We start from the raw sequence: 144,179 nt of genomic DNA on the forward strand, positions 1-144,179 counted from the left end.
TCTATGCCACCATTTCCAGATCAATACCCTTTTCTCAACAGTGTAAGAAGATTAAAGAACGGTGGTCTCACGTTTCTGGATAGTGGTCCAGCACCAAATTCAGTTGCCTTCTTTAGCTCTGATGATAAAGAATAGGAAAACAAAATAACCCTCCCCCTTCAAGACCAATCATTTACAACAATATATACTGACAGCTATGGTGTAATAAGTATACATATATCTGTATATTCAGAGTCAGAAGGCTTCTAGCAATCTTCAGTGCCGTCATACAGGGGTCTTCATACTTGAACTGCACTGGTAAAACTAATAAGACAATCGCCCCAATCCTGCTCCAAATAGACTGACAATCTGGGTCCTATTGCATAAATTTGATCCCATACTTACATGTTGTGGGGGTCATTATTCCTGCACCACTTTTTCCAACTGAGGAGCCACTAGTGACCGGATCTGAAAAACAAACGGGAAACCCTTCCCTGCACTCGCCTCCCCCAATAGGAAACTGAATCCTGTCAGATCTAGAAGGAACATTAGAAAGTTTCCATCGTCACCCTGATTACAACGTATCCCAATCAACATTTTCTTTCACAATGTTTTTATGGATTTTTATAACTATAGCAAATATAAAGATCAAAATTCAACAATAAAATCTGACAAACCAAACATTCAGTGGTACAGATTACTCCATACATGAAGTTATTCCATATGCAATGTTATTACAATGATTTGATGTTATAAGAATGAATCCAAATTCTCCATTTATATAAGATAAGACAGTAACTTTATATATGTGTTTAACTACCAGAGTGTGCGGTTTACTGGTAATCTTCAGTGTCATCAAACAGGGGTCTCTAGACTTGTACTTCCATGCTGAGATCAATAAGAGAATCGCCCCAAACCTGCTTCTACATATTTGACAACAGGACACCCCGTTGCTCAGTTACATAGCGTACTTGCCTTTTGTTGGGGCTGTATTTCCCAACCACTTTGTTCTCCTGAAGAGGTGCTGATATTAAATGGATCTGAAAAACATCAAGTGGGAAAACCGACCCTGCACTCACCTCTCCCTAATAGGAAACTGAATCCTGTCTCAGATCTATACAGAACATTGGAAAGTCTCCATCATCACCCAAATTACAACGAGAGAGAGAGAGAGAGAGAGAGAGAGAGAGAGAGAGAGAGAGAGAGAGAGAGAGAGAGAGAGAGAGAGAGAGAGAGAGAGAGAGAGAGAGAGAGAGAGAAAGAATTTTTTCTGTCCGCCAGAAATGATTTCAGGGTTAAATTTTTCCACCTGACTTCATTCCTCCGGGCATGCGCACTATAAAAATGCGGATCCTGCAGCACAAAAAACCTTACATGATCCGTCCAGGCATCTTGGCAGACGCAAAAAAAAATTGACTGATCCGCAAAAAAACGGATCCAACGGATGGACATCCGTCAAGATCCGCCGGTAATGCAAATCAATGGGGAAAAAAACGGATCCGCCAAACAAAATGGCGGATCTGTTTTTTTGCAAAAATGGTGGATTTTGACTGATGGTCAAAAGCGGAAGTGTGAAACAGGCCTTACTGGAAAACTTCAGTGCCATCATACAGGGGTCTCCAGACTTGTGCTGCCCTGCTGAGATCAATAAGACAATCGCCCCAAACCCGCTCATACATATTTGACAACTGGAAACCCAGTTGCTCAAGTTTCATAGCGTACTTGCGTTTTGTTGTGGCCGCATTTCTCAACCACTTTATTTTTCTTGGAGCCACTGATGATAAACAGACCTGAAAAACATCAAGTGGGAAACCCGACCCTGCACTCACCTCTCCCTAATAGGAAACTGAATGCGGTCACAGATCTATACAGAACACTGGAAAGTCTCCATCATCACCCAAATTACAACAACTTCCGCCAATAACATTTTCACATAAAGAACTTTTCTTTGTGCTATAGGATTAATAAATAAGATGGTGGTCTCACATTTAACTCTAAAGATCAATAACAGGAAAACAAGACACCCCCTCCTTTCCAAGAAAATATTTTACATTAATATACAGCACAATATGTGTATATAAATGTTTGTATACTTACCACTGTAAGCAGGGGTCAACAATCTTCAGTGTCATCATACAGGGCTCTTCAAACACAAGTACTGTCCTGCTGAGATCAATAAGATGACAATCGCCCCCAACTCGTTCCACCGTATTCGACTATTTAAACGCACAGTCACGTACTTGCACTTTCCACTGATAACAAATGGATCTGAAAAATATCAAAGCAGAACATGTTCCCTGCACTCACCTCATCTAACTGGGAACCTGCAGTACACAGCTGCCCCGTCTCCAATACTGACACTTTATCTGACCCTGCCGAGATCAATAAGACCATCGCCTCCAAAGCAATTCCGAGCCGTCTGACAATTTGGACACAATGTGGCTATAGTTTCACAGTGTACTTGCATTTTCAGGGGGCTACATTTCTCAACCACTTCATTATACCGCACTGGAGAGCCAAGGATAAACAAACATCTGAAAAATACTAAAAAAAGAGAATCCTCCCCGCACTCCTCTCATCCTGATAGTAAACTACAATTCTCTGCTCTCAGCATTATCCGGTCACAGATCTGTAACAAACCCTTACATTGGAAAGTCTTCATCATCATCCTTATTATAACTTATGCCAATAACAATTTCATATAGATCCTTTCTTCGTACTATAAAGATCAATAAAGTACAAAATAATGGTGGCCTCACGTTTCTCGATGGTGGTCCCATTGCCTTCAACTCTGCTGATAAAGAACAGGAAAACAAAAACAACCCCACCCTCTTCAAGAAAACATTCTACAGCATCTACAGCACAATGTGTGTATATCTATTTGTATATTCACCACAGTAAGCAGGGGGTCTAGTAATCTTCAGTGCCATCATACAGGGGTCTTCACATGATCTGTCCTGCTGAGATCAATAAGACGACAATCGCCCCAAACCACCTCCAACTTACCTGATTATTTAGACACACAATCTTATTCTTGTACTTTGAGGGGCTGCATTCCTCAACCATGTGTCTCTACTGGGGGACCACTAATCTGAAAAATGTCAAGCGAGAAAACCCTTCCCTGCACTCACCTCATCCCCACAGTAAATTACAATTCACCTTGTCTCAATCTCTTCTGACAGCATCATTCAGTGACAGATATATAGATATATTTGTAAGTATATGACATATCCTCACCAAAACTCCATCATCTATGGCACCATTTCCATATCAAATTATTTTCTCAACAGTATAGGAACAATAAAGTACAATAAGACGGTGGTCTCACGTTTCTGGATCGGGGTCCAGCACCAAATTCAGTTGTTTTCTTTCACTCTGATAATGAAGAACAGTGACAAAACAAATCCCCCTTCAAGATCTTATACAGCAATATACAGACATTTCCCATGTAATACGTGCATATATATATATCTGTATATTCACCACAGTAAGCTGCTCCTAGCAATCCTCAGTGTCATCATACAGGGGTCTTCACACGTGTACTGTCCTACTGAGATCAATAAGGCGACAATCGCCCCCCACTTACCTGACTATTTAGACACACAGTCGCGCTCTTACACTTTGAGGGGCTGCATTCCTCAACCATTTGTCTCTACTGGAGGACCACTAATCTGAAAAATATCAAACAAGAAAACCCTTCCCTGCACTCACCTCATCCTAGCAGTAATCTACAATCCTCCTCTGCTCCCGGCATTATCCGGCCATAGATCTGTAGAGAATATCAACATTGGACAATCTCCACTCACACCACAACTACATCTTATCTCACTAATATTTCCAGGTCAGGATTTTTCTCTCTACACTACAGGATGAATAAATTACAATAAGATGGTGGTCTCACATTTCTCGATGGTGGTCCGTTGCATCCTTTAGCTCTGATGATAAAAAACAGTAAAGAAAAACACCATCCCCCTACAAGAACAATCATTTACAGCGATATATAGTGACAAACTCCCCCAGTGTATACATAGTTTTGATTTCTGTCAGTAAGCCGGCTCCCGGCAATCTTCAGTGCAATCATACAGGGGTCGTCACACGATCTGTCCTGCTGAGATCAATAAGACAACAATCGCCCCCAACTCGTTCCACCGTATTCGACTATTTAGACTCAGAACCGTGTACTTGCATTTTGATGGGCTGCATTCCTCAACCATTTGTTTCTACTGGAGGATCACTAATCTGAAAAGTATGAAGCAAGAAAACCCTTCCCTGCACTCACCTCATCCTAGCAGTAATCTACAATCCTCCTCTGCTCCCAGCATTATCCGGCTATAGATCTGTAGAGAATATCAACATTGGACAATCTCCACTCACCCCACAATTCCAGCTTATCTCACTATTATTTCCAGGTCAGGATTTATTTCTACAGACTACAGGATGAATAAATTACAATAAGATGGTGATCTCACATTTCTGGTCGGTCCTGTTGCCTCCTTTTGCTCTGATGATAAAAAACTGTAAAGAAAAACAACCTCCCCCTATAAGAAAATCATTTACACCAATATATAGCGGCAATCTCCTCCAGTGCAGTCTGTATATAGTTTAGATTTACCCCAGTAAGCCGGCTCCCGGCAACCTTCAGTGCAATCATACAGGGCTATGGAACTTCACTGTTGGGAACAAGAAGAAAACAAATTGCCCCCAAACACACTCCCACTCATCTAACACTTTGGAGGCACCGCTGCTCATGTCTGATTGTCTGCATATTCTGGGGCCATTATTCCTCCGCCACTGAGAAATGGATCTGAAAAATATCAAGCGAGAAAATCCTTCCCTGCACTCACCTCCTCCCATCAGTAATCTGTAATTCTCCTCTGCTCCCGACATTAATTTCACACATCTGGAAATAATTCCAAAATAGGACAATCTCCATCGTCACCACAACTCCATCATCTATGCCACCATTTCACTAACAATAGTCTTTTCTCTACAGCATACAATCAATGAAATGCAATAAGATTGTGGGCTCACATTTCTGGATGGAGATCACACTGCTTTCTTTAGGTGTGATAAAAAAAAAGAAAAACAAGGCAAAACAACCCTCCCTTCAAAGACAATCATGTACAATATATACTGGCAAACAACTCCAGTGCAATCTGTGTATATATATTACAGGTTAACCACAGGACGCAGATTCCCAGCAGCCTCCAATGCTATCATACAGAGCTATCGAAACATGAGGTTCACTGTTGGAAAAGAAAAAAAATAGCCCCCAAACACACTCCCACAAAATCTAAAAATTTGGATGCACTTCTGCTCATGTCTGATTGGCTGCATATTGTGGGGCCATTATTCCTCAGCCACTGATAACAAATGGATCTAAAAAATATCAAAGCAGAACAGGTTTCCTGCACTCACCTCAGCTAACTGGGAACCTGCAGTACACAGCTGCCCCGTCTCCAATACTGACACTTTATCTGACCCTGCCGAGATCAATAAGACCATCGCCTCCAAAGCAATTCCGAGCCGTCTGACAATTTGGACACAATGTGGCTATAGTTTCACAGTGTACTTGCATTTTCAGGGGGCTGCATTTCTCAACCACTTCATTATACCGTACTGGAGAGCCACGGATAAACAAACAACTGAAAAATACTAAAAAAGAGAATCCTTCCCGCACTCCTCTCATCCTGATGGTAAACTACAATTCTCTGCTCTCAGCATTATCCGGTCACAGATCTGTAACAAACCCTTACATTGGAAAGTCTTCATCATCATCCTTATTATAACTTATGCCAATAACAATTTCATATAGATCCTTTCTTCGTACTATAAAGATCAATAAAGTAGAAAATAATGGTGGCCTCACGTTTCTCGACGGTGGTCACATTGCCTTCAACTCTGCTGATAAAGAACAGGAATACAAAAACAACCCCACCCTCTTCAAGAAAACATTTTACAGCATCTACAGCACAATGTGTGTATATCTATTTCTCGGTCGCCTTATTGGGGGACACAGAGACCATAGGTGTATGCTGCTGCCACTAGGAGGCTGACACTATGCACAAAAAAAGTTAGCTCCTCCTCCGCAGTGTACACCCCACCGACCGGCAGGGAATTCCTCAGTTTAGCTTAGTGTCAGTAGGAGGTGGACACGGGTCTTTCATTAGACCCTTATCTACCTCAGTGTGCGTCGTTCCTTTTCAGGTTTCCGGAGGGATACAGTGTGAAGAGTAACAACTGTACTCCCACAAAGAGACTGAGTACGGCGTGTACTGCCACCCCGTATCCTCATAGCTCTCCGTGCGGACCAGAAGCTCGGCGCAGATGCGGGCCAGCGACGGATGGTCCTTGCCAAACGCCTCCCACCCACTCGCCCACCAGAGCCTGTCGGTCGGAAGAGGCGCAGACACGGGAAAGATTAACAGACAGCGTTGGATAAAGAAGGTACCTTTATTGGAGCAGAGGCGCGGCGCACGGAGCAAACCACCGCAAGGAAGGATACATTGGAGCGGCACCAAGGCAGCGCTGCAGCATGTGGCCCGCGCCTTTGACGGTTGCCGCATTTCACCTAGGCCCCGACTGCGGTGCGGGCTTTGTCTCCCCCCCCCCCGCCTGTATTCATCGGGGGATTCATCTTCCGGCGCGTTTCTGGTGGCATCTTCGTTGTGTGTGGCCGCTGCAGCGTTGCGGCACTTCCGCGCCGCCCATTGCTGACATGCGGCCGCCGTCTCTAATTTAGTCCCCGGCTTCATTTTAGGCCTTCGCGCCCACGCCCCCCGCCCACTCATAGGCCGGCTGCGCTCCCGCCCGTTCCTAGGCCCTCCCACCGCCTCTCTTAGCCTGTGGCTGGGTAAGGGGGGCGGTTTCCTTTAGTTCAGTTGGCTAACTCCGCCCTTCTTCTTGGCCCTCCTGAACCGCGTTTTTTCATCCACCTCAGGCTGCCGCCATCTTTGCAGCCTGTCAGCCGGAGACGATAGACAGATGTCAGCTATCCCCTGCTGGGGTCCTGCAATTCTCACAAGCCTGGTACAGCGCTTTGGGGGACACCGGACCGTGAGTAGTTCTGCAACTGCAGACTGACACCCTCCTCTGCCTTTCTGTTCCCCAACCTTCCGGCTTTTCTTCAGGGTCCTTCTGTTCCATCTTTATGTCTAACTCTAAGTCTGAGCGTAGCCGTCCCCCACGGGCACTCTAGTCCAGTTCGCCGCATGCCCCTCTTGCAATCGCAGACTTCCCTGACCCCGTTCAGGAGCCATCTATTGTGCCACGTGAAAGCGAATTCCCCATCCCTGGCTGGGCCTCGTCTCTTTCACAATCTGTGGCAGACCTCACCAGAGTGTCTCAGTCCCTAGTGGCCGTTCTTGATAGGTTGCCCCTGGACACTTCTGCAGGGTCCAGCAGGTCGCAAGACATTCCATCTGAGCCAGCCAGCAGAAGCCGCAAAAGACCCAGGCAGGATCTCCGGCCGGAATCCTCTCCTGGCCTCACATCCCCACATAGTCCTTCCCAGCAGTCGCCCTCCCGTGCCTCCTCACCCGAGTCAGGTGAAGCGTTTTTAGAGCTGGATTCGGACCAGGACGCGGACATGAAGGTTACAGTACAGAACCTCATTGCTGCGATTCACCACTCCTTCGAAATCTCAGACTCCCCTGCGAAATCCTCAGATCAGGAGGTTTCGTTCAGACGGGCAGAAACACCTTTCAGGGTCTTCGCCTCCCACTCTTGAGTTTGGCAAGACTCTTACCAGGGAAAGAGAAAATCCGACCAGGCGCTTTCAAAGAGGGAAGCGCCTCGGCGTGCTGTATCCGTTTGCCAAAGAGCTCACCGATAACTGGTCTGCTTCCCCCTCGGTAGACGCACCCGTGTCCAGACTTTCTAACACGGTCCTCCCGATTTCAGGTGTGACGTCGTTACAAGATTCTAATGATAGAATTATAGAATCTTTAGCAAAGTCAGCATTTGAAGTGGCTGCAGCGGTGCTAAGCCCAGCCTTCACTTCACTTGGGTAGCGAAGGCCATAGCCACTTGGGCAGAGGATCTCCGCAAGGGCATCCTAGATAAGGCCCAACCAGGGCATTTGGCTGATCAGGCCAACCAGATCTCCCATGCAGGGTATTATCTACTCTCTGCCTCCTTGGATGCCGCGTCCTGCGCAGTTCAGGCGTCAAGCAACATGGTGGCAGTCCGACGTACAATTTGGCTCAAAGCTTGGCAGGCGGATTTCTCTTCAAGAAAGTCCCTTTCCAATCTGCCTTTTCAGGGAGCGCGGCTCTTCGGATCCCAGCTGGACCAGATTATTAAGGACGCCACTGGGGGCACGAGTTCCCTCCTCCCTCAGTCCAAGCCTCGCAGACCTCCGCTAAGACGTCAGTCTCGGCCCTTTCGGTCTTTCTGCCGCTTCAATACGGCAGAGAACTTCTCTAACCAACAGAGACCACAGGCATGCCAGGATAGGAAGAAGGTGCCTTTCAGACCCACTCCTTCCTGGCGATCTCACTCCTCCCAGGTCAGATCCTCCAGGTCCAGATCTGGTCGGTCCACATCAGCATGTCTATCAACGGACCCCCGGGGGTCCTTCCCAATTAGGAGGTCGACTCCTTTTCTTCAGAGACGTCTGGCTTGCCTCAGTAGAGGACACTTGGGTCAGGGAAGTTGTATCATCAGGATACAAGATAGACTTAGTTTCTTGTCCCCGGGATCGCTTTTTCGAGTCCCGACCTCCAAAGGATCCTGCCTTAGTTCTGGGGTTCTTTGCGTCCATCGCTTTTCTCCTCAATTCCGGAGTGATTGTGCCCATTCCCGAATCAGAACGTTTCACAGGATTTTATTCAAACCTGTTTGTGGTACCGAAAGAAGGCGGGACAGTTCGCCCATCTTGGGCCTCAAGTTACTCAACTAGAGAGTCCGACTGCGTCACTTCCGAATGGAGTCTCTTCGGTCGGTAATCGCTTCCATGGAGATGCAGGAGTTCATGTGTTCAATAGACATTCAAGATGCCTATCTACATCTTCCCATATTCTCCGGGCATCAGAAGTTCCTGCGTTGTGCGATTCGCCAGGAACATTACCAGTTCGTTGCACTGCCGTTCGGTCTCGCCACCGCACCCAGAGTATTTACAAAGATCATGGCGGCGTTGATGGCCTTGTTGAGAATCAGAGGTCTCCTTCTCTTTCCGTACCTCGACGACATTCTGATCAAAGCTCCATCCTTTCATCAAGCTCGCCAAAGTCTTACCATCGTCCTCGACACATACGACTTCCATCTCTCCGGACAACCATGAAAGTCCTGGGAAAGATGGTGGCGGCAATAAAGGCGGTTCCCTTTGCCCAATTTCACTCCAGACCTCTCCAACACGCCATCCTGTCTCGGGGGAACAGGTCTGTCCTTTCCCTGGATCACCCATTTTGACTTTCATACCGGGTCAAGCGGTCACTCAACTGGTGGTTGACGTCGCCTCTCATCCTCTTGCGTCGGTCTTTTCTTCCCATTCACTGGCAGATTGTAACAACGGATGCCAGCCTCCTCGGCTGGGGTGCAGTGTTCCGCAATCACACTGTTCAGGGTCGATGGTCGACTCAGGAATCAGCTCTGTAGATCAACGTCCTAGAGATACGAGCGATCCATCTGGCTCCCGTCCACTGGGAGAGGCTCCTCAGGGGCCTGCCTGTCCGGATTCAGACAGACAATGCCACAGCGGTGTTATATGTCAACCGCCAAGGAGGGACACGAAGTGTCTCAGCCCTGGCAGAAGTGTCCAAGATTATTCATTGGGCAGAGATTTCCGTTCCGACAATTTCCACAGTACACATTCCCGGTGTAGACAACTGGGCCGCCGATTTTCTCAGCCGCGAGGGTCTCACGGCGGGAGATTGGTCCCTACATCCGGAGGTGTTTCATCTGCTTTGACGTCAATGGGGAACCCCGGATGTAGACCTGCTGGCGTCTCGCCTCAACAGGAAAGTCCCACAGTTTGGTTCCAGGTCTCGACACCCTCTGGCAGTGGGCGCCGATGCTCTGGCCGTTCCTTGGTCACAGTTTGAACTCCCTATCTGTTCCCTCCCCTGCCTCTTCTTCCCAAGCTGTTGAAGATCAAAGCAGAAGGAATTCCAGCCATTTTCATTGCAGAATTGGCCCAGAAGGTCTTGGTTCGCGGACCTTGTCAACCTTCTCGAGGATGCCCCCTGGAAGCTTCCAGACAGGGCAGATCTGCTGTCTCAAGGCACGATTTGCCACCCCAATCCTCAGCCGCTCACTTTAATGGCGTGGCTGTTGAGACCAAGGTTTTGAAACGGGCAGGATTCTCCGATCAAGTAATTCATACCATGCTCCGAGCCAGAAAGCCATCATCTTCCAAAGTTTATTACTATACTTGGAAGACCTATTTCACTTGGTGTAAGGCCAATGTCATCGCGCCCATGTGTTTTTCGCTCCCTTCTGTTCTGACGTTTCTTCAGGCAGGGCTGGATGCTGGGCTTGCCCTCAGTTCTTTGAAGGGTCAAGTTTCGGCGCTGTTCATTTTATTTCAGAAGACGGCCTCCCGCCCTCAGGTCAAAATCTTTCTTCAGGGCATGGCTCACACGGCTCCTCCGTACCGAGCGCCCGTGGATCCATGGGATCTTAATCTGGTTCTTGAGGTTCTGCAAGGTCCTCCTTTTGAACCTCTCAGGGATGTTTCCCCTTCTCTCCTTTCTTGGAAGGTAGCTTTTCTGGTGGCAATTACTTCCATCCGGCGCCTGTCGGAATTGGCGGCTTTCTTGCCGCTCTCCTTATTTGGTACTTCACCAGGATGAGGTACTTCTGCGGCTTCCGCCCTCTTTCCTTCCGAAGGTGGTGTCCTCTTTTCACCTCAATGAGGATATTGTTCTGCCGTCCTTCTGTCCGAGTCCAACTCATCCTCGGGAGCGGTCCTTGAACAAGCTGGATCTGGTCAGGGCGATGAGAGTCTGGCTAGGATGACTTCCTTGCGAAAGACAGTCTTTTCATCATTCCAGATGGGTCGCGGAAAGGTCGCCCAGCTTCAAAGGCCACTATTGCTTGCTGGATCAGATCGGCAATTTTGGAGGCCTACCGGGTTAAGCATTGAGTGGCTCCTCCAGGGATCACAGCGCACTCTACCCGGGCAGTGGGTGCCTCCTAGGCGGTACGCCACAGAGCTTCCGCGCTGCAGCTTTGCAAAGCTGCAACCTTGTCTTCGGTTCACATGTTTGTGAAATTCTACTAAGTCCACACCTACGCTTCGGCGGATGCCAGCCTAGGTAGAAGAATTCTGCAGGCTGCGGTGGTGAGTCCGCTGGCCTGATGGAAGTTTGTTTTCCCACCCCAGGGACTGCTTTGGGACGTCCCATGGTCTCTGTGTCCCCCAATAAGGCGACCGAGAAAACAGGATTTTTGGGTTGCTTACTGTAAAATCTGTTTCTCGTAGCCTTCATTGGGGGACACAGCACCCTCCCATGTTCTACAACTCCTGTTCTTGCTTTGGTTGATTGAAAACAGAACAAAACTCAACTGTAACCAATCTATTTTGTTACTTCTCCTACTGCTTTCTCACTAACTGAGGAATTCCCTGCCGGTCGGTGGGGTGTACACTGCGGAGGAGGAGCTAACTTTTTTTGTGCATAGTGTCAGCCTCCTAGTGGCAGCAGCATACACCCATGGTCTCTGTGTCCCCCAATGAAGGCTACGAGAAACAGATTTTACAGTAACCAACCCAAAAATCCTGTTTTGTATATTCACCACAGTAAGCAGGGGGTCTAGTAATCTTCAGTGCCATCATACAGGGGTCTTCACATGATCTGTCCTGCTGAGATCAATAAGACGACAATCGCCCCAAACCACCTCCAACTTACCTGATTATTTAGACACACAATCTTATTCTTGCACTTTGAGGGGCTGCATTCCTCAACCATTTGTCTCTACTGGGGGACCACTAATCTGAAAAATATCAAGTGAGAAAACCCTTCCCTGCACTCACCTCATCCCCACAGTAAATTACAATTCACCTTGTCTCAATCTCTGCTGACAGCATCATTCAGTGACAGATCTGTAGATATATCTAAGACATATCCTCACCACAACTCCATCATCTATGGCACCATTTCCATATCAAATTATTTTCTCAATAGTATAAGAACATTAAAGTACGATAACACAGTGGTCTCACGTTTCTGGATGGGGGTCTGGCCCAAATTCTGTTGCCTTCTTTAACTCTGATAATAAAGAACAGTGACACAAAACAAATCCCCCTTCAAGATCATATACAACAATATATACGGACATTTCCCATGTAATATGTGCATATATATATCTGTATATTCACCACAGTAAGCGGCTCCTAGCAATCTTCAGTGCCATCATACAGGGGTCTCCATATTTCATCTGCACTGTTGAAACAATAAGACAATCGCCCCAAATCCTCTCCAAATACACTGACAATGTGGGCACTATTGCTTAAATTTGATGATTTACTTGCATTTTGTTGGCGCCATTATTCCTCCACCACTTTATTATATTGGATTCAGAACACATGAAACATGCACAAAAACTGAACGGGTCAATAAGAACCTGTTCACACCACCCAAGAACTAAGACACAGAAACAGAACACAGTATGACAAACGTGCATAAATACTCTGCTGTGAAACGTATGTAACTGTAAGTAGCAAGTGCTAGTAAAAGATGTTAACAAAACCAGGGTATTTTGTTGATACTTTTTTTGCAAAAAAATGTACGCTAAGCCACTCCGCCGCGTCAAGGCATACCCTTCTCGGAGCAGTCCTATCTAATATATTTAAAAACCTGAACATGTGAATAATACCTACATGAGCAGGGTTCAGAAAGGTGCTGCCCGGTATGGGCTCGCTGGGCAAAATGAGCATTTTGCCCAGCGAGCCCATACCGGGCAGCACCTTTCTGAACCTGCTCATGAAGGTATTATTCACATGTTCAGGTTTTTAAATATATTAGATAGGACTGCTCCGAGAAGGGTATGCCTTGACGCGGCGGAGTGGCTTAGCGAACATTTTTTTGCAAAAAAACGTATCAACAAAATACCCTGGTTTTGTTAACATCTTTTACTAGCACTTGCTACTTACAGTTACATATGTTTCACAGCAGAGTATTTATGCACGTTTGTCATACTGTGTTCTGTTTCTGTGTCTCACTTTATTATATTGTTGAGCCACCGAGAAACAGATCTGAAAAATATCAGACGGGAAATCCTTTCCTGCACTCACCTCCTCCTAATAGGAGACTGAATCTGGCCGTAGCTCTGTACAGAACATTAAAAAGTCTCCAGCGTCGCCGGAATACAACAATGCCCATTATATTTTTATGCAAAGATCTTCACATTTGGATTGCACCATTCATGAAGAAGACAAGCATCCCAAACCCACTCAGAATAATAGGCTACTTTCATTTTTGCTGGGCTGCATTCTGCAGTTATTTTTTCTCCTGGAGATCCATGGATAACAAACGAATCTGAAATATATCAAGAGAGAAAATCCTTTCCTGCACTCACCTCCTCCCAATAGTAAACTGCATTTCTCCTCTGCGCCATCACCGCTCCCGGCATTATCCTGTGTGTAAAGAGTTCCAGTATAGGCCCATCTGCATCGTCACCACAACTCCACCTTATGTCACTAATATTTCCACTTACAGAGCTTTTCACAGAACTACAGGATCAATAACATACACCAAGATGGTGGTCTTACTCTACTCTATTGGGGTCTTGGGTAAAATGCAGTTGCAAGTTTCAACTCTGATGACAAAGAACAGAAAAGCAAAACAAGTCCTCCTCCCCAAACTGTTATATTAAAAGCAGCAAAAAATAACCCATCTCTAAGAACAATCTGTTACAATAAAATACACTGGCAACATCTGTAATCCAATATTTTGAAAACAGTAAGAGGCTTACTGGAAATCTTCAGCGCCATCATACAGGGGTCTCCAGACTTGCACTGCCCTGCTGCGATCAATAAGACAATCGCCCCAAACCCACTCATACATATTTTTTTTTTTTTAAATTCATTTATTGAACTTCAGGACATAAAACATGTACAACATACAATTGGCCCATGTTAATACACATTTTCCACAGAGCATACATGTTTCCATCCATTATTAGAATATATAGCCAAATAATTATACACTATTTTTTTTTTCTTAAAAGAACACAGTATTATACATAACCTTCCCAGTATGCGCAAAGGACAGTTGGTTATATATCATAAAACATGTACATCGAACAAATCACATAAGCCTTTTAACATATTATTCGGATGAGGAAATCTAATCAGAAATTCCTAAACTAAACTACAACAACCACTACATCAACCTCTACTATTTCGCAGCCTAGCATCCTGCAGCATATTATCTCGTATGTGATGTCTCAACCTTGCAGGGTAAGGTGGGAGGAGTTCCACCTCCCCCAAATCTTTTCAAATTTACCCGGGCATCCCCTGTTTTAGTATAACGTGCGCTCATATGGAATAATCGAATTCACCAAGTCAACCCAAATTCTAAGAGAGGGGGACAAAGTTCCCATCCACCGTAATGCCAGTACCTTCCGTGCCATAAACAACGTCTCACGCAGGAAGACCCCATCATATCGACCCCAAATCTCCTCATCCCCTTCTCCAAACAAGCAGACCAGTGGCTCCAGAGGGACCGGGGCCTGTATTAGGGATGACAGTAATGATGTCACCTCGCCCCATTAATGCAGGACAGTGAGACACTGCCATATCATATGAATAAAATCTGTGTCTGGAGCGCGACACCTTAAACATTCTGATGACTGGTAACGGGCCCATCCTCAAAAGTCTTGTCGGAGTCAAGTACGACTGGTTGATTATATATAATTGTATCATTCTGTTGTTAATAGATGGTGATACTTCAATTGGAGATTCCAAAATCTCCTCCCACTCCTCATCCTGTGTATTAGGGATGAGCCGTTCCCACTTTCTCCTGACAGAACTTATGGCAGATTCTGCTCCCGCTGACAGCATGTATGTGTATAAAGAGGAGACGAGACCCTGAGGGCCCTGCGATTTGAAGATTCCTATCAGAGGCAGAGATGAAATAGTATGGCCCACACCCCTACATCGTACATGCGATTGAAGAGCCGATCTCAGCTGTAAATAGCGGAAGAATTGGGATCTTGGGATATCATGCGCGACCTGTAATTGCTCAAAAGTCTTCAAGGTCCCCTGATCATACAAGTCTCCCATCGAAGAGACGTCATGTTGAATCCAAAATTCAGTGGACGGGTGGTTTAGCAATTCTGGAATTAATCATTATTTCACAGGGGCATTTCGGCTATAAAATCTTTAAACCCAGACACTTTCTTGATTTGCCTCCATGTTACTCGTGCCAATCGGAGCAGGGGTAGCAAACCAGGGGCATTAGTTCTTTCGACCTCAAGAAAACCCAGTGGGCAATCAGTCTGTGCAGCATGAAGCAGGTGACTTTCAGAGTTGGGAATGTAGCTACCGCTCATACATATTGTACAACTGGACACCTCGTTCTTCAAGTTTTATAGCGTCCTTGTGTTTTGTTGTGGCCGCATTTCACAATCAATTTATTTTCTTGGAGCCACTGATGATAAACAGACCTGAAAAACATCAAGTGGGAAACCCGACCCTGCACTCACCTCTCCCTAATAGGAAACTGAATGCGGTCACAGATCTATACAGAACACTGGAAAGTCTCCATCATCACCCAAATTACAACAACTTCTGCCAATAACATTTTCACATAAAGAACTTTTCTTTGTGCTATAGGATTAATAAATAAGATGGTGGTCTCACATTTCTGGATGGTGGTCCTGTGCCAAATAAAGTTGCCTTCTTCAATTGTAAAGATAAAGAACAGGAAAACAAGACCCCCCCCCATTCAAATATAATATATGTGACTGTATTCTCCACAGTAAGCAGGTTCCCAATCATCTTCAGTGCCTTCATCCAAGGGTCTCCATACCAGAACTGGCTGCTGAGATCAATAAGACAAATCGCCCCAAACTGGCTCAAACTTATCTGACAATGTGGACACACTGCTGCTCAAGGTTTCAGAGTCACTTTCAGAACATAGGGGCTGCAGTCCTACACCATGTTTTGTTTCTTTTACAGAGACACTGATAAAAATTGTATCTGAAAAACATGAAATGAGAAAACCCTTCCCTGCACTCACCTCATCCTCATAGTAAACTACAAATCACCTTGTCTCAATCTCTGCTGTTAGCAGGATCCAGTGACAGATCTGTAGATATATCTGTAAATATATGACAAATCCTCACAACTCCATCATCTATGGCACAGTTTCCATATCAAATTATTGTTGTTTCAATAGTATAACATCAATAAAGTACGATAATACAGGAGTTTCACAATTCTGGATGGGGGTCTGGCCCAAATTCTCTTGCCTACTTTAACTCTGATAATAAAGAACAGTGACACAAAACAAATCCCCCTTCAAGATCATATACAGCAATATACACAGACATTTCCCATGTAATATGTGCATATATATATCTGTATATTCACCACAGTAAGCTGCTCCTAGCAATCTTCAGTGCCATCATACAGGGGTCTCCATATTTCATCTGCACTGTTGAAATAATAAGACAATCGCCCCAAATCCTCTCCAAATAGACTGACAATTTGGGCACTATGGCTTCAATTTGATGATTTACTTGCATTTTGTTGGCGCCATTATCCCTCCTCCACTTTATTATATTGTCGAGTCACCGAGAAACAGATCTGAAAAACATTAAAGGGGAAATCCTTTCCTGCACTCACCTCCTCCTAATAGGAGACTGAATCCGGCCGTAGCTCTGTACAGACCATTGAAAAGTAAAAAGAGCAAAAAAAACCACTCAATCTGTTACAATAAAATACACTGACAACATCTGTAATCCAATATTTTCAAAACAGTAAGAGGCTTACTGGAAATCTTCAGCGCCATCATACAGGGGTCTCCAGACTTGCACTGCCCTGCTGAGATCAATAAGACAATTGCCCCAAACCCACTCATACATATTTCACAATTGGAAACCATGTTCCTCTAGTTTCATAGCGTACTTGCCTTTTGTTGTGGCCACATTTCCCTGCCACTTTATTTTCTTGGAGCCACTGATGACAAACAGACCTGAAAAACATCAAGTGGGAAACCCGACCCTGCACTCACCTCTCCTCCCTAACAGGACACTGAATGTGGTCACAGATCTTTACACAACACTGGAAAGTCTCCATCATCACCCAAATTACAACAACTTCTGCCAATAACATTTTCACATAAAGAATTTTTCTTCGGGCTATAGGATTAATAAATAAGATGGTGGTCCTGTGCCAAATAAAGTTGCCTTCTTCAACTCTAAAGATAAAGAACAGGAAAACAAAACACCCCCCCTTTTCCTAGAAAATATTTTACATCAATATACAGCACATTATTTTTATATAAAAATATTTGTACATTCACCACAGTAAACAGGGGTCTAGCAATCTTCAGTGTCATCATACAGGGGTCGTCACACGTGTACTGTCCTGAGATCAATAAGACGACAGTCGCCCCCAACTCACTCCAACTTATCTTACTATTTAGACACACAGTCGCGCTCTTACTCTTTGAGGGGCTGCATTCCTCAACCATTTGTATCTACTGGAGGACCACTAATCTGAAAAATATCAAATAAGAAAACCCTTCCTTGCACTCACCTCATCCTAGCAGTAATCTACAATCCTCCTCTGCTCCCGGCATTATCCGGCCATAGATCTGTAGAGAATATCAACATTGGACAATCTCCACTCACACCACAACTACATCTTATCTATATGTACAAGTCAGGAGTTTACTCTCTAGACTACAGGATGAATAAATTACAATAAGATGGTGGTCTCACATTTCTCGATGGCGGTCCGTTGCATCCTTCAGCTCTGATGATAAAAAAAACAGTAAAGAAAAACACCATCCCCCTACAAGAACAATCATTTACAGCAATATATAGTGACAAACTCCCCCAGTGTATACATAGTTTAGATTTATGTCAGTAAGCCGGCTCGCAGCAATCTTCAGTGCAATCATACAGGGGTCTTCACACGATCTGTCCTGCTGAGATCAATAAGACGACAATCGCCCCCAACTCGTTACACCGAATTCGACTATTTAGACTCAGAACCGTGTAATTGCATTTTGAGGGGCTGCATTCCTCAACCATTTGTCTCTACGGGAGGACCACTAATCTGAAAAGTATCATGCAAGAAAACCCTTCCCTGCACTCACCTCATCCTAGCAGTATTTTACAATCCTCCTCTGCTCCCGGCATTATCCAGCTATAGATCTGTAGAGAACATCAAGGTAGGACAATCTCCACTCACACCACAACTCCAGCTCATCTCACTAATATTTCCAGGTCAAGATTTATTTCTATAGACTACAGGATGAATAAACTACAATAAGATGGTGATCTCACATTTCTGGTCGGTCCTGTTGCCTCCTTTAGCTCTGATGATAAACTGTAAAGAAAAACAACCTCCCCCTATAAGAACAATAATTTACACCAATATATAGCGGCAATCTCCTCCAGTGCAGTCTGTATATAGTTTAGATTTACCCCAGTAAGCCGGCTCCCGGCAATCTTCAGTGCAATCATACAGGGCTATGGAACTTCACTGTTGGGATCAAGAAGAAAACAAATTGCCCCCAAACACACTCCCACTCATCTAACACTTTGGAGGCACCGCTGCTCATGTCTGATTGTCTGCATATTCTGGGGCCATTATTCCTCAGCCACGGATAAGAAATGGATCTGAAAAACGTAAAGAGGGAAAATCCTTCCCTGCACTCACCTCCTCCCAATAGTAATCTGTAATTCTCCTCTGCTCCATCTCTGCTCCCGACATTATCATTTCACAGATATGGAAATACTTCCTACATAGGACAAACTCCCATCGTCACCACAACTCCATCATCTATGCCACCATTTCACTAACAATAGTCTTTTCTCTACAGCATAGAATCAATGAAATGCAATAAGATTGTGGTCTCACGCTTCTGGATGGTGGTCCCATTCACTTCTTTAACTCTGATGATAAAGAAGAAAGCAAAACATCTACCCCCCCTTCAAGAAAAATACTTTACAGCAATATTCAGCATCTATACAATATGTGTATATCGATATATATATTCATCACCACAGTAATTAGATGTCTAGCAATCTTCAGTGTCATCATACAGGGGTCTTCACACGATGTGTCCTGATGAAAGCAATAAGACAACAATCGCCCCAAACCCGCTCCAACTTTTCTGACAATTTGGTCACACAATCGCATTCCTGCACATTGAGAGGCTGCATTCCTCCATCACTTGTATCTACTGATGGCCACTAATCTGAAAAATATCAAGGTAGAAAACCCTTCCCTGCACTCACCTCACCCTAGCAGTAATCTACAATCCTCCTCTGCTCCAGGCTTTATTCGGCCATAGATCTGTAGAGAATATCAACATTGGACACTCTCCATTCACACCACAACTCCAGCTTATGTCACTAATATTTCCACGTCAAGATCTTTTGTCTAGACTACAGGATGAATAAAGTACAATAGAATGGTGGCTCACATTTCTGGATGGAGATCACACTGCTTTCTTTAGGTCTGATAAAAAAAAAAAGAAAAACAAGGAAAACAACCCTCCCTTCAAAGACAATCATGTACAATATATACTGGCAAACAACTCCAGTGCAATCTGTGTATATAGATTACAGGTTAACCACAGGATGCCGATTCCCAGCAGCCTCCAATGCTATCATACAGAGCTATGGAAACATGAGGTTCACTGTTGGAAAAGAAAACAAATTGCCCCCAAACACACTCCCACAAAAACTAAAAATTTGGATGCACTTCTGCTCATGTCTGATTGGCTGCATATTGTGGGGCCATTATTCCTCAGCCACTGATAACAAATGGATCTGAAAAATATCAAAGCAGAACAGGTTTCCTGCACTCACCTCAGCTAACTGGGAACCTGCAGTACACAGCTGCCCCGTCTCCAATACGGACACTTTATCTGACCCTGCCGAGATCAATAAGACCATCACCTCCAAAGCAATTCCGAGCCGTCTGACAATTTGGACACAATGTGGCTATGTTTCATAGTTTACTTGCATTTTCAGGGGGCTGCATTTCTCAACCACTTCATTATACTGTACTGGAGAGCCAAGGATAAACAAACATCTGAAAAATACTAAAAAAAGAGAATCCTCCCCGCACTCCTCTCATCCTGATAGTAAACTACAATTCTCTGCTCTCAGCATTATCCGGTCACAGATCTGTAACAAACTCTTACAAGGGAAAGTCTTCATCATCATCCTTATTATAACTTATGCCAATAACAATTTCATATAGATCCTTTCTTCGTACTATAAAGATCAATAAAGTACAAAATAATGGTGGCCTCACATTTCTCGATGGTGGTCCCATTGCCTTCAACTCTGCTGATAAAGAACAGGAAAACAAAAACAACCCCACCCTCTTCAAGAAAACATTTTACAGCATCTACAGCACAATGTGTGTATATCTATTTGTATATTCACCACAGTAAGCAAGGGGTCTAGTAATCTTCAGTGCCATCATACAGGGGTCTTCACATGATCTGTCCTGCTGAGATCAATAAGACGACAATCGCCCCAAACCACCTCCAACTTACTTGATTATTTAGACACACAATCTTATTCTTGTACTTTGAGGGGCTGCATTCCTCAACCATTTGTCTCTACTGGGGGACCACTAATCTGAAAAATATCAAGCGAGAAAACCCTTCTCTGCACTCACCTCATCCCCACAATAAATTACAATTCACCTTGTCTCAGTCTCTGCTGTTAGCATGATCCAGTGACAGATCTGTAGATATATCTATGACATATCCTCACCACAACTCCATCATCTATGGCACTATTTCCATATCAAATTATTTTCTCAATAGTATAAGAACATAACACAGTGGTCTCATGTTTCTGGATCGGGGTCCAGCACCAAATTCTGTTGCCTTCTTTAACTCTGATAATAAAGAACAGTGACACAAAACAAATCCCCCTTCAAGATCATATACAAAAATAAATACGGACATTTCCCATGTAATATGTGCATATATATATCTGTATATTCACCACAGTAAGCTGCTCCTAGCAATCTTCAGTGCCATCATACAGGGGTCTCCATATTTCATCTGCACTGTTGAAACAATAAGACAATCGCCCCAAATCCTCTCCAAATAGACTGACAATGTGGGCACTATTGCTTAAATTTGATGATTTACTTGCACTTTGTTGGCGCCATTATTCCTCCACCACTTTATTATATTGTCGAGCCACCGAGAAACAGATCTGAAAAATATCAGACGGGAAATCCTTTCCTGCACTCACCTCCTCCTAAGGAGAGACTGAATCCGGCCGTAGCTCTGTACAGACCATTGGAAAGTCTCCAGCGTCGCCGGATTACAACAATGCCCATTACATTTTTATGCAAAGATCTTCACATTTGGATTGCACCATTGAGATCATGAAGAAGACAAGCATCCCAAACCCACTCAGAATAATAGGCTACTTTCATTTTTGCTGGGCTGCATTCTGCAATTATTTTTCCCCCGGAGATTCATGGATAACAAACGAATCTGAAATATATGAAGAGAGAAAATCCTTTCCTGCACTCACCTCCTCCCAATAGTAAACTGCATTTCTCCTCTGCGCCATCACCGCTCCCGGCATTATCCTGTGTGTAAAGAGATCCAGTATAGGCCCATCTGCATCGTCACCACAACTCCACCTTATGTCACTAATATTTCCACTTACAGAGCTTTTCACCGAAGTACAGGATCAATAACGTACACCAAGATGGTGGTCTTACTCTACTCTATTGGGGTCCTGGGTAAAATGCAGTTGCAAGTTTCAACTCTGATGACAAAGAATAGAAAAGCAAAACAAGTCCTCCTCCCCAAAACTGTTATATTAAAAGCAGCAAAAAAAATGACCCATCTCTAAGAACAATCTGTTACAATAAAATACACTGGCAACATCTATAGTCCAATATGATCAAAACAGTAAGAGGCTTACTGGAAATCTTCAGCGCCATCATACAGGGGTCTCCAGACTTGCACTGCCCTGCTGAGATCAATAAGACAATCGCCCCAAACCCACTCATACATATTTGACAACTGGAAACCCAGTTGCTCAAGTTTCATAGCATACTTGCGTTTTGTTGTGGCCGCATTTCACAATCAGTTTATTTTCTTGGAGCCACTGATGATAAACAGACCTGAAAAACATCAAGTGGGAAACCCGACCCTGCACTCACCTCTCCCTAATAGGACACTGAATGCGGTCACAGATCTATACAGAACATTGGAAAGTCTCCATCATCACCCAAATTACAACAACTTCTGCCAATAAGATTTTCACATAAAGAACTTTTCTTTGTGCTATAGGATTAATAAATAAGATGGTGGTCTCACATTTCTGGATGGTGGTCCTGTGCCAAATTATGTTGCCTTCTTAAAGATAAATAACAGGAAAACAAGACACCCCCCTTTTCCAAGAAAATATTTTACATCAATATACAGCACAATATGTGTATATAAGTATGTTTGTATACTCACCACTGTAAGCAAGGGTCAACAATCTTCAGTGTCATCATACAGGGGTCTTCACACGTGTACTGTCCTTCTGAGATCAACAAGACGACAATCGCCCCCAACTCGCTCCAACTTATCTTACTATTTAGACACAGAGTTGAGTTCTTACACTTTGAGGGGCTGCATTCCTCAACCATTTGTTTCTACTGGAGGACCACTAATCTGAAAAATATCAAATAAGAAAACCCTTCCCTGCACTCACCTCATCCTAGCAGTAATCTACAATCCTCCTCTGCTCCCGGCATTATCCGGCTATAGACCTGCAGAGAACATCAAGGTAGGACAATCTCCACTCACCCCACAACTCCAACTTATCTCACTAATATTTCCAGGTCAGGATTTATTTCTACAGACTACAGGATGAATAAAACAGGATTTTTTAGGTTGCTTACCGTAAAATCTGTTTCTCGGAGCCTTCATTGGGGGACACAGAGACCATGGGTGTATGCTGCTGCCACTAGGAGGCTGACACTATGCACAAAAAAAGGTTAGCTCCTCCTCCGCAGTGTACACCCCACCGACCGGCAGGAAGTTCCTCAGTTAGTGAGAAAGCAGTAGGAGAAGTAACAGAATAGATTGAAAGCAGAACAAACAACTCAACTGTAACAAACCGACAAACATAAGAACAGGAGTTGTAGAACATGGGAGGGTGCTGTGTCCCCCAATGAAGGCTCCGAGAAACAGATTTTACGGTAAGCAACCCAAAAAATCCTGTTTTCCCGTTCGCCTTATTGGGGGACACAGAGACCATGGGACGTCCCAAAGCAGTCCCTGGGGTGGGAAACAAACTTCCATCAGGCCAGTGGACTCGCCACCGCAGCCTGCAGAATCCTTCTACATAGGCTGGCGTCCGCCGAAGCGTAGGTGTGGACCCTGTAGAATTTCACAAAGGTGTGAACCGATGACCACGTTGCAGCATTGCAAAGCTGCAGCGCGGAAGCTCTGTGGCGCACCGCCCAGGAGGCACCCACCGCCCGGGTAGAGTGCGCTCTGATCCCTGGAGGGGCCACTCGATGCTTGACCCGGTATGCCTCCAAAATTGCCGATCTGATCCAGCGAGCAATAGTGGCCTTTGAGGCTGGGTGATGAACAGAGAGTCTGACTTCCGCAATGAAGTTGTCCGGGCTAGATAGACTCTCAATGCCCTGACTAGGTCCAGCTTGTCCAAAGACCGCTCCCGAGGGTGAGCTGGGCTCGGGCAGAAGGATGGCAGAACAATGTCCTCATTGAGGTGAAACGAAGATACCACCTTCGGAAGAAAAGAGGGCGGAGGCCGCAGAACTACCTTGTCCTGATGAAGGACCAAAAAAGGAGAGCGGCAAGAAAGTACCGCTAATTCCGACACGCGCCGGATGGAGGTAATGGCCACCAGAAAGGCCACTTTCCAAGAAAGGAGGGAAAGGGAAACGTCCCTGAGAGGTTCAAAAGGAGGACCCTGCAGAACCTGAAGAACCAAATTAAGATCCCAAGGATCCACGGGAGCTCGGTACGGAGGAACCGTGTGAGCCACACCCTGGAGGAAGGTTTTGACCTGGGGCCGGGAGGCCAGCGTTTTCTGAAATAAAATGGACAGTGCCGAAACTTGACCCTTCAAGGAACTGAGAGCAAGCCCCGCATCCAGCCCTGCCTGAAGAAACGCCAGAATAGAAGGGAGCAAAAAAACCAAGGGCGCGATGTCATTGGCCTCACACCAGGAGAAATAGGCTTTCCAAGTACGGTAATAGATCTTCGAAGAAGAAGGCTTTCTGGCGCGGATCATGGTATGAATTACCCGATCAGAGAATCCTGCCCGTCTCAAAACCTCGGTCTCAACAGCCACGCCGTTAAATTGAGCGACCGAGAATTGGGGTGGCAAATCGGGCCTTGAGACAGCAGATCTGCCCGTCGGGAAGCTTCCAGGGGGCGTCCGCGAGAAGGTTGACAATGTCTGCGAATCAAGACCTTCTGGGCCAATTCGGGGCGATGAGGATGACTGGAATCCCCTCTACTTTGATTTTCTTCAACAACTTGGGAAGAAGAGGCAGAGGAGGAAACAGGTAGGGGAGCACGAACCGTGACCAAGGGACGGCCAGAGCGTCGGCGCCCACTGCCAGAGGGTCCCGAGACCTGGACACGAATTGTGGTACTTTCCTGTTGAGGCGAGATGCCATGAGGTCTACATCCGGGGTTCCCCACCGACGGCAGAGCAGATGAAACACCTCCGGATGTAGGGACCATTACCCTGCCGCGAGACCCTCGCGGCTGAGGAAATCGGCGGCCCCGTTGTCCACGCCGGGAATGTGAACCGCGGAAATCGTTGGAACAAAGGTCTCTGCCCATTGAAGAATTCTGGACACTTCCGCCAGGGCTGAGACACTCCGTGTCCCCCCTTGGCGGTTGATATACGCCACCGCTGTGGCATTGTCTGTCTGAATCCTGACAGGCAGGCCCTTGAGGCGCCTTTCCCAGTGGACGAGAGCTAGATGGATCGCCCGTATCTCTAGGACATTGATCTGCAGAGCTGATTCCTGAGTCGACCATCGACCCTGAACAGTGTGATTGCGGAACACTGCACCCCAGCCGATGAGGCTGGCGTCCGTAGTGACAATCTGCCAGTGAACGGGAAAAGACCGCCCCAAGAGAATGAGGGGAGACGTCAACCACCAGTTGAGAGACCGCCTGATCCGGCAGGAAAGGCGAACCGGACGATCCAGAGACAGAGCCGACCTGTTCCACCTGGACAAAATGGCCTGCTGGAGTGGCCTGGCGTGAAATTGGGCAAAGGGAACTGCCTCTATCGCCGCCACCATCTTACCCAGGATCCTCATGGCTGACCTGAGGGATGGAAATCGTGTGATCTGTAATGATCGCACGCCCTGCTGCAGGGAAAGAATCTTGTCTTGTGGGAGAAATACCCTTGACCGACGAGTGTCGAACAGAAGGCCCAGAAACACAAGGCGTTGAGTAGGGACCAGACAGGACTTTTCCCGGTTGACGATCCACCCAAAACTGGACAGGGTGTCTAGAACGATCGCCACACTTAGGCGGGCCTGTTGAAAGGAGGGGGCCTTGATCAGGATATCGTCGAGGTACGGAAAAAGAACGAGACCTTCGATCCTCAAGAAGGCCATCAACGCCGCCATAATCTTCGTGAAGACTCTGGGAGCGGTGGCGAGCCCGAAAGGAAGCGCGACGAACTGGTAATGTTCGTGAAGAATCGCAAACCGCAGGAACTTCTGATGTCCGGGAAATATGGGCACATGTAGATAGGCATCTTGGATGTCTATGGAACCCATGAATTCCTGCTCCTCCATGGAAGCAATTACCGAGCGAACTGACTCCATCCGGAAGTGGCGAAGGCGAACTCTCTTGTTGAGTAACTTGAGATCCAAGATGGGTCGAACTGTCCCGTCCTTTTTCGGCACCACAAACAGGTTTGAATAAAACCCTGTGAAGCGTTCCGATTCGGGAACGGGCACAATCACCCCGGAACTGAGAAGAGAGGCGATGGCCAAACCGAACCCCGGGACCAAGGCCGGATCCCTCGGCAGACGGGATTGTAAGAAACGATCCCGTGGAAGAGAAATGAACTCTATTTTGTATCCTGTTGATACAACCTCTCTGACCCAAGCGTCCTCTACTGAGGCGAGCCAGACGTCGCTGAAGAAGAGAAGTCGACCTCCCAATTGGAAGGGACCCACGGGAGACCGATGGTAGTCATGCGGACGTAGACCGTCCAGATCTAGATCTGGACGGTCTTCCCTGGGAAGAGTGGGACCGCCAGGACGGAGTGGGCCTGAAGGAAACCTTCTTTCTTTCCTGACGTGCCTGTGGCCTTTGCTGGTTGGAAGGGTTTTCCGCCGTATTGAAACGGCGGAAAGTCCGACAGGGACGAAACTGACGCCTTGGAGGAGGTCTGCGAGGCTTGGAGGGGAGAAGAGAACTCGTACCTCCAGTAGCGTCCTTAATAATCTGATCCAATTGTGATCCGAAGAGACGCACTCCCTGAAAAGGCAGATTGGTCAGAGACTTTTTAGAGGACAAGTCTGCCTGCCAGGCCTTGAGCCAAATTGTACGTCGGATTGCCACGATGTTACTTGACGCCTGAACTGCGCAAGATGCGGCATCCAAGGAGGCAGAAAGCAGATAATCCCCCGCATGGGAAATCTGATTGGCGAGATCGGCCAAATGCTCTGGTCGTGCCTTATCCAGAATGCCCTGCCGAAGGTCATCTGCCCAAGTGGATATGGCCTTTGCTGCCCAAGAAGAAACAAAGACTGGACATACCGCTGCTGATGCCGCTTCGAAGGCAGATTTTGCTAGAGATTCTATGATCCTATCATTAGAATCTTTTAGCGACGCCACCCCTGACAGCGGAAGGACCGTATTATTAGAAAGTCTGGACACGGGAGGGTCCACCGAGCGAGAAGCGGCCCAGTTGTCCGTGAGCTCTTTAGCAAACGGGTACAGCACGCCGAGACGCTTTCCTCTTTGAAAGCGTCTGGTCGGATCTTCTCTCTCCTTTGTAAAAATCTTTCCAAACTCAGAATGGAAGGGAAACACCCTGGATGGTGTTTCCGCCCGTCTGGACGAAACCTCCTGATCTGAGGATTTCGCAGGGGCGTCAGCGATGTCAAAGGTATGGTGAATCGCGGCAATGAGGTTTTGCACCGTAACCTTCATGTTCGCATCCTGGTCCGAATCCAGCTCTAAGACCCCTTCCGATTCCGAAAGCGCTTCGCCTGACTCGGGGGAGGAGGCCCGAGAGGGAGACTGCTGGGGACTATGGGGTGAGGTAGGACGAGGGGAGGACTCCGCCTGGAGGTCCTGCCTGGGCCTCTTGCGACTGCCGCTGGCTGGGTCAGATGGGACGTCCTGAGACGTGCTGGGTCCCGCCGAAGCTCCCAAGGGCAACTTGTCCAGAACGGCTACTAGGGACTGAGACACTTTGATGAGGTCTGCCACTGACTGTGAATAAGAGGAGGCCCAACCCGGCATGGGGGGCTCACTCGTCCCTGGGGCTATGGATGGCTTCTGAGCGGCGTCGGGCTGGACGCAGAGCGGGTACGATCAGACTTAGCGTTGGACATAGTGAAAAGAGAGGCAGTGCCGGCCGGTTGGGGGACAGAAGGCAGAGAAGGGTGTCAGTCTGCAGGTGCAGAGCTACTCACGGTCCGGTGTCCCCAAGGGCGACGCTCTCTGATCTGGCTGCAGGATGAGGCCAGGCCAATCCGGCTGAAAAAAGGCCCAGCGACCGAAATCCGGCAGGGAATGAGGTCCGGCTGGCAGGCTGAGAAGATGGCGACCACCAGGGAAAGGGCGCGCTGCCAGAGGGAGAAGAAGGGCAGAGCTCGCCGCAGAGATCCCCTTAGCACCGCCCGCTGTCCAATAGCAGGCTGGTGTGAGGCAAGGGGGCTGGGAAGGCCTAGGACGGGCGGGAGAGAAGCCCGCTTAGAAGAAAGGGGCAAGGGGCGTGGCCGCGACGCAGCGGTAGGCCCGAGATGAAGCCGGGGCCTAAATTAATAGCGCCGGCCGCCTGTCAGCAGGGGGTCGGCGCGGAAGATGCGCCGCAACACCGGGCCGCAACCCCGGGCCGCGTCCCTGCTTCCCACAGCCCGACCCCTGTATACCCCTGCCGGGATGAAGAAGAAACGGGGGGGGGGGGGGGCGCAGAACAAGGCCCGAAAGAAAAGGGGCCTTCATGGATGCGGCGACCGCGGGGAGAAGCGGGCGCGCAGGCGCTACCGTGGTCCCCTGGCGACCGCCTTAGGATGAAAACGCCGGGGGACCGCTAGACCGCATACTCACCCAGGCCGGGGGCCACAATAAAGGTACCTGAGAATCCCACGCTGTCTGTCGTCTTTATGGAATCCACGCCTCGTCCAACCGTCAGGCTCTGGTAGGCGAGATGGTGGGAGGCGGGGGGCAAGGACCGTCCGTATAGCTGGCACGCACCTGTGCGAGGCTCCTGGTCCTGCCGCGGAGACCTATGAGGATACGGGGTGGCAGTACACGCCGTACTCATAGTCCCTTTGTGGGAGTACGGATGTGACTGTTCACTCCGTATCCCTCCGAAACCTGTAAAGGAACGACGCACGACGAGGTAGATAGGGGTCTAATAAAAGACCCGTGTCCACCTCCTACTGACACTAAGCTAAACTGAGGAACTTCCTGCCGTTCGGTGGGGTGTACACTGCGGAGGAGGAGCTAACCTTTTTTTGTGCATAGTGTCAGCCTCCTAGTGGCAGCAGCATACACCCATGGTCTCTGTGTCCCCCAATAAGGCGAACGAGAAATTACAATAGGATGGTGATCTCACATTTCTGGTCGGTCCTGTTGCCTCCTTTAGCTCTGATGATAAAAAAAACTAAAGAAAAACAACCTCCCCCTATAAGAACAATAATTTACACCAATATATAGCGGCAATCTCCTCCAGTGCAATCTATATATAGTTTAGATTTACCCCAGTAAGCCGGCTCCTGGCAATCTTCAGTGCAATCATACAGGGCTATGGAACTTCACTGTTGGGATCAAGAAAAAAACAAATTGCCCCCAAACACACTCCCACTCATCTAACACTTTGGAAGCACCGCTGCTCATGTCTGATTGTCTGCATATTGTGGGGCTATTATTCCTCAGCCACGGATAAGAAATGGATCTGAAAAACATCAAGCAAGAAAATCCTTCCCTGCACTCACCTCCTCCCATCAGTAATCTGTAATTCTCCTCTGCCCCATCTCTGGTCCCGACATTATCATTTCACAGATCTGGAAATACTTCCTACATAGGACAATCTCCCATCGTCACCACAACTCCATCATCTATGCCACCATTTCACTAACAATAGTCTTTTCTCTACAGCATAGAATCAATGAAATGCAATAAGGCTGTGGTCTAACGTTTCTGGATGGTGGTCCCATTGACTTCTTTAACTCTGATGATAAAGAACTGGAAAGCAAAACATCTACCCCCCTTCAAGAAAAATACTTTACAGCAATATTCAGCATCTATACAATATGTGTATATGAATATATATATTCATCACCACAGTAATTAGATGTCTAGCAATCTTCAGTGTCATCATACAGGGGTCTTCACACGATGTGTCCTGATGAGAGCAATAAGACAACAATCGCCCCAAACCGGCTCCAACTTATCTGACAATTTGGTCACACAATCGCATTCTTGCACATTGAGAGGCTGCATTCCTCCATCACTTGTATCTACTGATGGCCACTAATCTGAAAAATATCAAGGTAGAAAACCCTTCCCTGCACTCACCTCACCCTAGCAGTAATCTGCAATCCTCCTCTGCTCCAGGCCTTATTCGGCCATAGATCTGTAGAGAATATCAACATTGGACACTCTCCATTCACACCACAACTCCAGCTTATGTCACTAATATTTCCACGTCAAGATCTTTTCTCTATACTACAGGATGAATAAAGTACAATATAATGGTGGCTCACATTTCTGGATGGAGATCACACTGCTTTCTTTAGGTCTGATAAAAAAAAGAAAAACAAGGAAAAAACCCTCCCTTCAAAGACAATCATGTACAATATATACTGGCAAACAACTCCAGTGCAATCTGTGTATATATATTACAGGTTAACCACAGGATGCCGATTCCCAGCAGCCTCCGATGCTATCATACAGAGCTATCGAAACATGAGGCTCACTGTTGGAAAAGAAAACAAATTGCCCCCAAACACACTCCCACAAAACCTAAAAATGTGGATGCACTTCAGCTCATGTCTGATTGGCTGCATATTGTGGGGCCATTATTCCTCAGCCACTGATAACAAATGGATCTGAAAAATATCAGAGCAGAACATGTTTCCTGTACTCACCTCATCTAACTGGGAACCTGCAGTACACAGCTGCCCCGTCTCCAATACGGACACTTTATCTGACCCTGCCGAGATCAATAAGACCATCGCCTCCAAAGAAATTCCGAGCCGTCTGAAAATTTGGACACAATGTGGCTATAGTTTCATAGTGTACTTGCATTTTCAGGGGGCTGCATTTCTCAACCACTTCATTATACCGTACTGGAGAGCCACGGATAAACAAACATCTGAAAAATACTAAAACAGAGAATCCTTCCCGCACTCCTCTCATCCTGATGGTAAACTACAATTCTCTGCTCTCAGCATTATCCGGTCACAGATCTGTAACAAACCCTTACATTGGAAAGTCTTCATCATCATCCTTATTATAACTTATGCCAATAACAATTTCATATAGATCCTTTCTTCGTACTATAAAGATCAATAAAGTAGAAAATAATGGTGGCCTCATGTTTCTCGATGGTGGTCCCATTGCCTTCAACTCTGCTGATAAAGAACAGGAATACAAAAACAACCCCACCCTCTTCAAGAAAACATTTTACAGCATCTACAGCACAATGTGTGTATATCTATTTGTATATTCACCACAGTAAGCAGGGGGTCTAGTAATCTTCAGTGCCATCATACAGGGGTCTTCACATGATCTGTCCTGCTGAGATCAATAAGACAACAATCGCCCCAAACCACCTCCAACTTACTTGATTATTTAGACACACAATCTTATTCTTGCACTTTGAGGAGCTGCATTCCTCAACCATTTGTCTCTACTGGGGGACCACTAATCTGAAAAATATCAAGCGAGAAAACCCTTCCCTGCACTCACCTCATCCCCACAATAAATTACAATTCACCTTGTCTCAGTCTCTGCTGACAGCATCATTCAGTGACAGATCTGTATATATATCTAAGACATATCCTCACCACAACTCCATCTATGGCACCATTTCCATATCAAATTATTTTCTCAATAGTATAAGAACATTAAAGTACGATAACACAGTGGTCTCACGTTTCTGGATGGGGGTCCAGCACCAAATTCTGTTGCCTTCTTTAACTCTGATAATAAAGAACAGTGACACAAAACAAATCCCCCTTCAAGATCATATACAACAATATATACGGACGTTTCCCACGTAATATGTGCATATATATATCTGTATATTCACCACAGTAAGCGGCTCCTAGCAATCTTCAGTGCCATCATACAGGTGTCTCCATAGTTCATCGGCACTGTTGAAACAATAAGACAATCGCCCCAAATCCTCTCCAAATACACTGACAATGTGGGCACTATTGCTTAAATTTGATGATTTACTTGCATTTTGTTGGCGCCATTATTCCTCCACCACTTTATTATATTGTCGAGCCACCGAGAAACAGATCTGAAAAATATCAGACGGGAAATCCTTTCCTGCACTCACCTCCTCCTAATAGGAGACTGAATCTGGCCGTAGCTCTGTACAGAACATTAAAAAGTCTCCAGCGTCGCCGGAATACAACAATGCCCATTATATTTTTATGCAAAGATCTTCACATTTGGATTGCACCATTCATGAAGAAGACAAGCATCCCAAACCCACTCAGAATAATAGGCTACTTTCATTTTTGCTGGGATGCATTCTGCAGTTATTTTTTCTCCTGGAGATCCATGGATAACAAACGAATCTGAAATATATCAAGAGAGAAAATCCTTTCCTGCACTCACCTCCTCCCAATAGTAAACTGCATTTCTCCTCTGCGCCATCACCGCTCCCGGCATTATCCTGTGTGTAAAGAGTTCCAGTATAGGCCCATCTGCATCGTCACCACAACTCCACCTTATGTCACTAATATTTCCACTTACAGAGCTTTTCACAGAACTACAGGATCAATAACATATACCAAGATGGTGGTCTTACTCTACTCTATTGGGGTCTTGGGTAAAATGCAGTTGCAAGTTTCAACTCTGATGACAAAGAACAGAAAAGCAAAACAAGTCCTCCTCCCCAAACTGTTATATTAAAAGCAGCAAAAAATAACCCATCTCTAAGAACAATCTGTTACAATAAAATACACTGGCAACATCTGTAATCCAATATTTTCAAAACAGTAAGAGGCTTACTGGAAATCTTCAGCGCCATCATACAGGGGTCTCCAGACTTGCACTGCCCTGCTGCGATCAATAAGACAATCGCCCCAAACCCACTCATACATATTTTTTTTTTTTAAATTCATTTATTGAACTTCAGGACATAAAACATGTACAACATACAATTGGCCCATGTTAATACACATTTTCCACAGAGCATACATGTTTCCATCCATTATTAGAATATATAGCCGAATAATTATACACTATTTTTTTTTTCTTAAAAGAACACAGTATTATACATAACCTTCCCAGTATGCGCAAAGGACAGTTGGTTATATATCATAAAACATGTACATCGAACAAATCACATAAGCCTTTTAACATATTATTCGGATGAGGAAATCTAATCAGAAATTCCTAAACTAAACTACAACAACCACTACATCAACCTCTACTATTTCGCAGCCTAGCATCCTGCAGCATATTATCTCGTATGTGATGTCTCAACCTTGCAGGTTAAGGTGGGAGGAGTTCCACCTCCCCCAAATCTTTTCAAATTTACCCGGGCATCCCCTGTTTTGGTATAACGTGCGCTCGTATGGAATAATCGAATTCACCAAGTCAACCCAAATTCTAAGAGAGGGGGACAAAGTTCCCATCCACCGTAATGCCAGTACCTTCCGTGCCATAAACAACGTCTCACGCAGGAAGACCCCATCATATCGACCCCAAATCTCCTCATCCCCTTCCCCAAACAAGCAGACCAGTGGCTCCAGAGGGACCGGGGCCTGTATTAGGGATGACAGTAATGATGTCACCTCGCCCCAGTAATGCAGGACAGTGGGACACTGCCATATCATATGAATAAAATCTGCGTCTGGAGCGCGACACCTTAAACATTCTGATGACTGGTAACGGGCCCATCCTCAAAAGTCTTGTCGGAGTCAAGTACGACTGGTTGATTATATATAATTGTATCATTCTGTTGTTAATAGATGGTGATACTCCCAATTGGAGATTCCAAAATCTCCTCCCACTCCTCAACCTGTGTATTAGGGATGAGCCGTTCCCACTTTCTCCTGACAGAACTTATGGCAGATTCTGCTCCCGCTGACAGCATGTATGTGTATAAAGAGGAGACGAGACCCTGAGGGCCCTGCGATTTGAAGATTCCTATCAGAGGCAGAGATGAAATAGTATGGCCCACACCCCTACATCGTACATGCGATTGAAGAGCCGATCTCAGCTGTAAATAGCGGAAGAATTGGGATCTTGGGATATCATGCGCGACCTGTAATTGCTCAAAAGTCTTCAAGGTCCCCTGATCATACAAGTCTCCCATCGAAGAGACGTCATGTTGAATCCAAAATTCAGTGGACGGGTGGTTTAGCAATTATGGAATTAATCATTATTTCACAGGGGCATTTCAGCTATAAAATCTTTAAACCCAGACACTTTCTTGATTTGCCTCCATGTTACTCGTGCCAATCGGAGCAGGGGTAGCAAACCAGGGGCATTAGTTCTTTCGACCTCAAGAAAACCCAGTGGGCAATCAGTCTGTGCAGCATGAAGCAGGTGACTTTCAGAGTTGGGAATGTAGCTACCGCTCATACATATTGTACAACTGGACACCTCGTTCTTCAAGTTTTATAGCGTCCTTGTGTTTTGTTGTGGCCGCATTTCACAATCAATTTATTTTCTTGGAGCCACTGATGATAAACAGACCTGAAAAACATCAAGTGGGAAACCCGACCCTGCACTCACCTCTCCCTAATAGGAAACTGAATGCGGTCACAGATCTATACAGAACACTGGAAAGTCTCCATCATCACCCAAATTACAACAACTTCTGCCAATAACTTTTTCACATAAAGAACTTTTCTTTGTGCTATAGGATTAATAAATAAGATGGTGGTCTCACATTTCTGGATGGTGGTCCTGTGCCAAATAAAGTTGCCTTCTTCAATTGTAAAGATAAAGAACAGGAAAACAAGACCCCCCCATTCAAATATAATATATGTGACTGTATTCTCCACAGTAAGCAAGTTCCCAATCATCTTCAGTGCCTTCATCCAAGGGTCTCCATACCAGAACTGGCTGCTGAGATCAATAAGACAAATCGCCCCAAACTGGCTCAAACTTATCTGACAATGTGGACACACTGCTGCTCAAGTTTTCAGAGTCACTTTCAGAACATAGGGGCTGCAGTCCTACACCATGTTTTGTTTCTTTTACAGAGACACTGATAAAAATTGTATCTGAAAAACATGAAATGAGAAAACCCTTCCCTGCACTCACCTCATCCTCATAGTAAACTACAAATCACCTTGTCTCAATCTCTGCTGTTAGCAGGATCCAGTGACAGATCTGTAGATATATCTGTAAATATATGACAAATCCTCACAACTCCATCATCTATGGCACAGTTTCCATATCAAATTATTGTTGTCTCAATAGTATAACATCAATAAAGTACGATAATACAGGAGTTTCACAATTCTGGATGGGGGTCTGGCCCAAATTCTCTTGCCTACTTTAACTCTGATAATAAAGAACAGTGACACAAAACAAATCCCCCTTCAAGATCATATACAGCAATATACACAGACATTTCCCATGTAATATGTGCATATATATATATATATATATATATATATATATCTGTATATTCACCACAGTAAGCTGCTGCTAGCAATCTTCAGTGCCATCATACAGGGGTCTCCATATTTCATCTGCACTGTTGAAATAATAAGACAATCGCCCCAAATCCTCTCCAAATAGACTGACAATTTGGGCACTATGGCTTCAATTTGATGATTTACTTGCATTTTGTTGGCGCCATTATCCCTCCTCCACTTTATTATATTGTCGAGTCACCGAGAAACAGATCTGAAAAACATTAAAGGGGAAATCCTTTCCTGCACTCACCTCCTCCTAATAGGAGACTGAATCCGGCCGTAGCTCTGTACAGACCATTGAAAAGTAAAAAGAGCAAAAAAAACCACTCAATCTGTTACAATAAAATACACTGACAACATCTGTAATCCAATATTTTCAAAACAGTAAGAGGCTTACTGGAAATCTTCAGCGCCATCATACAGGGGTCTCCAGACTTGCACTGCCCTGCTGAGATCAATAAGACAATCGCCCCAAACCCACTCATACATATTTCACAATTGGAAACCATGTTCCTCTAGTTTCATAGCGTACTTGCCTTTTGTTGTCGCCACATTTCCCTGCCACTTTATTTTCTTGGAGCCACTGATGACAAACAGACCTGAAAAACATCAAGTGGGAAACCCGACCCTGCACTCACCTCTCCTCCCTAATAGGACACTGAATGCGGTCACAGATCTTTACACAACACTGGAAAGTCTCCATCATCACCCAAATTACAACAACTTCTGCCAATAACATTTTCACAAAGAATTTTTCTTCGGGCTATAGGATTAATAAATAAGATGGTGGTCTCACATTTCTGGATGGTGGTCCTGTGCCAAATAAAGTTGCCTTCTTCAACTCTAAAGATAAAGAACAGGAAAACAAGACACCCCCCTTTTCCTAGAAAATATTTTACATCAATATACAGCACATTATTTTTATATAAAAATATTTGTACATTCACCACAGTAAACAGGGGTCTAGCAATCTTCAGTGTCATCATACAGGGGTCTTCACACGTGTACTGTCCTGAGATCAATAAGACGACAGTCGCCCCCAACTCACTCCAACTTATCTTACAATTTAGACACACAGTCGCGCTCTTACCCTTTGAGGGGCTGCATTCATCAACCATTTGTATCTACTGGAGGACCACTAATCTGAAAAATATCAAATAAGAAAACCCTTCCTTGCACTCACCTCATCCTAGCAGTAATCTACAATCCTCCTCTGCTCCCGGCATTATCCGGCCATAGATCTGTAGAGAATATCAACATTGGACAATCTCCACTCACACCACAACTACATCTTATCTATATGTACAAGTCAGGAGTTTACTCTCTAGACTACAGGATGAATAAATTACAATAAGATGGTGGTCTCACATTTCTCGATGGCGGTCCGTTGCGTCCTTCAGCTCTGATGATAAAAAAAACAGTAAAGAAAAACACCATCCCCCTACAAGAACAATCATTTACAGCAATATATAGTGACAAACTCCCCCAGTGTATACATAGTTTAGATTTATGTCAGTAAGCCGGCTCCCGGCAATCTTCAGTGCAATCATACAGGGGTCTTCACATGATCTGTCCTGCTGAGATCAATAAGACGACAATCGCCCCCAACTCGTTCCACCGAATTCGACTATTTAGACTCAGAACCGTGTAATTGCATTTTGAGGGGCTGCATTCCTCAACCATTTGTCTCTACTGGAGGACCACTAATCTGAAAAGTATCATGCAAGAAAACCCTTCCCTGCACTCACCTCATCCTAGCAGTATTTTACAATCCTCCTCTGCTCCCGGCATTATCCAGCTATAGATCTGTAGAGAACATCAAGGTAGGACAATCTCCACTCACACCACAACTCCAGCTCATCTCACTAATATTTCCAGGTCAAGATTTATTTCTATAGACTACAGGATGAATAAACTACAATAAGATGGTGATCTCACATTTCTGGTCGGTCCTGTTGCCTCCTTTAGCTCTGATGATAAACTGTAAAGAAAAACAACCTCCCCCTATAAGAACAATAATTTACACCAATATATAGCGGCAATCTCCTCCAGTGCAGTCTGTATATAGTTTAGATTTACCCCAGTAAGCCGGCTCCCGGCAATCTTCAGTGCAATCATACAGGGCTATGGAACTTCACTGTTGGGATCAAGAAGAAAACAAATTGCCCCCAAACACACTCCCACTCATCTAACACTTTGGAGGCACCGCTGCTCATGTCTGATTGTCTGCATATTCTGGGGCCATTATTCCTCAGCCACGGATAAGAAATGGATCTGAAAAACGTAAAGAGGGAAAATCCTTCCCTGCACTCACCTCCTCCCAATAGTAATCTGTAATTCTCCTCTGCTCCATCTCTGCTCCCGACATTATCATTTCACAGATATGGAAATACTTCCTACATAGGACAAACTCCCATTGTCACCACAACTCCATCATCTATGCCACCATTTCACTAACAATAGTCTTTTCTCTACAGCATAGAATCAATGAAATGCAATAAGATTGTGGTCTCACGCTTCTGGATGGTGGTCCCATTCACTTCTTTAACTCTGATGATAAAGAAGAAAGCAAAACATCTACCCCCCCCTTCAAGAAAAATACTTTACAGCAATATTCAGCATCTATACAATATGTGTATATGGATATATATATTCATAACCACAGTAATTAGATGTCTAGCAATCTTCAGTGTCATCATACGATGTGTCCTGATGAAAGCAATAAGACAACAATCGCCCCAAACCCGCTCCAACTTTTCTGACAATTTGGTCACACAATCGCATTCTTGCACATTGAGAGGCTGCATTCCTCCATCACTTGTATCTACTGATGGCCACTAATCTGAAAAATATCAAGGTAGAAAACCCTTCCCTGCACTCACCTCACCCTAGCAGTAATCTACAATCCTCCTCTGCTCCAGGCTTTATTCGGCCATAGATCTGTAGAGAATATCAACATTGGACACTCTCCATTCACACCACAACTCCAGCTTATGTCACTAATATTTCCACGTCAAGATCTTTTGTCTATACTACAGGATGAATAAAGTACAATAGAATGGTGGCTCACATTTCTGGATGGAGATCACACTGCTTTCTTTAGGTCTGATAAAAAAAAAAGAAAAACAAGGAAAACAACCCTCCCTTCAAAGACAATCATGTACAATATATACTGGCAAACAACTCCAGTGCAATCTGTGTATATAGATTACAGGTTAACCACAGGATGCCGATTCCCAGCAGCCTCCAATGCTATCATACAGAGCTATGGAAACATGAGGTTCACTGTTGGAAAAGAAAACAAATTGCCCCCAAACACGCTCCCACAAAAACTAAAAATTTGGATGCACTTCTGCTCATGTCTGATTGGCTGCATATTGTGGGGCCATTATTCCTCAGCCACTGATAACAAATGGATCTGAAAAATATCAAAGCAGAACAGGTTTCCTGCACTCACCTCAGCTAACTGGGAACCTGCAGTACACAGCTGCCCCGTCTCCAATACGGACACTTTATCTGACCCTGCCGAGATCAATAAGACCATCACCTCCAGAGCAATTCCGAGCCGTCTGACAATTTGGACACAATGTGGCTATAGTTTCATAGTTTACTTGCATTTTCAGGGGGCTGCATTTCTCAACCACTTCATTATACTGTACTGGAGAGCCAAGGATAAACAAACATCTGAAAAATACTAAAAAAAGAGAATCCTCCCCGCACTCCTCTCATCCTGATAGTAAACTACAATTCTCTGCTCTCAGCATTATCCGGTCACAGATCTGTAACAAACTCTTACAAGGGAAAGTCTTCATCATCATCCTTATTATAACTTATGCCAATAACAATTTCATATAGATCCTTTCTTCGTACTATAAAGATCAATAAAGTACAAAATAATGGTGGCCTCACGTTTCTCGATGGTGGTCCCATTGCCTTCAACTCTGCTGATAAAGAACAGGAAAACAAAAACAACCCCACCCTCTTCAAGAAAACATTTTACAGCATCTACAGCACAATGTGTGTATATCTATTTGTATATTCACCACAGTAAGCAGGGGGTCTAGTAATCTTCAGTGCCATCATACAGGGGTCTTCACATGATCTGTCCTGCTGAGATCAATAAGACGACAATCGCCCCAAACCACCTCCAACTTACCTGATTATTTAGACACACAATCTTATTCTTGTACTTTGAGGGGCTGCATTCCTCAACCATTTGTCTCTACTGGGGGACCACTAATCTGAAAAATATCAAGCGAGAAAACCCTTCCCTGCACTCACCTCATCCCCACAATAAATTACAATTCACCTTGTCTCAGTCTCTGCTGACCGCATCATTCAGTGACAGATCTGTAGATATATCTATGACATATCCTCACCACAACTCCATCATCTATGGCACTATTTCCATATCAAATTATTTTCTCAATAGTATAGGAACATAACACAGTGGTCTCACGTTTCTGGATCGGGGTCCAGCACCAAATTCTGTTGCCTTCTTTAACTCTGATAATAAAGAACAGTGACACAAAACAAATCCCCCTTCAATAATAATAATAATAATAAATTTTATTTTTATAGCGCCGACATATTCCGCAGCACTTTACATTTCAGAGGGGATTTGTACAGACAACAGACATTACAGCATAACAATAATCACATACAGTAGATTATAGCAAATACCAAGAGGAAAGAGGGCCCTGCTCTTCAAGATCATATACAACAATAAATACGGACATTTCCCATGTAATATGTGCATATATATATATCTGTATATTCACCACAGTAAGCTGCTCCTAGCAATCTTCAGTGCCATCACACAGGGGTCTCCATATTTCATCTGCACTGTTGAAACAATAAGACAATCGCCCCAAATCCTCTCCAAATAGACTGACAATGTGGGCACTATTGCTTAAATTTGATGATTTACTTGCATTTTGTTGGCGCCATTATTCCTCCACCACTTTATTATATTGTCGAGCCACCGAGAAACAGATCTGAAAAATATCAGACGGGAAATCCTTTCCTGCACTCACCTCCTCCTAATGAGAGACTGAATCCGGCCGTAGCTCTGTACAGACCATTGGAAAGTCTCCAGCGTCGCCGGATTACAACAATGCCCATTACATTTTTATGCAAAGATCTTCACATATGGATTGCACCATTGAGATCATGAAGAAGACAAGCATCCCAAACCCACTCAGAATAATAGGCTACTTTCTGCAATTATTTTTCTCCTGGAGATTCATGGATAACAAACGAATCTGAAATATATGAAGAGAGAAAATCCTTTCCTGCACTCACCTCCTCCCAATAGTAAACTGCATTTCTCCTCTGCGCCATCACCGCTCCCGGCATTATCCTGTGTGTAAAGAGATCCAGTATGGGCCCATCTGCATCGTCACCACAACTCCACCTTATGTCACTAATATTTCCACTTACAGAGCTTTTCACCGAAGTACAGGATCAATAACGTACACCAAGATGGTGGTCTTACTCTACTCTATTGGGGTCCTGGGTAAAATGCAGTTGCAAGTTTCAACTCTGATGACAAAGAATAGAAAAGCAAAACAAGTCCTCCTCCCCAAAACTGTTATATTAAAAGCAGCAAAAAAAATGACCCATCTCTAAGAACAATCTGTTACAATAAAATACACTGGCAACATCTATAGTCCAATATGATCAAAACAGTAAGAGGCTTACTGGAAATCTTCAGCGCCATCATACAGGGGTCTCCAGACTTGCACTGCCCTGCTGAGATCAATAAGACAATCGCCCCAAACCCACTCATACATATTTGACAACTGGAAACCCAGTTGCTCAAGTTTCATAGCATACTTGCGTTTTGTTGTGGCCGCATTTCACAATCAGTTTATTTTCTTGGAGCCACTGATGATAAACAGACCTGAAAAACATCAAGTGGGAAACCCAACCCTGCACTCACCTCTCCCTAATAGGACACTGAATGCGGTCACAGATCTATACAGAACATTGGAAAGTCTCCATCATCACCCAAATTACAACAACTTCTGCCAATAACATTTTCACATAAAGAACTTTTCTTTGTGCTATAGGATTAATAAATAAGATGGTGGTCTCACATTTCTGGATGGTGGTCCTGTGCCAAATTATGTTGCCTTCTTAAAGATAAATAACAGGAAAACAAGACACCCCCCTTTTCCAAGAAAATATTTTACATCAATATACAGCACAATATGTGTATATAAGTATGTTTGTATACTCACCACTGTAAGCAAGGGTCAACAATCTTCAGTGTCATCATACAGGGGTCTTCACATGTGTACTGTCCTTCTGAGATCAACAAGACAATCGCCCCCAACTCGCTCCAACTTATCTTACTATTTAGACACAGAGTTGAGTTCTTACACTTTGAGGGGCTGCATTCCTCAACCATTTGTTTCTACTGGAGGACCACTAATCTGAAAAAAATCAAATAAGAAAACCCTTCCCTGCACTCACCTCATCCTAGCAGTAATCTACAATCCTCCTCTGCTCCCGGCATTATCCGGCTATAGACCTGCAGAGAACATCAAGGTAGGACAATCTCCACTCACCCCACAACTCCAACTTATCTCACTAATATTTCCAGGTCAGGATTTATTTCTACAGACTACAGGATGAATAAATTACAATAGGATGGTGATCTCACATTTCTGGTCGGTCCTGTTGCCTCCTTTAGCTCTGATGATAAAAAAAACTGTAAAGAAAAACAACCTCCCCCTATAAGAACAATAATTTACACCAATATATAGCGGCAATCTCATCCAGTGCAATCTATATATAGTTTAGATTTACCCCAGTAAGCCGGCTCCCGGCAATCTTCAGTGCAATCATACAGGGCTATGGAACTTCACTGTTGGGATCAAGAAAAAACAAATTGCCCCCAAACACACTCCCACTCATCTAACACTTTGGAAGCACCGCTGCTCATGTCTGATTGTCTGCATATTGTGGGGCTATTATTCCTCAGCCACGGATAAGAAATGGATCTGAAAAACATCAAGCAAGAAAATCCTTCCCTGCACTCACCTCCTCCCATCAGTAATCTGTAATTCTCCTCTGCCCCATCTCTGGTCCCGACATTATCATTTCACAGATCTGGAAATACTTCCTACATAGGACAATCTCCCATCGTCACCACAACTCCATCATCTATGCCACCATTTCACTAACAATAGTCTTTTCTCTACAGCATAGAATCAATGAAATGCAATAAGGCTGTGGTCTAACGTTTCTGGATGGTGGTCCCATTGACTTCTTTAACTCTGATGATAAAGAACTGGAAAGCAAAACATCTACCCCCCTTCAAGAAAAATACTTTACAGCAATATTCAGCATCTATACAATATGTGTATATGAATATATATATTCATCACCACAGTAATTAGATGTCTAGCAATCTTCAGTGTCATCATACAGGGGTCTTCACACGATGTGTCCTGATGAGAGCAATAAGACAACAATCGCCCCAAACCGGCTCCAACTTATCTGACAATTTGGTCACACAATCGCATTCTTGCACATTGAGAGGCTGCATTCCTCCATCACTTGTATCTACTGATGGCCACTAATCTGAAAAATATCAAGGTAGAAAACCCTTCCCTGCACTCACCTCACCCTAGCAGTAATCTGCAATCCTCCTCTGCTCCAGGCCTTATTCGGCCATAGATCTGTAGAGAATATCAACATTGGACACTCTCCATTCACACCACAACTCCAGCTTATGTCACTAATATTTCCACGTCAAGATCTTTTCTCTATACTACAGGATGAATAAAGTACAATATAATGGTGGCTCACATTTCTGGATGGAGATCACACTGCTTTCTTTAGGTCTGATAAAAAAAAGAAAAACAAGGAAAAAACCCTCCCTTCAAAGACAATCATGTACAATATATACTGGCAAACAACTCCAGTGCAATCTGTGTATATATATTACAGGTTAACCACAGGATGCCGATTCCCAGCAGCCTCCGATGCTATCATACAGAGCTATCGAAACATGAGGCTCACTGTTGGAAAAGAAAACAAATTGCCCCCAAACACACTCCCACAAAACCTAAAAATGTGGATGCACTTCAGCTCATGTCTGATTGGCTGCATATTGTGGGGCCATTATTCCTCAGCCACTGATAACAAATGGATCTGAAAAATATCAGAGCAGAACATGTTTCCTGTACTCACCTCATCTAACTGGGAACCTGCAGTACACAGCTGCCCCGTCTCCAATACGGACACTTTATCTGACCCTGCCGAGATCAATAAGACCATCGCCTTCAAAGAAATTCCGAGCCGTCTGAAAATTTGGACACAATGTGGCTATAGTTTCATAGTGTACTTGCATTTTCAGGGGGCTGCATTTCTCAACCACTTCATTATACCGTACTGGAGAGCCACGGATAAACAAACATCTGAAAAATACTAAAACAGAGAATCCTTCCCGCACTCCTCTCATCCTGATGGTAAACTACAATTCTCTGCTCTCAGCATTATCCGGTCACAGATCTGTAACAAACCCTTACATTGGAAAGTCTTCATCATCATCCTTATTATAACTTATGCCAATAACAATTTCATATAGATCCTTTCTTCGTACTATAAAGATCAATAAAGTAGAAAATAATGGTGGCCTCATGTTTCTCGATGGTGGTCCCATTGCCTTCAACTCTGCTGATAAAGAACAGGAATACAAAAACAACCCCACCCTCTTCAAGAAAACATTTTACAGCATCTACAGCACAATGTGTGTATATCTATTTGTATATTCACCACAGTAAGCAGGGGGTCTAGTAATCTTCAGTGCCATCATACAGGGGTCTTCACATGATCTGTCCTGCTGAGATCAATAAGACAACAATCGCCCCAAACCACCTCCAACTTACTTGATTATTTAGACACACAATCTTATTCTTGCACTTTGAGGAGCTGCATTCCTCAACCATTTGTCTCTACTGGGGGACCACTAATCTGAAAAATATCAAGCGAGAAAACCCTTCCCTGCACTCACCTCATCCCCACAATAAATTACAATTCACCTTGTCTCAGTCTCTGCTGACAGCATCATTCAGTGACAGATCTGTATATATATCTAAGACATATCCTCACCACAACTCCATCTATGGCACCATTTCCATATCAAATTATTTTCTCAATAGTATAAGAACATTAAAGTACGATAACACAGTGGTCTCACGTTTCTGGATGGGGGTCCAGCACCAAATTCTGTTGCCTTCTTTAACTCTGATAATAAAGAACAGTGACACAAAACAAATCCCCCTTCAAGATCATATACAACAATATATACGGACGTTTCCCACGTAATATGTGCATATATATATCTGTATATTCACCACAGTAAGCGGCTCCTAGCAATCTTCAGTGCCATCATACAGGTGTCTCCATATTTCATCGGCACTGTTGAAACAATAAGACAATCGCCCCAAATCCTCTCCAAATACACTGACAATGTGGGCACTATTGCTTAAATTTGATGATTTACTTGCATTTTGTTGGCGCCATTATTCCTCCACCACTTTATTATATTGTCGAGCCACCGAGAAACAGATCTGAAAAATATCAGACGGGAAATCCTTTCCTGCACTCACCTCCTCCTAATAGGAGACTGAATCTGGCCGTAGCTCTGTACAGAACATTAAAAAGTCTCCAGCGTCGCCGGAATACAACAATGCCCATTATATTTTTATGCAAAGATCTTCACATTTGGATTGCACCATTCATGAAGAAGACAAGCATCCCAAACCCACTCAGAATAATAGGCTACTTTCATTTTTGCTGGGATGCATTCTGCAGTTATTTTTTCTCCTGGAGATCCATGGATAACAAACAAATCTGAAATATATCAAGAGAGAAAATCCTTTCCTGCACTCACCTCCTCCCAATAGTAAACTGCATTTCTCCTCTGCGCCATCACCGCTCCCGGCATTATCCTGTGTGTAAAGAGTTCCAGTATAGGCCCATCTGCATCGTCACCACAACTCCACCTTATGTCACTAATATTTCCACTTACAGAGCTTTTCACAGAACTACAGGATCAATAACATATACCAAGATGGTGGTCTTACTCTACTCTATTGGGGTCTTGGGTAAAATGCAGTTGCAAGTTTCAACTCTGATGACAAAGAACAGAAAAGCAAAACAAGTCCTCCTCCCCAAACTGTTATATTAAAAGCAGCAAAAAATAACCCATCTCTAAGAACAATCTGTTACAATAAAATACACTGGCAACATCTGTAATCCAATATTTTCAAAACAGTAAGAGGCTTACTGGAAATCTTCAGCGCCATCATACAGGGGTCTCCAGACTTGCACTGCCCTGCTGCGATCAATAAGACAATCGCCCCAAACCCACTCATACATATTTTTTTTTTTTAAATTCATTTATTGAACTTCAGGACATAAAACATGTACAACATACAATTGGCCCATGTTAATACACATTTTCCACAGAGCATACATGTTTCCATCCATTATTAGAATATATAGCCGAATAATTATACACTATTTTTTTTTTCTTAAAAGAACACAGTATTATACATAACCTTCCCAGTATGCGCAAAGGACAGTTGGTTATATATCATAAAACATGTACATCGAACAAATCACATAAGCCTTTTAACATATTATTCGGATGAGGAAATCTAATCAGAAATTCCTAAACTAAACTACAACAACCACTACATCAACCTCTACTATTTCGCAGCCTAGCATCCTGCAGCATATTATCTCGTATGTGATGTCTCAACCTTGCAGGTTAAGGTGGGAGGAGTTCCACCTCCCCCAAATCTTTTCAAATTTACCCGGGCATCCCCTGTTTTGGTATAACGTGCGCTCGTATGGAATAATCGAATTCACCAAGTCAACCCAAATTCTAAGAGAGGGGGACAAAGTTCCCATCCACCGTAATGCCAGTACCTTCCGTGCCATAAACAACGTCTCACGCAGGAAGACCCCATCATATCGACCCCAAATCTCCTCATCCCCTTCCCCAAACAAGCAGACCAGTGGCTCCAGAGGGACCGGGGCCTGTATTAGGGATGACAGTAATGATGTCACCTCGCCCCAGTAATGCAGGACAGTGGGACACTGCCATATCATATGAATAAAATCTGCGTCTGGAGCGCGACACCTTAAACATTCTGATGACTGGTAACGGGCCCATCCTCAAAAGTCTTGTCGGAGTCAAGTACGACTGGTTGATTATATATAATTGTATCATTCTGTTGTTAATAGATGGTGATACTCCCAATTGGAGATTCCAAAATCTCCTCCCACTCCTCAACCTGTGTATTAGGGATGAGCCGTTCCCACTTTCTCCTGACAGAACTTATGGCAGATTCTGCTCCCGCTGACAGCATGTATGTGTATAAAGAGGAGACGAGACCCTGAGGGCCCTGCGATTTGAAGATTCCTATCAGAGGCAGAGATGAAATAGTATGGCCCACACCCCTACATCGTACATGCGATTGAAGAGCCGATCTCAGCTGTAAATAGCGGAAGAATTGGGATCTTGGGATATCATGCGCGACCTGTAATTGCTCAAAAGTCTTCAAGGTCCCCTGATCATACAAGTCTCCCATCGAAGAGACGTCATGTTGAATCCAAAATTCAGTGGACGGGTGGTTTAGCAATTATGGAATTAATCATTATTTCACAGGGGCATTTCAGCTATAAAATCTTTAAACCCAGACACTTTCTTGATTTGCCTCCATGTTACTCGTGCCAATCGGAGCAGGGGTAGCAAACCAGGGGCATTAGTTCTTTCGACCTCAAGAAAACCCAGTGGGCAATCAGTCTGTGCAGCATGAAGCAGGTGACTTTCAGAGTTGGGAATGTAGCTACCGCTCATACATATTGTACAACTGGACACCTCGTTCTTCAAGTTTTATAGCGTCCTTGTGTTTTGTTGTGGCCGCATTTCACAATCAATTTATTTTCTTGGAGCCACTGATGATAAACAGACCTGAAAAACATCAAGTGGGAAACCCGACCCTGCACTCACCTCTCCCTAATAGGAAACTGAATGCGGTCACAGATCTATACAGAACACTGGAAAGTCTCCATCATCACCCAAATTACAACAACTTCTGCCAATAACTTTTTCACATAAAGAACTTTTCTTTGTGCTATAGGATTAATAAATAAGATGGTGGTCTCACATTTCTGGATGGTGGTCCTGTGCCAAATAAAGTTGCCTTCTTCAATTGTAAAGATAAAGAACAGGAAAACAAGACCCCCCCCATTCAAATATAATATATGTGACTGTATTCTCCACAGTAAGCAAGTTCCCAATCATCTTCAGTGCCTTCATCCAAGGGTCTCCATACCAGAACTGGCTGCTGAGATCAATAAGACAAATCGCCCCAAACTGGCTCAAACTTATCTGACAATGTGGACACACTGCTGCTCAAGTTTTCAGAGTCACTTTCAGAACATAGGGGCTGCAGTCCTACACCATGTTTTGTTTCTTTTACAGAGACACTGATAAAAATTGTATCTGAAAAACATGAAATGAGAAAACCCTTCCCTGCACTCACCTCATCCTCATAGTAAACTACAAATCACCTTGTCTCAATCTCTGCTGTTAGCAGGATCCAGTGACAGATCTGTAGATATATCTGTAAATATATGACAAATCCTCACAACTCCATCATCTATGGCACAGTTTCCATATCAAATTATTGTTGTCTCAATAGTATAACATCAATAAAGTACGATAATACAGGAGTTTCACAATTCTGGATGGGGGTCTGGCCCAAATTCTCTTGCCTACTTTAACTCTGATAATAAAGAACAGTGACACAAAACAAATCCCCCTTCAAGATCATATACAGCAATATACACAGACATTTCCCATGTAATATGTGCATATATATATATATATATATATATATATATATATATATATATATATATCTGTATATTCACCACAGTAAGCTGCTGCTAGCAATCTTCAGTGCCATCATACAGGGGTCTCCATATTTCATCTGCACTGTTGAAATAATAAGACAATCGCCCCAAATCCTCTCCAAATAGACTGACAATTTGGGCACTATGGCTTCAATTTGATGATTTACTTGCATTTTGTTGGCGCCATTATCCCTCCTCCACTTTATTATATTGTCGAGTCACCGAGAAACAGATCTGAAAAACATTAAAGGGGAAATCCTTTCCTGCACTCACCTCCTCCTAATAGGAGACTGAATCCGGCCGTAGCTCTGTACAGACCATTGAAAAGTAAAAAGAGCAAAAAAAACCACTCAATCTGTTACAATAAAATACACTGACAACATCTGTAATCCAATATTTTGAAAACAGTAAGAGGCTTACTGGAAATCTTCAGCGCCATCATACAGGGGTCTCCAGACTTGCACTGCCCTGCTGAGATCAATAAGACAATCGCCCCAAACCCACTCATACATATTTCACAATTGGAAACCATGTTCCTCTAGTTTCATAGCGTACTTGCCTTTTGTTGTCGCCACATTTCCCTGCCACTTTATTTTCTTGGAGCCACTGATGACAAACAGACCTGAAAAACATCAAGTGGGAAACCCGACCCTGCACTCACCTCTCCTCCCTAATAGGACACTGAATGCGGTCACAGATCTTTACACAACACTGGAAAGTCTCCATCATCACCCAAATTACAACAACTTCTGCCAATAACATTTTCACAAAGAATTTTTCTTCGGGCTATAGGATTAATAAATAAGATGGTGGTCTCACATTTCTGGATGGTGGTCCTGTGCCAAATAAAGTTGCCTTCTTCAACTCTAAAGATAAAGAACAGGAAAACAAGACACCCCCCTTTTCCTAGAAAATATTTTACATCAATATACAGCACATTATTTTTATATAAAAATATTTGTACATTCACCACAGTAAACAGGGGTCTAGCAATCTTCAGTGTCATCATACAGGGGTCTTCACACGTGTACTGTCCTGAGATCAATAAGACGACAGTCGCCCCCAACTCACTCCAACTTATCTTACAATTTAGACACACAGTCGCGCTCTTACCCTTTGAGGGGCTGCATTCATCAACCATTTGTATCTACTGGAGGACCACTAATCTGAAAAATATCAAATAAGAAAACCCTTCCTTGCACTCACCTCATCCTAGCAGTAATCTACAATCCTCCTCTGCTCCCGGCATTATCCGGCCATAGATCTGTAGAGAATATCAACATTGGACAATCTCCACTCACACCACAACTACATCTTATCTATATGTACAAGTCAGGAGTTTACTCTCTAGACTACAGGATGAATAAATTACAATAAGATGGTGGTCTCACATTTCTCGATGGCGGTCCGTTGCATCCTTCAGCTCTGATGATAAAAAAAACAGTAAAGAAAAACACCATCCCCCTACAAGAACAATCATTTACAGCAATATATAGTGACAAACTCCCCCAGTGTATACATAGTTTAGATTTATGTCAGTAAGCCGGCTCCCGGCAATCTTCAGTGCAATCATACAGGGGTCTTCACATGATCTGTCCTGCTGAGATCAATAAGACGACAATCGCCCCCAACTCGTTCCACCGAATTCGACTATTTAGACTCAGAACCGTGTAATTGCATTTTGAGGGGCTGCATTCCTCAACCATTTGTCTCTACTGGAGGACCACTAATCTGAAAAGTATCATGCAAGAAAACCCTTCCCTGCACTCACCTCATCCTAGCAGTATTTTACAATCCTCCTCTGCTCCCGGCATTATCCAGCTATAGATCTGTAGAGAACATCAAGGTAGAACAATCTCCACTCACACCACAACTCCAGCTCATCTCACTAATATTTCCAGGTCAAGATTTATTTCTATAGACTACAGGATGAATAAACTACAATAAGATGGTGATCTCACATTTCTGGTCGGTCCTGTTGCCTCCTTTAGCTCTGATGATAAACTGTAAAGAAAAACAACCTCCCCCTATAAGAACAATAATTTACACCAATATATAGCGGCAATCTCCTCCAGTGCAGTCTGTATATAGTTTAGATTTACCCCAGTAAGCCGGCTCCCGGCAATCTTCAGTGCAATCATACAGGGCTATGGAACTTCACTGTTGGGATCAAGAAGAAAACAAATTGCCCCCAAACACACTCCCACTCATCTAACACTTTGGAGGCACCGCTGCTCATGTCTGATTGTCTGCATATTCTGGGGCCATTATTCCTCAGCCACGGATAAGAAATGGATCTGAAAAACGTAAAGAGGGAAAATCCTTCCCTGCACTCACCTCCTCCCAATAGTAATCTGTAATTCTCCTCTGCTCCATCTCTGCTCCCGACATTATCATTTCACAGATATGGAAATACTTCCTACATAGGACAAACTCCCATCGTCACCACAACTCCATCATCTATGCCACCATTTCACTAACAATAGTCTTTTCTCTACAGCATAGAATCAATGAAATGCAATAAGATTGTGGTCTCACGCTTCTGGATGGTGGTCCCATTCACTTCTTTAACTCTGATGATAAAGAAAGCAAAACATCTACTCCCCCCTTCAAGAAAAATACTTTACAGCAATATTCAGCATCTATACAATATGTGTATATGGATATATATATATTCATAACCACAGTAATTAGATGTCTAGCAATCTTCAGTGTCATCATACAGGGGTCTTCACACGATGTGTCCTGATGAAAGCAATAAGACAACAATCGCCCCAAACCCGCTCCAACTTTTCTGACAATTTGGTCACACAATCGCATTCTTGCACATTGAGAGGCTGCATTCCTCCATCACTTGTATCTACTGATGGCCACTAATCTGAAAAATATCAAGGTAGAAAACCCTTCCCTGCACTCACCTCACCCTAGCAGTAATCTACAATCCTCCTCTGCTCCAGGCTTTATTCGGCCATAGATCTGTAGAGAATATCAACATTGGACACTCTCCATTCACACCACAACTCCAGCTTATGTCACTAATATTTCCACGTCAAGATCTTTTGTCTATACTACAGGATGAATAAAGTACAATAGAATGGTGGCTCACATTTCTGGATGGAGATCACACTGCTTTCTTTAGGTCTGATAAAAAAAAAAGAAAAACAAGGAAAACAACCCTCCCTTCAAAGACAATCATGTACAATATATACTGGCAAACAACTCCAGTGCAATCTGTGTATATAGATTACAGGTTAACCACAGGATGCCGATTCCCAGCAGCCTCCAATGCTATCATACAGAGCTATGGAAACATGAGGTTCACTGTTGGAAAAGAAAACAAATTGCCCCCAAACACGCTCCCACAAAAACTAAAAATTTGGATGCACTTCTGCTCATGTCTGATTGGCTGCATATTGTGGGGCCATTATTCCTCAGCCACTGATAACAAATGGATCTGAAAAATATCAAAGCAGAACAGGTTTCCTGCACTCACCTCAGCTAACTGGGAACCTGCAGTACACAGCTGCCCCGTCTCCAATACGGACACTTTATCTGACCCTGCCGAGATCAATAAGACCATCACCTCCAGAGCAATTCCGAGCCGTCTGACAATTTGGACACAATGTGGCTATAGTTTCATAGTTTACTTGCATTTTCAGGGGGCTGCATTTCTCAACCACTTCATTATACTGTACTGGAGAGCCAAGGATAAACAAACATCTGAAAAATACTAAAAAAAGAGAATCCTCCCCGCACTCCTCTCATCCTGATAGTAAACTACAATTCTCTGCTCTCAGCATTATCCGGTCACAGATCTGTAACAAACTCTTACAAGGGAAAGTCTTCATCATCATCCTTATTATAACTTATGCCAATAACAATTTCATATAGATCCTTTCTTCGTACTATAAAGATCAATAAAGTAGAAAATAATGGTGGCCTCATGTTTCTCGATGGTGGTCCCATTGCCTTCAACTCTGCTGATAAAGAACAGGAATACAAAAACAACCCCACCCTCTTCAAGAAAACATTTTACAGCATCTACAGCACAATGTGTGTATATCTATTTGTATATTCACCACAGTAAGCAGGGGGTCTAGTAATCTTCAGTGCCATCATACAGGGGTCTTCACATGATCTGTCCTGCTGAGATCAATAAGACGACAATCGCCCCAAACCACCTCCAACTTACCTGATTATTTAGACACACAATCTTATTCTTGCACTTTGAGGAGCTGCATTCCTCAACCATTTGTCTCTACTGGGGGACCACTAATCTGAAAAATATCAAGCGAGAAAACCCTTCCCTGCACTCACCTCATCCCCACAATAAATTACAATTCACCTTGTCTCAGTCTCTGCTGACAGCATCATTCAGTGACAGATCTGTAGATATATCTATGACATATCCTCACCACAACTCCATCATCTATGGCACCATTTCCATATCAAATTATTTTCTCAATAGTATAAGAACATAACACAGTGGTCTCATGTTTCTGGATCGGGGTCCAGCACCAAATTCTGTTGCCTTCTTTAACTCTGATAATAAAGAACAGTGACACAAAACAAATCCCCCTTCAAGATCATATACAACAATATATACGGACGTTTCCCATGTAATATGTGCATATATATATCTGTATATTCACCACAGTAAGCTGCTCCTAGCAATCTTCAGTGCCATCATACAGGGGTCTCCATATTTCATCTGCACTGTTGAAACAATAAGACAATCGCCCCAAATCCTCTCCAAATACACTGACAATGTGGGCACTATTGCTTAAATTTGATGATTTACTTGCATTTTGTTGGCGCCATTATTCCTCCACCACTTTATTATATTGTCGAGCCACCGAGAAACAGATCTGAAAAATATCAGACGGGAAATCCTTTCCTGCACTCACCTCCTCCTAATAGGAGACTGAATCTGGCCATAGCTCTGTACTGACCATTGGAAAGTCTCCAGCGTCGCCGGATTACAACAATGCCCATTATATTTTTATGCAAAGATCTTCACATTTGGATTGCACCATTCATGAAGAAGACAAGCATCCCAAACCCACTCAGAATAATAGGCTACTTTCATTTTTGCTGGGATGCATTCTGCAGTTATTTTTTCTCCTGGAGATCCATGGATAACAAACGAATCTGAAATATATCAAGAGAGAAAATCCTTTCCTGCACTCACCTCCTCCCAATAGTAAACTGCATTTCTCCTCTGCGCCATCACCGCTCCCGGCATTATCCTGTGTGTAAAGAGTTCCAGTATAGGCCCATCTGCATCGTCACCACAACTCCACCTTATGTCACTAATATTTCCACTTACAGAGCTTTTCACAGAACTACAGGATCAATAACATACACCAAGATGGTGGTCTTACTCTACTCTATTGGGGTCTTGGGTAAAATGCAGTTGCAAGTTTCAACTCTGATGACAAAGAACAGAAAAGCAAAACAAGTCCTCCTCCCCAAACTGTTATATTAAAAGCAGCAAAAAATGACCCATCTCTAAGAACAATCTGTTACAATAAAATACACTGGCAACATCTGTAATCCAATATTTTGAAAACAGTAAGAGGCTTACTGGAAATCTTCAGCGCCATCATACAGGGGTCTCCAGACTTGCACTGCCCTGCTGCGATCAATAAGACAATCGCCCCAAACCCACTCATACATATTTTTTTTTTTTAAATTCATTTATTGAACTTCAGGACATAAAACATGTACAACATACAATTGGCCCATGTTAATACACATTTTCCACAGAGCATACATGTTTCCATCCATTATTAGAATATATAGCCAAATAATTATACACTATTTTTTTTTTCTTAAAAGAACACAGTATTATACATAACCTTCCCAGTATGCGCAAAGGACAGTTGGTTATATATCATAAAACATGTACATCGAACAAATCACATAAGCCTTTTAACATATTATTCGGATGAGGAAATCTAATCAGAAATTCCTAAACTAAACTACAACAACCACTACATCAACCTCTACTATTTCGCAGCCTAGCATCCTGCAGCATATTTTCTCGTATGTGATGTCTCAACCTTGCAGGGTAAGGTGGGAGGAGTTCCACCTCCCCCAAATCTTTTCAAATTTACCCGGGCATCCCGTTTTGGTATAACGTGCGCTCGTATGGAATAATCGAATTCACCAAGTCAACCCAAATTCTAAAAGAGGGGGACAAAGTTCCCATCCACCGTAATGCCAGTACCTTCCGTGCCATAAACAACGTCTCACGCAGGAAGACCCCATCATATCGACCCCAAATCTCCTCATCCCCTTCCCCAAACAAGCAGACCAGTGGCTCCAGAGGGACCGGGGCCTGTATTAGGGATGACAGTAATGATGTCACCTCGCCCCAGTAATGCAGGACAGTGGGACACTGCCATATCATATGAATAAAATCTGCGTCTGGAGCGCGACACCTTAAACATTCTGATGACTGGTAACGGGCCCATCCTCAAAAGTCTTGTCGGAGTCAAGTACGACTGGTTGATTATATATAATTGTATCATTCTGTTGTTAATAGATGGCGATACTCCAATTGGAGATTCCAAAATCTCCTCCCACTCCTCAACCTGTGTATTAGGGATGAGCCGTTCCCACTTTCTCCTGACAGAACTTATGGCAGATTCTGCTCCCGCTGACAGCATGTATGTGTATAAAGAGGAGACGAGACCCTGAGGGCCCTGCGATTTGAAGATTCCTATCAGAGGCAGAGATGAAATAGTATGGCCCACACCCCTACATCGTACATGCGATTGAAGAGCCGATCTCAGCTGTAAATAGCGGAAGAATTGGGATCTTGGGATATCATGCGCGACCTGTAATTGCTCAAAAGTCTTCAAGGTCCCCTGATCATACAAGTCTCCCATCGAAGAGACGTCATGTTGAATCCAAAATTCAGTGGACGGGTGGTTTAGCAATTCTGGAATTAATCATTATTTCACAGGGGCATTTCGGCTATAAAATCTTTAAACCCAGACACTTTCTTGATTTGCCTCCATGTTACTCGTGCCAATCGGAGCAGGGGTAGCAAACCAGGGGCATTAGTTCTTTCGACCTCAAGAAAACCCAGTGGGCAATCAGTCTGTGCAGCATGAAGCAGGTGACTTTCAGAGTTGGGAATGTAGCTACCGCTCATACATATTGTACAACTGGACACCTCGTTCCTCAAGTTTTATAGCGTCCTTGTGTTTTGTTGTGGCCGCATTTCACAATCAATTTATTTTCTTGGAGCCACTGATGATAAACAGACCTGAAAAACATCAAGTGGGAAACCCGACCCTGCACTCACCTCTCCCTAATAGGAAACTGAATGCAGTCACAGATCTATACAGAACACTGGAAAGTCTCCATAATCACCCAAATTACAACAACTTCTGCCAATAACATTTTCACGTAAAGAACTTTTCTTTGTGCTATAGGATTAATAAATAAGATGGTGGTCTCACATTTCTGGATGGTGGTCCTGTGCCAAATAAAGTTGCCTTCTTCAATTGTAAAGATAAAGAACAGGAAATCAAGACCCCCCCATTCAAATATAATATATGTGACTGTATTCTCCACAGTAAGCAGGTTCCCAATCATCTTCAGTGCCTTCATCCAAGGGTCTCCATACCAGAACTGGCTGCTGAGATCAATAAGACAAATCGCCCCAAACTGGCTCAAACTTATCTGACAATGTGGACACACTGCTGCTCAAGTTTTCAGAGTCACTTTCAGAACATAGGGGCTGCAGTCCTACACCATGTTTTGTTTCTTTTACAGAGACACTGATAAAAATTGTATCTGAAAAACATGACATGAGAAAACCCTTCCCTGCACTCACCTCATCCTCATAGTAAACTACAAATCACCTTGTCTCAATCTCTGCTGTTAGCAGGATCCAGTGACAGATCTGTAGATATATCTGTAAATATATGACAAATCCTCACAACTCCATCATCTATGGCACAGTTTCCATATCAAATTATTGTTGTCTCAATAGTATAACATCAATAAAGTACGATAATACAGGAGTTTCACAATTCTGGATGGGGGTCTGGCCCAAATTCTCTTGCCTACTTTAACTCTGATAATAAAGAACAGTGACACAAAACAAATCCCCCTTCAAGATCATATACAGCAATATACACAGACATTTCCCATGTAATATGTGCATATATATATATATCTGTATATTCACCACAGTAAGCTGCTGCTAGCAATCTTCAGTGCCATCATACAGGGGTCTCCATATTTCATCTGCACTGTTGAAATAATAAGACAATCGCCCCAAATCCTCTCCAAATAGACTGACAATTTGGGCACTATGGCTTCAATTTGATGATTTACTTGCATTTTGTTGGCGCCATTATCCCTCCTCCACTTTATTATATTGTCGAGTCACCGAGAAACAGATCTGAAAAACATTAAAGGGGAAATCCTTTCCTGCACTCACCTCCCCCTAATAGGAGACTGAATCCGGCCGTAGCTCTGTACAGACCATTGAAAAGTAAAAAGAGCAAAAAAAACCACTCAATCTGTTACAATAAAATACACTGACAACATCTGTAATCCAATATTTTCAAAACAGTAAGAGGCTTACTGGAAATCTTCAGCGCCATCATACAGGGGTCTCCAGACTTGCACTGCCCTGCTGAGATCAATAAGACAATCGCCCCAAACCCACTCATACATATTTCACAATTGGAAACCATGTTCCTCTAGTTTCATAGCGTACTTGCCTTTTGTTGTCGCCACATTTCCCTGCCACTTTATTTTCTTGGAGCCACTGATGACAAACAGACCTGAAAAACATCAAGTGGGAAACCCGACCCTGCACTCACCTCTCCTCCCTAATAGGACACTGAATGCGGTCACAGATCTTTACACAACACTGGAAAGTCTCCATCATCACCCAAATTACAACAACTTCTGCCAATAACATTTTCACATAAAGAATTTTTCTTCGGGCTATAGGATTAATAAATAAGATGGTGGTCTCACATTTCTGGATGGTGGTCCTGTGCCAAATAAAGTTGCCTTCTTCAACTCTAAAGATAAAGAACAGGAAAACAAAACACCCCCCCTTTTCCTAGAAAATATTTTACATCAATATACAGCACATTATTTTTATATAAAAATATTTGTACATTCACCACAGTAAACAGGGGTCTAGCAATCTTCAGTGTCATCATACAGGGGTCTTCACACGTGTACTGTCCTGAGATCAATAAGACGACAGTCGCCCCCAACTCACTCCAACTTATCTTACTATTTAGACACACAGTCGCGCTCTTACCCTTTGAGGGGCTGCATTCCTCAACCATTTGTATCTACTGGAGGACCACTAATCTGAAAAATATCAAATAAGAAAACCCTTCCTTGCACTCACCTCATCCTAGCAGTAATCTACAATCCTCCTCTGCTCCCGGCATTATCCGGCCATAGATCTGTAGAGAATATCAACATTGGACAATCTCCACTCACACCACAACTACATCTTATCTATATGTACAAGTCAGGAGTTTACTCTCTAGACTACAGGATGAATAAATTACAATAAGATGGTGGTCTCACATTTCTTGATGGCGGTCCGTTGCATCCTTCAGCTCTGATGATAAAAAAAACAGTAAAGAAAAACACCATCCCCCTACAAGAACAATCATTTACAGCAATATATAGTGACAAACTCCCCCAGTGTATACATAGTTTAGATTTATGTCAGTAAGCCGGCTCCCGGCAATCTTCAGTGCAATCATACAGGGGTCTTCACACGATCTGTCCTGCTGAGATCAATAAGACGACAATCGCCCCCAACTCGTTCCACCGAATTCGACTATTTAGACTCAGAACCGTGTACTTGCATTTTGAGGGGCTGCATTCCTCAACCATTTGTCTCTACGGGAGGACCACTAATCTGAAAAGTATCACGCAAGAAAACCCTTCCATGCACTCACCTCATCCTAGCAGTATTTTACAATCCTCCTCTGCTCCCGGCATTATCCGGCTATAGATCTGTAGAGAACATCAAGGTAGGACAATCTCCACTCACCCCACAACTCCAGCTCATCTCACTAATATTTCCAGGTCAGGATTTATTTCTATAGACTACAGGATGAATAAACTACAATAAGATGGTGATTTCACATTTCTGGTCGGTCCTGTTGCCTCCTTTAGCTCTGATGATAAAAAACAGTAAAGAAAAACAACCTCTCCCTATAAGAACAATAATTTACACCAATATATAGCAGCAATCTCCTCCAGTGCAGTCTGTTTATAGTTTAGATTTACCCCAGTAAGCCGGCTCCCGGCAATCTTCAGTGCAATCATACAGGGCTATGGAACTTCACTATTGGGATCAAGAAGAAAACAAATTGTCCCCAAACACACTCCCACTCATCTAACACTTTGGACGCACCGCTGCTCATGTCTGATTGTCTGCATATTCTGGGGCCATTATTCCTCAGCCACGGATAAGAAATGGATCTGAAAAACGTAAAGAGGGAAAATCCTTCCCTGCACTCACCTCCTCCCAATAGTAATCTGTAATTTTTCTCTGCCCCATCTCTGCTCCCGACATTATCATTTCACAGATCTGGAAATACTTCCTACATAGGACAAACTCCCATTGTCACCACAACTCCATCATCTATGCCACCATTTCACTAACAATAGTCTTTTCTCTACAGCATAGAATCTATGAAATGCAATAAGACTGTGGTCTCACGCTTCTGGATGGTGGTCCCATTCACTTCTTTAACTCTGATGATAAAGAAGAAAGCAAAACATCTACCCCCCCTTCAAGAAAAATACTTTACAGCAATATTCAGCATCTATACAATATGTGTATATGGATATATATATTCATCACCACAGTAATTAGATGTCTAGCAATCTTCAGTGTCAACATAAAGGGGTCTTCACACGATGTGTCCTGATGAGAGCAATAAGACAACAATCGCCCCAAACCCGCTCCAACTTTTCTGACAATTTGGTCACACAATCGCATTCCTGCACATTGAGAGGCTGCATTCCTCCATCACTTGTATCTACTGATGGCCACTAATCTGAAAAATATCAAGGTAGAAAACCCTTCCCTGCACTCACCTCACCCTAGCAGTAATCTACAATCCTCCTCTGCTCCAGGCTTTGTTTGGCCATAGATCTGTAGAGAACATCAACATTGGACACTCTCCATTCACACCACAACTCCAGCTTATGTCACTAATATTTCCACGTCAAGATCTTTTGTCTATACTACAGGATGAATAAAGTACAATATAATGGTGGCTCACATTTCTGGATGGAGATCACACTGCTTTCTTTAGGTCTGATAAAAAAAAGAAAAACAAGGAAAACAACCCTCCCTTCAAAGACAATCATGTACAATATATACTGGCAAACAACTCCAGTGCAATCTGTGTATATGTATTACAGGTTAACCACAGGACGCCGATTCCCAGCAGCCTCCAATGCTATCATACAGAGCTATCGAAACATGAGGTTCACTGTTGGAAAAGAAAACAAATTGCCCCCAAAAACGCTCCCACAAAAACTAAAAAATTGGATGCACTTCTGCTCATGTCTGATTGGCTGCATATTGTGGGGCCATTATTCCTCAGCCACTGATAACAAATGGATCTGAAAAATATCAAAGCAGAACATGTTTCCTGCACTCACCTCAGCTAACTGGGAACCTGCAGTACACAGCTGCCCCGTCTCCAATACGGACACTTTATCTGACCCTGCCGAGATCAATAAGACCATCACCTCCAAAGCAATTCCGAGCCGTCTGACAATTTGGACACAATGTGGCTATAGTTTCATAGTTTACTTGCATTTTCAGGGGGCTGCATTTCTCAACCACTTCATTATACCGCACTGGAGAGCCAAGGATAAACAAACATCTGAAAAATACTAAAAAAAGAGAATCCTTCCCGCACTCCTCTCATCCTGATAGTAAACTACAATTCTCTGCTCTCAGCATTATCCGGTCACAGATCTGTAACAAACTCTTACAAGGGAAAGTCTTCATCATCATCCTTATTATAACTTATGCCAACAACAATTTCATATAGATCCTTTCTTCGTACTATAAAGATCAATAAAGTACAAAATAATGGTGGCCTCACGTTTCTCGATGGTGGTCCCATTGCCTTCAACTCTGCTGATAAAGAACAGGAAAACAAAAACTACCCCACCCTCTTCAAGAAAACATTTTACAGCATCTACAGCACAATGTGTGTATATCTATTTGTATATTCACCACAGTAAGCAAGGGGTCTAGTAATCTTCAGTGCCATCATACAGGGGTCTTCACATGATCTGTCCTGCTGAGATCAATAAGACGACAATCGCCCCAAACCACCTCCAACTTACCTGATTATTTAGACACACAATCTTATTCTTGCACTTTGAGTTGCTGCATTCCTCAACCATTTGTCTCTACTGGGGGATCACTAATCTGAAAAATGTCAAGCGAGAAAACCCTTCCCTGCACTCACCTCATCCCCAAAGTAAATTACAATTCACCTTGTCTCAGTCTCTGCTGTTAGCATGATCCAGTGACAGATCTGTAGATATATCTATGACATATCCTCACCACAACTCCATCATCTATGGCACCATTTCCATATCAAATTATTTTCTCAATAGTATAAGAACATTAAAGTACAATATGACGGTGGTCTCACGTTTCTGGATCGGGGTCCAGCACCAAATTCTGTTGCCTTCTTTAACTCTGATAATAAAGAACAGTGACACAAAACAAATCCCCCTTCAAGATCATATACAACAATATACACGGACATTTCCCATGTAATATGTGTATATATATCTGTATATTCACCACAGTAAGCTGCTCCTAGCAATCTTCAGTGCCATCATACAGGGGTCTCCATATTTCATCTGCACTGTTGAAACAATAAGACAATCGCCCCAAATCCTCTCCAAATAGACTGACAATGTGGGCACTATTGCTTCAATTTGATCATTTACTTGCATTTTGTTGGCGCCATTATCCCTCCACCACTTATTATATTGTTGAGCCACCGAGAAACAGATCTGAAAAATATCAGACGGGAAATCCTTTCCTGCTCTGTACAGACCATTGCAAAGTAAAAAGAGCAAAAAAAAACCACTCAATCTGTTACAATAAAATACACTGACAACATCTGTAATCCAATATTTTCAAAACAGTAAGAGGCTTACTGGAAATCTTCAGCGCCATCATACAGGGGTCTCCAGACTTGCACTGCCCTGCTGAGATCAATAAGACAATCGCCCCAAACCCGCTCATACATATTTGACAATTGGAAACCACGTTCCTCTAGTTTCATAGCGTACTTGCCTTTTGTTGGGGCGGCATTTCCCTGCCACTTTATTATCTTGGAGCCACTGATGACAAACAGACCTGAAAAACATCAAGTGGGAAACCCGACCCTGCACTCACCTCTCCCTAATAGGAAACTGAATGCGGTCACAGATCTATACAGAACACTGGAAAGTCTCCATCATCACCCAAATTACAACAACTTCTGCCAATAACATTTTCACATAAAGAATTTTTCTTTGTGCTATAGGATTAATAAATAAGATGGTGGTCTCACATTTCTGGATGGTGGTCCTGTGCCAAATTATGTTGTCTTCTTCAACTCTAAAGATAAAGAACAGGAAAACAAGACACCCCCCTTTTCCTAGATAATATTTTACATCAATATACAGCACATTATTTTTATATAAAAATATTTGTACATTCACCACAGTAAACAGGGGTCTAGCAATCTTCGGTGTCATCATACAGGGGTCTTCACACGTGTACTGTCCTGAGATCAATAAGGCGACAGTCGCCCCCAACTCGCTCCAACTTATCTTACTATTTAGACACACAGTTGCGTTCTTACACTTTGAGGGGCTGCATTCCTCAACCATTTGTATCTACTGGAGGACCACTAATCTGAAAAATATCAAACAAGAAAACCCTTCCCTGCACTCACCTCATCCTAGCAGTAATCTACAATCCTCCTCTGCTCCCGGCATTATCCGGCCATAGATCTGTAGAGAATATCAACATTGGACAAGCTCCATTCACACCACAACTACATCTTATCTCACTAATATTTCCAGGTCAGGAGTTTTCTCTACACAATAGGATGAATAAATTACAATAAGATGGTGGTCTCACATTTCGGGGCAGTCTTGTTACCTTCTTTTGCTCTGATAAAAAAACAGTAAAGAAAAACAACCTCTCCCTACAAGAACAATCAATTACACCAATACATAGCGGCAATGTCCTCCATTGCAGTCTGTATATAGTTTAGATTTACCCCAGTAAGCCGGCTCCCGGCAATCATCAGTACAATCATACAGGGCTATGGAACTTGACTGTTGGGAACAAGAAGAAAACAAATTGCCCCCAAACACACTCCCACTCATCTAACACTTTGGAGGCACCGCTGCTCATGTCTGATTGTCTGCATATTGTGGGGCCATTATTCCTCAGTCACTGAGAAATGGATCTGAAAAATATCAAGCGAGAAAATCATTCCCTGCACTCACCGCCTCCCAATAGTAATCTGTAATTCTCCTCTGCTCCATCTCTGCTCCCGACATTATCATTTCACCGATCTGGAAATACTTCCTACACAGGACAATCTCCCATCGTCACCACAACTCCATCATCTATGCCACCATTTCACTAACAATAGTCTTTTCTCTACAGCATAGAATCAATAAAATGCAATAAGATTGTGGTCTCACGTTTCTGGATGGTGGTCCCATTCACTTCTTTAACTCTGATGATAAAGAAGAAAGCAAAACATCTACCCCCCTTCAAGAAAAATACTTTACAGCAATATTCAGCATCTATACAATATGTGTATATGGAAATATATATTCATCACCACAGTAATTAGATGTCTAGCAATCTTCAGTGTCATCATACAGGGGTCTTCACACGATGTGTCCTGATGAGAGCAATAAGGCAACAATCGCCCCAAACCCGCTCCAACTTTTCTGACAATTTGGTCACACAATCGCATTCCTGCACATTGAGAGGCTGCATTCCTCCATCACTTGTATCTACTGATGGCCACTAATCTGAAAAATATCAAGGTAGAAAACCCTTCCCTGCACTCACCTCACCCTAGTAGTAATCTACAATCCTCCTCTGCTCCAGGCTTTATTCGGCCTTAGATCTGTAGAGAATATCAACATTGGATATTCCCCGTTCACACCACAACTCCAGCTTATGTCTCTAATATTTCCACGTCAAGATCTTTTGTCTAGACTACAGGATGAATAAAGTACAATAGAATGGTGGCTCACATTTCTGGATGGAGATCACACTGCTTTCTTTAGGTCTGATAAAAAAAAGAAAAACAAGGAAAAAAACCCTCCCTTCAAAGACAATCATGTACAATATATACTGGCAAACAACTCCAGTGCAATCTGTGTAGATATATTACAGGTTAACCACAGGACGCAGATTCCCAGCAGCCTCCAATGCTATCATACAGAGCTATCGAACCATGAGGTTCACTGTTGGAAAAGAAAACAAATTGCCCCCAAACACACTCCCACAAAACCTAAAAATTTGGATGCACTTCTGCTCATGTCTGATTGGCTGCATATTGTGGGGCCATTATTCCTCAGCCACTGATAACAAATGGATCTGAAAAATATCAAAGCAGAACAGGTTTCCTGCACTCACCTCATCTAACTGGGAACCTGCAGTACACAGCTGCCAATAGTGACACTTTATCTGACCCTGCCGATATCAATAAGACCATCACCTCCAAAGCAATTCCGAGTCGTCTGACAATTTGGACATAATGTGGCTATAGTTTCACAGTGTACTTGCATTTTCAGGGGGCTGCATTTCTCAACCACTTCATTATACTGTACTGGAGAGCCACAGATAAACAAACATCTGAAAAATACTAAAAAAAGAGAATCCTCCCCGCACTCCTCTCATCCTGATAGTAAACTACAATTCTCTGCTCTCAGCATTATCTGGTCACAGATCTGTAACAAATGCTTACATTGGAAAGTCTTCATCATCATCCTTATTATAACTTATGCCAACAACAATTTCATATAAATCCTTTCTTCGTACTATAAAGATCAATAAAGTACAAAATAATGGTGGCCTCACTTTTCTCTATGGTGGTCCCATTGCCTTCAACTCTGCTGATAAAGAACAGGAAAACAAAAACTACCCCACCCTCTTCAAGAAAACATTTTACAGCACAATGTGTGTATATCTATTTGTATATTCACCACAGTAAGCAGGGGGTCTAGTAATCTTCAGTGCCATCATACAGGGGTCTTCACATGATCTGTCCTGCTGAGATCAATAAGACGACAATCGCCCCAAACCACCTCCAACTTACCTGATTATTTAGACACACAATCTTAGGGTACCGTTACACGTAGCGACGCACCAACGATTCCGACAACGATACGATCTGGCTAAGATTGTTTGTGCATCGCTAGTAAGCAGTCATACAGGCCGATCTTCATAACGACGCATCAGTGATCAGCGATGTCACTAACGACCAGAGCGATCGTTGGTACCGTGTCACACACACTGTCTATAATAGCGATTCAGACTATGAATAGGCGTCCTTCAGCGCTATCTATACGAGTTTGGAGTCGCCAACGTGGTCACTCGTCGTTGATAAGGGGCGTCAAACACCGCGATGCATGCTGGTCAGCGTGACGCCAGCAATCAAAAAATGATCCTGAACGTTCGCGCACGATCAGCGACATCGCAGCATGGAGCCAGTCGTTTCCCCGTGTCACACTTAGCGAGATCGCTAGCGATGTCGTTGTTGCGTCACAAAATCGTTGTCGCTTCAGCGATATCGCTAGCGATCTCGCCGTGTGAAACGGGGGCTTTATTCTTGCACTTTGAGGGACTGCATTCCTCAATCATTTGTCTCTACTGGGGGACCACTAATCTGAAAAATGTCAAGCGAGAAAACCCTTCCCTGCACTCACCTCATCCCCACAGTAAATTATAATTCACCTTGTCTCAATCTCTGCTGACAGCATCATTCAGTGACAGATCTGTAGATTTATCTATGACATATCCTCACCACAACGCCATCATCTATGGCACCATTTCCATATCAAATTATTTTCTCAATAGTATAAAGAACATTGAAGTACAATGACGGTGGTCTCATGTTTCTGGATGGGGGTCCAGCACCAAATTCTGTTGCCTTCTTTAACGCTGATAATAAAGAACAGTGATACAACAAATCCTCCTTCAAGATCATATACAACAATATATACGGACATTTCCCATGTAATATGTGTATATATATCTGTATATTCACCACAGTAAGCTGCTCCTAGCAATCTTCAAATATGGAGACCCCTGTATGATGGCACTGATCTGCACTGTTGAAACAATAAGACAATCGCTCCAAATCGACTGACAATTTGGGCACTATTGATTAAATTTGATGATTTACTTGCATTTTGTGGGCGCCATTATTCCTCCACCACTTTATTATATTGTCGAGCCACCGAGAAACAGATCTGAAAAACATTAAACGGGAAATCCTTTCCTGCACTCACCTCCTAATAGGAGACTGAATTCGGCCGTAGCTCTGTACAGAACATTGGAAAGTCTCCAGCGTCACCCTGATTACAACAATGCCCATTACATTTTTATGCAAAGATCTTCACATTTGGATTGCACCATTGAAATCAAGAAGAAGACAAGCATCCCAAACCCACTCAAAAGCTGCATTATGCAATTAATTATTTTTCTCCCGTAGATCCATGGATAACAAACGAATCTGAAAAATATCAAAAGAGAAAATCCTTTCCTGCACTCACCTCCTCCCAATAGTAAACTGCATTTCTCCTCTGCGCCATCACCGCTCCCGGCATTATCCTGTGTGTGAAGAGATCCAGTATAGGCCCATCTGCATCGTCACCACAACTCCACCTTATGTCACTAATATTTCCACGTACAGAGCTTTTAACTACAGGATCAATAACATACACCAAGATGGTGGTCTTAATTTTCTCTATTGGGGTCCTGGGTCAAATTCAGTTGCACGTTTCAACTCTGATGACAAAGAACAGAAAAGCAAAACAAGTCCTCCTCCCCAAACTGTTATATTAAAGCAGCAAAAAAATGACCCCTTTCTAAGAATAATTTGTTACAATAAAATACACTGGAAACATCTGTAGTCCAATATGTTCAAAACAGTAAGAGGCTTACTGGAAATCTTCAGCGCCATCATACAGGGGTCTCCAGACTTGTGCTGCCCTGCTGAGATCAATAAGACAATCGCCCAAAAACCGCTCATACATATTTGACAACTGGAAACCCCGTTCCTCAAGTTTCATAGCGTACTTGCCTTTTGTTGGGGCGGCATTTCCCTACCACTTTATTTTCTTGGAGCCACTGATGACAAACAGACCTGAAAAACATCAAGTGGGAAACCCGACCCTGCACTCACCTCTCCCTAATAGGAAACTGAAAGCAGTCACAGATCTATACAGAACATTGGAAAGTCTCCATCATCACCCAAATTACAACAACTTCTGCCAATAACATTTTCACATAAAGAACTTTTCTTCGGGCTATAGGATTAATAAATAAGATGGTGGTCTCACATTTCTGGATGGTGGTCCTGTGCCAAATTATGTTGCCTTCTTCAACTCTAAAGATAAATAACAGGAAAACAAGACACCCCTCCTTTTCCAAGAAAATATTTTACATCAATATACAGCACAATATGTGTATATAAGTATGTTTGCATATTCCCCACAGTAAGCAGGGGTCAATAATCTTCAGTGTCATCATACAGGGGTCTTCACACGTGTACTGTCCTACTGAGATCAATAAGACGACAATCGCCCCCAAATCTCCAATTTAACTGACTATTTAGACACACACTCGCGTTCTTACACTTTGAGGGGCTGCATTCCTCAAACATTTGTATGTACTGGAGGACCACTAATCTGAAAAATATCAAATAAGAAAACCCTTTCCTGCACTCACCTCATCCTAGCAGTAATCTACAATCCTCCTCTGCTCCCGGCATTATCCGGCCATAGATCTGTAGAGAATATCAATGTAGGACAATCTCCACTCACACCACAACTACATCTTATCTCACCAATATTTCCAGGTCAGGATTTTTTTCTCTACACTGAATAAATTACAATAAGATGGTGATCTCACATTTCTGGTCGGTCCTGTTGCCTCCTTTAGGTCTGATAATAAAAGAAGAAAGAAAAACAATCTCCCCCATAACAAAATCATTTACAACAATATATAGCGGCAATGTCCTCCATTACAGTCTGTATATAGTTTAGATTTACCCCAGTAAGCCGGCTCCCGGCAATCTTCAGTGCAATCAGACAGGACTATGGAACTTCACTGTTGAGAACAAGAAGAAAACAAATTGCCCCCAAACACACTCCCACTCAGCTAACACTTTGGACGCACCGCTGCTCATGTCTGATTGTCTGCATATTGTGGGGCCATTATTCCTCAGCCACGGATAAGAAATGGATCTGAAGCGAGAAAATCCTTCCCTGCACTCACCTCCTCCCATCAGTAATCTGCATTTCTCCTCTGCCCCATCTCTGCTCCCGACATTAGCACTTCACAGATCTGTAAATACTTCCTACATAGGACAACCTCCCATCGTCACCACAACTCCATCATCTATGCCACCATTTCACTAACAATAGTCTTTTCTCTACAGCATAGTCTCATTAACCTGCAATAAGATGGTGGGGTCACATTTCTGGAGGACGGTCAAGTGCCAAATTTAGATCTGGAAGTTAAAAACAGTAAAGCAAAACTAATCCCCCCTTCAAGCACAATCATTTACAACAATATATAATGTCAAACAACACCAATGCAATGTGTGTGTATATATTATAGAGTTCCCATAGTAAGCCGGTTCCCAGCAATCTGCAGTGAAATCACACAGGGTTATGGAAACATGAACTTCACTGTTGGGATGAAGAAAACATATCGCCCCCAAAACACACTCCAACTCATATACAAATTTGTACACCCCACTGCTCATGTTTGCTTGTCTGCATATTGTGGGGACCGTAATTCCTCATCCACTCTGTATTACTGTAGAGCCTCCGATGACAAATGGATCTGAAAAATATCAAAAGCAGAACACGTTTCCTGCACTTACCTGATCTAGCTGGGAACCTGCAGGGCACAAGCTGCCCCGTCACCGATACTGACACTTCATCTGCCCCTGCCGAGATCAATAAGACCATCGCCTCTGAAGTAACGCGCCGAACAGTCTGACAATTCGGACACAAAATTGCCAGTTTATAGTGTACTTGCTTTTTCAGGGGGCTGCATTTCTCAACCACTTCATGTTACTGGAGAGCCACGGTTGGGTTTACCCCCTTTCTGCTCCCAACAATATCCTAAATCACAACTTATGCCAATAGCATTTTCATATAAAGATCCTTGCTTACTACTATAAAGCACAAATAGATGGTGGTTTCACGTTTCTGGACGATGGTCCCATTGCCTTCAACTCCTCTAATAAAGGACAGGAAAGCAAAGCAAACCCCCCCCTTCAAGGAAAATATTTTACAGAAATACACAGCATCTATAGCACAATATGTGTATATCTATTTGTATAGTCACCACAGTAAGCAGGGGTCTAGCAATCTTCTATGCAATCATACAGGGGTCTTTTAGCTGCGCTTTTAGCTGCACTTTTAGCTGCGCTGATGGAGATTAATTAGAAGACAATTGCGCCAAACCAACTCCAACTTATCTCTCCGTTTACGCACAATCTTTGAGGGGCTGTATTCCTCAACCACTTTGTTTTATTGGAAGATCCTCCCCCGCACTCACCTCACCCTAGTAGTAACCTACAATCCTCCTCTGCTCCTGACATTATCCAGGCAAAGATCTGTAGAGAATATCAACGTTGGACAATGCCCATTCACAGCACAACTACAACTAATATTTTCATCTCAAGATCTTTTGTCTAGACTACAGGATGAGTAAAGTACAATAGGATGATGGTCTCACTTTTCTGGATGGAGATCACACTTTCTTTAGATCTGGTGATAAAAAAAGTGAAGCAAAACAACCCCCTCCTTCATAAGCAATTATTCACAATATATACTGGCAAACAACTCCAGTGCAATCTGTATATACACCGCATATTATAGGTTTACCACAGTACACCGCTTCCCAGCAATCTCCAATGCTATTATTTCTATAGCACCATTGATTCCAGGGTGCTGTACATGAGAAGGGGTTACTTACAAATTACAGATATCACTTACAATCACAGACTGATATAGAGGGGAGAGGACCCTGCCCTTGTGGACTTACATACTACATGATGGTGGAGAAGGAGGCAGTAGGTTGGGGGGGGCAGCAGCTCTGGTTTTGGTGAGGTGGTATGTCTTACAGAGCTATCGAAACTGAGGTTCACTGTTGAAAAGAAAACAAATGTCCCCCAAACACGCCGTTGCTCATGTTTGCTTGTCTGGATATTGTGCGGTTGTGTTCCTCATCCACTCTGTAGAGACATTGATAAACTGATCTGAAAGATAGAGGCAGAAACTTTTTCCCTGCACTCACCTCATGTAATTGGGAACCTGCAGTGCATAGCTATCCAGTCTCAGATGCTTCCACTTCATCTGCCCCTGCTGATAAGGAACAGGAAAGCAAAACAATCCCCCTTTTCAAGAACAATCTTTTACAGCAATACACCACATCTATAGTAGTGTGTGTGTTTGCGCGTGTATACACCGTAGGTTTCCTAGCAATCTTCAGTGCCATCATACAGGGGGTCGTCACATGGATCTGCCCTGATGAGGTTAATAAGAAAAGTATTACCCCAAACCCACTCGCCACTGGTCTGATAGTTTGTATGTACTTGTACTTTGTGGGGGCTGCATTCCTCAACCGCTGGTGCAAATAATCTGAAAAAAACTCAAGCGAGAATCCTATCCTGCACTCATCCATTTGTAATAGTAAACTGCAATCCACCTCCGCTCCATCCCTGATGGAGACACAATAAGACACACACCTATATCTGATATTGAGCTTACATTTTCTGGGGGTTGAATTCCTCACCTTCTTTACTCTAGTGGAGGTCCACAGATAAACTGATCTGAAAAATACTTAGAGGAAAGCCTTTCCTGCACTCATAGTAAACTACACCTCTCTTTTGCTTCACCACTGCCCTCGGTATTATCCGGGCATAGATCTGTAATGAATTACAGCATAGGACACTGTCCATCGACCTCACAACACCAAATTATGTCACAAATTTTCAAGTCAAGATCTTTACGCTCTTAAAAAAAAAAAAAAAAAAAAGATTGGCCTTGCACGCCTCTGGATGGGAGTCCAGGATCAAGTTTGCCTTCATTAACTCAGATGATAGAACAGTAAAGCAACCACCTGCCCTTTAGGCTTTATCTTTTGCAATGAATATTGGTAAACAACATATCCAGAATCTGTATATTTACCACAATAAACAGCTTCCTATCAATCTTCAGAGACATTAAAGAGGGGTCGTCACACTTGAAGTCCACTGCCAAGATCAATGGCCCCAAACCCACTCCAACTTATCTGATCATTCGGACACAGAAGTGAGCACTTGCGCTTCGTGGGGTTACGTTCCTCAAACACTTTGTTGTAGTGGAGGGCTACTAATCTGAAAAATATTAGGCGAGAAAATGTTTCCTGTACTCACCTCATCCTAATGAATCTTCTGTTAAGTCATACAGGGCTATTCAACAGGAAAATTGCCCAAAGCGCACTCCCAACTTATCTAACAATGTTATCATACAGCTCAAGTTTGATGATATCCTTTGTGCTTTCTGTGTTTCTCATTCGCCTTGTTCTATTGCAGAGGCAGATTACAGATTGATCTGAAATAACAAGGGAGAAAGGCCTGTTCTGCACTTGCCAACTAAACTGAAAATCGCCGGTTGCACCTGTCCCTGGCGTTATATTGCTGTAGATTTGTAAAGAATTCTAACATAGCACAGCCTCCATTGTTACCACAATGCCAACTTAAGCCACTAATATTTCCCAAAGTCAATTCCTTTCACCATACTACAGGATCCATAAAATACATCTAGCTGGCGGGGATCTCATTCTTCTGGATGCCTGTCTTGGTACAAATTTAGAGGGCGCCTTGTGGAATTCTGATTTAAAAAAAAAAAAAAAAAAAAAAAGCCCAAACAAATCCCTTCTCCTTTAAGCACAAGACTTATATAAATGCATATTGTCAAACATAGTTATATATATATATTTCACCACAGTAAGGAGCTTCCTAATACCTTCAGTAATACAGAAGTCAAAGATTACGGCCGACAATCGCTCACAAACTCATTTCGAGACGCACAACAGCGTGGACGCACCATTACTCAAGTTAATGGTGTACTTGCAGTTTGTAGCATCTACATTCCTCTGTTGGAGGGTCACTTTACAAAGGGATCTGAAAAATATTAAGGGAGAAAAGCTCTTCCTGTACTCACCTCCATTTGTAAACTGTACTGCACTTTAACTTTTGATAATTGAATAGCTGGGATTATGACATCACCCCAAACCGACCAAGTAGACTGACATTTTGGGCACATGGCTGCTCAAGAATGATAGTGTGCTTTCCTTCTCTAGAGGAAGTTATTCGGAAACCATTTTATTTCTGCTGAAGAACCCAGCGATGAATGGGTCTGAAAAAAAAAAAATAAAAAGCCATTCCTGCACTCACCTCACCCTAATCATGAACTGTATTTCACCACTGCTCCATCAATGCTCTTGGCATCATCCAGTCATAGACACTACAATTCCCAAGTTAGGATCTTTTCCCCGATACTATGGGATCAATAATGCATGCTACTGTTCTTAGGGGTCTGGTTTAGTGGTGGGGGGCTCACGCTAAAGTCAGCTGCCGTCTTTCAGTCTGTTAATACAAAGACAGTGAAGCAAAATACCCCACCCATCCCCATATAAAAATCATTTTTTTTTTACAATCTATATCACAAGCCATTTTCTACCACTTCAGTGAAACCATACAGGGCTCGTCACTGCACTGCTGAGATAATTCACTCCAAATCCGCTATTTAACTTGGACACGATCGCTCAAGAATTGTCCCAAACTTGCATTTTGAGGAGGCAGCATTCCTCATCGGGTGCAATACAGTGGACTCAATTAGTAATGACAAATCTGAAATATAATCAAGAAAAGGCTTTCCTGCCTTCACCAAATCCAAAAGGTAAACTACGATTCACTTCTGCGCAATCACTGCTCCTGACATTATCACCTCTCAACCGTAAAGGGCAGTCTCCATCGTCATCTCTATACCACCAATTGTCAGGAAGGACGTCTCTGGTTAGGGCATAAAAGTGATGAAAAAAAGTGAAGCGAGAAATCACTACACTTCTACACTATCTTCAAAAAGATGTATATATGGATTTGTATATTTACCACAGTAAGAAGGTTTCTAGCAATCGTCAGAGAAATTATGCAAGGCAATAGAAGCTTGAATGGCACTGCTGAAATCATAGAGAATAGTCCAAAAATTTCAGAGTTTGATCATGTTCTCGGGATTCCGTGGGGCCTGCAGTTATACTGGAAACCCATCGATCGAAATCTGATCTGAAAAATACCAAGACGAAACACCTTTCCTGCTGTACTCATCGAAGTAGAATCCGCAATGTGCTTCTGTTGCCGTTATCAGGTTCTTGTTCATCTGTTGAAATTGTGCAGGACACAAAGATTACCAAACCAGATGCAGGAGGAGGAGAAAGGGGTAGCCCTTTACTGACTAAAATCTGTGTATATTGATAGATTGTGGGCAACTACTCGCATCACTATAATAGAAAAAAAAAAATCATATAGGATATGAGTTTGCATTACTTCAGTTGAATGAACATTTCATAACTACTTGTGTATTTTCAATGCCTGCCTAACTAGTACCGAGATGATAGCCATGTGTAACAAATAGTATACAAGAAAATAAATCCCTATAAAACCCTTCTATTACAGAAAGCAAAAGAGACGAATCAAAGAAAAGGAAAAACCACTGGTATTACGGTGTCCTACATACACCAGGCCACATGAAATCTTCATTTGGTTAAGTGTCCTCTTCTTGAGTCGTCACTGTGGAAAATAGTTCGATGCCAGCATACTACACCAGAGTTTGACTGCAAAGGTTCTCTTTTTATTTTTTTGTTATAAACATAATGTTCACATTTTGTAAGATATGTCTGCCTTTCATTGCAGAAACTTATACATGCTGCGCTCTTATTGAAAACCCAAGTTGTTTATGGTCTATTATAACCCTATTTCACCCCATTCACCTGAATATTGTTGCTTTGTGTTAACCTCAATGTGTTGCCACTCTCAAACTATGTGCCCACGTTGCGTGTTAAAACGCACACTGAAAACCGGACACCTTCCCAGAAATCGCGTGGGTTTTTTCTGCACGATTTCACCGCGATTTGAAGCATCGCTTGGAAAGTGATTGTTTGACGAGTGTGACCAACCTGTCATAGTGTTTGACAAGTGTGAGCAGCTTTTTACTATTGAGGCCACCTATGCAGCATCAATAGTAAAAGAAAATGTTAAAAATTATAAAATAGAAAAAAAAAAAAAAAAAAAATCGGGGTATATTTACCTTCCGAAGTCCCATGCTGCCATCCCGGGCCTCAGCGTTCCCGGTAATGCTGTTGGTCTCGCGTTACTATAGCGATCTCACAAGACCGCTAGAGTCACGCGAGACTACGTCATCACAGGACCTTGCCGCAAGGCATTACTGGGAACGCTTAGGCCGGGAATGCAGCACGGGATGTCAGAAGGTAAATATTCCCCAATTTTTTTATTCTTTTTTTACAGGGGTAGGGTGTCCAGGGCCTGGAGGACAGTCTCCTCCACACCGTGGGTACCAACTGCACGAGACGCTCAACTTCCCGCATGGTGGGCATAGCCACATGCAGGAAATAAGCGATTCTCATGCATTCCTATGGGTGCGGAATCGTGGCAATTCCGCACAAAAGAATGATCATGCTGTGATTTTTTCCGCGATGCGATTCCACCACGGAAAAAAAAGAGCAGCATTAACACAGCATGTGCAGAATGCCATAGGAATGCATGGGGTGCGTTCTGTACACTATTTTTAAACGTTTTCGCACCAAAATTCACGGCAAAAACGCTTAAAAATCACATTGTGGGCACACAGCCTAAAATAGAATGGACAAATTTCTTCCAGAAACAGCTCCACTTGTCCATGGGCCGTCTGGAATATTTCAGCATTATTTGACTTCACTTCAAAGTCTTTATGGCCAATATTATACTATTTCTCCCACCTATTCCAGTGGCAGATGCCTTCCTGCAAGATTTTTTTTTTCACAAAAACTTAGTTCAGTAGAAACTTTAACACATTGGATTGATACATGGCCATATGTTCATTATACGCAATATTTTTCTTTGCAAATGTTTGAAATAGTGATTTAGCTAGGCAAGTACTGGGCAACCCCTTTAAAGAGATGAAGTAGTTGATATTCTGGCTTATACAGCACAAAATGAAAATTAAAGTTGTAGTATAACTGTCAGATGACAAAGCTCTCCCCACCAAATGTAGAAGACAGCAATTTCTTGTATAGCAAATCTTTGAACATTATACCATACTTTGTTGGTTCCATAAAACAGGTTGTCTAGGTTTAGTCTGCAGCCACTATCAGATTTGTGAACCCTCATAGTATGCACAGCATCAGGTTTATCAGGCGCCAGGACCGTGACAATCAATTTGCAGACATGCAAACTAGAAATGCTTGGTTTCACTCGATGGATTGATGCCAGTCAAGTCTAGTTGGAATGTGCCTGAAGTATCATACTGTTAGACATCCCTTTTACCACACTCCCATTACCCCCTCCGGCACTGTAGACATACAGTTTACCTTCAGCTGAATGTGTCAGTTTAAGTATATGCAAAATGAAGAGCTGCCTCTGTGTTAAACCTGCATCAGGGTTCTTCAGCATGCGGCAAAAAGGTTCCGTAGCTTTGTAGACATACAAATACATTGTATGCCGATGTTCAGAAGCTGTATATGATATTTTAAGTAAGAAAGTCATTATCCTGTGGTCATAGGGACAAAACACCAAGTGGTGAGGACAGTGATCATTTATTTGGGGGTAAAGGGCAAATTCCAAATATCAATCTTTCTTATAACATGCAGTAATCTAGCTCCCCCTCCATTTAACAGTTATGCATTGTATAAATGCTCTCCCAGTCACAGCTGTACACCATTACAGACAGCCATTGTATTACTTTTTTTTTTTTTTAACTTGTAGATCAGGTAATCCCCATTTGAAGTGAATGATAGAAAGCATAGGGGTGATAACCAGGCAAATGAACATAATGAGAAATTCCAGGTTCAGCAGCAGCCTGGACTTCCTCTTCATGTTAGTTTTGTCCGAAGGCAGGGGATAGATGCCAGCGGATTGGGCACTGGGGTCATGTGTCACAACCGCACCAGAGCCCTGGGGAAAGCGAGTGCAGACACCGCAGGTACGGCACATGCACAGGATTCGAGCAAGATTTAGTTTATAGGCCCCCAAACATTTAGATCAAGGAGCTTGTGCTAGTAGTGGACAACCCCTTTAAGGGTCCACAGGACAAATCCACTGGCAGAAACCCATTTTTACTAGAGGGAAAACCAAGCACATGAGCATACCTTTTCAGTGCTGCCAAGACACGATACCAAGTTGCCCAGACATCATAAACCTCTTACTTGTAAAAGCTCCTGATTTGGCAGAGCAGGAAACTTGGCTATGTCTCTGAACTCCATTTCCGAGGATGGAGAGATCACAAAGAAAACAAGAAAATGACTTGTATGGTAACAGATAAAAAAGTTGTGTAGAAGTTTTCAGTGGTATTGTGTAAAGTTGTCAGCAGTTGTGTAAAACAGTTTATTTAAGTTATTGCAACATACCAGTCAATTGTAAAAATTCAGAGCATAAACTACTATAATCTTGCAGTAATTCAGCTTTTATGACAGTTTCAGATTCTAAAGCTGTAAAACTACATACACAGCCATTACAGGCTGGAAGTGTTTTTTGTGGGGGACTATAAGCAGCTTTTAAAGTTTTGCTTGCGGCAATGTATGCACTAACTTCTACATGGACACTACACAAAGCACAATTAGAATAAAAAATTAAAAAATAATGTAGACACCAAAGATGTGTTAATTGGAAGTGTGTGAAAATCATGCAGACTTGTTGACCTTTTAATACACTTAACTGGTAAGAGACGCTGCTGACATAGGATCACTTGACATCTCCTTCATTGAGGGCATGTAACCTGACTCATTCAGGATGAGTAACCTGTCCAAGGAAATGAAATCAAAAATCTTTCAGACAGCGATCAGACGTATGTGGACACGTGTCACTTAACCTTGAAACATAAGGTCCGTGAGCTTTACAAATCCAAGACCTTTATGTTTTAGTGGCTTTACCAAGTGTAACCAAAATGTAGAGGCCTCAGGTGAGCAGAAAGACAGCTGCAGGATTGGGTGGTAGCAGAATGACCTAGACCTTGATCACTTCACTCCTGCCTGAAAATTACCATTGCGTATTTGCACCAAACCTTTAAGAAAGACATTGAAACAATATAATTTATTTTTTTTAATTTAATGCATAAATTAATGTCAAAAACACAGAAATGCATAAGTAACTTACAGCAACAAGAACCAAGGAAAGACCTTACTTGTTTACACAGGTTTATGAAAGCATTTTTCTGATTGTCAGTCAACAGTAACCCCAAAAAGACAAAATCCTAGGAAGAAATGTAAAAATGCATCCACATGTGTTACAGTATTCATGTAGATCTAGTTTTAAGAATTTGAAATTCATGCATTAACTGGTTGTATCATTTAATGGCGTCTACATGAATTGGTAAGCCCTTTGGAATATTAAACTACAGCAATTGCTAGTTTTATAAGAATTCACCAAGGAAATGAAGACCTGTTGCAGCAACCAGATTAAGTTACCAGGAAAACAGGTAATCTGTGGGCTATTTCACGTGCCTTAAAGGTTCAAAAGTTATCGCTTATTCACAGGATACCAGTTAATTGTCCCAGTCGCTGGGGTCTGACTGCCTTGGCACCTAGCAATCCCAAGAACTGGAGTTCCGCAGAGATTTTGTATGAATGGAGGAGAGGTGGGCGATCATACACACTACCACTCCATTAATTCTTAATGAAGACTGAATGGCACATGACTCACCAAGTCCCATTCAGTTGGGGTGTAGAGCTCTGGTTCTTGGGATCACTGGGGGCCACAGCTGTTAGAAGCCCAGTGATTAGAAAGTTAGCACAGTATAGGAGATAAATTGCAAACTTCAGAATAACCCTTTAAAATGGTATACAGCGATCCTCTGGGACACACTTATTAGGGGAACAACTTGTTTGCTTACCAGGTATAGGGTGTGCTTGATTATTTCGATAGCCTAAAAGATTGGAAGGATCTCCTTCTTACCCATTATCTATGAAGCAGCCACAAATGGGTAAAGTTTCCTCCCAGATGTGAATTCATGTTTGAGAAGATTAAGACTGGTAAAAGTAAACAAAAAGACCGGTTGGGTTACCAGACACCTGTGCAGACAAACACACTGCTGGTGCCTGAAGCTTAGAGGTTCTAGTGGTCAAGGATCACAAAAATGAGGCTCTATGGACTGCAGCCTAAGGAAAAAGAATTGAAGTTAACATGCAGTCATGGAAAGTGGTGCATGGTAGTCATGGTCCTATAACAAGCATATATCACATTACAGTTGTGTTATAGCAAACATTAAGATCAGCATCATAACAGAATGCGACTAATGTCATTACATAATGAAACATTGCTTGTTAATTCTTACAGCCTACAACCTTGTTCTGATCAGAAACCCAACATGACACCCATGGGTCCTCAACAAGCTGCCCTCTAAAGTCCCAAATTAAATGTTTATTTGCAGCCAATTTGATACTTAGCCCACTAACTGGGTGGCCTGGATTGGCCGGCAAGGGAAGCATATAAATCTGTTTTCTTGGGACAGTCTATTTGGGTGGCTTATTTCAAGTACTCCGTTCTTCTCGAGGCAGATGCAGTCTTGTCCGGTTTCTGGTATGGGGTTGATCCCACAATAAAGTCTTTAATTCTGTTGCGTGGCTCCATCGATGCTTGTCCGTGGTTGCAACAACTCTTCAGAGAATACACATGGGAAATTTCTCGGCTATTAGAAAGCTCCTGCCTCAAAGCAGAAATAATCTATAATATCAAATCTGCTAAAAATACCATTTCACACGTAGAAAAAAGTTCTATCCACTAGCAAAGAATAAATGGAAGTCAGTCAAATCCAGAGGCTGCCAGCAGAGGGCAGTCACCAAGAGGCTACTACCCAGAAAGGTCAAGAGGGGGCAGTGAAGAGCCTCACTGCATAGCACCGCCACCAAGGCGACCATATATGGCATCAGGAACAAGAGGCCATGTGTCACTGTAGAGATCAGCAGCCATATTTAGCAACAGCATAAGGGTTATGTGTCCACGGTCCAAATATGCAGTGAAAACCCAGCTCCGTCCAAAGCGCTGCCTTTATTTGCACGCACGGGGATTCCGGATGTGTTCATTGAACACATGCTGAATCACAGCATCCTATTCATAGACTGCCATTTATTTTGCAGAGACTGAGCGTCTCTACAACATAAATAGGCATGATGCTGTCTATAAAGACTTGCTGCATGCTTGGATACGCAGGTCTGCCACCTGCGTGTCTGCACGCATAGTGGAGATGGGATTTCATGAAATCCCCTCCACTATGCTGTAACATCTGGACACAGCGTCCAATCCGCAGCAAATCCTGAAGTTATCTAGCACGTGGAAACATACCCCAAGCCTACCACTAAACAGCAAGGTCAGAAAATGGCTACAATATGCAGCACTGGAATTAGCTCCGCCCACCGAGAACCCATTGAGAACAGTCACAACCTGCAGCTCCATCCACTGACTGCTAACAGGCAGTAACCTGAGGTATCACCCCTTTATCTGTAGCTCCGCCCACATTATGGAGACTGAGGGCGGTAGCTAGCGCGTCATCCCCTCTAGCTCCGCCTACCAGCAGACCAACGGTTGGAGCCAGCAACAAAGGCGTGACGTCATAGCAGCCATCCCCGGAGCTCCGCCCTCTGCGGCCATCCCACCCAGTACACGACAGACAGCCGCCATGTCTAGGACTAAACCTTCCACACAAGGATGGCGGCCATGTCTAGGACTTAAGCTATGTCCCCACATACAGAAAATTCCTGACTAAAAACCGGACTCCGTCCCAAGAAAAACGAGTTTTTATGCGTTTTTCTCTAGAGCATCCACGTTCTCATAGAATATAGTTGCATTTTTAAGCCTTTTTGCATGGAAAACGCTTAAAAACCGCTTATGTGGGCACACAGCCTAAACCTTCCACACAAGGACGGCGGCCATATCTATAGCTAAACCTCCTACTCCCCAACAAGGCCGGCGGCCATATCTATAGCTAAACCTCCTACTCCCCAACAAGGCCGGCGGCCATATCTATAGCTAAACCTCCTACTCCCCAACAAGGCCGGCGGCCATATCTATAGCTAAACCTCCTACTCCCCAACAAGGCCGGCGGCCATATCTATAGCTAAACCTCCTACTCCCCAACAAGGCCGGCGGCCGTGTTTATGACTGAAGCTTCTACACAAGAATGGCCGCTGTAGTTACAGGGTTGATAAGTGCTATGGCAATTCCGCTCTTCCACCCACCATTGTAACAATTAACACCCGAACAACAAGTTGATAAAATACGAGTAAAATCTCTCTATAAGGAGAAATCAGCCATAACCGTCACATGACGCTATCCCCACAAGACTGCCGCTCTCACCCAGCCCAATAACCTGGTGAAATGGTATCTTAAGCTCCAATAAATGCCAGTGAGAACAAATACCTTACATGTAAGCCTGAATAATAGCCGAGAAAAGAGAGCACGGGGAACAAAAGCTGTAACTGCCGCACACAGCAGCCTCTCCACGCCGAACAGCCACACACAGAGACGTCTTCACAGCAATGAGCAGCAGTGCCAGCGGGGGAGGGTATTTATAGACTCTCATGACTTCACACACAGACATTGTTTGTAACCATCCGCAGTCTCTCTGTGAGGAGAACTTCATATAGTCCCTACTTATTTTACCTCACAGAAGACACTAAAACCTTTTAAAATAAATGATTCAACTGTTTTTCACACTGCCAGCATCACTTTTTTCATTCAAAATCAAAATAAAAAAGTTACAAGCGATACTATGCATAATAGAAGCCGCTCCCCTCACGAATGACTCAGTATAAAATGGCGAATTGTTATGGCGTAGGGATATAGAAGTACCGGTGAGCGGTCTGTATGTAGTGCCGTTCATAACCAGTTGATAGGACCTGTGTATTCTGAGCTGTGGCAGCTATGACGCACTGCCTGCAGCCTGCACCACTGTGTATTATATAACAGAATGAGGGAAACAGGCGGCTTTCTCTGACAACTTCCAATAAATAAGCCATGTATAACACTGGGTGTCTTCTGTACGAGCCCACAGCACCGCAAAACCCCGCTGTAAAATGACGAAAAATGCGTATAGAAGCCATGTTTCTGTATGAGAATCACAGGCACGCTGTTCTTAGGCGCTGTTCACACATTGTATTGGGAAAACACAATTTTTACGTCAAGTTGCAGCTGTATTGCCCATAGTGACTGACCGCACGATATTTACAGATATAACATATGAAAAAATGATGTTATCCACCTGTAATAACCAGGCGGCCGGTAACCACATCGGAAAACAGCATTAATGTGCGTGCAGCGCCATTGTGATACCACAAAAGGGCTCAGACACTTGCTGATTGGGAACGTGACCTGGCGGATAGCGGTGGACGTGTTGGCCATGGGCCCGTTCACCCTCCAATGTGGGATAGCCCTCTAAACTTCTTAGGTGACAAAATGGCGCCGCACGCATTTTACTTCAAACTGTGTTCAGACGCAGTTTGTTTTCCTTGCAGTCCATATGGTAAAATACGCCCATCTGAGCCCAGCCTTATACATACTTCACAACATGATTTTTGCTACACAAAAAAACAAAGCAAAAAAATACCCCAACGTCTTAGGCCAGTGATGGCGAGCCTTTCTGAGACTGAGTGCCCAAACTGCAACCTAAAACCCAATTATTTATGACGAAGTGCCAACATGTGCCAAATGCCCCATCATGATCCCCTTCATGCAGAAATATGCCTCATCATGATCCCCTTCATGTAGAAATATGCCCCATCATGATCCCCTTCATGTAGAAATATGCCCCATCATGATCCCCTTCATGTAGAAATATGCCCCATCATGATCCCCTTCATGTAGAAATATGCCCCATCATGATCCCCTTCATGTAGAAATATGCCCCATCATGATCCCCTTCGTGCAGAAATATGCCCCATCATGTTCCCCTTCATGCAGAAATATGCCCCATCATGATCCCCTTCGTGCAGAAATATGCCCCATCATGTTCCCCTTCATGCAGAAATATGCCCCATCATGTTCCCCTTCATGCAGAAATATGCCTCATCATGATCCCCTTCTTATAGAAATTGCCCATTCCACCACCACCATCATTTCCTCCTCCCCTTTACCCCATCATTGCCCTCTCTCCATCACTCTCATCATTGCCTTCTCCATCACCCCCATCATTAGCCCTCTCCCCATCACTCCCATCATTAGCCTTCTCCTCATCACTCCCATCATTAGCCCTCTCTCCATCACACACACCAGCGGCCACACACACACACACACGAGCGGCCACACACACACACACACATCAGCGGCCACACACACCAGCCACACACACAAGCGGCCACACACAATAGTGGCCACACACACACACCAGCGGTCACACGCACACACACTAGCGGCCACACACACACAAGCGGCCACACACAACAGCGGCCACACACACACCAGCGGCCACACACACACACCAGCAGCCACGCACACACACACCAGCTGCCACACACACACACACCAGCTGCCACACACACACACCAGCGGCCACACACACACACCAGCGGCCACACACACCAGCAGCCACACACAACAGCAGCCACACACACACACCAGCGGCCACACACAACAGCGACCACACACACACCAGCAGCCACACACACACACCAGCGGCCACACACAACAGCGGCCACACACACACCAGCGGCCACACACACACCAGCGGCCACACACACACACACACCAGCGGCCACACACACCTCTCTGCTCCGCAGCTTCCTTCCACACATTGAGTGGCGCGGCCGCAGCTGGATGACATCATCATTCAGCTCCGCGCCGTGCCGCTCAGTGAGAGGAAGGAAGCTTCAGCTCAGGAGCCGTGAGGCGAGGCTGCGTGCCAGCTGAGAGGGCTCTGCGTGCCCTCTCTGTGCCATAGGATCGCCATCACTGTCTTAGGCTATGTTCACATACTGCATTTTTGCTGCTTTTTTAAGCAAATTTTAACGTCAATGTCAGATAACCTCCCTTTATGGGCGGTGAGCCCAAATCTTTTCTGGCAAATGTCAGCTATTTTGAACAGCTGACCATGTGCCTCTAACAGCCGGGGGTGGAATTGCGAGCCACCTGAAGCTGTTAACCCGTTAAAATTTAACACGCGCTTCCGGCAAGCACTTCGGAAATCCCGCCCATCGGTGACCCCCCTGATGTGATCGCGGGTCACCGATGGGTTGGCATGACAACCAGAGGTCTCCAAGCAGACCTCTATGGTTGTCATTGCTGGATTGCTATGAGCGCCGCCTGGTGGACGGCGCTCATAGCAAGTCAACAATTCTGCTACATACAGGCGATCTGATCATCACCTCTATGTAGCAGAGCCAATCGGGTTATGGTAGCTTCTAGTCTCCCATGAGGACTATTGAAGCATGCCAAAAGTAAAAAAAAAAAAAAAGTTTTTAAAAATATAAAAGTTCAAATCGCCCCATTCAAAATAAAATAAAAAAAATCAAATATACACATATTTGGTATCGCCGCGTTCAGAATCGTCTGATCTATCAATATAAAAAAATTTACCTGATCGCTAAATAGCGTTACGAGAAAAAAAAGTCAAAACGCCAGAATTATGGGTCACCCTCCCAGGGCCGTGGGGTACTCGGTACCGGGCCGGTGTCAGCGAGACGTGTCACAGCAGCGGTGACCCGGACCGTGGCCCTGGGCGCCCAAGTAAATGGGAAGATGTGAATGGTGAAATGTAGTTAATGGAATAGTTCGTGACACCACCTGTGGTGTTCGTCGAGAGAGGTGTTAAGCCGACGCTGCAGACAGATCAACCGGGACAGATGGTGTGATGCAGCAATGATGTTATAGCCCTCCACAGGCAGGGCTGCTGTCCCAGGGCAGGATAGGTGAAGAGACACTTAGATGGTGTAGTGTTTGGCGCAGGGGATGTAGCAGTGCCAGGCGGACGGACGCAGGAAGGAATGGAGGACACCAGGGCATGTAGTTCCAAAGCTTTACTCACAGTCTGTAGTGCCCGCTTCTGTGCCGTGTCCTCCGGGTCAGGGACTCAGTCAACCTCCAGGCAAGAGGGAATGCTCCCTTCCAACACTCCGCCAACTTATGTGCCTTTTCTGAACGTCTCCTCTATAGCGTCTTTTAGTGTGAAGATCTCCTAGTACTGAGTTACACTGGAGTTCCTCCAGACAGATGTTCCCAAGAACTCTACCTGTACGGCAGACAGCTGTAGCCTGCTTCGGGGACTCTCTACTCCTGAGTCCCGGCTCTCTATCTGTGTTGCTGTTATGCCCCCAAGCCTTAGATGGGAGTAGTGCATTCACAGCCCACTACTCCACTGGTGTCTGCTGCAGAACCATTAGTGTCCATACAACCTCGGGGACCGAGCCCCGGCCTTGCACGTAGAACTTCTAGGCAGGGTTCTTCCTCTAACCCACGTCCTCTCTGTTCCCTTTTACTCCTACCCTCCGTACTTGTCTTTCCCTCCTATGGAAGCTCAGGCTTCAGTTCAATGTCCTTCTCCTTCTTTCCTTCCCGTGCCAGCTGGCTCAGATCACTGAGGCAGCTGCAGCACTCCTTCCTCCATCCCTCTTCCAGGGATCCCCACTCCTCTCCGAGTGGCTTCCTCTCTCAGACTCCCCGTCTGACTGACTGACCTCTTAATCCTAAAACCTTCCCGCTCTTTTATGTGTATTCTCAACTCCACCCACCTCCCAGCACGTGTAGTGTTCCAAGCAGGGAACCACCAAAGGTGCTCTGCTTCTCTTTAAGCAAGGAGCCGCAATGTGGTTTTGCTGAACTACTCTATTGTGTGGGGTGCGAGCGTTGGAGCGTGGTCAGGAGCCTCTAACTTACCTGGATGGTGGGGCACCACACCTTAGGAGAAGGTGCAGTACCTCTGTGGCGACTGAGCCTCAGGGGCACCACAATTACTTTTTTTGGTCGCAGCAACATTGTATTAAAATGCAATAACGGGCGATCAAAAGAACGTATCTGCACCAAAATGGGATCAATAAAACAGTCAGCTCGGCATGCAAAAAATGAGCCTTCACCCAACCCGAGACCACGAAAAATGGAGACATTATGGGTATCGGAAAACGGCGCTTTTTTTTTAACAAACTTTGGAATTTTTTTTCAAAACTTAGATAAAAAAGAACCTAGACAAGTATGGTGTCTGTGAACTCGTAATGACCTGGAGAATCATAATGGCAGGTCAGTTTTAGCATTTAGTAAACATAGTAAAAAGGCAAAGCCCTTAAAATAAGTAAATAAGTTAATTTTCTCCTAGTAGCCATGCTTGTAGTGTTGCAGCCGGACAGCGTTGTAACGCTACTCGCCTGCAGATTAACCCCATATCTGCAGGTTAATAGCATTTGGAGACATGACAGATTCCCTTAAATTACAACCGACTGAACACTATTAACTATGATTTTCATGAGAAAATGACATCATGCCATATTTCCCTGTTATACATCACCATTTGCTGTCACAGCATAGGGACATAATAAATGCCTATGATCCACAGTGACTGTGCTTCTGTACGGGCTCAGTGCACGTGATTCTAACGTCAGCCAAAGAAGTCATAAAATATTTTACACCTTACAAAGATATTATTAAAAAATTGTTTGGTTAATTAATAACAGCATGACTCTCAGGATTCATATTTTCCCTGTCATCTGACTTTATGTCAATTCCTATTACTCACTGGCTGCTTTAGTCAACAAGCCGCCCCAACAACAGCATTGTGTAGCAATCCACGAGAACAAAATACTTCCCAAACAATGCAGTCCTTCTACACGATTTAATCATTTGTTGTAAACAATAGGAATAATTCAAAGTGAGCCACAAAAAAAAAACCAGACCAATTTATTGTGTGGATGACACTTATCTGGTCTCATTTATTAAACTGTCTTAAGGCCCGTCACACAAGTTTTGTGACACAACAGTGATCTCACCAGCGAGATCGCTGTGTGTGACAGCGATCAGCGACCAGCCCCGGTATTGCTGATCGCTCTTGGAAAGCCCTAGACATTTCTTTGATCGCTGGTCTCCCGCTAGCCAGCACGCATCGCTGCGTGTGACAGGCGGGAGACCAGCGATCAGCTGGTAACTAAGGTATACATCGGGTATCTAAGGGACGTGCGTCACATAGAAACCCGATGTGTACGTTAGTTACCAGCGCGCTGATGCAGGGAGCTGTTAACTAAGGTACATCTGTCACATCTGTCCATGGCTAATGAAATGAACGAGTTTTTCAACAGATTTACCAACACGTGCTGTGTCATCAGGAATGAGTGATGGAGTGGAGGAACGATCGGCAGCATTGACTTTGGATGATGAACTGCCCGCCTTCACTGTCTCCCCAAGAGATGTGAGGAAATACAGTAGTTTCATAAACTAGCCATTGGCAAAGCAGCTGGGCCTGATGGCCTCAGTCCACGTGTCCTAAAAGTGTGTGCAAACCAACTGTGTAATGTCTTTCAGCTCCTGTTTAACAGGAGCCTACAATCCCAGAGACTACCAGTGCTATGGAAGACCACCTGCCTGGTGCCGGTTCCCAAGATCACCTTTCCAACTTCCCTACATGACCATCGTCCAGTGGCCTTAACATCGCATGCTATGAAGTCGTTGGAGAGAATAGTACTTGCCTACTTGTGCCCGAGGGTGAGGGCCTACACTGACCCCCTGCAGTTTGCATACCAGCAGAGATTGGGGGTGGATGATGCTCTAGTGTCTCTGCTACATACAATACATTCATTCTTGGACAATGATGGAACTGCAGAGCGCGCCATGTTCTTTGACTTCTCTAGTGCTTTCAACACCTTACAGCTGCTCTTATTACGTAATAAGTTGACTGATATGGCAGTGGATGAGGGGATGGTGAACTGGATAAGCGACTACCCGACGGACAAGACGCAGTTTGTAAGGATGGGGGAGGTGGTATCTGGCAGTGTACGGACAGTGTGGGAGCCCCTCAGGGTACAGTGCTGTCGCCCTTCCTTTTCACATTGTATACAGCTGACTTTCAGTATAAATCCGATCTCTGACACCTCTAAAAATTCTCAGATGACTCAGTGACTGTAGGGGGAATTGTGGGGGACCGGGGTGAGGAGGAATATAGAAGGGTGGTTTCTGACTTTGTAGATTGGTGCCAGACTAACGGTCTAGAACTAAATGTAAAGAAAACCAAGGAGATGGTGGAGAGTTATAGAAGGAAAAAGGAGGAGTACTTACCGATCACTATTGCTGGCCAGGAAGTGGAGATGTTAGAGAGCTACAAATATTTTGGGGTTCACCTTGACAGCAAACTTGATTGGAGGTGCATTATAATGACACTTCTATCTATCTAAGGGCATCGTGTGGAGAGTTGGTGCAGAAGACTGGAGAAGATGGAAGTCTGCAGAGATGAGATGTGGATGAGAAAACTCATCAAGGGGTCTGGACAAGAAGAAGAAAAGAAGAACGACTCCAGAGATGACGTCATCTATAAGGTACCTGGATGTAAATATTATTTGTGATACTGACTTATTCTCATGTTATTATTTATGTTAGGAACATTAAAGGGGTTGTCCAGGTTTGTGCTGAGTCTGCAGTCATTCTATGTGACTGCTGACTTCTGAATTCTCAGTGCTCACTGCACGCTGTTAGGATTCTCTCGTGCCGGCGATTTACATACATGCAGTCACATGCTGACTAGACATGTGTGGCCTCACTCAATGAAAATGAACGGAGCGAGGCCGGGCACGTCTAGTCGGAATGTGGCCAGAAGTATATAAATCATATACATGTGCTGACATGACTGTACATTGGCAAGGGAGAATCCTAAATGTGTGCAGTGCATTTGTTGTGAGTATTCCGAAGCTGCAATGTCAGGATTCAGCTCTGCAGGTTCCAGTAGTCATCACATGGACACTTCACTCATATGCGATTTTCATACTTATAGAATGGAGTGGCACATGGTTTTTACAGGTAAAACTTGTAAAAGAAATGTGCTTCACCTTTAAAAACCGCATGGGTAAATAACACAACTGATGACAGTTAGGTTGTGGTAAAACGTATGTGGTCACAGTGGAGTAACTTGAAGAGCATGGGCCCCAATGCATAAGCTCTAATGAGATCCCCAATTATTGCAAGTCTTTAATAGCATTGGTCTATTCATATACGCAAAAGGGACTTTTGGGGCCCCTAGGCTCCAGGGCTCGGGTGCGACTAGTTGAGTTGAGCAAAAAAAGTGGCAAAACTGTAGTTCAGCTACCACATTTATACTCTGAGGCAGCCGGACCAGAGCAGTGTGAACATCCCCATAGAAAACCCTCGGTGCCTCTTGTGATTACAAGGCACCAGCCACGATATGTGATCATTGGTGGCCTAGTAATTTCAAGAAAAACCCAGGGCACCTGCCAAGGAAAACCGCACTGATCTGGCCTGGCTCCAGTGGAGTATTGTAAGCACAAAGGCTGAAAGAAGCAGATATAGATAAATAGTAAGTAAACATTTCATCTTTGTTTGGAATTTTCCGTTAAAGGGAACCTGTCATGTAAACAAACGCTATTCACCCACGGATATGGTGTTAACCCCTTCCCGACATGACGTATCAGTACATCATATTTCGAAGTGTGTGCCCGCAGATGGATGTACTGCTACGTCACGGCAATCGTGCAGGCACAGGAGCTGTGCCAGAGCGCTAGTCGACGGGAGCTTAACCTAACAGATAGCCGAGACCCAGCTGTCACAGCCAAGAGAACTGCCCGCAATGTCCTGGGCTGTTTAACCCTCTAAATGCTGCGATCAAAAGCGATCGCAGCATTTAGAAGGCAGGGAGAGGGAGGGGGCTCCCACCGATCGGAACCCCCGCAACGTCATCTCGGAGGTCTAATAGTTGCTATGACATCAGGAGGTCACATGACGACCTCCTGATCTGTCAGATATGGCTATCTGTTTAGACCATGCCCAGAGTATGAAGCAAAGAGCAGCCGACAGCAGCACAGCGGAGGAGTAGATGCAAGTTCAGAGGTTCATGGACCCAAATGAACGATAGTCCAAATAAGGAAAAGGAACAGCATCCGGTCTAGGTGAAAAATCGTATCAAAAATGTATTCTGCCAGTACAAAATAGAATGTTTCGGCCATATTGTGGCCTTTTTCAAGTATAACATAACAGCACATATGGTGGCCTTTTATAGTATGGCACAGCCAATCACCATTTAGGTAACACCCATCATAGAAAATTCATACATAAAATACATATAAATACATCCATCAGATACATATATATTCAACATCACAGTTTATCTAGTCATTATCAATAATGGTCATGATCATATTAGAAATATTACAAAAACATTTCATACGTAAACAACCATCCCCAAATCAGCTCACCAATAGTCATCATGCATCAAAGGTATCCATAGAAATAACGCACCAATCACTTGCAATGAAACATATCCATGTATACACCGCCAATCCCTATTCGCATAATAGTGGCGCCAACCCCAAAGGACCAATCATATGAGGACTCACACATCCATGTATCGGCAGAGTTCCCTCTCCCCCACATGACATCATCAGCAAGAGACAAGCTGTATCAGAGGCGCAGCCCAGTGATGCGCACCACCAGGTCACGGCGCGCGCGCCGCCCAACCCTGCAGGTCCGGTCACGTGACGCCTCCGTCACATGGCACCGCGCGTGCGCAGTGCCATGCAAGGGACCAGCCACACGAACCGCCCACCGGGGGGACCGCGCACGCGCAGAGACCCGGAGCGCGCAGTCACGCAAGACACCCCCTCACAAGCTCGCACATGCGCTGATGAACAAAAACAAGTGTAAAACCGCACTTGAATAAATGAGTCCACACAAATAGGCCAAAATGCTCCCGTATAAAGCAACATATAAGAAACACTAGGAATCCAGTAACCACATCCATAGTAACTTTAATAATATTCCATACTTTAGGAATCCTTTAGTCACATACGTTGTACATTGCATAAGGGGCAAAACTGGGATAATTATAAAAGAAGAAAAAAAGAAAAAAGGAAAAGAGGGCACGGGGAATGGCAGGCAAGAAATAACGAAAAAAATCTCAAAGGACAACATCCTCTTCATAATTCAGGACTGTTCAGTCCCCGTGTCCTCCACTCCATCCAAATATATCACCTATAAACACAAAAAACAAATAAAAAAACATTTAATTAAAAGACCATAAAAGGCCAACATAAACAAATATTCACCCACATCAAAGGATAATGACACAGAGCAAAGGATTAGGTGACACAAGTATGTAGATTATAATCCAAGTTCAAACCCCTTGGTTGCAATGTATCGAGAATCGATATCCATCTCAACTCTTTTTTCTTCAACATCTTAACCCTATCACCCCCACGTCTCAATACAGGAACCTCATCTATTACTCTAAATCGTAACTGGTTCACTGAATGCAGGGTCGGACTGGGGTGTCTAGGGCCCACCTACAGTAATGTACAACTCAACATTTAGGCTTTGAGACCGCGGAATTACACCATGGGTTCTTTTGCCGTATATCCCACGCCAAATCTGCATCATTTCAGCATCCTAATTCTACTAAAAGCTGCACCGTTGTTCATATGCTGCAGATCTTTCCGCACTACGATTCATTTAATACTTTAGGGCCGCAGGCCTGTTTTCACCTTAATGCCCAGGCCATTTTTTGCAAATCTGACCTGTGTTACTTTGAAGTTAAAAAGTGACCCCATTTTGGAATCTACACCCCCAAGGATTGACGTAGGGGGTATAGTGATCACTTTGTCCCAACAAGAGTTCCATGGTAGATGCTACACAGCCCAGCCAATCGAAGCGTTCGCATCTGCAGGGGGGGCTAAAATTCGCCCGGCCAGCCAGGCAGCGTTGCTGCCTGCCAGTCTTAGCGGCGAAAGCCTCCCGGTACCCGTGCGATTAGCTGCCCCAATAGGCAGCACAGGTCCCCAATAGGCAGCATTGGTCCCTATAGGCAGCACAGGTTCCCAATAGGCAGCACAACTCCCCAATAGGCAGCACAGGTCCCCAAAAGGCAGCACAGGTCCCCAATAGGTAGCACACGTCCCCAATAGGCAGCACAGGTCCCCAATAGGCAGCATTGGTCCCTATAGGCAGCACAGGTTCCCAATAGGCAGCACAACTCCCCAATAGGCAGCACAGGTCCCCAATAGGCAGCATTGGTCCCCAATAGGCAGCATTGGTCCCAAATAGGGAGCAAAGGTCCCCAATAGGCAGCACAGGTCTCCAATAGGCAGCACAGGTCCCCAATAGGCAGCATTGTTCCCAATAGGCAGCATTGGTCCCCAATAGGCAGCATTGGTCCCAAATAGGGAGCACAGGTCCCCAATAGGCAGCACAGGTCCCAATAGGCAGCACAGGTCCCCAATAGGTAGCATTGTACCCAATAGGCAGCACAGGTCCCAATAGGCAGCACAGGTCCCCAATAGGCAGCATTGTTCCCTATAGGCAGCATTGTTCCCTATAGGCAGCATTGGTCCCCAATAGGCAGCACAGGTCCCCAATGGACAGCACAGGTCCCTATAGGCAGCACAGGTCCCCAATAGGCAGCACAGGTCCCCAATAGGCAGAATTGTTCCCTAATAGGCAGCACAGGTCCCCAATAGGCAGGCACAGGTCCCTAGTAGGCAGCACAGGTCCCCAATAGGCAGGCACAGGTCCCTAGTAGGCAGCACAGGTCCCTAATAGGCAGCACAGGTCCCCAATAGGCAGGCACAGGTCCCTAGTAGGCAGCACAGGTCCCCAATACGCAGCACATACAGACAGTAACTCACTGACCCGGCGTTGGCCTGTGTACCAGATACACAGGCGACAGGCTGCGACGCGTCTGACTCTGAAGAAGACTGTCACTGTAATCCCACGGCCGCGGTTGAGGCCTCCTGGATGGCCAGGCCCCGCACCGCCCATCCTGCTCCTCCGGCCTCCGTGTGTGCGCAAATCACCGGTCCGTCACGCTGCCTGGGCTCAGCTCACATTGACTTGACAAGTCTGGGCAGTGGCGGTGACTCCAGCGAGCTCCAGTTACCCGCCAATGCCGCACTGCGCGCAGGAATCATTGCACGGGGCAGGGGCCTCCGGGGTGTGCTGTGCTCTGTCCAGTAGTCCGAGACAGAGCAGAGAACGACCCAACGTATCAATGCGCGGTATCCGGCGCGGCGGGCGGGACTAGGAAGCAGAGCAAGAGTCCTCCTCTGCTCCTGCTCCTTGCCGGCTGCACTGCAGGAACATCAAAGTACCGGATCGCGGCTGTGAATCTCCCCGGTTCGGGGAACTGGCTGCTTTTCTAACAACCGGTTCCACCGAACCGGGGAGAACCTGCTGAATCCCACCCCTGGGCAGGGCCGGCTTCATGTTTTTGAGGGCCCCGGGCGAAAAAGTCTCAGTTGGCCCCCCCTTAACACATACCACGACTCATGCCGTGTGACATCCGTGGTGACGGCCAAAAATGGACTTCTCTCTGTGTGGATCACACGGACACGCATGTGATCCACACGGACACTCGCTCTCTGGCAAAACACGTTCATGTGATGGAGGCTACTGATTAGTAGTGTACGCATGAAAGAAAGAAGAGAGGGGAAATAAAGAACAGAGAAAGAAAGAGAGAATGGAAGGAAGAACAGAGAAAGATACAGAGAGAGAGAAAGAATGAAAGAACATAGAAAGAACGAACAGAGAAAGAAAGAAAGAAAATAAAGAACAGAGAGAAAGAAAGGAAGAACAGAGAGAGAAAGAAAAGAACAGAGAAAGAGAAAGAGAAAGAAAGAGGGTAAAGAAAGAAAGAACAGATAGAGAAAGAAAGAGGGGAAAGAAAGAACAGAGAGAAAGAAGAAAGAAAGAAAAAGAACAAAGAGAAAGAAAGAGTGGACAGAAAAAAAGAACAGAGAAAGAAAGAAAGAAAGAAAGAAAGAGGGGAATAAAGAACAGAGAGGGAGAGAAAAAAGGGAAAAGAAAGAACGGAGAGAGAAAAAGAGTTGACAGAAAAAAAGAACAGGGAGAGAGAGAAAAAGAAGGAGGGGAAAGAAAGAACAGAGAGGTAGAGAGAAAAAGAAAGAGGGGAAAGAAAGAACAGAGGGAGAGAAAGAAAGAGAGGAAAGAGAGAACAGACAGAGAGAAAGAACAGAGACATAAAGAAAGAAAGAGAACAGAGAGCGAAAGAACAGAGAGAGAGAAAAAAAGATTAGAGAGAAAGAACAGAGAGAGAAAGAAACAGAGAAAGAAAAATTCTATAAAGATACTATAGCAGCCCAGCTCCCATTGTAGTGCCTACCTGAGCCTCCTGGTGCAGGACATATCATGATCCGCTCACATGGCCGACATCCCCGATTCCAAGGTGATCTCGCTGTCCGCGCTGTTGGAGGACACGGTGATGAATCTGAAGCATTCCCTGAAGTGCCTCCATGGTTCCGCCACAATCTCCTACTGAAATGACCTAATTTCTGGTCAGCTTCCAGCACGTCACTTCCGGTAGAACGTTACGTGCAAGTTTTAAATTGCTCCTTGGGGCTCTGCTGTGTACTCCTGTGTCCCACGGGGAAAGTAAGCTCCCGGCTGGGGCAGTCTCTCTCTCAAAATCGGGACTGTCTCGCTGGATCCGGGACAGTTGGGACTCGGGAGGTATAAATGCTCCCCACCATACACCTCGTACACGCACGGCTCCGCTTTGTATGCCTCGTACACACACGGCTCCGCTCCGTACACCTTGTACACATGCAGCTTCACTCCATACACCCCCGGCTCTGCTCCTCTCCATAAACACACGGCTCAGCTCCGTACACACAGGGCTCCGTTCCGTACATCTCGTACACACACGGCTCTGCTCCATACACCTCGTACACACACGGCTTAGCTCCGTACACCTCGTACACACACGGCTCTGCTTCGTACACCTCGTACACACACGGCTCTGCTCCGTACAACTTGTAAACCCCTCCTGACCCCACCCAAGAACACACACGGCTCTGCTACATCCACCTTGTTAAACCCCTCCCTGACCCCACACAAGTACACGCACGGCTCTGCTACATCCACCTTGTAAAACCCCTCCCTGACCCCACACGGCTCTGCTACATCCACCTTGTAAACCCCTCCTGACCCCACACAAGTACACACACGGCTCTGCTACATCCACCTTGTTAAACCCCTCCCTGACCCCACACAAGTACACACACGGCTCTGCTACATCCACCTTGTTAAATCCCTCCCTGACCCCACACAAGTACACACACGGCTCTGCTACATCCACCTTGTAAAACCCCTCCCTGACCCCACACAAGTACACACACGGCTCTGCTACATCCACCTTGTAAACCACTCCTGACCCCACACAAGTACACACACGGCTCTGCTACATCCACCTTGTTAAACCCCTCCCTGACCCCACACAAGTACACACACGGCTCAGCTACATCCACCTTGTTAAACCCCTCCCTGACCCCACACAAGTACACACACGGCTCTGCTACATCTACCTTGTTAAACCCCCCACTGTCCCACACATAAACGTTACCTCATCCATCCAGACCAGCACCATAATGAAAAGCGACCAGCACAGCACAGCAGAGTCCTGCAGCCACCCTGATCATGTGACCCGACTCCTCCCCTCCTGTCACCTCATCACAGGTCCTGTGCCGGCACCGCACACAAGATTACAGCCGAAGGAAGCGATGATCATTGCTGGCTGTAAGGGGCTGCGTCACTGCGTGGGTCCCTCGCGGAGGGCGCAGGATGGGGTCAGTACATGGGGGGCGTGTATCCCAGACAGCGTGAGTCGGCCCTCCCATCTCGCCAGGGCCCCGGCACTTGCCCGGGTGTGCCGGGTGCTGACGCCGGCCCTGCCCCTGGGTACGAGCGACCAGTGAGTGACAGTGATATTCGGGGGCGGGGCCCACCGAGGGATCCAACGGTACCTTGGTGGGCCAGTCCGAGCCTGACTGAATGTCTGCACTCCAAAAAATGCTTCGGAATCGGCAACTCCACAAGTTTAGTCCTAATTGTACTCTTATGCTTACTGATTCGAGCCCTAATCTCCATGGTGGTCTCTCCTATATACATAAGCCCACATGGGCACAAAATCAAGTAAATCACAAAATCCGACGAACACGTATACCTTTCTTTTATCGAGAATTTTTTTCAGTTCGAGGGTGATTAAAGCTATCGCCCTTTAACATGTTGCCACAACAGGCACATCCCAAACAAGGGAAATTGCCCATTTTAGGAGGACATATTGTCCTTTGTATGTTGACTTTTGATGAACCAATATCTGACCTTACCAATCTATCTTTAAGATTATGTCCACGTCTATACTAAAGCAATGGCCTGTCCACAAATTCTGATATCTGAGGCAGACCCTTCTGTAAGAGGCTCCAATGTTTGTTCAGGATACCTCCAATCCTGCCACTAACTGGGAAATATGTTGAGACAAAAGGAACACGTCTCATAGGCCCTTTAATTCGCTTACGGCTAGAATCCTCCACCGATATATTTTGAGCCTTAACTCTATAAGAATTAACTCTATCCATCGGGTAGCCCCTATTAACAAATTTTGTACACATCTGGTCCAATCTTAAATCCAACTTATCATCCTCTTTAACAATCCTCCGTACACGTAACATCTGACTCCATGGAAGTGACTCCACCATCCGTCTTGAGTGATTACTATCATATACCAAAAGACTATTCCTATCTGTCTCTTTTACAAAAGATCAGTATACAGAGACTCTCCCTTCTTATAGATCAGCGTGTCCAAAAATTGGACCTGATCATAAGAGTGGGTCAATGTGAACTTCAGCTCAGAGAAGACATTGTTCAATTCATTTTGAAAATCAAGAAGATCCTCCAGACTACCATCCCAGATACAAAAGATATCATCGATGTAGCACCACCAGGCCCGGACATGGCACCAGTAGGTGGAATTGTACACATACCGGTCCTCGAATACCGCCATATAGATGTTAGCATAGGTTGGGGCCACATTGGACCCCATGGTGGTACCCCGCAACTGTAGGTAATAATCATCCCCAAAGAGAAAAAAATTCCTCCTGAGGATGAAACCTTACAGTGCTAGGACCAGTTGTGCACACTCCGGTGTCATGTCCGAGCCTGTCAGCACCACATCGACGGCCTCCAAGCCCCTGTCATGCTCAATGGATGTATATAGAGAAACCACATCAAAAGATGCAAGCACCATATGAGAAGTAACTTTAACGTCACTAATTTTCTGCAGAAAATCATTCGTGTCTATGATGTAAGACCGTGCTGAGGTAGCAAAACGCCGCAATACTTTGTCAAGAAAAATCGAAACCTTACTACATAATGACCCCCTCCCAGATACTATGGGACGCCCAGGTGGATTTTCCAAATTTTTATGTATTTTCGGTAACGTATATAGTATTGGTGTCTGGGGGGCATCAACCACCAGATATTCAGATAGCTTCTGATCAATGAGTCCATTAAGTAGGGACTCATCCACCAAGAGCCGCAATTCACTCAAAAAACGAGAGGTGGGATCACTAGTCAATCTAACATACACTGCAGTGTCAGAAAGTTGGCCAAGAATCTCCATCCTATATTTGTCTGTATCCATAACAACTACCGCACCACCTTTATCTGCAGCTGTTATCGTAATAGCAGTATTTTTTGAAAGCTTATCCAATGCCTGTTTTTCAGAGTATGTAAGGTTCCCCCTATGTTGACCCTGAAACTCTCCCTTTAATTGTATAATATCTCTCTCTACCAACTGAATATACGATTCAACAAAGTTATTCCTAACAGGTGGTTGAAAATTACTCTTACTGTATAATCCAACACCCTGAAGCGTAAAACCAGTAGATTTATCATCATCATTAATTGCACATGATTTTTCTTCCTTATCAGAGAAAAAGGATGCCAATCGTAGCCTCCTAAAAAAAGAGAACAAATCACACTCGATTTCAAACCAATCAGGGGAATTTTTGGGACAGAACAACAATCCCTTAGACAATACCCCATCTCGTTTTTTGAGCGAATTGCGGCTCTTGGTGGATGAGTCCCTACTTAATGGACTCATTGATCAGAAGCTATCTGCAGAGGCGTATCCAGGGGGGGGCAGCCGGGGCAGTTGCCCCGGGCGCAGGCAGCAGGGGGGCGCAGTCGGGCCGCCCGGCCGCCTAATGCAGCGGTCCGCAGTGTCTCCCCCCGGCGGGTGTGTTCTGCCGCTACCAGTCCTGGGAGTCGGCGGTTCTCTGTGTCAGCTGTCAAGCTGACAGCCGACGCAGAGAAGGAGGCCGCGCCGACTCCCAGGCAGCAATTGTACTGGCGTCTATACAGACGCCAGTACAATTGAAGCTCTGACCGCCGGGTCAGAGCGACGTCAGCAGCGTGATCAGGTCATGTGATCACGCTGCTGACGTCACTCCCGGCGCCCAGAGCGAACGCTGGTGGTAAGTGTGCTCCACTGTGGAGCTGAAGAACCACCGAAGATGGGAGATGGGGGGAGTTAATGAGTGGAGATGGGGGTTAATGTGGGGATGGGGGTTAATGAGCGGAGATGGGGGTTAATGTATGGGGATGGGGGTTAATGTATGGGGATGGGGGTTAATGTATGGGGATGGAGGTTAATGTATGGGGATGGGGGTTAATGAGTGGAGATGGGGGTTAATGAGTGGAGATGGGGGTTAATGTGTGGGGGTTAATGTGGGGATGGGGGTTAATGAGTGGGGGGTTAATGTGTGGAGATGGGGGTTAATGTGTGGGGGTTAATGAGTGGAGATGGGATTAATGTGGGATGGGGGTTAATGTGGGGATGGGGGTTAATGTATGGGGGTTAATGAGTGGAGATGGGGGTTAATGTGTGGGGGTTAATGTGGGGATGGGGGTTAATGTGTGGAGATGGGGGTTAATGTGTGGGGGTTAATGAGTGGAGATGGGGTTAATGAGTGGAGATGGGATTAATGTGGGGTGGGGGGTTAATGAGTGGAGATGGCGGTTAATGTGTGGGGGTTAATGAGTGGAGATGGGGGTTAATGTGTGGGGGTTAATGTGGGGATTGGAATTAATGAGTGTGGGGGTTAATGAGTGGAGATGGGGGTTAATGAGTGGAGATGGGGGATTAATGAGTGGAAATGGGGGTTAATGTGTGGAGGGGTTAATGAGTGGGGATGGGGGTTAATGTGTGGGGAGATTTGGAGTGGGGGTACATAATGTGTGGGGGGATTTGGGAGTAGGGACGAGGGGTTATTGAGTGGGGATGGGGGGTACTTAATGTGTGTGGGGGATTGGGGATGGGGGGATTTGGAGTGGGGATGGTATTTAATGTGTGTGGGGAGATTTGAGGACACAAAATGAAGAGTATGTATGAGGAAACAGTATGGGGGATAGGTGCAGACAGTAAGGGGTGAGAACGGGTGAATGCATGTGGACACAGTATGGGGAGTCGGGGATATGTGTGAGCAGACAGTATAGAGAGTGAGGGGGTAAATATATGAGGAGACAGTATGAGGAGGGAGGGGAATAGTGTGAGGCGACAGTATATTGCAGATATTTTTATTTGGGAGCATTATAATGACACTTCTATCTTTAAGGGCATCGTGTGGGGATTTGCTGCAGAAGACCGGAGAAGATGGAAGTCTGCAGAGACAGCTGTGGATGAGAAAACTCATCATGGGGTCTGGACAAGAAGAAGAAAAGGAGACCGACTGCAGAGACGACGTCATCTATAAGGTACCTGGATGTAAATATTTGTGATACTGACTAATTCTCATGTTTTTATTTGTTAAGAGCATTAAAGGGGTTGTCCAGGTTTGTGCTGAGTCTGCAGACATTCTATGTGACTGCAGACTTCTGAATTCTCACAGTGCTCACTGAATGCTGTCAGGATTCTCTCGTGCCGGTGATTTACATACATACGGTCACATGCTGACTAGACATGTGTGGCCTCACTCAATGAAAGTGAACGGAGCGAGGCCGGGCACGTCTAGTCGGAATGTGGCCAGAAGTATACAAATCACATACTTGTGCTGACATGACTGTATATCGGCAAGGGAGAATCCTACAAGTGTGCAGTGCATTCGCTGTGAGAATTCAGAAGCTGCAATGTCAGGACTCAGTTCTGCAGGTTCCAGTACTCATCACATGGACTCATTCACTCATATGCGATTTTCATAGTTATGGTCCTGTGACAACGAGCTTCTCTTCCTGCTTTCAGTTTTTTACTGAACATTGAGAGCATTAGGGAGAGCAGCTCGTTGGTACATGACTAACTGTGCAAGTCGCATATGTACTGGGGGGGGGCGCCGAACCAAATTCTTGCCCCGGGTGCCAGAAAACCTAGATACGCCTCTGGCTATCTAAATATCTGGTGGTTGATGCCCCCCAGACACCAATACTATATACGTTACCGAAAATACATAAAAATTTGGAAAATCCACCTGGGCGTCCTATAGTATCTGGGAGGGGGTCATTATGTAGTAAGGTTTCGATTTTTCTTGACAAAGTATTGCAGCATTTTGCTACCTCAGCACGGTCTTACATCATAGACACGAATGATTTTCTGCAGAAAATTAGTGACGTTAAAGTTACTTCTCATATGGTGCTTGCATCTTTTGATGTGGTTTCTCTATATACGTCCATTGAGCATGACAGGGGCTTGGAGGCCGCCGATGTGGTGCTGACAGGCTCGGACATGGCACTGAAGTGTGCACAACTGGTCCTAGCACTGTTAGGTTTCATCCTCAGGAGGAATTTTTTTCTCTTTGGGGATGATTATTACCTACAGTTACGGGGTACTGCCATGGGGTCCAATGTGGCCCCAACCTATGCTAACATCTATATGGCGGTATTCGAGGACCGGTATGTGTACCATTCCACCTACTGGTGCCATGTCCGGGCCTGGTGGCGCTACATCGACGATATCTTTTGTATCTGGGATGGTAGTCTGGAGGATCTTCTTGATTTTCAAAATGAATTGAACAATGTCTTCTCTGAGCTGAAGTTCACATTGACCCACTCTTATGATCAGGTCCAATTTTTGGACACGCTGGTCTATAAGAAGGGAGAGTCTCTGTATACTGATCTTTTTGTAAAAGAGACAGATAGGAATAGTCTTTTGGTATATGATAGTAATCACCCAAGACGGATGGTGGAGTCACTTCCATGGAGTCAGATGTTATTTGTACGGAGGATTGTTAAAGAGGATGATAAGTTGGATTTAAGATTGGACCAGATGTGTACAAAATTTGTTAATAGGGGCTACCCGATGGATAGAGTTAATTCTTATAGAGTTAAGGCTCAAAATATATCGGTGGAGGATTCTAGCCGTAAGCGAATTAAAGGGCCTATGAGACGTGTTCCTTTTGTCTCAACATATTTCCCAGTTAGTGGCAGGATTGGAGGTATCCTGAACAAACATTGGAGCCTCTTACAGAAGGATCTGCCTCAGATATCAGAATTTGTGGACAGGCCATTGCTTTTGTATAGACGTGGACATAATCTTAAAGATAGATTGGTAAGGTCAGATATTGGTTCATCAAAAGTCAACATACAAAGGACAATATGTCCTCCTAAAATGGGCAATTTCCCTTGTTTGGGATGTGCCTGTTGTGGCAACATGTTAAAGGGAGATAGCTTTAATCACCCTCGAACTGGAAAAAAATTCTCGATAAAAGAAAGGTATACGTGCTCGTCGAGTTTTGTGATTTACTTGATTTTGTGCCCATGTGGGCTTATTTATATAGGAGAGACCACCATGGAGATTAGGGCTTGAATCAGTAAGCATAAAGCCCCCGTTATACACTGCGATATCGCTAGCAATATCGCTGTAAAGTCACCGATTTTGTGACGTTGCAGCGATATTGCTAGCGATATCGCTGCATGTGATACTTACCTCCGACCGGCTCCCCGACGAGCAACGCGTGGAGCCGGGCGGAAGGACACAGGTCTGACAGGTAAGTAGCGACCCCCGTCCCCAGCGCTGTCGCTGGTGAGTTCTGCCTGTGTGGCAGCTCACTAGCGACCACCTAGCGATGCACCAGCGATCCTGACCGCGTCATATCGCTGGTCGGGATCGCTGGTGCATCGCTAGGTGTAACGGTACCCTAAGAGTACAATTAGGACTAAACTTGTGGAGTTGCCGATTCCGAAGCATTTTTTGGAGTGCAGACATTCAGTGAACCAGTTACGATTTAGAGTAATAGATGGGGTTCCTGTATTGAGACGTGGGGGTGATAGGGTTAAGATGTTGAAGAAAAAAGAGTTGAGATGGATATCGATTCTCGATACATTGCAACCAAGGGGTTTGAACTTGGATTATAATCTACATACTTGTGTCACCTAATCCTTTGCTCTGTGTCATTATCCTTTGATGTGGGTGAATATTTGTTTATATTGGCCTTTTATGGTCTTTTAATTAAATGTTTTTTTATTTGTTTTTTGTGTTTATAGGTGATATATTTGGATGGAGTGGAGGACACGGGGACTGAACAGTCCTGAATTATGAAGAGGATGTTGTCCTTTGAGATTTTTGTCGTTATTTCTTGCCTGCCATTCCCCGTGCCCTCTTTTCCTTTTTTTCTTCTTTTATAATTATCCCAGTTTTGCCCCTTATGCAATGTACAACGTATGTGACTAAAGGATTCCTAAAGTATGGAATATTATTAAAGTTACTATGGATGTGGTTGCTGGATTCCTAATGTTTCTTATATGCTGCTTTATACGGGAGCATTTTGGCCTATTTGTGTGGACTCATTTATTCAAGTGCGGTTTTACACTTGTTTTTGTTCATCAGCGCATGTGCGAGCTTGTGAGGGGGTGTCTTGCGCGTGCGCGGTCCCCCCGGTGGGCGGTTCGTGTGGCTGGTCCCTTGCATGGCACTGTGCACGCGCGGTGCCATGTGACGGAGGCGTCACGTGACCGGACCTGCAGGGTTGGGCGGCGTGCGCGCCGTGACCTGGTGGTGCGCGTCACTGGGCTGCGCCTCTGATACAGCTTGGCTCCTGCTGATAATGTCATGTGGGTGAGAGGGAACTCTGCCGATACATGGATGTGTGAGTCCTCATATGATTGGTCCTTTGGGGTTGGCGCCACTATTATGTGAATAGGGATTGGCGGTGTATACATGGATATGTATTATTGCAAGTGATTGGTGCGTTATTTCTATGGATACCTTTGATGCATGATGACTATTGGTGGGCTGATTTGGGGATGGTTGTTTACGTATGAAATGTTTTTGTAATATTTCTAATATGATCATGACCATTACTGATAATGACTAGATAAACTGTGATGTTGAATATAAATGTATCTGATGGATGTATTTATATGTATTTTATGTATGAATTTTCTATGATGGGTGTTACCCAAATGGTGATTGGCTGTGCCACACTATAAAAGGCCACCATATGTGCTGTTATGTTATACTTGAAAAAGGCCACAATATGGCCGAAACATTGTATTTTGTACTGGCAGAATAAATTTTTGATACGATTTTTCACCTAGACCGGATGCTGTTCCTTTTCCTTATCATGCCCAGAGTATGGTCTAAGTGGCTTCTGTCAGTGTAAGGCCAGAGTCACACTTGCAACTGCAATTCGAGAAACTCATGCAAGTCTCTCGCATCAACACCCGGCCCTGCCGCCGGAACTTGGAACCGGAGTGTGCGGCTGCATGTATTTCTACGCAGCTGAGCGCTCCGGTCCTGAGTGCTGGTGGCAGTGCCTGGTTTTGATGCACGAGTTTCTCGCATTGCAGTTGCAAGTGTGACCCCCAGCCTAAGGTTCGTCGTACATTTATCTTGTGCTCCACGCTTACACCAGAGTTTACATGTACATATCTGAAATCCGTGATTCAGACGGAACCACCAACTAAAGATTCCCTATAATATGGCAGATCGAGGCAACTGTGGACGCTGTCTGGCCTATGATCAGCGATTTTGGAGCAAAAACTCAGCAAATCCTTCTCATCTCAAATCTCTACATTTTGAAGATTTTTAGATTTTAACATAGCCATGATGCACTTTATGGATTGCTACATGTGTACAAGATCAGAACCACCATCAGTACATGAAAGCAGTGCTAGACCCACCATCAGTACAGCGATCAATTGTAATGTCAGGTAAGCACCAAATGCAATTGTATCGCATCAAGGGGGCCCCGAAAATTTTGCCAGCATGGGGCCCCAAAATTCCTAGTGGCAGCCCTGTGCACAGGTAATACAGTGATCACTAGTGACATTATACTCAGGCGCTATGTATATAGTATATAGTGTACAGATAATAGTGATCACCAGTGACATACACAGGAGCTCTGTGTATAGTGTCAGTGTACAGGTAGTACAGTGGTTACCAGTGACATTATATACAGGAGCTCTGTATATAGTATATATTGTAAGTGTACAAGTAACACACTGACATACCGGTGACGTTTGTAGTTGAAGTCTTTCATCTTCATCCAGTGCAGACCGCCATCAATTCTGCCATCCAGGACTCGTCTCTGCAGAAAATAACACAGTTACCTATAGGTGAAGATAAAAAAAAGACAGTGCCACCCTGCACAGTAGCAGGACCCCTTTTGTTCTCCCCCATGGAAGACAGTAACCTCAAATGTAAATTACATTACAGCAGTAATAATGTCCTGATTGGCCCCTACAGAAATTATGTCCCCACTTGCAACCATAAATCAATAATGTATGTTCCTCATCCTCACCTCCATACAGTAATTATATCACCCCTTTATTTAATAAGGTGCCAGATCCTGGGCCCCTTTATTTAATGTCCCCATCCTGGATCCTAATGTCTACTTTAATAAGGTCCCCATCCTGGGCCCCTTTATTCAATGTCCCCATACTAGGCCCATATGTCCCTTTAATAATGTCCCCTCCCTGTTCTCCTATATCCGTCCCTATGGCCACTACTTTGCCCAATCACAGGGAGGGGGGATTCTCCTCACCTTCATGCACTCCCCGGTGTCCTCTTGTGGCTTCATACAGTCATATGTAAAAGTTTGGGCACCCCTATTAATGTTAACCTTTTTTCTTTATAACAATTTTGTTTTTTGCAACAGGTATTTCAGTTTCATATATCTAATAACTGATGGACTCAGTTATATTTCTGGATTCAAATGAGGTTTATTGTACTAACAGAAAATGTGCAATCTGCATTTAAACAAAATTTGACCGGTGCAAAAGTATGGGCACCCTTATCATTTTCTTGATTTGAACACTCCTAACTACTTTTTACTGACTTTCTGGAGCACTAAATTGGTTTTGTAACCTCATTGAGCTTTGAACTTCATAGCCAGGTGTATCAAATCATGAGAAAAGGTATTTAAAGTGGCCACTTGCAAGTAGTTCTCCTATTTGATTTTCCTATGAAGAGTGGCATCATGGGCTCCTCAAAACAACTCTCAAATGATCTGAAAACCAAGATTATTCAACATAGCTTTTCAGGGGGAAGGATACAAAAAGTTGTCTCAGAGATTTAACCTGTCAGTTTCCACTGTGAGGAATATAGTAAGGAAATGGAAGAACACAGGTACAGTTCTTGTTAAGCCCAGAAGTGGCAGGTCAAGAAAAATATCAGAAAGGCAGAGAAGAAGAATGGTGAGAACAGTCAAGGACAATCCACAGACCACCTCCAAAGACCTGCAGCATCATCTTGCTGCAGATGGTGTCACTGTGCATCGGTCAACAATACAGCGCACTTTGCACAAGGAGAAGCTGTATGGAAGAGTGATGCGAAAGAAGCCGTTTCTGCAAGCACGCCACAAACAAAGTCGCCTGAGGTATGCAAAAGTACATTTGGACAAGCCAGTTACATTTTGGAAGAAGGTCCTGTGAACTGATGAAACAAAGATTGAGTTGTTTGGTCATACAAAAAGGCGTTATGCATGCGCTGTATTGTTGACCGATGCACAGTGACACCATCTGCAGCAAGATGATGCTGCAGGTCTTTGGAGGTGGTCTGTGGATTGTCCTTGACTGTTCTCACCATTCTTCTTCTCTGCCTTTCTGATATTTTTCTTGGCCTGCCACTTCTGGGCTTAACAAGAACTGTACCTGTGTTCTTCCATTTCCTTACTATGTTCCTCACAGTGGAAACTGACAGGTTAAATCTCTGAGACAACTTTTTGTATCCTTACCCTGAAAAGCTATGTTGAATAATCTTTGTTTTCAGATCATTTGAGAGTTGTTTTGAGGAGCCCATGATGCCACTCTTCATAGGAGAATCAAATAGGGGAACTACTTGCAAGTGGCCACTTTAAATACCTTTTCTCATGATTTGATACACCTGGCTATGAAGTTCAAAGCTCAATGAGGTTACAAAACCAATTTAGTGCTTCAGGAAGTCAGTAAAAAGTAGTTAGGAGTGTTCAAATCAAGAAAATGATAAGGGTGCCCATACTTTTGCACCGGTCAAATTTTGTTTAAATGCAGATTGCACATTTTCTGTTAGTACAATAAACCTCATTTGAATCCAGAAATATAACTGAGTCCATCAGTTATTAGACATATGAAACTGAAATACCTGTTGCAAAAACCAAAATTGTTATAAAGAAAAAAGGTTAACATTAATAGGGGTGCCCAAACTTTTACATATGACTGTATTTGGCATAGTCGTTAAAATGGCTGTTGACTGCAGCTGTGACAGGGTGCTCTGCTCTGTGACAGGCCGTGCACTGACATCACATAGCAGTAACATTGAAAGGCCACTGGCCTATCAAAGGCTGCAGGAGTCATTTAACATAACTGCTATGTGACGTCAACGCATGGCTTGTCACAGAGCAGAGTGCCCTGTCTGCTACAGCCAGCATTCATCTTGATGTGCGTCGTTGCCAGGGTCGGCTCCAGGTTATCGTGGACCTCGGGCTAAAGAGTATCAGTGGGCCCCTTTAACACATGCCACGATTCCTGATGCACAGATAAAAAATACATGTATAGTACAATATATGGGCACCACATAGTGGTCCATACAGTATTATGAGCACCACATAGTCCGTCATACAGTATTGTGGACACCTCATAGTCCTCCATACAGTATTATGGGCAACCACATAGTCCTCCATACAGTATTATGGGCACCTCATAGTCCTCCATACAGTATTATGGGCAACCACATAGTCCACCATACAGTATTATTGGCCCCATATGATGCTCATTCATACAGTATATCATGGGCCGCATATAATGCTCATCCATACAATATATCACGGGCTGCATATAATGCTCCTCAATACAGTACATCATGGGCTGCATTTAATGCTCCTCCATATACAGTATATCATGGACCGCATATAAAGCTCCTCCATACAGTACATCACAGGCCCCATGTAATGCCCCTCTATACAGCACATCATGGGTCCCATATAATGCTCCATTCAGCACATCTTGGGCCCCATACTCCTCCATACAGTATTATGAGCCCATGTAAAGCTCCTCCATACAGTATTATGGGCCCCATGTATTTGTTACAACCCTGCCAGCATCACTGCCTGGCCTCCCATACCCCACCTGCCTTACACATCAATTTTCTCACTACTCCAGGCCATGCTGTGAGTTCTGTCTCTTGCTGGCTCCATACTGGATGCTCTCTGCATACTTCCTAGCTGTGTGCATAAGGGGGTGGCGTCGGCACTCCCTGGCTCTTATTGAGTCAGTGTGCACCTTCCTAAGGTTTCCCCAACCAACTGCAAGAGGCCTCAGGTACTTTAGGCATCCCCACCCACAGAAGGATGCCTGTGCAACTATTCCCTCAGTCAGTGTCTTGCTGCTGAGGTGCCAGGTCCTGTCTTGTTTTCGCCTTCTCTGGGGGCTGTATTCCCAGACCTGTTACCATGCACTTTGTGTCCTTTGTTTCCACCTCCCTGAGGGCTGCATACTCGGGCCTGTGTCCTTCTTCATTATCTGTTCCCGTGTCTGTCCTTGTCTGTATTGTAAATAAAGTCCGTGGAGCCTCATTTAAGAGTCTCTGCACCTAGGATTTCACTGATTGAGCGCCTTTGCCAGCTGCAGCAGTGTTTTCTTTGACTGGTCTCCCTGAGGTCAGTGATTGGTTTGTGATGTTGGTCTACTAGGCATTGCTCCCACCTAGCCAGAATCCTACTCCACACTGATGAGGGGCAACACCCTGAAACAGCTGTCTATGGATGGATACCTGGCCTTGGTATTTCCCTTGTCATATCTGTAAACTCGTAAAGAGCTGGATATTGACTTAAAGGGCCACTTAATATGGTGGTAATGGTGGTTTCCGAAAGGAGCCACCCCTTGGCTGGGTCCTTTCCTGGAGGAAGATCTAGCAAGTCCCGTGTTTGAGACTCTTAAATGAGGCTCCACTGACTTTATTTGCATATTCATATTTCCCAGGGAGCATTGCACCTAGGATTTCACTGATTGAGCGCCTTTGCCGATTGTCGCAGTGTTTTCTTTGACTGGTCTCCCTGAGGTCGGTGATTGTTTTGTGATGCTTGTCTGTATTATGTCCTATTCCTGTATCTTATCCTGTTCCTGTACCTAACCTTGTCTGAACTCAGTCCTAACCTCTGTCTGTTTACCTCCTTGTCTGTGGTTTCCTTTCCCTGCGGTGAGTATCCTCGTGTCCTCTCCATCTGCCCTGCTCTCGTCCCTTGCTCCGCTCCTTGCGGCTCTGCCTAGCATCTGATCTTGCGGTCCTGCTCTACTTCCGTTCTGCAACCTGTGAGTCAGGTCCCTACCTGTTCCCTTATAACCTCCAGTCTGAACATGTCCCTACCTGTTTCCGTATACCTGCCCGTATTCCTGCCAGTGTCTCAGCCGTGCCCGCCTGTCTGCCAGTCGAGTCCGTTGCCCGTTCTTGTCCTAGCGGTCTGTTCCCCAGTGGGATCAGCAGCCACAGCCAGACACCACCCTAGAGTGGTACCTCGCAGCTACCTGCCGCACAAGCCTGACCTCATCATCAGAGGTTCCAGTGAACACCAAGGAAGCTGCTTAGTCATGCCCCTTCCAGGGTAGTCTGGTTTGTGGCACAGTGGGGCCACATCCTCCACGCTCGCCCAAACCTGTCAGGGTTCAAGCGTAACAGTAATGCTCCTCCATACAGTATTATAGGTCCAAAGAATGCTCCTCCATACAGTATTATGGGCCCCATGGAATGCTCCTCCATACAGTATTATAGGCCCAAGGAATGCTCCTCCATACAGTATTATGGGCCCCATGGAATGCTTCATACATAAAAAAAAAAAAATCAAGTACTCACGTCTGCCGTTCTCGCTGCAGGTCCGGTACACTCAGCATCTCTCCTGCCTCTGCAATGCTCAGGGCAGAGAGGCTGAGTGTGCAGTGATGACGTCATAGCTCCCTCTGCCCTGAGACATCGCAGAGTCAGAGGGTGCTGAAGACAGCACCATTGCTGGGGCTGAGGAGAGGCGATTATTAGATGCAGGCCTGTAAAAACAGAGCGGTGAGTGAGACCGAATGCTGCCGGGGGGAGAACAAAGTTAATTTTCTCCCTGCATCGTTCAGTTAAGTCCAGGCGCTCGTCAGGTTAGTAACCTGCAGATTAACCCCATATCTGCAGGTTGCTAGCATTTTTTCTGGTGACAGGTTTCCTTTAAAGCTATATTCACATCACATTTAGGTCTCATTCACAAATTAGTTGTTTCCACGTACTTGAAAAATGGACCAAGTTTCTTTAGGGATTTTCAGCAGTTTGGGCAATTTTCATAAATTTGCCCAGTATATGAAAAAAAGAAAAAAAAAAAAAAAAAGAAGTGTCTCCACCTTCTATCCAGCACCCCTTGACTTGCACTACCTATTTTGATCCCACCCTTTGGATCAATACTGGACGTCTCTATGGTTTGGCTAAGAAAAAAAAAAACCCTGGACGTGTGAACGCCCCATTCACCATTATAGGTACGGGTACTATCCCTAAGACACGACTAGCACTCGCATGCAAAACCTGAAATGTGAATTAGGCCTTAGCCGTTTACTTAATGTATATGTTGGGATCTGCACACTAAACACATGCCTGGGAAAGACGCTACACAGGGGCATCGGACACCATAGGACAGATCCTGTTGTAAATACCAAGCGGGGTTCCTGTTACAGAAAAACGCTCTTCTCCCAGATGCTTAAAAAAAAAAAAAAAAAAAGTTTAACTCACCATCCCCCGGTCCAGTGTTGAGACTCCATGGCTGTTTTCAGTGCCTGCTGGCCTAAGTTCACACTGAGTGTTTTTATGCTAATTTTCAGCTGCATTTGACAGTACCAGATAGGCCTATGAGATTTCAGAAATCTCATGCACACGGTTTTTTCTGCCATCAGTATTTTGTGCTTTGCTTGTTTGTTTTTGGGCATAGAGCATGTCACTTCTTTCTGCGTTTTTCACCCATAGACTTAGGCTGTGTGCCCACGATGCGATTATTAAGCGTTTTTGCCGCGATTTTTGGCGCAAAAAGGTTTAAAAATCTTGTACATGACGCATCTCATGCATTCCTATGGCATTCCGCACATGCTGTGCTAATGCTGCGCTTTTTTCTGTGGCGGAATCGCATCGCGGAAAAATTTGCAGCATGATCATTCTTTTGTGCGGAATCGCAAAGAATTGCAGCGATTCCGCACCCATAGGAATGCATGAGAATCGCTTACTTCCTGCATGTGGCTATGCCCACCATGCGGGAAGTTAAGCGTCTCATGTGCGGTTGGTACCCACGGTGTGGAGGAGAGGAGACTGTCCTCCAGGCCCTGGGTACCATACCCCTGTAAAAAAAAAGAATAAAAAATAAAAAATCGGGGTATATTTACCTTCCGACGTCCCGCGCTGCATTCCCGGGCCTCAGCATTCCCAGTAATGCCTTGCGGCAAGGTCCTGTGATGATGTGGTCTCGCGAGACCAACGTCATCACAGGTCTCGCAAGGCATTACTGGGAATGCTGAGGCCCAGGAATGCAGCGCGGGACGTCGGAAGGTAAATATACCCCGATTTTTTATTTTTTTATCATTTTTAACATTTTATCTTTTACTATTGACGCCGCATAGGCGGCCTCAATAGTAAAAAGCTGGTCACACTTGTCAAACACTATGTTTGACGAGTGTGACCAACCTGTCAATCACTTTCCAAGCGATGCTTCAAATCGCTTGGAAAGTGCTTGAGAAAATCGCGGCAGAATCGCGGTAAAATCGCAGTAAAAGCGCGCGATTTTTGGGAAGGAGTCCGGTTTTCATTGTGCATTTTAAAACGCTATGTGGGCCCATAGCCTCAAATGGGAAAATGGCATGAAAAAAAAACCCTCAAAACTGCCACAAAAAAAGCAGCAAAACCTGCATTTTTGCTGCAGTTTGTTTCCTGCCAAACACTCGTTTTGCTGCAGAAACAAAATGCAGCAAGATGCCTAGTGTGAACTCAGCCATATTGTCTGCAGCCAACAACAGCACAGAAGCTCTGCCCCGAGCTGATGGCGACAGACGCTGAGCACACGGATTGGCTGCCATGATGTCGAAGTTACAGGAACAAAAGTCAGAAGACTCCGCACTAGACCTGGGGAGGGCGAGTAATGCACAACTTTCCTGTGCATTTATTTATTTTAACAAACTACAGCCAGGCGAGAAGGCTTTTCTGAAACTGAAAGACTGAGCCAGCCACAGCACTACAGCTGGAGGTCACCCCCTGCCTGTAGCTCCTCAGCTCGGCTGTAACCACTCTGTAACCCCGGCTCCCATCCTCCCCATCACCGCCTTCCTGACCAGTCAGCTGCACAACATACGCTGCGCCACCAGGCCTTCTACTCTAAGTCACCGCAGTACTCATCCCCCTGAAGACATATCCATCCGCCCGTGTGGTGCCGGATCTAAATATTTACATTCACTGCAGCTATTTACCGAATAATGACGGTGACCTTACCGAGAGACTAATGCCTGTAGGGTAACCTTTATGAAACAGTTAACAGGACACGTTAGGTGCCGTAATATTAAGGTAATTATTTAATGTATTCCCGTGCGGTGAGCCGTCATTGGGCGGAAGAATACATACACTGCGCGACTCAGTGTATATAAGTGACCGCCAGGCATTCCTCCCTCAGACTTACGGACGAGCTAGGAAGGGTTGTCTGTGGTGGTGGGGCGGGTTTGTGTCCAGTCCCCTGTTTCTGTGTATTTTAGGGTGGCAGGCGAGTATGGGGTAATGGTGAGAGGTGCTGGGGGTCTTAGATACGTGGGGGCTGTATAATGTATGTGCTAGGAGCCTGTCATGGCCGAGTACAGCTGTGCTCCTGTCCTGTTGTGTTCCCAGAAAAGGCTTGTTGCTGTGTATCGCTGTAGACACCTTATAGAAGTTGGGCCAAGAAGACTTAAGGGCATGTCACACTAAGAGATATCGCTAGCAATATCGCTATAACTAGTGACGTTATAGCGATATTGCTAGCGATATCGCTGTGTCTGATACTTACCTACGACCGGCTCCCCTGCTGGTTATCGCTGATCGCGCGAGAACGTCCAGGACTGTTTCTCGTCGTCAGCTTCCTGTGGCGCTTCCTGCTGTGAGGACGAGCGACGCGTGGAGCCGGGCGGGAGGACGCAGGATCGCCTGGTGTGACAGGTAAGTAGCGATCCCCGTCCCCAGCGATGTCGCTAGTGAGATCTGCCTGTGTGGCAGCTCACTAGCGACCACTTAGCGATGTACCAGCGATCCTGACCGCGTCATATCGCTGGTCGGGATCGCTGGTACATCGCTAAGTGTGACAGTACCTTTAGAAATGCAAGACTCCTAGTCAGCAGGTGAAGAAACCGGCAAAGCAAGGGCAGAAGACTAGGACCGTGTTCACACAAGGAGACTAGAACACGGTGAGAGCTCAGGATTAGAGGAAAAGTCAGGAAGATGGCAGAGGACTTGTGTAGTCTGAAGACTGGGATAGAAAAAAAGCTAGGATGTATCTATGGAAAGAAAAAAACAAGTGAGAAAAACAGAAGGTTAGAAAAAACTAACTTGGAAGATTGGAAAGGATTAACTCCACCTGTGCAAAGTAAAGGCTGGCAGGCTGGATAAAGACAGAGAAAGCTGAAACTTGACATTCTTTTCTAATGAGACATTTCAGATGGAGGGAGTCAGATGAACTATTCAAGAACATTGGCCTTGTGCAATTAGATGGTGTTAATTTGGGTAATGGAGGGAGGGAGGTTTTCTTCTTAGGTTAAAGGAGGAAGACTTAGAAGAACAGCAAGTAAGGAGGAGGATCACAAGATCTCTGGATCTATTAAGGACATAATTTACAGAATAGCGGTGCTTCCAGGCAAAACGAGCAGTGAGCTCAGGCCTGTACATCTTGACTTCGTTGAGCGCTCGGAAGTTTACGCGGGAAGACTTGTCGGACTGCAAGTGTTTGGTTGTCATAACCCAAAAGGCCTCGTTGCTTATCTAGATGTTGGTGAATGAGCTGTTGATGAGTATTCGATGTGACCGAATGAAATCCAGTGAATCTAGTCTGAGCGAATTTCAAGACTAAGCATCCATGTGCGTTGAGAAGAGCTTGGTATGACGCTGTAGCTGGCGGTGAAGTCTTCTAGAAGACAGAAACAAAACTCCATTTATAGTAGTTCATCCTACGTGCTGCTGACCACCTGAAATGGGTCTGTAAGTGAGGGTCTCGGGTGGTCTGGGGAAAACTTGTGGCTTTTGTCTTCCAGACTTTTACTCTAGGGCCATTCCAGTTGTCTCTTCAAGCGTTTCCAGTCCCGAATATCTATGTATGGAGAAAGGGGCAGAACATTCCTTATGGTGTAGATAGCTTTTGTATAAGGTGGTTATAGGAAAGCTGCAGAAAGTGGATCAGGAGCCTCTAGAGGAACTTGGTAAGATTTTTTTGTTTTCCTGGTAGTTTCCTTGTAAAGCATTCCTTAATGTCACTTGACGACAACCCCTCTATTTTTTTTTTTTTGTTCTGGAAGGGTGGGAGGGAGGTCATAAAACTTTTCCTAGATTTTTGCAGATTTTCATAGACTACTGAAGAAGCCCTAGATCTACTGTGCTTTCAGAAGGTTGTTGGTGACACATTTGCTCAGGTATCTTAAACTTTTATTTTACAACACAAATCAGTGTAGATTATAGCAGGTAAATGCCCTTTTCTACTAATCTTGTAGTACTGCACGCAATGTTTGCCATTTAGCATATACTCCCATTACATGCTTTTCATGTATAGGGACATGGTTTAATCTGGGAAGTCTACATATTGGGTTTATTAATACTTTCCCATATACTGTAAGGCATAATTGACAGTTTGCTGTTGTAAAAGGGATGAACTTGAAAACTTCACTTTTTTATATACATATTGTTTTAATTATGTTACTTTTGTGGAGGTTAATAAAACAAACTTGTGAGAAATGGTTTTAATATATCATGCAGAGTATCTTGTTTCTGGCTGAAGGGGTGGGCTTGTGGCAATATCTCTTGTCTAGACTCTTTCAGATTCCTCTTCTGAGATAAATCAGTAATCGAACAGCGTCTGGAAGTACCAAAGTTAAGGTATTTGACGATTGGATGAAAAATGGGATAAAACCTCTTAGGAGGTCTAAAATCTGAAAATAACACGGATATGTGGATTGGAAATGAGATCAGGCCAGATGTCTTGGTACAGACCTGCAAATTGCCTCTTCAGAAAGAAAGAGGACTTTTACTCTACAGCGCCACCTATTGGTAGTAGCGATCCTACAAGTCACAATCAACCCTTTAACGAGTCTTGTAATATGACTTAGGATACAAGCCAAATCAGACCTGAATTTCTTGTGAAGAATTAAATAATTTCTTCAAACAAAATTCTTGCCTACATTCTCAAATGAAGCCGTAAGAATCTCAATGCAAAGTATGTCACAAGCCTTAAAAGGTTTGTTTGTACCTTTCCAAAATTTCTCCTACCTTTCAGAGTCTTATACAGTTTGTCTATTACATATGAAGAGTTGATGTATTTACAAAAAAAAGGCCAAGAAGAAATCTGTATTGATACAAATATTGCCCATCTTAACAAAGACCAAGGGAATTGTCAGCCTCAAGCTAGTAATAGGAAGTGGATGATTATACAACTTCAGGCTGAGTGGATTTGCTCCAGGCAGGTACGGGAGGATGGATGCTAGTTCTGCACTATTCTTGGGAATTGGAAACTCAACCTTTTAGCAGATAAGTGCTGTACTTGTTCACCTTTGTTTGCTAATAGTTGATCTTAACTGCAGGTGGCCAAAATCCATTAACTTTTTTTTTTTTTGTTCATGGCTTATTTTCTCCAGCTAACTTTAAAAGTGATTGTACCAGGTTTTTGTTACCGCATCTGGGAGCAGCATGATGTAGAGGCAGAGACCCTGATTCCATTGATGTCATTTAGTGGGCTGACATTACTTGTCAAAACTGCAGGATATCTGCTGCAAATCTAATGGTTCTTGGAGTGCTGAGATCTGTTACTGTACCCACGCCACTGGCAGATTTCTGCCTATGCACAGTGTACATAGAAAACGAGCGAGGTTATGGAGAACTACATGGCAGCAGGTTTTGGTCTTCTAGTGATGTCCTGCGTAGAGGGGGGACTGCAGCAAGCAGCCCAGTGACTTATTCCTGGGATCAGGGTCTCGCTCTTCATTCTGGGTGTCACTTGCGTTTAGCACTTACAGTATTCTTATGGTGACTAACTTGTAAAGGGAACGTATCATCTGACTCGTGCTACCCAAAATTCAGTGTGTTTTTTTTATTTTTTAAATGCTGGTGCATTTCTGTACATTATCTGCCATTCATGTTCCCCAAACCATGGGTAGCATGAAATCACCTGACACATTCCCCCTAGGGTATGTGCCCAAGATGCTTTAGGCTGGTTTCACATTTGCGTTTTTTAGCGCTGGAAAAAAACGCATACCTGCGCATGCGTTTTTTCCCCTATATTTAACATGGGTGCGCATACCTGCGCGCTGGTAAGCGCATGTATGCGATTTTCATGCGCTGCGTTTTTTTGGGTTTGCGTTGGTATTTTCCAGACGCAGCATGTTGCATTTTTTGGCCCTGCAAAAAAGCGCATGCGCACATATGCGCACGTTTTGCGCTAAAAATGGCCATTATAGCCTATGGATGCGCATACATGCGCACTGGCATGCTCATGTATGCGTTTTTTTGCACATGCGTTTTTTTTTGTTAACCATGGAATTTAGGGGTTTGGGTTAGAGTTCGGGTTAGTTAAGGGGGTTTAGGGTTAGGGTTAGGGTCAGGGTCAGGGTTAGGGTTGGGGTTAGGGTCAGGGTTAGGGTTAAGTATGGTTTGGTTAAGGGTCAGGGTCAGGGTTAGGGTTGGGGTTAGGGTCAGGGTTAGGGTTAAGTATGGTTTGGTTAAGGGTTAGGGTCAGGGTTAGGGTTAGTTAGGGTTTGGGTTAGGGTTAAGTATGGTTTGGTTAAGGGTTAGGGTCAGGGTTAGGGTTAGTTAGGGTTTAGGGTTTGGGTTAGGGTTAAGTATGGTTTGGTTAAGGGTCAGGGTCAGGGTTAGGGTTAAGTATGGTTTGGTTAAGGGTTAGGGTCAGGGTTAGGGTTAGGGTCAGGGTTAGGGTTAGTTAGGGTTTAGGGTTTGGGTTAGGGTTAAGTATGGTTTGGTTAAGGGTCAGGGTTAGGGTCAGGGTTAGGGTTAGTAAAGTCATGGTTTGGGTTAGTGTGAGGGGCCACCTAATGTTGGAAAAAAACGCAAACGCGGTAAAAACGCACTAAACGCATACAAACGCATAAAAACGCTGCGTTTTTTTCATGCATGCTCATAAAAATGCTTGAAAAAAACGCAGCAGTTGTATGCTTTTGTATGCGTTTTTTCAATGCGTTTTTTTGCGGGAAAAACGCGCTGCAAAAAAAAGCAAGTGTGAAACTAGCCTTAGACAGTTTTCTTGCTGTGTCCAAAACACTGTTCTAATCATGCAGGAAAATCCACACATGTCCACTGAACAATGCGAATTTACCGCATCTAATACATCCTATTGTGGAGACTAGGGTCTCTGCAACAGAAGTTGACATGCTGCGGCTCGTGAACTGCAGCGCAGGTGAGTTTATGCAGCTTAAAAAGGAAGCACAGTGGGCATGGAATCTCTATAAATCCCATCCACAGTGCCTCTAATGTAGAACGCAGTGTTTTGGACTTGGCGCAGGTGAGCTGCGTCCAAAATGCTCCTATCCCTGATCCTGATCGTGGGCACAAAGCCTTAATGTACCCCCCCATCAAAACTACAAGTTTAATCTATTCAATGATATCCAAGAAGATTGTGTATTGGAAAGCTAAATGTCCCATGATGGCGGTAAAAAATAAGCTTAGCAAGCGGGGCGCAATTTTTCTTCACTTCTACCTAATGGCTTTTCAGATGGCTGATTTCAGCAGTGATTGGCCCAAGTAGGATAAAATGACATTTTTCTGCTAGATTGAAAACTAACCTAGATTTAATGTAATACAAAAGGTGTATAATTGGCTTGCTGCTTTTAACATTTATCCACATTTAAAGCTTTGGGCTGTCTTGTATATCTTTCTTCTTGGGTGGATGGATATGGGCAACTTTGTTTCAGATTATTCAGAATCTTCATGGTGTGGCTACATCAAAGCAAAAACTGCATTCCCTGAAACTTGGCACATGCGGGGGAAAAGGCTTGCAAAGCTTGGTTCTAGTCTTCGTTCCCGTTCAGCATGTAGCATTCCTTCATAAGGTGGCGTTGAGAGTATCTTGTGACGCGGCACACTGGAATGGGGCATGTAGGAAATGCACAATTTGTCTGGCTTGGTGTCTTTCTCTTGCAAACTACAAAGAACATAAGTGCTTGGAGTCTGTAGCAGGTAACGTGCCTTGTGCATGAGCCTCCTCATCTTCATCGGTCGTGTCTGTAGATTTCCTTTGTGTGAGTAGTCCATGAGCACTTGCTTTATGTTCCCATACCCAGTGAGTGTGACTATTGATTGTTGTAAACTCTTGGGTTGGGCGGAGTTTTGTTCTGTTTTCTTCCAGAAACCTTGAGCACTTTTAAATATTGCCGAGAATTGCACAATTAGTGGCAAGTGACCGTATCTGCCAATTTCATGATGAACGTGGATACCTCTGGTCCATAATCTTTCAGCAGCAGGAAAAAACATGCTTTGCTTCCAATACTAAACTAGTAGTGGAAAGGATTTATCCCGTCTTGTATCGCACGTGATGTACAGATGGAATAGAACGCATTTTTGTGGGTCTAATGGAAACATGAGGACAAACTAGCAGTTCTTGCTAAGTATTTGGTCAGCTGCCATATTACAGTATTGAGAAATGCAGTCTACAGTGAGGTTGGTCTTTCTATTCCTTTTGGTGGGAGCATACTCCTCATCTTGGATTCCTTCCATAACAATTCCCATACTCTGGGATTTTCTACACTGGTTTATTTTCACTTTTCAGAGTTACTGGCCACAATGAATAACCCACTTTATTATAGCATCTTAATTTTTTTTTATTTTTTTGGATTGGGGTAGGTGGGGGGCTAACTATCCAGCTTGTTTTCAGATTCTTTTTTCAGGTTGGTGATATCTGGCTCCAGTACAAGGCACTAAGAATAACTTATTTCGTAAAATGATTCGGGGCAGGTTTAACATTTGGCTTGTTCTTCAAGAGTACAGTGTCTTCTGTCTTCATATGTATAAAGGTGCAGAGCATTCTTGTTGCCATAGGAAAAAACAGCGGTATGTATCTTAAGAAAATTGGGGAAGCACATAATAGAGGGAGTTTTATATCCCACCCATTCAGCTCATTAATGTTTAGTAACTGGTTGCTAACTTAGCCCACTGCAACTTTGAGCAGTTCTTATTATTTTGGTAACTGATGAGTCATGGTATCTAAGCTGTCGCCTGTACAGTGTATTAAAACTTGTGTTCATCAATAATGGACCTTTCAACTGGGGGAGGAAGGAGGCTTTACTGAACCAGTAAGGTAGAGGGCATTTAAGGTAGTATGGGGAAGAGGTTATTATGGTATGGGGGGGGGGATAACATAAATATGCATTATGTAGCATCTTCTAGGAACCGAGGATATCAGTTGCTGCTATACAAAAGGTATGGCTTGGTACATCCAGGAAAGTTGAAAATCGCTTTGCGTATCTTGGCAAGTTGTTATAAAGGTAACGACATACTGTATTTGTCATAGTTTGTGTTTGGCTGTTAATGTTGCATCCATGTAATCTTGGCACAGAATTTAGGGGAATGTGTCCCTCCACACTGGAGGGTGGTAGAGGGAGGGGGCTGGCTGTAAAGCAGTCTGTTTCACTTTTTCAGGTCAAAATTGCATCAAGTGAACATTAATACGAAAAGAAGAATAGATTTAGAAGATGTAGAAAATCACTGCTCTTCCGATGGTCTTGCAAAGGTTTTCTTTTTCCTGGGAGAACAATTTTGTTGTCGCAGGTTTTGCTTTTCTCCTGTTCCTTTACAATTGCACAAAGAAAGCAAAAGATACCGGTGGTTGGCACTCCTGCCATACAGGATGGGGTTCAAATCCCTGCGGTGTCTTTGCTGAGTGTACACGTCTCTTCTTTGTTCTGTTTTTGTATTTACTCGTTTTGTCTATTGCCATTCCCCCATGGCACTGCAGTTGCCATTTGCTGTGGTCACATTGCCTTTAATGAGTGAATCTTATTTTGGCTTCAAAGTAAATGAACTCCACTGTGAATGGCCTACTGACGTTACAGGCCAAAACCAATAGTTGGTTCCACAGGCCCTCATACTGCTTTATTTTAGGAGCTGTGCTGGATTAGAAAATAATGCAAGTATACATGGGTTGTGTGGCATTGCAGTTCAACTCAACTGAAGTACCTGATATGTAATACTCATATCCTGCAATGTCAAAACTGCGGTTCCCAGTGGGTGACATGACACAATCACTGGCCACTGACAAGTTGCGACCATCCTTTACTATTTTGTCAGGGCACGGACATCTTATCAGCAAGCACTCATTGGCGGCAGCAATTACATGGCACAACAAGGACCTCTGACCCACTGGTAACAGCCACGCTGAGGTTGGGGAGTATTGGGTGTGTAATATATAATATTTATATACAGTGCTGGCACAAACTTTACATATAAAATCCGCATCATGATTTCACTTAAGTGCACATGGGGGGGGGCATGATCAAAAACTGTCTAATAGCAAAACTGGCTTAGTTGCCAGAAAGGGTGATATGGCAAAATACTAAGTACCGAAATATCCACAATAAAAAAACTTGAATTATTTGATTTGTTGACCTTGTAACTATTTTTTTCTCTTGCTGTCACTGTAGACCAGGCTTCCCTAACTCCAGTCCTCAAGGCCCACCAACAGATCATGTTTTCAGGATTTCCTTAGTATTGCACAGGTGATGCAAAGGAAATCCTGAAAACATGATCTGTTGGTGGGTCTTGAGGACTGGAGTTGGGGAACCCTGTTGTAGACTATAAAGTCTCCACGGCTAAAGTTATTACTCTTGGAAAGTAAGAATGGGAAGAAAAATGTTCTGGTATACTGTGCTATATTCTGCAATGTATGAACCATTCATATTAGACCTGCAGTGCATACCCTCAGCTTATTAGACATATGCAGCGCCAGCACACATTACTTATGTATTAGGCTACTTTCACACTTGCTTTTTTTTGCAGCGTGTTTTTCCCGCAAAAAAACGCATTGAAAAAACGCATACAAACGCATACAAATGTGTTTTTTAAGCATTTTTATGAGCATGCATGAAAAAAACGCAGCGTTTTTATGCGTTTGTATGCGTTTTTACCGCGTTTGCGTTTTTTTCAAACATTAGGTGGCCCCTCACACTAACCCAAACCATGACTTTACTAACCCTAAACCAAACCATACCCTGATCCTAACCCTAACCCTGACCCTAACCCTTAACCAAACCATACTAACCCTAACCCTTAACCAAACCCTACTAATCCTAACCCAAACCCTAACCCCTAGCTAACCCTAACCCCCCTTAACTAACCCTAGCTCTAACCCAAACCCCTAAATTTCATTGTCTAACTAATGTTAAAAAAAAACGCATTCGCAAAAAAAGCATACATAAGCATGCCAATGCGCACATATGTGCACCCATAGACTTATAATGGGTGTCTTGCTGTAAAAAAAACGCATTGCGCGCATGCGGTTTTTTGAGGCAAGTCGGACGCCCAAAAAATGCAACAGGATGCATTTTGTGCGCCCGAGCGCATACCGCAAAAAAACGCATGCGCGGAAAAACGCATACAAACGCATGTGTATGCGCACATAAGCGCATCCCATGCAAAATATAGGGAAAAAACGCATGCGTTTTTTAGCGCTAAAATCCAGCGCAAAAAAACGCAAGTGTGAAACCAGCCTTACATATAAAATTGCTGACATTGACACCCTTTACTCTTCCACTATGATTATTAAAGGGAATCTTTCACCATGCTTTTGCTTTGGAATTTGAGAGCATAATGTAGGAACATAGACCCAGATTCTAGCATTGTATCCCCTTTTTTTCTTGCCACGACAGCACCCACTGAGAGGGGATGCGCTCCTAGGAAGAGGAAACCTACAAAAATAAAAGGGGTGGGCCTCAGTTGGTTTCCTGTTCCTGCGGGAAGAGGATACCAGGGCTGTGAAGGCCGCCTGTGCGGTGTCTGTGGGAATGGCAGGGGAGCAGTGCCAGAAGCAGCATCTGGGGAATCCTGCTGGCAGCTCCTCCCTCGTCTGGTGATGGATGGCATGAGGCCAGGGTCGGGGAGAGGCCTCCCTGGCTCACGTGAGAGCACGGTGTGACAGGATGGGCCGGCACTCTTCTGGGAGGAGCAGGGTGTGGGCATCAGCCACCCAGCTCCTCAATTAGGCCGATGTCTGCGCTGGGAAGGAGAAAGGTGGGCCGCACATGCGCAGTAGCCAGGTAAGCGCTCCTGCCCCAAAGTAGCTGAGATCACTTCCGGGGAGGCGGTAGAGTCGGGGCCTAGTATCTGCACAGCGGTGCTGGGAGAGAAATCGGTCCGCGCATGTGCAGAAGCTGGGTGAGCGCTCTTGGGCCGGAGGTAGCGGAGATCACTGCCGGGGAGGTGCTGGCAGCGCAAGGTATAAAGCTGGCGGCGTGGAGCTGGACCAGTGTGCCATTATCAGTTGAAGAGTAGATCCAGCTCTTGGTTCCTTAAAAATTAATCTTTTATTGGAGTAACAATATTAGAAATCCAACTTCATAGTTAGTGTATCATCAATATCCCCTGGGATTCATAAGCAGATGCGTGTAGAGCGCATTCTGCTGTGGAATTTTCCGTGCAGATTTTACTAAATCTGCAGGTAAAATGACCTGGTTTTGCCTGCAGTTTTAGGGTATGTGCAAACGCTGCGGATTCTGCTGCGGATCCGCAGCGGTTTTGGCTCTGCAGGTCCCCAGCAGATTTTGCTGCGTTGTACAGTACCTTTATTTCCTATGGGGAAAAAAAACGCTCTGCACATGCTGCGGATTTTTCCGTGCGGTTTACAATCCGCAGCATGTCAATTCTTTTGTGGAGAACCGCTGCGGTTTCACACCTCATCCATTATGAGGTGTGAAACCGCAGGGCTAAACCGCAGGACTTTAATCCTGCGGATTTCACTACAAAAATCCACAGAGCCAAAAATACTCGTGTGCACATAGCCTTAGTGCAGTTTTTGTGCGGATTTCCCCTGCAGTTTTCACCTGCAGATTTCGATAATGGAGCAGATGAAAAACTGCTGCAGAACTGCACAAAAGAAGTGACAGACTGCAGTTTTAAATCTGCAGCATGTGTACAGCATTTGTTTTACAAAGCCTTAAATGGTACTGTACATTACTTGCAGTTCTGCAGGGCCAAATCCGCTGCAGAACTGCACAGAATCTGCACCGTGTGCACATAACCTAAAGGCTTAGGGTACGTGCACACGCTGCGGATTGGGGTGCGGATTTGGCCGTGCGGATTTTGTAAAATCCGCAGTTAAATCTGCTGGTCAAAAGACCTGCGGATTGGCCTGCGGTTTTTCATCTCCACAATGGAGTAGATGACAAACCGCAGCGGAATCCGCAGAAAAGAATGACCTGTCAATTCTTTCTGCGGTTTAGGAAAAATGTGCACCGTCTGCACTGCGGTTTTTAATATCCATAGGATATTATGGTACTGTACACCGCAGCAAAAACTGCTGCGGATCCGCTGCGGAACCGCAGCAGAATCCGCAACGTGTGCACACACCCTTATTCATTGCTTGACATAATTTGACAACCTTATATACTTAAACCTGCCACAAACAGGTGAAAACACTGACAATCAACTCAATTAAGGAATGAATCATTATTATCCACCTGTTTAACAATTGTTAATAGTGGTAGCAGTCTTTTAGTATATAATATCATCAATAACATATCCCTAAAACACCAAGTGAAAATCTAAAAACAAATTATATAAAATACATATCGGACATTGCTTGCAAAAAACACAAAGCAGACATATACAATCTAATATAGTTAACCCCTTAAACCCCAAGGGTCGTTTGCACGTTCATGACCGGGCCAATTTTTACAATTCTGACCACTGTCCCTTTATAAGGTAATAACTCTGGAACGCTTCCATGGATCCCGGTGATTCTGACATTGTTTTCTCATGACATTTTGTACTTCATGTTAGTTGTAAAATTTCATTCAAATAACTTGTGTGTATTTGTGATAAAAATGGAAATTTGGCTAAAATTTTGAAAATTTCGCAATTTTCCAACTTTGAATTTTTATGCCCTTAAATCACAGAGATACAGCACACAAAAAACTTAAGTAACATTTCCCACATGTTTACTTTACATCAGCACAATTTTGGAACCAAAATTATTTTTTGTTAGGAAGTTATAAGGGTTAAAAACTGACCAGCGATTTCTCATTTTTGCAACACCATTTTATTTTTACGGATCACATCACATTTGAAGCCACTTTGCGGGGTCTATATGATAGAAAATACCCAAAAGTGACACCATTCTAAAAACTGCACCCCTTAAGGTGCTCAAAACCACATTCAAGAAGTTTATTAACCCTTTAGGTGCGTCACAGGAATTTTTTGAATATTTTAAAAAAAAAATGAACATTTAACTTTTTTTCACAAAAAAATACTTCAGGTTCAATTTTTTTTATTTTACCAAGGGTAACAGGAGAAATTGGACTGGAAAAGTTATTGTGCAATTTGTCCTGAGTACGCTGATACCTAATATGTGAGGGGAACCACTGTTTTGGTGCATGGCAGAGCTCAGAAGGGAAGGAGCGCCGTTTGACTTTTTCAATGCAAAATTGGCTGGAATTCAGATCGGACGCCATGTCGCGTTTGGAGAGCCCCTGATGTACCTAAACAGTGGAACCCCCCACAAGTGACCCCATTTTGGAAACTAGACCCCCCAAGGAACTTATCTAGATATGTGATGAGAACTTTGAACCCACAAGGGCTTCACAGAAGTTTATAACGTACAGCGGTACAATTTAAAAATCATATTTTTTCCACAAAAATGATCTTTTCACCCCCAATTTTTATTTTCCCAAGGGTAACAGGACCCTAAATGTTATTGTGCAATTTGTCCTGAGTACGCTGATACCCCACATGTGGAGGTAAGCCACTATTTGGGCGCATGGCAGAGCTCGGAAGGGAAGCAGCGCCATTTGACGTTTTTGGTTGGAATTGAGATCGGACACCATGTCACGTTTGGAAAGCCCCTGATGTACCAAAACAGTGGAAACCCCCCACAAATGACACTATTCTGGAAACTAGACCCCCCCAAGGAACTTATCTAGATGTGTGGTGAGAACTTTGAACCCTCCAGTGCTTCACAGTAGTTTATAATGCCCGGGCGTGAAAATAAAAAAATCGTATTTTTTCCACAAACATGATCAATTAGTCCCCAATTTATTTATTTTCCCAAGGGTAACAGGAGAAATTGGACCCCAAAAGTTGTTGTCCAATTTGTCCTGAGTACGCTGACACCCCATATGTGGGAGAAAACTACTGTATGGGCACACGTCAGGGCTCGGAAGGGAAGTGTGGTGACGTTTTGGAATACAGACTTTGATGGAATGGTCTGTGGGTGTCGTGCGTTTGGAGAGCCCCTGATGTACCTAAACTATTGAAACTCCCCACAAGTGACCCCATTTTGGAAACTAGACCCCCCACGGAACTTATCTAGATGTGTGGTGAGCACTTTGAACCCCCAAGTGTTTCACAGAAGTTTATAACGCCCGGGCGTGAAAATAAAAAAATCATTTTTTTTCCACAAAAATGATATTTTTGCCCCCAATTTTTTATTTTCCTAAGGGTAACAGGAGGAATTGGACCCCAAAAGTTGTTTTGCAATCTGTCCTGAGTAGGCTGATACCCCATATGTGGGGGTAAAACACTGTTTGTGCGCATGGCAGAGCTTGGAAGGGAAGGAGCACCATTTGACTTTTTCAACGCAGAATTGGCTGGAATTGAGATCCGACGCCATGTTGCATTTGGAGAGCACCTGATGTGCCCAAACAGTGGAAACCCCCCAATTCTAACTCCAACCCTAATCTCAGCCCTAACCCTAGCCCTAACCCTAATGGGAAAATGGAAATAAATACATTTTCTATTAATTTTATTATTTTTCCCTAAGGGGGTGATATAGGGGGGGTTTGATTTACTATTTATGGCAGTTTTTATTTTTGGCAGCTGTCACACACTAAAAGACACTTTTTTGCATCGCTTTATTCTGCAAGCTATAACTTTATTATTTTTTTGCTGATGACTCTGTATGGTGGCTCGTTTTTTGCGGGACAAGATGACGTTTTCAGCGGTACCATGGATATTTATATGCGTCTTTTTGATCGCGCGTTATTGCACTTTTTGTTCGGCGGTATGATAATAAATCATTATTTTTTGCTTCGTTTTTAATTTTTTAAGGGGTTCGCTAAAGGGGTTAACTAATGGGACAGTTTTATAGGGCGGGTCGTTACGGACGCGGCGATACCAAATATGTGTACTTCTATTGTTTTTTCTTTTTTTATTTCCAAAAAATGAATTTATTGGGGAATATTTCTTTTTCTAATTCATTTAGCGATTTTTAAAAATTATTTTTACACTTTTTTTTTTTAACTTTATTAGGTTGTTCCAGGGGGGACATCACCGCGATCGTGCGCAAGGGGTTAACGTGTCGGGGGCGGTCTGTAGCCGCCCCTGACACATTGTGTCGGGTGTCAGCTGTGATAATTAGCTGACACCCGGCCGCAATCAGCGGCGCTCACCACGTGGGCGCTGATCGCTGTGACGTACTATCCCGTCCCTGGGAGTTTAGTCTCAGGGCACATGAACGGGATAGTACGTCACATGGGATTAAGGGGTTAATATGCCGAATCTTGTTTAATGTTCGTTCCCATAGGGGTTTAGTTTTAAAAGTATATATCCACCAAGACTCTCTATTGAATAATTTTCTTTGGTGGTCTCTCCCTCTTAGCGGTTTAACAACCTTTTCTATCCCAATTATTTTACACATGGAGCTATCCCTATTATGAGTGACTGAAAAATGTCTTGAGGCTGCTGAACATTTAGATATTTTTGTTAGTTGCATCAGAAAGGTGACGCCTAATTCTGACTCTTAATTAACTTGTAGTACAACCTACATATTGCACATCGCAAATATTAAACAAAAGGTATACTACATACGAAGTATTGCAATTAATATATGAATTCATCTTGTAATTTTTTCCAGTAGCACAAGAACGAAATTCATTAGTGATCAACATGTGAGATTACAACATAAACGTGTATGATGACCACATTTGTCATTTCCTGTATCATGTAACCATGTCTTATTTGTTGTATCCACTTTATAAATATACTTGGTGAAGGTGTCACCCAAAGTTGGAGCTTTTCTAGAAGTAAATCTTAACCCCTTAACAACCAATTCATTTTGTAGGTTAATGACCAGGCCTTAATGTTGAAATCGGACCCCTGTCACTTTATGTGCTTATAACTCAGGAACGCTTCAACGGATCCCACTGATTCTGACATCGTTTTCTCGTGACATATTGTACTCCATGTTAGTGGTAAAATTTCTTCGATATGACTTGCGTTTATGTATGAAAAAAATGGAAATATGGCAAAAAAATTTAACATTTTGCATTTTTCAAATTTTTAATTTTTATGCCCTTAAATCAGAGAGACATGTCACAAAAATACTTAATAAGTAGCATTTCCCACATGTCTGCTTTACATCAGCACAATTTTGGAACCAAAATTTTTTTTGTTAGGAAGTTATAAGGGTTAAAAGTTGACCAACGATTTCTCATTTTTGCAACACCATTTTATTTTTAGGGACCACATCACAATTTGAAGTCACTTTGAGGGGTCTATATGGCAGAAAATACCAAAAAGTGACACCATTCTAAAAACTGCACCCCTCAAGGTGCTCAAAACCACATTCAAGAAGTTTATTAACCCTTTAGGTACTTCACAAGAATTGAAGGAAAAAAATTAACATTTAACTTTTTTTTTCCCCAAAAGTTTTCTTTGGACACAATTTTTTTTATTTTGTCAAGGGTTTCAGTAGAAAATGAATCACAATATTTAGAAAAGTAGATATGATCCACGCTCAAAGACACCCCAAAGTGCTAAAACAATGGCCGGGCTAGTTAGAAAAGAAGGGGGTGAGGGAACCCCCCCCCGGAATGTAAGCCGCTACCAATGAGCAATAATAAACCATTACAAAACTGCACTAATAGAAGTATTAATAGATCCTGCTGAATGACCTGGGGTACATACTACCCGTGAAAAACAGTCAAATGATCATTGAGACACAAACTACTAGGGTGTCAGAATGCAGGGCTATAGGGTGTTCATTCCCCCACAAACATGCACACCATAGGGCACAATTAAGCACTGATCCTCAAACAATAGTTGGACACTGAGAGTGACAATGACAATAATAATACTAATAATAGGGGTAATGGTAGAGGAGTCAAGCTGCAGTATTAGGGCCCCGTCACATATAGCGACTCACCAGCGATCCCGACAGCAATATCAACATGTCAGGATCAGCACCAGCGACGCCGAGAGTGCGGCGTCGCTGTGTAAGTTACCAGCGCGCTGATGCAGGGAGCTGGTAAATAAGGTACACATCGGGTTTCTAAGGGGCGCGTGGCCCCTTGAAACCTGATGTGTACCTTGGTTACCAGCTCCCTGCATCAGCGCGCTGGTAACTAAGGTAAACGCAGGGTTTCTAAGCACCGCACGCCCCTTTGAAACCCTGCGTTTACCTTAGTTACCAGCACGCTGAGCGCTGATCGCTGGTCTCCCGCCTGTCACACGCAGCGATGCGTGCTGGCCAGCGGGAGACCTGCAATCAAAAAAATGTCCTGGCCATTCCAGGACGATCAGCAATAACCGGCAGGGGGCCGGTCGCTGGTCAGTATCACACACAGCGATGTCACTGGTGAGATCTGTTGCATCACAAAACTTGTGACTCAGCAGCGATCTCGCTAGCGAGATCGCTATGTGTGACGGGGCCCTTAGAGTGCATAATCCCCACTAGTAAAAACATACATGGCATGCAGCAATATTAGCATACAGCAACAATATACACCTCTCCTAGGTGAGCTGCATAGATAATGGCATAGACAGTGTTATGGAAATATATATATATTTAATCTAGATCTCAATTGCCTGCTATAGGCTATATACTGCTATATACTGCTATATACTCATGTACTCTTATATAGCCATATGCACACAGATACATATTTATAGTTTGAACTCTACAACTAGTTGGTGGAAATGACCTCCTGCCGCCCCCCCCCAGATGGTCCAAGACGATATTGGAGTCTTGCTGACATTGGAATACAAGGGGCAGTATATCATCTGATTCTTAAGTCACCTTAGGTCATATATGTTCATGTATTTAAACTGACCAATTAGATTAGAAGTTCAGCCTTTATGTTAATGAGTAACCACTCCTTTCTGTACGAACTGATATAAAACCAAGTATATTCAATAAAACCAGCAGAGTTTTGCTGGAAGGTATTGCTGCTAAGCAGGTGTGGCGTCTTTCCTTCCTTGAGCGCTCAACAAGACTCCGTCTAATTAGGACAGGCCACAGCACGCACAAGGGTATATCTACCCAATCAGTCAAAAATCTACAACAACAGGCAGAGGTGACGTAACACTCACCGAGGTGCAGGGAATGCCCGTGGTGGATGTAGAGAGGAGGAAGTGTGGCGAGGTTGCCGGGTCCTGCTCTGAGGTGGCGGTATCGCAATGCAGCTGTTCACTAGACTTCAAGAAGTTGTCCACTGCTATAACTTTTTTTTGTTCATAAATCTTGCTATTATCTGCCACTAAAAACATCCACTGTTTATTTTAGCAATATTACCTTTTATCATCCTCTCGCAGCACATTTTCAGTGCTGGCTCCAGCTCTCATGGGATTAATCGACAACTTCCTTTCTCCTGACTAAAGGCCCCGCTAGCGAGATCGCTGATTTTGTGACGCCATAGTGAGTGACGCTGTGTGTGACGGGGATCAGCGACCGGCCCACCTGCCGGTTATCGCTGATCGTGCTCGATCGGCCTGGGCCATTTTTTTGATCGCTGGTCTCCTGCTGGCCAGCATGCATCGCTGCGTGTGGTAGCGAGAGACCAACGATCAGCGACGCTGGTATCTAATGTAAACATCGGGTATCCAGGAGCCGCGCTACCCAATGCTAAATATAGGGTACGCTGATCTCATGCAACGTCATGCAACCATAGGAGGCGCTGACTGGGGAGGGCGCGGCCAGGGGTGGAGCTTAGCGGCGGCCGAGCGCTGCACCTGGTAACGCTAGTGTGAAAGTAGCCTTAGGCTACTTTCACACTTGCGTTAGGAGGCCCAGCGTACGCTCTGCGTTAAGCTTTGCCCCCTGCCACGCCTCCTCCAGTCAGCTCCGCCTATGGGCGCATGCCGCTGCATGCGACCTGCGTACCCTATCTTTAGCATTGTACTTTTCCTTCTTCTTAGATCAGCTCCCTCTCCTTAACTGACAGGATCTTCCAGAAAGATCCCTTTTCCTCACGTCCTCACGTTTAACTGTCATTTCTCCTCACAGCTGTTTCATTTCCATGACAACTCCCTCAGCTGATTTCTAGCTGACTCACCAACCCCTCTGCTGGCCAGAATTTATAAGGCATCTCCCTTTTCTGACCTGCAGCAGGAAATTGTGATTTAATGTATTACCTGGCATGGGGGTCCCTTTCTGCCTCCAAGCATGACTTCACCTCTTAGAGGGAGGCGATGTCACTGTGACAACCGGACTATGGGGTGTCACAGATAGAAGGATGGATGGATAGATAGATAGATAGAAGGATAGATAGATGGAAGGATAATATAGAAGGATAGATGGATAGAAGGATGGATAGATCTATCCAAATATCTATCTATAGATATATCCATAGATAAATCTATAGATTTAGTCATAGATATATAGCCATATAAATTTAAAAAAAAATGGTGTGGGCTCCCGCATAATTTTCTGCGCCAGAGGGGGAAAGCCGACGGCCGGGGGCCAATATTTGTAACCTGGGAAGGGGGTAATACCCATGGCTCCTTCCCAGGCTATGAATATCAGCCCGCAGCTGTCTGTATAGCCTTTACTGGCTATTTAAATAGGGGGACTCCAAGAAAATGACATGGGGTCCCCCTATATTTTATAGCCAGAAAGGCTACAGAGACAGCTGTGGGCTAATATTCATAGCCTAGGAAGGGGCCATGGATATTGGCCCCCCTGGATATAAATGTCAGCCGGTAGCTGCCCCAGAAATGGCGCATCTATAAGATACGCAAATTCTGGCACTTAGCCCCTCTCTTCCCACTCCCGTGTAGCGGTGGGATATGGGGTAATATAAGGGGTTAATGTCACCTTGGTATTGAAAGGTGACATTAAGCCTGGTTAATAATGGAGAGGCGTCAAAAAGACACTGATCCATTATTAATGTTTTGAAAGGGTAAAAAAACACACACATAACAATAAAGTCTTTTAATGAAATAAAACACAACACGGTTTTCATATTTTTATTGCACGCCCAGAACTAAGCGACGCCCTCGTCTCCTAGAAAAAAAACGAAAAATAAACCAACCATATACACCCTGTCCGACACAGTCCAATTCAGCTGATGCGGCTGTTCTCCACAGGAGATTGTCGTGGGACCCTCGTTATTATCTGGACTACGGCGGAGAGGTGAGTATAGGTTGGTTTATTATTTTATGTTTATTACAGGAGATCAATGGCTTCGGGGAATTAGGTGTGTGCGGTGAGTATGTACTCTGTTATGTGTTGTATGTTATATGTATGTTCTGTATGTAATGATATGGTTTTTGTTTACATGCAACACGTTAGCCGGATGGTGGGACTACTACTGTCCCATCATTGGCTAATGTGTCACTCACTGACAGTGTAGCAGGCATTGGCCGCTGGGACTTGTAGGGTCACTTTATATGGTAATAATTCTGGAACGCTTCAATGGATCCCATTGACATAATTTCTTCATTACATTATACTTCACAATAGAGAGAAAATTTAAATTTGACTTGCAGTTTTTTTGTGAAAAAAATGGAAATTTGGCGAAAATTTTGAACATTTTGCAATTTTAAAACTTTTAATTTTTATGCCCTTAAATCAAAGAGTTATGTCACACAAAATAGTTAGAGTAAAATTTCCCATATGTCTACTTTACATCAGCACAATTCAATTGTTGGAAAAAAAGTATTAAGTTACGTACCGGTAACGGTATTTTTCGGAGGCCCATGACAGCACCACGAGAGAGGGGATCCGCCCTATAGGAACAGGAAACCTACAGATACAAAAGGGCGGCACCTCTCCCACGCATCAGTTGGATTACAGAGCTTGAGAGGCTACCATGGTTAGTACACAACATATGATATATACAACCTATCTACCCTATTTAACAGAATTATTTCATACCATCTCCCACATAAGGTGATTCTATGAACAATCTTCTAAGGAGTGCACCCCTATATGTGAACAAGGGAGAGAACTAAGGGTGCTGTCATGGGCCTCCGAAAAATACCGTTACCGGTACGTAACTTAATACTTTATTCGGACTCCCATGACAGCACCACGAGAGAATTACAGAGATGTAAACTAACTTAGGGAGGGACTACAGCCTGCAGCACCCTTAGCCCGAAGGTGAGGTCTGAGGAGGCACCCATGTCTAATCGATAGTGGTTAAAAAAGGTGGAAGGAGATGACCAGGTGGCCGCCTTACATATTTGATCAATTGATACTCCAGATCTCTCCGCCCAGGATGATGCCATGGCCCGAGTGGAATGTGCCCTCAGGTTCTGTGGAGCCGGACCGCCACCTGCTGTGTAGGCAAGAGAGATAGCCTCCCTAATCCACCTTGCTAATGTGCGTTTTGATACTCTGTATCCTTTCCTGGAACCTTGGAAGGATAGGAATAATGCGTTCTCCTTCTTCCAAGGATCCGTGGCTGCTAAATATGTCAGTAAGCATCTTCTAATATCTAACGCCTGGAGTTTCTGCTCTTTAGGGTTGGTTGGGTTAGGGAGGAAGGAAGGCAGAACTATCTCCTGTGTCCTGTGGAATTGTGTTGCTACCTTGGGAAGGTATGCTGGATCTGGCCTTAGGATTACTCTATCCTGTAAGAACTCTGTGTAAGGAGGCAATCTGGAAAGTGCCTGTATATCGCTCACCCTACGCGCGGATGTTATTGCTACCAGGAATGCTGTCTTAAGAGATATAATCTTTAGTGAGGCGGAATCTAAAGGTTCAAACGGACTTTCTGTCATGGCTGTAAGGACTAAGTTTAAGTCCCACGGTACGCATCTGTCTTTGTGTATAGGTCTCGATCTGGCCGCTGCTCTGATGAACCTTGCTACCCAATAATCTTTTGCAATATCAGCTGCAAACAGGGCCCCTAAGGCTGAAACTTGTACTTTAAGCGTACTTGTGGAGAGACCCAATTCGAAACCTTTCTGGAGAAATTCCAGAATATGTTTCGTGGGAATTCCATCTCTGATGTCAAAGTGAAAGGTGGACAGGAAGCGTTTCCAGGTCCTAGCATAAATATTAGTGGTGGTTAATTTTCTGCTTCTTAGGAGGGTGTCAATTAAGTTCTTGGAGAACCCTCTATTTTTTAATAGTGACCTTTCAAATACCACGCCGTCAAATGAAGTCCCGCTGCTTGTGGGTGGCTGACTGGCCCCTGGTAGAGGAGATCCGGAAGGTTCGGTAGTACCCAGGGATCGCCTACCGACATGGTCCTCAACCACGCGAACCAGGTCCTCCTGGGCCAAAAGGGGGCAATCAGTATGACTCTTGCCTGATCCTCTCTGATCTTCCTGACTACCAGAGGAAGAAGATTCAATGGTGGGAAGGCGTATGCCAGAGAAAAGTCCCATCTTATCAGTAGGGCATCCACCGCCAGGGGATTTTCCCTGGGGTTCAGAGAGCAGAACAATCTTTCTTTTCTGTTTTTTCTGGTGGCAAAGAGGTCTACCTCTGGCTGGCCCCATCTGCGGACAATCTGGCGGTAAATATCTTTGTTCAAAGCCCATTCTCCTTGTCTTAGAGCCTTGCGGCTTAAAAAGTCTGCTCTTACATTGTCCTTTCCGCTGATGTGGAGCGCGGTCAAAGATAGACAATTTCTCTCTGCTATCTGGAGGAGCCGTTCTGTTATCTGCATCAGAGCGCTGGAGCGGGTTCCACCTTGGTGGTTGACATATGCTACCGCTACCTGGTTGTCCGAGTGTATCCTCACATGATGGCCCTGCAGGTAGATAATGAGTTTCTTGACTGCCCGCTCTATCGCCAATAGTTCTCTCTGGTTGGATGAGATTTCAGAATTAGAATCCCACTGGCCTTGTACCACTATGTCCCCCATATGGGCTCCTCAACCGAAGGAACTTGCGTCTGTGGTTATAATACGGGTTATCTGTGTTATCCAGGGCACCCCTGACGCTAGGTTCTCGCTCTCAAGCCACCATCTCAGTGATGTAACAGTTGAGGGGCTTAGACACATCCGACCTTGTAAGGAGCCTCCAAGGGCCCTGCTATTAATCAAGACGTCGTTTTGAAGGGTTCTGGTATGGAACTGTGCCCACCTTACTGCTGGGATGCATGAAGTTAGAGAACCTAACAGGGACATGGCCTGTCTGAGGGTCATAGATGGATTATCCATTGCCCGAAGAACCTGCTCCTGTATCTTTTGTAATTTATCTAGTGGTAGCAGGCACCGCTGAGTGTCTGAATTTAGTATCAACCCTAAAAATTTCTGTATTTTTAAGGGCTGGAGTCGGGATTTCTCGTAGTTTAAAATCCATCCCAGGTTTTCTAACCTGGATCTAGCTTTTTCTATCTGGGATTTACAATGACCCACCGATTTTCCTACAATCAAGAAATCGTCTAAATATGGAATGATTAAGACGTCAACCTCTCGTAAGTGAGCCATAACTTCGGCCACTAACTTTGTAAAAACCCTGGGTGCTGCTGAGAGACCAAAGGGAAGGGCTCTATACTGAAAATGACGTACTGTGCCCTCTACTGAAACTGCCACCCTCAGGAACTGCTGGAAGTCTGTATGGATAGGTACATGATAGTACGCGTCTTTCAAATCTATGACTGCCATAAAACAACCTTTAAACAATATTTTTATTGTTGTATTAATGGACTCCATTTTGAATTTATGATTAATCAAAAACTCGTTAAGGGAACGAAGGTTTATAATCGTTCTGAATGTGTTATCAGGTTTCTGGATTAGAAACAGGGGAGAGTAAATCCCTCTTCCTCTTTCAGCCTCTGGAACCTCTACCAGAACATTTTTCTGACATAGGCTCAAGACTTCCGCTTCTAAAGCCGCTTGTTCGAGATGAGAAGATCTTAAGGGGGTCAGTTTAAAGGTGTCCCGCGGGATCTGGGTAAATTCCAACCTAAGCCCGGTGGATATTACCTTACGCGCCCAGTCACTATTCGTAATCTGTGACCATGCCGGGAAGAAGGATGACAGTCTACCCCCTACGGGAACCGCTAGTCATTGATGATTTGGTTTCTTTTGATCTCTCGACGAGCGTGTAAACATATAGCCCGTACCTCGTCTCCTGCCTGGAGGAGCTCTTACGAGTGGACTGGTCACTTCGTCCCGCATTACTGTCACGGGACCCTTTCTTTTTCTGTTTGACCTGCCGAAGGTCATCCAGGGGCGGCAGTGATGTTTGCCGCTGCTGCCCTTGCTTCTGCCGCTGCTGCTGCTGCTCTCGATCGCTTTCCATTACCACTGCTGCTGCTGCACACTGCTGCATGTAGTAATGTGGCCAAGGCAAGGAACCCTGCCTGGGTCCCGCCTAAATACCCCTCCTCCGGTCAGCATATCCATGCCGCGCCCCTCCCCCCCCCCTTAACGGAGCTCCCTACCCCAGCTGGCGCCCGACCCCGCGCCATCGGTGTTTCCGATGGGCGCCGCCATCTTGGAATCGCCGCGCATGCACAGTGGCGCGCTGACCTGGAAGCGCCTCCTCCGCCCGCCCCCTGACGTCACCGCTACCCCGGAAACGCCGGAAGCCCCGCGGGACGCCCGGGAGCTCCGGAGCAGCGCCCGGTCGCAGCCTCCTGCACAGCGCTGCCAACCTATCTGCGCCGCCGGAGCCGGGAATCCCCGGGGGGGGGTATACTTACCGGCGGCGGCTTAATTCCGGAGACGGACATCCTCCGGACGCCGCTCCCTGCTGTCCACGCCACCGCCGTGACACCCATCCTGGGCCACCGTGGCGCCTTCCAGGAGATCCGAACCAGGCCGAGGTAGGAGACCCCCTCGCTACCGGTGTCGGCTGGCCGGCCTGGGATCCAATTCTTCTGTAGGATCCCGTCCCCTCAGGAACAGGAAACCAACTGATGCGTGGGAGAGGTGCCGCCCTTTTGTATCTGTAGGTTTCCTGTTCCTATAGGGCGGATCCCCTCTCTCGTGGTGCTGTCATGGGAGTCCGAATAAAAAATGTTATTAGGAAGTTAGAAGGGCTAAAAGTTTACCAGCAATTTCTCATTTTTACAAAACTTTTTTTTTTTTTTTTTTTGTAGTTTTAGCACAAATTATTGTCATTTTCTTAAGGACAGCAGGAGAAAATGGTCCCCAAAATTTGTTGTGCAATTTCTCCTGAGTAAACAGATACGCCATATGTGGTTGAAAACTACATTTGAGGCACAGTGAAAAGGCTCAGAAGGGAATATTGGAGTTCAGATTTTGATGGACTGGTTTCAGGGTGCAATGTTACATTGGTGGTGCCTGTGAGGTGCCAGAACAGCAGAAACCCACATTAGTGACCTCATTTTACAAACAACACCTCTCAATGAATTCATCTAAGGGTGCAGTGATCATATTGACACCACAGGTATGTCATAGAACTTTATAGCCTTGGGCAGTGAAGACAAAATGATTACATTTTTACCACCAAAATTTTGTTTTAGCCCCAGATGTTACATTTTCACACTTGGAAATTTCTAAAAATGGCACCAAAATGTGTCCTACAATTTCTACTGAATGTTGAAATACCCGATATGGGGCTTTACAATACTACTTAGCCATATGGCGAGACTCTGGAGGAAGGGAGCGCTATTTGCCTCCTGGAGCGCAGATTTTCCAAGAATAGTTTGATTGCATGTAGAGAGCACCTGCATGCTAAAAGAGCAGAATCCCCTCTCAAGAGACTCCATTTTGGAAATTATAACCCTTTGGAAGTTTATCTACGGTGCAATGACTATTTTGACTCCATGGATGTTTTCCAGAAACAAGAAATAGTGGATGTTGCTGTGTGAACATTACAAACTGCTATTGCAGTGCCCAATACGTTGCAGTGCCCAGCTCATCCTTCCGGAGACATGCACCTGTAAATTAGGTGGGCTGTCATCGCTACAGAAATGCCAAACTTGTGTACACTAGATGTGGTTTCGGCACACTGTGTGGCTCAGAAGGGATTGGGGCATTTGGATTTTGAATCTCAGAACTTGCTTTTTTTTGTGGATTGAGTTGAAGCTTTTATTGGGAATATTTTACATAACGATACGGATCACATTTATCCTGCACTCCACGCTGAGCACTTACACTGGGTTTCCATCTAAAACTCCGAGTGATGCAATACAGATGAAACCCCAGAAAAAGCTGCTCACTATAAAGAAACCACTGGAGCCATAGGCGGAGGAGGACATGACTTGGGGATGGGTGGACCTTTACTCCTGCAGCTTTTTTGGTATAGTGTAGATTTTTAATCAAGAGTGATGTTGCTTTAAGAGTAAGAAGCACAGTATGTATGTGCCTGGGTGGGTTACTGTGAGGAGGGTGTTGCTTATATAGATCAGGAAATCTGTGTCTCTTCCTCTTTCTTGGACAGGATGAACAGGAGGAAGCATGTCTGCAGTTTCAGGGAGTATAATACTGGGGTTATCACCTCACATGACAGATGATAGGAGCACATTCACCTCAGACATCATGTACTAGTGTAGTATCAGCACCTACATTATGTATGGGATCAATATTACCTCAGCAATTCATGTAGCTGCCATGTCCCTCATGTGCATGCTACATTTTCCTCACAGACTGTGAGCTTCTGGGTGACCTCCCTGCAGACATGTTTGATATACGACTCTGCATTCACCTCAGACATTGTGTAGTGTGTACAGTATCAGCTCCTACATCATATCTGGGATCAAGATTACCTCAGTAATTCATGTAGCTGCCATGTTTCCTCACTTATTGCAGAGGCAGCTTTTGTGTGACCTCCCTGCAGACGTTTCTGATATAACACATTGCTGCTGTATTATACATAGTCTTCATGAGTTCTGGGTTTATGTATGATGGGACAGAGCAGGGACACATACAGTGTCTGCCATTACTATGCTGAGCAGTCACATGTATTAGAGACCCTGGTGAGAGGAGCAGTCGGGGGATGGTATATGTATGATGATGAGAGGCTGCACTTCATGTTAGTGCACTGTATACTGACACTGCTGTGTGCTGATTATGCCCCCTTCCCAGTTATGGAGTCTGATGATCTGTATGTGACCTCATCTCTGTTACATACTGTGAGGCTGGGTGTGCAGATCCAGTGTAACCAGGTTACTCACTATATGTGGTATATGTGTAAATGTCTGTTCCTGTGCTCTATACTTAACCTGTACCACAGGTCAGTATACATGATATCACTCCTCACTCTGCTGTATACGGATCATGGGATCATGCTGTGTATAATCATCCTGTCTCTCCAGGTTATTTTCCTGGCTTTACATATAATCTGGACATGACTTCCAGCTTAGTGCTTGATTTCTGTAGCTATTGCTGCCTTTAGTCCTCCCCCTCGTATATTGCATGATCAGAGTCTACCTACCACGAGCTTATTTTATATTACCTAAGATGGTGGATAGCACAGGCCTGAATGGTTTATGTTTTATCATGTGTAAAATAAATAATCAGTGAGTGACTCGGGACATTTGAGTGGGCACTAATAACAGCACATGGCGGGCAGGGAGTGGGCACTCCTAGTGTGAGGCTGCACATTGCTCTGGAGGACACATCATGGGCCCAGTTTCAGTCCTGTGTCTCATCTATTGTAATTGTATGTAGTAGAGTGACTGGGATACAGAACTTGCAGTTTTCTGCTCACACACCTATGGCTGCAGGCAGCTTATATTAGACCTACATATTTCTTACCATTTATGCGCAGCTGGTGATTAGAGTCTGTCTGTAACTGCTGTAGAGGAGCAGGCGGCTTCTCATTTATTGTTACAGCATATAACACAGCATTGCCCATCTCTGTCTATTCCTGGACCTTACAATGGGGTATTTTCCATTATTAACCTGTTGTAAACCTGCATGGTTTTCACCCTCACTTATCCCACATTTTGTGCGGTTGGGATACAGAACTTGCAGTTTTCTGCTCACACACCTATGGCTGCAGGCAGCTTATATTAGACCAACATATTTCTTACCATTTATGCGCAGCTGGTGATTAGAGTCTGTCTGTATTTGCTGTAGAGGAGCAGGCGGCTTCTCATATAACACAGCATTGCCCATCTATGTCTATTTTCGGACCTTACGATGGGGTATTTTTCCATTATTAACCTGTTGTATACCTTGGTTGTAAACCTGCATGGTTTTCACCCTCACTTATCCCACATTTTTGTGCGGTTGGAGGGGTCCTTGAAGTTGGTTAAATATGGTCTGGGGGATCCAATGGGATATGGTTTCCTCCATTTGGAATTCAATATGGTTCTGGATCTGGTGAAAGATGGAGGGGAGTTTCGGCCAGGGCTTGTCGGATCCCCAGGGAATTCAAGTGAACATTGGAACCCTTGTGGTTATGGTGCTCCCGAGCTGGTGGGGTACTGGCTGGGAGTAATTGTTGGTACATTTTATGTTCACTTTATGTTTGGTAATCACTGGATTTTGGGAGCTTCAAGGACTCCTACCAGCGTGTTAATATTATTTATGTTTTGATGTTTCTGGTATGTTTCTTTTAATAAAGGTGTGAATAATAATTAAAAAAAAAAAAAAAAAGGGATCAGTGTATACCCACCAAGTGCTTATTTTATATTACTTAGGATGGTGGATAGCACAGGCCTGAGTGGATTGCCTGGTGGTTGGGGGGGTCCTTGAAGTTGGTTAGAAATTGGTCTGGGGGATCCCTTGGGATATGGCTTCCTCTTTTTGGAAGTTAATATGGTTCTGGACCTGGTGAAAGGTGGAGGGGAGTTTCGGCAAGAGTTTGTCGGATCCCCAGGAAATTCAAGTGAACATTGGAACCCTTGTGGCTATGTGCTCCCGATCTAGTGGGGGTAACGGCTGGGAGTAATTGTTGGTACATTTTAAGTTTGGTAATCACCAGATTTGGGAGCTTCAAGGACTCCCCCCAGCGTGTTAATGTTATTTATGCTTTGATGTTTATTTTATGTTTATTTTAATAAGAACATGAATTAAAAAAAAAAAAAAAAAAAAAAAAGTTATTTGTTTTCCTTTTAGTGGGTCCTTGAAGCTATTTATAAATTGGTCAGTAGGGGTAACCATATTAAGTATGGACCTCGGGTGGGGTTCTTGGAGTTGACGCTGAATCAGCGAAAAGGAATTGGAAGTTAAAATTCTGGATCTGGCTTTTGGTTACGGCTCTGGACGGGTAACTCTGGACGGGGTGTTACCCGGGAGCTTTTGGTGGTTGGACTTCCCGGAATGGGATGTTTGGTGCCCTCGAGCTGGTGGTTTACGGCTGTGGGTAACGTGGATTTTTAAGTTCTTGTGTTTTTGCCAAAATATTTAGCCAGAATTTTCGGGGCTCCAAGAACCCTCCCCTCATGTCGTATAAGATTGTGTATTTAATACTTATTGTAAATGTTTATGTTATTTGTTAATAAACTGGCCGCTGACCCCCCCCTGGGTTTGGAAGGGTAACCAGTTCAGGTATGGCACCCTGGTTTTTGAGGGGTAATCATCTCAGGTATGGCCCCCTGGTGTGGAGGGTAACCATCTCGTGTATGGCCCCCTGGTGTGGAGGGGGTAACCATCTCGGGTATGGCCCCCTGGTATGGAGAGGTGACCATCAAGGTATGGCCCCCTGGTCTCCAGAAGCATTTATATTTTATAGGACCCTGTTAGGGTAATGTCCCTGGGGTCATGGCAATCATATTTTGCATGCCTATAGAAGAAATTGGCCCCTCTGAGCCAGGGACGGCGGCTGGAGGGGTGAAGAGAAGAAGGTTGTCGTCTGGACAATGCAGTTATCTAGTGCATAAAACTGAAGAGCAATGCACCTGATCTGTGTGCCCTTGAGTCAGTGGGAGTGGCTAAGGGTAAAGTAATCAAGTGCATTAACCTGAAGGGCGATATGCCTATTCCCGATGCCCTTGAGCTGGTGGGAGCGGCTAAGGGTATCATCAAGTGCATTAACACAAAGGGCAGTATGCCTACTCCCGGTGCCCTTGAGCCAGTGGGAGCCGCTAAGGGTAAAGTAATCAAGTGCATTAACAAAAAGGGCAATATGCCTATTCCCAATGCATTTGACCCAGTTGGTGAGGTCAACAGTAAATGTTATCAAGTGCATGAAAAACAATTAACAATGGCGTGGCAGGGTTATTAATAATGCCTTTGTAGACTTTTTCTGCTTTAGGTTTATTTAAATTACTACTTCCAGATATTCTGAACGTTATTTTATGGTCGGTTATAATGTTGTTATATTGTGTATAGTTTTAATTACTCCCTATTTATAATATCTTTCTATTGATATGTTCATCACTTTTCGGGTAGTGATAGTAAGTGGGTTGAAGAAATTTTACTGCACAGCTGCTGTAAATAATGGTGGTTTCTAGAACTAAAATCTGTGATTTGGTGAATTATTAGAGCTGGCTACAATACGTGCGGTATAATGTTTTTTGAGGCATGACAGATGTCATTATACAGGTATTCAGATTGTAGCTACGACCTTAATTATGGTTTACTTTCCACATTCCCCATTATGGGATCCTCATTGCAGGATGTTTAACAACTGCTATTTTGCTGTAGTTACCGTATTATCGATTATAACTTGGTAGCATGGCATCGATAAAATTAATCTGTCAGAGCTCTGGAATTTTAATTTAATTACTTGTGTGCACAGACTTTCCACAGCATGTAGAAATGGTTGATGGCTTTATTAGGCATGGTTGGTGGGGGTCGAGTCCATTTAAGGTGTCAAATGGCCTCTCTGGTGGCGGTTTAGGAGTCAGGTGGAAGTTGCAGGCAAGTTAAGGTGGACTCATTTTAACTAATAGAGGATGTAAAACCTCATGGTGGTGAACAGGCTCGGCTTTGGTGGCCAGCCTCAAGGACGTTGTAATGGTAACGTCAATCAGGGGCGGTACAGTGGTTAAGCACAGGAGTGAGGATAATAGGGTCATTGGTGCCCTGAAAGTTTACTGGCTCTGCTGGAATGGCAAGCCAGTGCGTGCCGCCCCTTTATGGCTGTCTGTCCTGGTTCTGTATGTCAGACAGCTGGGGATATCACAGTACTTGTCAATCCCAATGTACTAGCACTTCACCTGACTCCTACTGTGATTGTGTTAATCCTGTGATTTAAATAAAGCTGTGGCCATTTTGACAACCAAAATAATGTGTTGTGTATTTATTCTAGTGCCTAGGTTTACTGTAGTTATGGTGGTTTTAAGATGGAGTGGGGGTCCGTCCCATATCCATAAGTCATGAGGCAGCAGTCACCCTGGATTCCATCTGGACTGTGTTCAGCATTGTCCCTTTCAGAAGTGAACAAAACTGTGGGGGACTGCGCTTTTATGCACTCCTAAAAAGACGGACACTGCCGGATCATAGGCCAGACAGAGTCAACAGTGTCCCCATCTGCCTTATTATAGGGAATCTTCTGCTGGTGGTTTCAGTTATAATAATAAATAATAATAATCTAAATCGCGTATTTCAGAGATTTACACGAAAACCCCAATGAAATCGCTTAGCCTAGAGCAAAGGATAAATGTGTTTTAATCCTTACTGCGATCTTTGGGAGGCAGAATGAACAAATCCTTAGCAGATGAAGAGTTGTTTTTATTTTTTACACCATTACTCATGAGGTATGAGTGATTAAGCGATTTTATTCTTCGGGTAGGCGCGATTACAGCGATACCACATTTATATCTGTTTTTTCTGTTCAGCTGCTGTCACACACTAAAACACGCTTTTTATTGCAAAAACAAGTTTTTGCATCCCCATATTTTGATATGTATAATTTTTCCATATTTTGGCTGAAGGGTAATATGAGGGTTTGTTTTTTTGCAGGACAAGTTGACATTATTATTGGTATGATTTTCGGGCACATGACATTTTTTGATCGCTTTCTATTCTGATTTTTGGGAGGCAGAGTGAACAAAAATCTAAGTTACTTATTGAAACACAAACAAAAAACACAGTATGACAAATGTGCAAAAATACTCTGCTGTAAAGATATATAACAGTAGTCAGCAAGTGCTAGTAAAAAGATAACAAAAACAGGTTATTTAGTTGATATGTTTTTTGCAAAAAATGTATACTAAGCCACTCCACCAACGTCACGGTAACCCATCTCGGACCAGTCCTATCTAATGTATTTAAAACCTGATCATGTGAACAGTACCTATATGAGCAGGATTCACAAAGGCGCTTCCTGATGTGGGCACGCGGTGAAAGACGGCTCTTTATGTGCTTGTCACACGAGAGGGGCGGGATTCTCCCAAACCTTGCCTAAACAAGAAACTAATAGATTAAAAACACATGTGACATGCTCACAAGTGAACAGGTCGGTTGGACAATGTTCACACCACCCAAAGACTGAAACACAAACAAAAGACACAGTATGACAAACGTGCAAAAATACTCTGCTGTAAAAAATATATAACAGTAGTCAGCAAGTGCTAGTAAAAAGATAACAAAAACAGGGTATTTAGTTGATACGTTTTTTTGCAAAAAATGTATACTAAGCCACTCCACCAACGTCACGGTAACCCATCTCGGAGCAGTCCTATCTAATGTATTTAAAAGGGTTTGTTTTTTTGCAGGACAAGTTGACATTTTTATTGGTATGATTTTCGGGCACATGACATTTTTTGATCGCTTTCTGTTCTGATTTTTGGGAGGCAGAGTGAACAAAAATCTAAGTTATTTACTGGTAATGCAATGAGATTTTCCACCGCCCATGACAGCACCACCTGAGAGAAGACCCACCCATCCCGGACAGGAAACCCACCTAAATAAAAGGGCAGCACCTCTCCTTCGCATTAGTTGGTTTGCAGAGCATCAGAGGACCTCCAAGCAATTAGTATATACCTACACATAATTATCATCATCACTCTTAATTTTAATCACTCCACCTGAAAAAGTGCACCCCAGTTGGTGATGGGGGGGATATAAGGGTGCTGTCATAGGCTCTATAAAATCCCATTAGTAAGTACCGTTTAAACTCGTGTATAATATGAGATTTTCAGCCCATTTTTTTGGGCTTGGCTTATACACGAGTCATATACCTGGGGGTCAGAGGGGGAGCGGGGGTGTCAGAGATCATACTTACCCCCGGCGCAGTCTCTGCAGCCCCCCCACTTCTCCATGGTCTCTCTTCCTACCTTCAGCGGTCACGTAGTAGCGCTCATTAACCTCATGAATATGTGCATATTCATGAGTGTAATGAGCGGTATCACGTGACCACTGAAGGCAGGAAGGGAGACAGTGGAGAAACGGGGCTGCAGAGACCGCGCCAGGAGGGGGTAAGTATAGCGATATTCACCTGTCCGGGGTCCATCACTGTCTGCTGCTTCCTGTGTCTGTGACGTTTAGCCAGCAGGGGGCGCGGTGTCATGGTTCATGTGCGCCGCACCCTCTGCTGGCTGAACAGTCACTGACAGATGACGCGCAGACAGCAGTGAGCAGCAATGGACCCCAGACAGGTGAATATCTCAGGTGCCGGGTCCTGAGCAGGAGAGGCGAGTATGGCATTTTTTTTTTTGCAGCAGCATATGGGGGCATAATATATGGAGCATCTTATGGGGGCAGCATATGAGGGCATATTCTATGAAGCAGCATATGGGGGCATAGTCTATGGAGCAGCATATGGGGCATAGACTATGGGGCAGCATATGGGACATTCTATGAGGCAGCATATGGGGGCATAATCTATGGAGCAGCATATGAGGGCATAATCTATGGAGCAGTATATGGGGGCATAATCTATGGAGCAGTATATGCGGGCATAATCTATGGAGCATCTTATGGGGCCATAACCTTTATGGAGCATTATATGGGGCATATTATTCTATGGAGCATCTTATGGGGGCATTATTAACCTTTGTGCATTATATGGGGTGTATTTTGTATGGAGCATCTTATGGGGCCCATCATGAACTGTATGGAGCATTATATGGGGCTCCTGATTCAATATGGATATTCAAAAGCATTTAACCTACTGATGTCTCAATTAATTTTACTTTTATTGGTATCTATTTTTATTTTTGAAATTTACCAGTAGCTGCTGCATTTTCCACCCCAGGCTTATATGCGAGTCAATAAGTTTTCCCAGCTTTTTTGTGGTAAAATTAAGGGTGGGGGTCGGCTTATACACGAGTATATACGGTAAGCTTAGAACTTTCCCATTACCTAAGACAGCACCACCTGAGAGTTTATATAGAATAACAATCCACCTTAGGGAGGGACCACCGCTTGTAGAACACTTTTACCAAAAGATAGATCAGTTGTGGACAAGTCCAGCCTGTAGTGTTTATAGAAGGTTGAAGAAGGGGACCAAGTTGCCTTGGCTGCAAATAGGGTTTTTGCTCATTTTGTCTTATGTAGGTTTTATGGCCCATGTGAACATGCATTTATGTGCTGCATGTGTACCTACTCAAGCCAAGCTCAAATTTTTTATTTTTTTTTAGTCAAGGATGCCTGATCTTTAGGCTGTATTGGGTCACAGG

The 144,179-nt window shown here is 44.3% G+C and overlaps 1 protein-coding gene across 2 annotated transcripts; it reads right to left on the reverse strand.

The window, feature by feature from the left end:
• Positions 1-22,824: 22,824 nt before the first annotated feature.
• On the reverse strand, positions 22,825-80,344 carry LOC141058276 (uncharacterized). 2 transcript variants are annotated; one of them, XM_073554463.1, is made up of 2 exons: positions 66,041-80,344; positions 22,825-65,776 (listed from the first exon to the last, which is right to left on the reverse strand). In XM_073554463.1, exon 2 carries the CDS (start codon positions 27,627-27,629, stop codon positions 26,349-26,351), a length of 1,281 nt encoding a protein of 426 aa, XP_073410564.1. In that variant the 5' UTR covers positions 27,630-65,776; positions 66,041-80,344; the 3' UTR covers positions 22,825-26,348. The 2 variants fall into 2 exon arrangements, with proteins under 2 accessions (XP_073410564.1, XP_073410563.1); XM_073554462.1 differs by having other exon boundaries at positions 22,825-71,101; positions 71,714-80,343.
• Positions 80,345-144,179: the final 63,835 nt, after the last annotated feature.

The sequence above is a fragment of the Dendrobates tinctorius genome, unplaced genomic scaffold, assembly GCF_039654945.1.
Source record: "Dendrobates tinctorius isolate UK_male_01 unplaced genomic scaffold, ASM3965494v1 ptg000211l, whole genome shotgun sequence".
Lineage (NCBI taxonomy): Eukaryota > Metazoa > Chordata > Amphibia > Anura > Dendrobatidae > Dendrobates > Dendrobates tinctorius.

What these genes read in the sequence shown, in the direction of transcription:
- LOC141058276 (XM_073554463.1), bottom strand. Translation starts at nt 27,629, where the DNA reads ATGCCGGGTTGGGCCTCCTCTTATTCACAGTCAGTGGCAGACCTCATC.